The 144,179-nt window shown below is 36.1% G+C and overlaps 4 protein-coding genes across 5 annotated transcripts in view; 1 reads left to right on the top strand and 3 right to left on the bottom strand.

Annotated features, from left to right (window-relative positions):
- The first annotated feature begins 23,399 nt into the window (after positions 1-23,399).
- LOC100893577 (synaptotagmin-7) lies at positions 23,400-71,455 on the top strand. The gene is made up of 11 exons (XM_030999220.1): positions 23,400-23,427; positions 43,479-43,709; positions 48,322-48,426; positions 57,380-57,489; positions 61,438-61,564; positions 62,446-62,519; positions 64,165-64,296; positions 67,341-67,547; positions 69,220-69,334; positions 69,991-70,196; positions 70,793-71,455. The coding sequence occupies exons 1-11, from the start codon at positions 23,400-23,402 to the stop codon at positions 70,901-70,903; spliced, it is 1,446 nt and encodes a 481-aa protein (XP_030855080.1). The 3' UTR covers positions 70,904-71,455.
- A 1,194-nt stretch (positions 71,456-72,649) lies between these two features.
- On the bottom strand, positions 72,650-91,316 carry LOC581473 (glycine amidinotransferase, mitochondrial). The gene is made up of 8 exons (XM_781467.5): positions 91,187-91,316; positions 85,780-85,910; positions 84,980-85,255; positions 84,127-84,322; positions 83,390-83,580; positions 78,167-78,304; positions 77,288-77,516; positions 72,650-76,268 (listed from the first exon to the last, which is right to left on the bottom strand). The coding sequence occupies exons 2-8, from the start codon at positions 85,843-85,845 to the stop codon at positions 76,042-76,044; spliced, it is 1,323 nt and encodes a 440-aa protein (XP_786560.1). The 5' UTR covers positions 85,846-85,910; positions 91,187-91,316; the 3' UTR covers positions 72,650-76,041.
- A 10,541-nt stretch (positions 91,317-101,857) lies between these two features.
- On the bottom strand, positions 101,858-138,219 carry LOC579017 (neuroendocrine convertase 2). 2 transcript variants are annotated; one of them, XM_779152.5, is made up of 11 exons: positions 137,807-138,219; positions 128,935-129,060; positions 113,147-113,323; positions 109,448-109,556; positions 108,566-108,680; positions 107,336-107,424; positions 105,239-105,414; positions 104,739-104,957; positions 104,037-104,137; positions 103,398-103,625; positions 101,858-103,225 (listed from the first exon to the last, which is right to left on the bottom strand). In XM_779152.5, exons 1-11 carry the CDS (start codon positions 137,987-137,989, stop codon positions 102,442-102,444), a joined length of 2,307 nt encoding a protein of 768 aa, XP_784245.3. In that variant the 5' UTR covers positions 137,990-138,219; the 3' UTR covers positions 101,858-102,441. The 2 variants fall into 2 exon arrangements, with proteins under 2 accessions (XP_784245.3, XP_030855394.1); XM_030999534.1 differs by lacking the exons at positions 113,147-113,323; positions 128,935-129,060; positions 137,807-138,219 and adding an exon at positions 111,406-111,505.
- Positions 138,220-143,628: 5,409 nt separating this feature from the next.
- The window catches only part of LOC115929631 (solute carrier family 13 member 3-like), a 10,092-nt gene continuing 9,541 nt past the window's right edge, over positions 143,629-144,179 (bottom strand). The window contains exon 12 of the mRNA XM_030999219.1: positions 143,629-144,091. Within this exon, the coding sequence (XP_030855079.1) occupies positions 143,918-144,091 (174 nt within the window). The 3' untranslated portion in view covers positions 143,629-143,917. The remainder of the gene's footprint in view (positions 144,092-144,179) is intronic.

Raw genomic sequence — 144,179 nt, 5'->3', positions numbered from 1 at the left:
ATTATTGGAAAAAAGAGAGAATTCTAAATGGAGGAACAGGATTGGGAATTTCAAACACGATATATGAATACATAATGAAATTTATGATTAGTGGCCCAAACATAATCACTATGAAACAGCTCTGGGGTTGTTTGAGTTGATCATTTCATACGTGTACTTGTAAATCATCAACCAGTCCGTTTTCCCTTCTGTATTGTCAGTGACGTTTACGGTACATGCTAACGGTCTGCCACGTATGAATAAATAAAAGGTGTACCAAATTATCCCCATGAGACAGATACCCTGGTGCTGCATCTAAAAGCTTCCTGATCACCTTAGTTTGTATCTTCTATCTTTCTGTTACACCAAGTGCGTTATGCATCACGCAGCAAGCTGATGCGTGCGCACGTACAAAAGAGTTGAGTACAAAATGACACACGTATAAACTTCACTCGAAATACCGGACCCTAAAATGAAACGCGCGCCCTTTGAAAAGCCTTGCTTGCTGCCCTCATTACTGAGTCATAAGTAGATTTGGTTCTTGGAATTTATTTATTACATGGGAGGCACGTATGGCTGCTAACTTATGGATGATGAACCTATTCCCTATAGAATAATTTTTAATCCAAAAACCTTCTGTTACGAAAGCATTTATTGTGTATAGACAAACTCTAAATCTTATCAGTTTACAGATCAATGTCTATGAATCTTTAAATTGATCAATAAAGTCCTGAGAACAAAAATGATTCCAACATCATGGGAAACAGTTGACATTTGAAATATGAAATAAAACAAAATTTCCCACAGAATCGTAAAAACTGGTAATGGATATCTCGTGACACACATAAATCAATGCAGCAATATAATATTTTCCATCAACTTTACACATTGACAGCGTAATGCTGGAATGTCTAGAAAGAAAAAAAAGAAAGAGAGAGAGAGAGAGAGAGAGAGAGAGAGGTGATACAAACATATTCACAAATGTATATATTTCAAAAAGTTATTTCATGCATGCGCATTATACACGTCTAATAAAACGTTTTCTTCATAGTTTGAGAATCGCAAGTCATGAAAGGTAGGCTGAGACAGTGTATGCAGTATTCACATCTTCTAAAGATGAAATGCGAAATATTAACAATGGAAAAAGGAGAAGAAAAAAAAAACCTTCATGTTGAATGAAAACCTTAAGAGAAGGTTAAATGTGGAAAGAAATCTCCTGATTCATGCATTTTTTTTCAAACCACTTAATTTTTGTGCTGCAACATGCATTCATAACGGAAAAGATGTATAAAAATAATGTCCAACTGGCTGAATTTGAACCAGCCAGTTGTCCCCTACACAGCAACCGCGATTATTGCTACACTATGGCAGCACTAATGCCCTCCACAATGGAAACAACATTATTGCAACCAAAATAAATATGAGGTGTGGTGATGTGATTGAGTCCTACTATCTCATGCTTTAAAAACTCATAATCAGACGAAAGATATTTGTACTGGGGGGGGGGGGCAGGGGAATAAACCGATGTAGTCTCTCTCTTTCTTCTCCATACTCATTCTTGTGCAAGATATAAACTTGCTACATTTTTTAATGAAATAGATTGACCATTATTTATTTTCTGTATTCCGTATTCTTATGCTTATCTTTCAGCCCCAAGGCATTGATAATTTGGAGCCCCCAAAAATATTTCGTTTGTGAATAAAATCTCTGCCCGGCAAAACACGGCGAGAAGTGGTGGATTATTTCTAGGACTTCATTCATGCGTAACTTAATCTCAGTATCGGCCAGGTGCGGGTGGCGAGTGTTAAAAATAGCGTCCCAATCCTGTCAGAAATGCCACAACAGCGATCATCTCTGATTATCCAGGGCACTGCCTTTGAACCTAATTCGTCAGTGTCGTGATAAAAAGGATATGACAAGGACGAAGAGAAGGAATGATCTTGAAAAAGTAATATGAAAATCAGTGGAGTAATAAGTTAAAGATGAAGATAGATGACGAAAATATAAGCGGACAAAGATGAAAGATGCAAATAATTGGATCGCTTAAGGTTAGAATCGACGACAATGAATATTTTTCTTGATGCTAATGACAAGGGAGCGAGAAGGATTGGAACTTGGTGAATCCAATCATCTGAAGAAAAAGACGAGCAGTTTTTGCCAGTAAATGGTGATATTTAAAATGTGGATGATATTTTAGTACAATATCGGTTGTAATTGACCAAATGCGTTAACATCAGGTTTTTCTGATAATACTCGTGATTAGAAAAACCTCTGGATATATCAAACCTAGAGTGCGGTTTAATACCCTGTAAATAATATTAATGGTTATTTCATTTCAATTGAAAGCCACGCTGTTTTCTTTTGAAAAAGCTCAACTCGACATCAGGTTTAAGTCAGGTTTTTCCTTGTAAGATGGTACAACTCCGGGCTATATGTTTGGTCATACTATATATTTTAAAGGTTTTGGTTGCAATTGCGTGTTAGGTTCGATTTAGGGTCAGGGTTAGAATCAGCTATAATGTGTGATACAGTGTTGAAAATTAGAATTCGGTTAGTGTTCGAAATTGACCGGGGAGCAATTGTCGACAGAGCAAGTACTATCATACAAACCCACATAAAGCATGCCCACATGGCTCTTTAACAAAAGATTTGTTTGTTTATTTGTTTTATTTTATTTCTACATTTTTCAACGTGATATAACGTAAAATACATATGTATTATTAAAATAGATAATCATATCATAATACAAATCAATTTTATACACAGTTGACAAATCATTTCAAATTTGAAGAAGGCAGGAGTCCGCCATCTTAAGCTAGAGCTTGAGCGTGATGGCCGACTCAGGAAAGGAACCTATATGGGCGGCCAAACCTACATGAAGTTATTATAACTGCTAAATAATGAAGGAAATCTTTTTTTCTTCAGGCATAACATGAAATGCGTCAGGTGAAAATGTGTATATTATGTAAGTGCATGTCTTTTGCCATTTTTGTTTGGTTTAAATCATCAATTTCTTATCTTCTGGGTAATTACTTAATTCTGTAGATATGACTCTCATCAAACCACTCGAAATGTTGTAGCGTCTGATTTGATTAGGTTAAGAAAAATAAATCGACTGGTACCTCAAGGGAAATCCAGAATTTGTCCTTTAAATCAATAATGGTATCTGGAACACACTTTCTGATCGTTTTGATGTGTGCGAAACGTGGATCATGGCGAATTCCAGACTTCTTTTCACTTTATACTTAGCTCCAACCAATGTTTATTCGACGACCAATGTTTATAGTATTGTGGCTTCTGTTGATTTATCAATAGATATTATAGCTTAATATCCTTTATCTTCAGTATTTATATGAAAGTTTCTGCACAATAGTCCAAGTTTTATAATGTTTTTTGTTCACAAGCCTTCCTATCTTTTACACAGGATTTTATACAGATCGAAAACGACTGAAAAGGATCAATGAATGAAACTTAGAAGTATCGCTTTTTTGCCTATTAAAAATTACATCATCAATACTGATTTTTTTTTTGGTATAAGTTATCATTGTTGATACGTCTGTAGGAGAAAAGGACAGATATTATTGCATATTAGTTTTAAAAATATTTAATTCGGTTAGAAATCATTTAAGAGTTTGTAACCATTAACGTATGGAAATACATGACAGGTATTTATGAGTGTATTGCAACTTTGGACGACTCAACCGTTTCCAACTACGTGACTACTGGCTTAAATCATCTGGATGCGTAGGTATTAACACGTCGCATTAATATTTACCTAACGCTTTGTCAATGTTTAAAATTGGCCATAACCAATCAGTAGAAAATGTCTTCTAATAACTTCACTTTTGATCATATATGCCTTATTCGAAAGGCCGTTCGATTATGTGTTTTTTTAAAGATTGAACCAGAAAGTATCGGTATATTCATTACTAATTGCATGTGTGCGTGTGGGTTATTTGTGTTTGCGGGGTTGTGTGTAAAATGCGTAAGCCGGATGCATTTGTATGAGGATTGCAAGTGCGTGTGTCAATATCCTGTAAATGTCATGGGGGATTAGTATCAAATATGCATGTTTCCTGCGGTTCCATATCAAGATAGAAAAAACATAAATTATGAAGTAATAACTTTCGTACCAACACTTCACAATCGTAAAGAAATCTAAACCTTCATTACAGAAATTTATATCAGGCGATAAATACATAAAGTTCAAAAGTTCCTAGTCGTGTTGGCGAGACAATAACCAGAAATGCACTTAAAGTAGATAGGACGTACAATTCAAAGTGATTTAATAACCCATTTATTATCATAAACCTCGTATATCAAAAGTCTCAAGCTGATCAATTAAGCCCACTAATCGCAAAAGTAATGAAGAAGATAGGCCAATGTACTTCTCATATTCGTCTAACGCCTCCTCAGCTTAGTTGGTTGTTTGAATATGAGTGGAAGCCTAATGGTCACTGATTATATTGGTATCAACCTACTAATCTGTTTGTGCCAGTCTTGGTCAAAATGATGGTGTATGTGTTCTTTTGTGAGCATGTGCTGAGCAGGGGGAAGTTACATAACACTGTCTCTTTTTAGCTCGCTAATGCTTGACAGATAATGTCACAAGCTGAATGAGATCGGGAGCATTTTTTTTCGGTGGAGCTTAGCAAGTCTAAGAAAATTATTTTTTAAAACATTTAAAATCTACGAAATATATTTAGATGTTTTAACAACAAAATATGAGTTGTATGCAGTCCTGCACATCAGCAGGAATCAATTTATATTTGGATGTCACCCGACCTTTTAGCTTTTAAGAAATTCCATACACATTGAATTGATGTTTTATTAAATTTCCTTTCGTACGTAAACGATTTGCCCGACCCCAATAATGAAAGCAATGTCAGGGTTTCTGCTTTCACTCTTCCACATTGCAATCATCATTACTCGTATACCATATATACAGTGTAATGTGATTTGGTAAAGATCAAGTCATTTCATAACTTCGCTGAATTAAATGGATTCTGAGCACTGGGGCAGAATACAAGCATACCTCAATAAGTGGATGAAAAATAGGAATAAAGATTGCTCTCTGGTACATACATTTTTAATGCATTCTATTCTACGCCGTGCTAGTGTGCGTATACAGGTTCTATTATCGACCGATATTTTTTCATCGAAAGCACTATCAAACTATATAATTTTTATTTCTAGCTTTGTAGACACCGTGCGTTAAATAAAATAATTACAACCTTTTTAACATTACAATAATGCTGAAACCCTAAAAAAATGGAAGTTTTACCCTGAAAACACATGGCACCACAATGCCAATAAATAACGCTGGGGAGATGGTTCCTTCCAAACAAGTTTATTATTACAAGTTTCATGTTGTGTTATCTGAAAGAATACAAGAAAGAGTATCTGCAACTGGACAACAATAAGGTAAAATCGTATTGTATTACACGAAATGCATATCCTCGTTTGTATTTCTTGAAATAATTCCAGCGAAGGAGAAGATCTATGAGACGCCCCTGCGTGATCGAATGGTATTTTCATTTCATTCAGCGGAAAATTCTCCTCATCTCTTGTTTCATCGAAAGCTTCCAAGGGTTGTTTTTAATTCACAATGTGATGTCATCTATCAAGCTGAAATATTCACGCACCTGATTGTAATTATTATGCACCATCGCTAGTAAATCCATAGCAATGCTAAAGCCCTCGCTATGAGTGTTAATATATGTCATTGTTACCTCAAGACAAAAAGCAAAACAAAATAAAAATAAGAAAAAAATCATTAAAAAAGACCAAACAATCAATCAATCGACAAAAACATATGCAATAATTTACTGTCTAGAAAAATGCTCCTTTGCTCAGAAAAATCTAATTCTACTTCTTTTTGTGTAACGGCTTGTATACTATTATTATTATTATTATTAGTTCTTTAGAATTTACAATCTTTGATCAAACACTATTTTAAGCATAGACCATGGTTTAATACTCTCGGCCAGAGAACAATTAGCGTTTGATTCCATCATGAGGTAGTCATGAACCTGGGTTCTCACTAATTTTTGTTTTATATCGTAAACAACCATCACCTACCTGATTCAGAAAACTTTCATTGGTTGGGGGTAACCATAAAGCCTCGGTCACAAATACCATTACGAACTGCTACGAACGCCGTACGAACGATTTTCAGACAATGGAAATTCGGGAAGACAATGGAAAAACAGGGAGATTCGTACGAAATTATCGTTCGTACGAACCTTTGTGACCGTAGCATAACATGCAGTTTAAGCTTCTACCAACCTTCACATTTAGAAGGTTATGCTACGTTCACAAAGGTTCGTACGAACGATAATTTCGTACGAATCTTCCTGTTTTTCCATTGTCTTCCCGAATTTCCATTCTCTAAAAATCGTTCGTATAGGGTTCGTAGCGGTTCGTAATGGCATTTGTGACCGAGGCTTTATAGCTTTCGTTTAATCCGGTGGACCTTCTCAAGCCAAGTGATTACTTACCCAGTTTGTTGATGTCTGCTGCTTCTAGATCACTGGAGCGAAGAAGGTGACAATGTAGCAAGAAACTGTGAATAATTACTTGGCTTGAGAAAGTCCACATGAGTGGACCAAAGCTTGCCTAATAAATGTTAAGGTTGTTAGAGGCTTAAAATACATCACCTAACTGTATAGCAGTAGTGCACAAAACAGGTACATTATGTTCATCTTTCACATCGCCTCTTATTCTTCAGATGATCTAGTGAACTTCAAGGACCATTATATCAAACACATTCCAAGTAGGGCTCTCGGCAATCCTAAATTCATTTTAGAGTTACTCTCAAATTATGTCAACGCCTAAATATCAACGCTGCCTGAATTTGAAATGATTATCTCTGACAAGCTGTCATCCCAGTAGGTGGATCTTTTTAAAAGAAGTAGCAGAGATGTGTCAAAATAACCGCAGGCGGACCAAGCCTAATATCGGGTCAAGAAAGATGGGTGACTATCATTAGTGCCAAGCTAGATACGTTCTCATGTATTATTGTCGTTAAACTCCCACGCTGATATATATATATATATATATATATATCTGTATAAACAAACTTGTTCATTTAATAGCCCCTCCACTAAAATATCAACGACAGTATACTTTATAGTTTATATGATATATATATTTTTGTTTCTTTTAAATTTTGTTTAAATTTAATACTCAAACAGTCAGGTATAATGCTGACACATTTTGAGCCTGAGATGACAGACAAATAGAAAGTTGAGTTGTTTGACAGAAAAACTAGCTTCGTCAAACAACTGTTTAAACACATTTATTATGATAATGATAATGATAATAATAATAATACTAATAATTATAACAATAATGATAATGATAAAAAAGAAGATTTTTTTTAAAGTGCAAAATAGACAGGGAAATTTAGGATTAAGATCAGCTAACTTTATTCCGGAGGGGGGTGAGCACAAGCATTTCCTATATAATGCGTTACTCACATGACATACAGGAAAACCTGATTTACACCGCAGTGATGCAAACTAAATATATCACGTGGTAAGAGCCCTCTCTCCCTCCCCCACTCCAGATGAGATGGGAGTTACCATTTTCAAGTCCTCCAGCCTTTATGACTTACGGCTGATATCAAACCATCGTGAGGTAACGAGCTGGTTGATAATGATCAGGATAGATGAGTTAGATGCTTTGCGTGGGTAGTTGCTTTCTCCCCAACAGCTGAGGTTAAAATTTAGCTCTACTTTTTAGATGTATTTTCAACATTATTTTGGACAATGGATAAGGTGTTTTTAAACATCACTTTATTGTTCAAACTTGCACAACAAAGGAGAACAATTCCATTTTACTGGAAAATGCAGGGCATTAAAAGAACATACATGTAGATATACAGTGAATAATGTTATATAACATCAACAAAAATTAACTAATTTTACAACATAGTGAAAGCTGAGGAGTGATGGATATTCCTAGCTATAAATAAGAGGAGCTAAATATTGAGGTATTGCGATTAAATGTGATCACAAATATCGAGAGTCAATTATTTTTGTGAAACGGTGTTTCCAGCACACGGACTACATACCCCTTGGTTGTTTAAAACTCAAATAATTACAAATCCCCTGTCGCTTAATGACAGTGGCTGTTCTAAGACTATTTACCGGGACAGTACTCCATGTATTAGGTTGGGCATTCATGATAAACTGAAATAGATATACTTGAACCGATGACTAGTGATTGTTTGATAGAAAAAATGATATCAAAGCTGAAGCTCTATATCATTAGAGGAATGATTTGCCAGACACAAAAGCTGAGTAATGTTTGGAAGAAGAAAAAAACAAACATTTATTATATACACATGTAGTTAACTACGCACGTTTACTTACTAATGAATTAACGACATGCGTGAAGTAATGACTCAAAAAATATTAATTACACATAATTAAACAATTTGGCGCCTATTGGAATCGATTAACTCAGCATTTTTAAGGAAGCATTAAGACAATTACTATTTTTAAGAGGTGGTTTGATTCCCTTGATAAAATCCATAAATTTACCATCTTAGTCTCTTCAGAAGAGCTTAATGTCTAGTTCATATATTGATGTCCACCAAGTCACTTGTCTATCCTTAGCTTAATATTCTTTCCCTTCCAATTAAGGTTCTTACAATAACAAGTAATTACACTACTTTTATGAAATAACAAAATAACGTTATAGCCATGTCATTCATCATTTTAATCACACTGACAAATATTGGTGCATCAGCAGAAACGATAAGAATAAAAAATGAAAGCATTTCGCCAGCAGCAGAAAGTGAAGTTGCAAAATGTCTAGTATTTGTAACGACACACATTCGCACAGTAATATAAACGAGAGGAAGCTGCACTTGGAAGATCTAAGTTGCTTCCTAGACGTGTTAATGGATAGATGGGGGGTGTATGGCGCCTGATTCCTTTAATATCATCTAGAAGAAAAATAATGTGAAGTGCACGATTAATTGCAAGAGCGCCCCGTAGAGAACAGAAGTCTGCTAACAGGGCCGAGCAGATCTTGTCCTATTTGAAGTTTATAGGTCACTAAACTTTTATCTTTGTTTATAGAAAGAGATGTATTTTACGTCTTTAAATCTGCTAATGCATTCAGATTCTTTGAAATATGAAGGAGGTATATGAAAGATCGTAAGTGCCACTTACAGTGTAAGAGCATTTTTGTTGAGTGGAAGGGGGGGGGTGGGGTTGTTTTGTGTTCAATTAGGACCTTCACATGGCTGCCGAACAGGTGTCAAAATGAGATTGAAAATTACAAGCGTTAACAATCTGCATAAATATGTCCTTTCTGACTATGTTTTTTAAAATAACGATGCAAAAGCTGTTACATGCAGGTATTCAATGGTGACTTAGATGACATTTTTACGAATACAAGGGATGTTTTAAGAAAGGAAGAAGGGGATGGAGAGAGATTAAATGAGAGAAAAGAGATACAGGGAGAGGGGGACACGGAGATGGGAGAGAGAGAGAGAGAGAGAAAGAGAGAGAGAGTGAGAGAGAGAGAGAGAGAGAGGGGGGGGGGGGGCGTTAGATACTTTGACAGCAAACGAGTACTGTAGAACCTTTTCCACTTTGCTGGATAGCTTGATTTAATGTTTTTGGTTAACCTGCCTCTGGAAATATACATTCATTTGGTTACGGAATGGCGTTCAATAATGTTTTTCTTCCGAAATTATAAAGAACACCGAAATGAAAAATTTTTTTATATCATGGTTTATTATGATAGAGAACAAAAGCTTTCGAGGTGGCGAACACTAAAAACACATGCAAACAAAGTTCATCGTTTAATACTTATTTATTGCATTTATCTACTGTCATAGTAAGCTTTTTATACAATAATATTATACACACAATTTGGCCTAGTACATTAGAAATAAGATGAATAGATATGATTTCATAACATAATATTACCGAGTCATTCTCGAAATAAATACTTTTTGTATGCATAGATGCATAGATCAGTCATATCGAGTATTTCATACTATATTGCAAAAAGATCTCAATCTTATTTTGTAGTAACTATCTTTATAAATCCAATGCAGTATAGATTTAACATAATTCAAAGTGAAACAAAACAGTATATGTGTTCTTTGGATTCTGTTATGTAAAGCAATTGTATTTAGATGGAAATATGCTCCTCTGCCGAGCAAAACCTAATTAGTTTAACAGCGATCTCTCAATTTTGTAATACAGAGAGGCATGCAGTCTTTGGAGAAGTGGAGAGAATATGTAATGCCTACAATAAACATAATTAGATTACTCTAATGATGGAGGACTCCTGCAGCCTTCTGTATAATGTAAGATCGTTTTTGCCGCGGTCTCATAAATTAAATCAAAACAATGTGATTCCATTTCGCTCTCTCATACGTCTCAATAATCAAATGAATCGCATAGTGGGAATGAGAAAACGACTCGTAGGAACCTCCTCGGTATATTACCATCGTGATAGTGGGTAAAGGAAGTGCAGAAATGAGAGGTAAAAGTTTTGGTTATTTATTTTAAAATTGTTGGCTTGTTACTTGATATTGGCCTTGAAGGATTAATCTCCCTCGAATGCCAGTGGCCTATTACCTTTTACATTTTCATTTCATTCATCCCCCAAAAATTTCGCATTGTAAGGAAATGTTTTTTTGCAATTGTATGGCTGTTTATGTTTTACCGATGTGACCTTTTTAATGCAATGTGAAATTTAAAACTTGAACTCGAGCTTGATATTGGTTACCCTTCCTAAGGCTTACCACCACTTTTAGTTATTCTGCTTGCATGGTCTTACCAGGGAGATGTGAGTTTAAATTCACATCTCCATGGTCTTACTGTTTCCGTCAGGCTAAATGCGGGGGCTCAATTCGGCAAACAGAAGAATTGATTTACTGATTTAATTATAATAATGATAAAGGTCGAAATGTTGTTGTCTTACCCATATACGCTCTCCATTTATCTAATTTATAGCCCAGTGCAATGGCAACCAGTAATACATTTTGGTCATTAAAATGCTAATCGCATTAGTGCTGCCCATTGGATTCATTTTTAAGCACGTTGAGACAGGAAATACAAGATGTCGAAAATAATTTGACCACAAAGTGCAAATTATAAAAACGGATATTAACTTCTCTTCCATTTTAATACATCGCGGCTAAAGCCACTGAAGTTGTTGAGGTTCAACCACAAATACCACTATCTCATCAGAGAAAATGTTAAAGTGTAAGGAATTCGATGAGAGCCTCTCTCTTAAATCTAAATCGCTTCTATTTCTCGTATAGATTCAAATATTTAATAAACAAATAAGCCGACACAAAACTTGATTAGGGACCTTGGAAAAATAGATTTCCTACTCGGACTTTTTACTTAAAAGGAGAGTTTTAAGATAAAGAAAGAGAGGAGGAAAAAGATAGAAAGAAAATGGGGGGATAGAAAGAAGGGGAGGTTATGATTAAGTACTTGAGTGCTTGCATTTATAAATCACACTTTACTTCAGCAGGTTTATTGGAAAGTCCTTCTCCTCATCACTATCCTCAAGATCGTTTCGGGCCATTGCAATATATTATAATCATCTGTAAATAACAGCACAACCTTTCTCTACTTCACTTTAAAAGATCTGCTTGTGAACCGTAACGTGTTCACATTCAAACAACAACAACAACAATAACAACAACAACAACTTTGTGTTGGATTCTCTTTCCCTTACTTTTTATTATGGACTGAAGCAGTCTCAATATAAGATCTCCTCATTTTGCCCGGAAGCATGAAATAGATAGAAAGGTTATCACCTTTTAGACCCATCACACTGTGTAATGTATACTAACACTTATTGAAATCTAGAAGAAGACAAAATATTCCTCAGAATGATGATCGGTATCTATTTTGATTTATTGTCCCGGCTTGATGGATCACTGATATGCATTTTCCCTGTCACAAATATTTTGAAACACACCTGCACAACTTCCTCCCCGTTTTCGAGACAAATTAGATATAAAGACGTTGTGCAAAATTTACTAATGCACCGTCATTTAAAGTATCACTTTTACAGCCTGGGGGTGATTAATGATAGCAAATTACCTTCTCCTTCAAAGATCGATGAGGCTTTAGACTTGAGAATTTGAAGTAATAATTCATTCCACCTTTTCCTTTTCACTTTCTCCAAATCTGTTTCTATGATACGTTTGTGATGAGTGCGATTATGGTGTATTGAAAAGTTAATGTCATCAATTAAGTTTAGCACTACATTTTTTTTTACAGAACCAAGATAAATTTCTTGGAGAAATATTATATGCAGTATTTAGCTCACCTGAGCCAAAGGCTAAAGTGAGCTATTGCGATCGCTTTTTGTCCGTCGTCCTTCGTCGGCAAACTTTTAACTTTTTTTTCAAATCCTTCTCAAAAACAAATGGCAGGATTTAAGCCAAACTTGATACGAATCATCCTTAGGCAGGGGAAATTTAAAGTTGTTCAAATGTAAATTACTTTATTTTCTGTTGCTTTCAGTACAGCCAAACTTGCCCCAGAGGAACGTAGTAATCTCCCCCAATAACAAACCATATATACATACGCCCACACTTACCAATTACAATCCCATACTCACACCCTAATATAAAGGAAGAACTCACAGAGGAAAAGAAATGCAGAAAGTGATACTTGTTTCCCTGGAGATTCCATGAATGTTTTAGAGACATGAGCTCACATCTACTCTCTTTACTTTCATCCATTTGAAACTAATACAAATTGAACTGTCAGTTACTTTATACAACATGAATACTTAAAAACAAATTTCTGTAATAAGAAAACAGCGTCTTCACAAATTTGTAAAAGTTATTGTCTGTCAGGTCAGCTGTCATTTTTTAAAGTTTGCATGAAAATGTGCTTTGACGGGAGTGTGTGGAGCGAGCGCGCGTGTGTGTGTGTGTGTGTGTGCGTGGTGGCGTCAAAGGGTGAACTCCATCTCGGCTGCGGCCGTCACATGCTGACGATCATGACGTGTGGGTGTTTTGTGTGTGTTTGTATAGGTGTGTTAATATGGTCAACACCAAATCATGTGATGATGTCTAAATCTGTATTAATTTTTCAATAACACTTCAGTCGGTTAGCTGGTAACGTTTACGTCGAGATAAAACATTTTAACATCTTCTGCAGATATGGATGAAGTTTTTTACTCTCGTGAATAATAGTTGGTGGTAACCTACTTTAATTGAACACCTTTATTGGCCAATGAATATTTTTGTTTTAATTTATCCTTTTATTGCAGTGTCCGTTGGTGCAATTATCGGTATCAGCTTGGCATGCATCTTCTTCGCTGTCATGGCAACCTTCATTCTGCATCACCTGGGTGTGGTAAAGTTCAACACCTGTCTAAGGGAAGCCCGGAGCGACGAGATGCCAATTCTTGGTAGGTTTTTATTTACCTTCATAAGCAATTACTACCTTTACTTGTCATGAGTGTTTAGGTACGCTTGCCTAATGAGCGAAGGAAAGATAGGGTCAAGGGGAATGGCCAACGGGTGAATCGATTGGGGGAGGGGAGAGGAGAATATGACAAAAGAGGAAGAGAAGGAATTTGAGAGATGAAGACTTGTTAGATGAAAAAAGCATGTTCCCTCTCCTGTAACGAAACTTTAGGTATTATATCCGTTATAATCATAGAAGAGCACCAACATTTAAATTTACGATGATATATAATTGATGTTTACGAAAAGTGAGAACAAAATGATCGTCTTAAAATCATTTGTTTAAAATAATGACTCTTCAATGGGATGCAAAACTTCTGTAAGTAAAATATACGTCCAAATTCTCGTTTCGTTTTGTATTGTATTCAACAACGCAAACATTTCTGAGATAATACGATGCCCCTACGGGTCTGAGATGCTAAATGTAGCTGACTTTTGTCCACCTTATACAATACTCGGAGAGTTGAAGAAAAATAAGTCGAGTGATTTCCTCTCGTATTTTCTCCAAGCACGGCATTTCCCTTTCATTGTTCGTCACGTATTTCGGAAACAACAAGTACAGGTCATTTTTTCTTGACGTCATCATTACGACATCTTGACTGTCTAGAGAGGAGAGTCAACAACGGTTTCGATTTGACTGTTTCGTTCCATAATAATTGTCACAAAAGAAGATAAGTTTTCTTCAGTATCAAGGCCACTATTCGAGACATCAAACTGATGATGGGAAAAGCAAGTTTGAATGAATGGACCAAGGTTTTATTAATGCACAACATTTTATGGATTGATATAAATAGTGAAATAACAAGAATTTGTATAAATACTTTCTCTCATATTGTTTTCTGAAGTGATTATTTCCAAGTGAAACTTATATATGGAAATTAATCCATTCAGAAGGCTAAACGCGAACGATTGCTCACATTTTAGGTTTGATACAGATTAAAGTTATCGGATAACAACATAATGAGAAATGGAGAGAGACAGAGAGAGAGAGGGAGAGATAACGGAAGAAAGAGTGATAGAGAGGAAGCGAAGAGAAATCGAGTAAGACAGATGTAGAGTAAATAAAAGAGCTGAGGTATGAAAGGTAGAGACAGAGACAGAAACAAAGATAGGGATAAAAAGAAAAAGGAGAGGGAGAGAGAGAGAGAGACAGGCAGGCATATAGACAGAGACAGATATAGGAAGGAAAAAAGAAGGAGGGTGATAGAGAGAGAGAGAGAGAGAGAGAGAGAGAATCGTATACAGATGGAATAAGTAGAAAGCGAGAAATTGGAGGAAATTATGGGGAGAGTAAGATGGATATCATTAAGGACGATAGACGAATATAGCCAAGCAGTAATGGTCGCGTGATCTTCATGTAGTTGTACAGGATACTTTCTCTGTTATCGAAGGTAAATTATCTGTTATAACAATTGTGATTGCATACACGTGCTCTTCTACAGAGAATCTAAAGACCTAAACAAATATATTAGGTGAAATTTGTGGAGCACAAATTGCTTCTATCCTCCACAGGCAAGAGGCACTGAAGTTTACATTAGAAAAAAGGTTCAGAACCATAAGAATGGTCTGCTTTAATAAATGTGGCACTGGGAATATATATGAAAATCTTCCCTCTCATTCCCCCCCCCCCTGCTCTCAGCCTAGTTATAATTTCTTAGCAAAATTTGGTAATAAATATCATAACCCCAAACTACATAACATCAAAAACGAACATGACGCCTCTTTGTTCAATATTAAAATTCTGTTCTGTTTAATCATTGTGTTTTGAAAGCGATTGTTTGCATGATTTGCGTTTAAATTGATTTCGATGATGCAATCAAGTGCTTTCTTTATTATAGGCTGCTATTCTTGTATTCATTAAACATTATCATTAACTACTTAATTTTCACTCGGAGCATATGATGCCTCAGCACCGTGCATGAGTATGATATTGCGCTCACGTAATCAGGCCGTCTTTTGCACCTTTTGAGCTGTCGCCGGAACTATGCATCTGGGAGGGTCCTTTTAAGCTCACATCTTGAGGCGTATTTTAGAGTGATCAGGAGAATGTTCAGTCATGCCTCTTATCCTCTATATTGTTTCTTTCTGATCTAGTATTGATGAAAGATAACGAGCTCAGAAAGATCATATCTATTACTCTCCTTGGATGCACGTTTCCACTTTCACCCCGGTATCGAGAATAAAACAGCCTCTTATCTCTAGGATAAAGTTGAGTTTTGATCATGGGATTTAATTGTGAAAGAACTGTCTAGCAGTTGTTGAGGTTGATTGTATAAGCATTATAATTATATTTAATTTAATTGCATACACCATATTTTCTGACTGACTGAACATTATACAAGTAAGTGTTGTTCAATGATTTTTAAACTCATATAGAGTGAAATGCACTGCACGTATACTGATACAGGGGACTATTATATGGCATCAAAATTTGCTCCTTAGTTTCAAACCGTTTCTAGTTTTATTTGGGCACAGTGTGTGGGCATTTCGAAAGCATTCCTTTTCATATGGCATGGTTACTAAGATATTAGTCCACATGTGGATGACAAGATTAAGAAAGCTCACAGGTTATTTTTACCTTTTCCACAACTCAACTTTTCCACAACCCAACTTCCTCTTTGAAGACATAGTTTAGAAGACAGTAGCCAAACTTAGTATCGTGTGATGTTTTCCAGCTGAAAACAAACTCGGGAGGAATCCTATACGTGACGTAGTTAAATGGTTAGTTCATAGTGCCATATTGCTATAAACATTATAGAGGAGGTTCAGATCCTGTAAAGGTATCAATAATTTGTGAGCTTTCTCATTTTGTTTCCATTATACTGCTGAAGAATGTCATACAAGAAATGTCCCCTGAAAAAGATCACTCTTCGATTGCTCTCATGATAAGTCCAAATATAGCGAGAAATAGCTTACAATTTTGGACCAAAATTTCATGCCATATTTGCATGTAGGCCTATATGTTCATTTCTGTGTGCAGTGCCTATACGACTTGTTGACAAAGTCAGTCAATTACTTTATCGTTTTGATGATTCCATAAATATCAAAGCATACGCTAGTTCTTATGTACTATTATTTATAATCAATTTTTTTCAAATACTTCTAGACAGTTTCTTGCAGAATGTATAGACACATGATTATAACTCAACTTTATATTTAAATCTTGAATAAAGTTAATTTTTACCTCACATGTTGATTCCCCCTATGGTTCAGACAGCCGTTTGTCTTAACGTGGATAGTTCCCAAAACATTCATTATGGACTAATCACGATTTTAATCGAAGAGCCATCGTTGTCAGGGGATATTTCTTATTTTATATCCTTCGACAGTAGCAAAACCGTTAACCAAGTAATGTCTGGTTAATGGTCCTTTGCTCTCTCTTTTTTTATAATTTTTTATTGCCTATTTAAAGCCTATTATTACAAAGTCGTTTATTTATAATTCATCCACTGGCAACTAATGGACAAATTTCTTACTTAATTAGTTTATTAAAGGCTTCCGTCATTAATTTTTAGGAGCTTATCATTGGAAGTTGTGTTCCATGGCATTATAGCGGCATAGTACTCTCGGTTGCGGCGAGGAAGGGGTAGGGGTTCCTTTCCTTTATCATTGACGAGCGCTGAAGAAAAGTTTACATATTCTCTCAGACCCTTCCCCTCTCCATCATCGTAATACTATTTTCTTATACACAGTGCCCACAGTGACTAGAACTACGCAATATACAAGTATAAAAGACAATAGTTCTTGACATCATCCATTTATACACTATAACAATGATGCTCATCTCTTTTATCATCTCCTCTAATATAAATATATACATAAAACATAGCTCATGTCTCACAAAAGATTTCCAGAAAAACAACTCGATGCAGAAATACATGACCTTCCTATATTTTGAAAACTCCCCTGAGCTATCTCTTTCATTATAATTGCTGAGATAATAAGAAACATTATTAACATTAACAACAGGGGAATACTAGCAGTGTAGACGTTACATTCATTAAAACCGAACGTCTTGTACTTTCTTTTCAATATTATGTAATGATCATCATTAGGATCATTTCTTGTTGTGCGAAGGTACAACGAGAAAATATTGTAGCTACATCTCGTATGAAAACAATATGTGTAGTGGCGTAGCCAGAAATTGATAAACAAGGTGTGTAGGGGGGGGGGGGTGGAAGAATCCTTCCCAGAAAGGGAGTGTGTTTGAATTCATTGGCGTTTCCCGCTGCCATATAACTTGTGTTGCACGCATGGCCTGTGCCAATCATTTACACGCCGGTTTACCCCGCCATATCTGAACAAGCCTTAGTTTTATTTAGAAATTCGGTCAAAGACAATTGTTTAATAAAGGCCTGGTTACGCCGAACCCACGACGCATTTGTGCAACGACACGCCACAAAAAGGTTTCGGGCATGTTACAAGGTCTGGCCACGACAAATATTGTATGGGTCTACCACGACGAAATGACGTACGATCCGTTGTGACCGGGGCTTAACGGATGGGTAGCGAGAAATGCTATACCCATTTCACTTGTTTTCACTTTATAAAGACATCGTTTAACAATATTAAATCTGAGATGCTTGGCCCTACGTGTTATCGGTGTCTGTGATCATGGTGTAATCAGGGATATGAGAGTTAAACTCTCATCTCCCTGGTGTAATATCGAAGCCCTAAACATTGCGCTTCAAAATGATCATGAGGTGCCTCAAAAAAGTAAAAATCGTTGAGTGACTATACTCATTTTCCCCAATAGACTGTAGTGTAATAAAAACCGTTAGGAAAACGAATTTTTAAATTTCGATTTTCAATCATAAATATTTTGATAATCAGACAGGCGATCGGCTTGTAAAAGTCACGAGGTTCCTGACTGACCTAAAGGTTTATAATCATGATTGCAGCATGAGCTATCCAGGATTTTGTTTCAGAATCTGAGACAAAGTTACCCGATTCCTTTAAAATTACCCATATACTATCTGAGGAGATTGATGGCGCTGTGTATGATCCCCAATTATGTCCTTATCTGAATGTACTGCACGAAAAATTAGTGGAAGGAACGAGGACATAAAATGCCATAAATATTTGCAAATTCCACTTATGGATCATTAACTTTTACTGCTTCTAGTTAGTGTTTCACTAAACCATGCTAATTGCTTATAATGACAAACAAATAATGGCAAATGTGGGGGAAAACAGGGTGGGAGAAGAGAATAAAAAGGGTTTAATAATGCACAAAATAAGAGGAAAAGGAGAAAATTCAAGCCGTTTAATTGGAGAAGCTTAATATAATATTAATAATCACTGTTATTTCTATTAGGAAGAAAGGATTATGCAAATAAGCTCACACAATAATGACTTGATTTTCATTAATAACACTAAGCTTTTTATATCTTCCTAGATCTCCCTTTTTCATGTATCTTCATCTCTCACTTTTTGTCTCTCTTTCGCTCTTTGAAAAATTTCTTGTTATCTTTTTTTTTTCATTCTCTCTTTTTCACTCTCTCTCTCTCTTCCCCCTCCTCGTACCCTTCTGTGTCTCTCCATCCTTCTCCTCCCCTCCCTCATCTAACCATCTGTCACCCTCTTTCTCCTTACACCCTCTTTGCCACCTTCTCTTCCAATTTCTTCGACTCTCTGCCTCTCTCTCACCCTCTCTCACTTACGCCCCTCTCGCTTCCTTTTCCACTCTCACCCTCTCCCTTGGCCTCCTCTACTTCTTTTCCCCATCGTTCCCCTCTCTCCCCTTCTACCACTCTCACTCAGTACCTCCATTACAATCTAAATCTATATCACACAGTCTCTCCACATGCCTTGCTTTTTTTTCTTCCCGAATTTTGTTTTACGGTTTCTCTAATTATTTTGATATCTTTCCCTATTCCCACTGTAACCTTCAATAGTTATCTGTGTAAAGTGAAGAAGAAAAGAAAAGAAAAATCCGTATCTTAAGTAATGATCACCAAAAGTATTCAAGAATTTTACTAAAACTATCACCGTAACGAAAATACCCTGTACGTGAATGACATGCTGCCCAAATACAGACATCCCCTAAACAAACTACCATAGACGACTGAAGACTAAACGTGTATGACTGCAGTGTATGGCTGCAGCGGTTTCATTACCTATTATTCTATTATTTATATTGTTCATGTTGTTGTTAAAATAGCCATAAAGAAAAACCAAATAACCCAAACAACTATCACCTCCAAAAGGGTTTGTCAACGTATACAGCTATTTGATACTTTGTGGCATTATTAGTATATAAAATCCAACATCAATATTGTTTGTTTATAGATGTAAACGACCAAAGGTGATTTGTGAGAGACTAAAGATAATTGGTATAATTAAAAAAAATCTTGTTAATTTCGTCGGAATATGCATTCGTATTACACTATACCATATCCTTGGATGGGACACGCGGTTATGTGGACGCACTTTCTCTCTTTCCAATAACCATGCTCCTCTCACAATCCAACCTTCAATACCCCCTGCTCTTTATCAATAATTTGATTTCAATTGTAAACGCCCCATTAAACAGAATATCATATTCCCTCGTGAATGCATTAGTAATTCTCATTTAAGCAAACCTTTTTCTTTGCATGATGATGTAGGTTGGGATAGGTATAAGCGTAATTGAGACTGCATATATCAACTTGAAGAATGCTAATTATGATAATGATGATGATGATGATGATGATGATGATGATGATGGTGATGATGATTATGGTGATAATTGTGACGGTGGTGATGATGATGGTGATAATGATGGCAGGTGATGATGGTGATGATTATGATGAAATGGTAAAGATTTAGATGATGATGGTGATGAAGATGGTGATACGGTCAATTCTTGTCCTTGTAAAACAATGTTGATATAATCAATGTAAACCACTAATACAATAATGTGCGTTTCACCTTAAAATGAGAAAGATATACAATTTACAGTGAGTCGGTTGTATTAAATTAAAACTATTTAAAAAGATATCTTTTAATCCATTTCAGCTTCTTGCACATTCACATTTTGTAGATTTCTTGCAATTCAATTGAAATGTTGGTTGCGTCAGTGTAATTTTTAAATCATTTGTCAATAACGTGTAGGTATTTCCCGGCATTTAACATAGAGGTTCTTGCTTTACATGGTTAATGCTTCTGTGTTTAGTATTGATCTGTGATATGGGAAATCTCAGATAAACTTCTGAACAAACACCAAGATGTGTATAGGCCCTTGCCTGTTTCAACAAAATTTTAGAGCGGTTGATCTATATCATAATAGTTGTTCTGTGTAAAACCGATGAAGTGTGATTTCATCTCTGATGTCAGTAAATATAACTCTTGACTATAGACACTGAGTGTTAAGAGTATTGTCAGAGGGTAAACGTGCCGCTGCTTGGTTTTTGTTAGGAAGCTATGTAGGGTTTTATCATTCCCTAGACATTGCGATTTACGTACATGATTGTATGCACTTTTCGTTTTACTCTTCACAGTGCTCGGTTAGCAAGTAAATATCCCATGATGACGACAAATTTTTAAAGAGCTCGCCTTTTATTTTGACACAAGTTTTCATAATTAACTCTACATACTCGTATTGATTGTTCTTTTCAGGCTAAACATTCGTTAACAAGTTTTACTTTACATTTCATTTCATTTTTTTGTTACTTAATCATACCACCCATAATGTTGTATGTCCGAGTAATGTCCTCTTATGTTGATGCGTAACCGACGACGTATTAGGAAATTTCGAGATGATACCTAAACCAAAATAATCTTTAAGCCCTTCAACGCTTTGTGCTCCGGAGACGCGAATTACAATTGCCCTTCAATTCCTCTGTATAATAAATACAACATTCATTAAGTGAATAAACATCAGAAGTACATGAGTACATCGTAATTGATTGGGAATAGGACGGTGTCCCGTTCGATTGCTTCTCTATTGACATGATCTAAGGAGAAAATTGGAGAGCGTAATCTTTAAATTAACCTTGGGATTCACATGCAGGGGAGGGGAATAAAATAGTAGTCCGGCGACAAGTGATAGATTAGTATTCAGCTGATTCAACTGAGAGAAGACTTAGCCTCGTACTCCAAGCCTCTGTTATGTACTTAAAGAACCCTGGCTGGCCACCGTGATCAAATCCTAAAATAACCTCACAATTAGATTTTCTACGTCCACCCAATTGACGAGGGCTTTTTCGGAGGGGTTTGTAATCACCATATGCTCCCCCGTGAAACATCAACGTTTTTAAGTGCGTTTCTCGAGAACTGGAATAGCATTAAAGTAAAAGCTGCACATACATGTACATTCACCCGTGTCCAAAAGCCCCAAATTCAAGATTGTAGGAAGCATCGTGAATGAGATTCTAACAACATAATTGTGTTGTAATTGTCAGTTTCATGTGAATGTTGATATCGTAAAATTATAAAGAATTAACTTGTATCTCTCTTTAAAAAGAGAGAGAGAAAAAAAAAGAGATCAACAACTAAGTATATTCTCATAATCGTCACCAACATGATCAATGTGACTATAGATTGCAGTAGAGATATCAATTCTGCTTTTCTATCTAAAAAGGCATCATTTAAAATGACGTGAATTGAAAATAGTGACTTTTACTTTATTTGGTAATAGTTTGATTCTTCGATAATGTATAGGCCTATACTGCTTAATCAGATTTCAACACAGTCTTGTTCATTTGAAAGTACCTCTTTATGTTACTGTTGTTTTGTTAGACTTGAATGATGTTTCATGCATTCAACTGCTTTTTCCCTTATGCGAGTATATTATATTACTTATCCCTAAACGGACTTGCCCAACATTTTAAAACCGGCGTACCATCACTTTGTATCGGTATAACAAAACAAAACAAAACACAACAACATGCGAATAAACTTAACATTATGGACAGAATGTCATCGATTCGGACATTTGACATTCTGTCTCCTATTCTTTCGTCACCCCGCGGCTGAAATATCAGAAAAACAGCCCGGCCATTTTTAGGTTAAAAAACAAGAACTTAAAGCAACAAAAATAGTAACAGTGGGCGCCAAACATTGTTAGAAATCGAGTTTTAAAGTTTTGTTTGTTCGATAGAAGTATGCCCACACAAACCTCATATCACTGGCACTATGAACATGACTGACAAAGAAAGAGGACAAAATATACAGTTCCTCAGGTAGACAAAGGAACATCCTTTCACTGCTATTTTGTAAATATGTGTAGAACAGGTGTCACATGCATATTCACCTTTTTACATAATAGCAGTGAAGGGATGTTCCTTTGTCTACCTGAGGAACTGTATATTTTGTCCGCTTTCTTTGTGCGTCATGTTCTAGTGTGGCATGCCATCGCCAGCAAAGGGGCACTATTTGCATCCTGTCTTTTTCAATCTATTGGTATACCAGTGTTGTATAAAATCTTGTCCCTACGTAATAAGAAGTGTCATTTAATTATTGACATCAGAATGTCTTGGGAATCGCTGAAGAGGTTCCATCTGATTGGTGATGTAACTTAAAAATTAGTTCTTTCTTTACAATCAGTGGAAAATCACCTGTTTTCCTGAGCTTGTCATGCTGCAAGCTTCTTCAGACCTTTCAAAGCTTGTATCACGACAAGTGAAAAGTTACCCAAAACAATTAATTTGTCCACTGATTGTAAAGAAAGAACTAATTTCCATAATAATAACAATAATACTAATATAATCTATAGCGCACATAATATACCACTCAAAGTGCTCAAGACGCTCCAATATCTCCCGGCTCTGCTAGTATTCGGTGCTCACGGCATTCAAGGTATTCCTTTCTACAGGTTCCCATTTAACACGTGGGTGGATAATTGCTAATGACGACTAATGTCATGTCTTGGGAATGTTTAATCTCTTTGAAGAACATGGATCATGATGCACGTTCTGTTGTTTTAAACTCCTTAATCGAACACTCCTCTTACAAACTCCTAATGGAGGATAGGAACTTGGGTCTTACAGGTATGTTGTCGCTCTCGATGATTGTATGTATTCACTTGGATAGCATTTGACATGGAGGTACCTTTACCGCTCGTTGAATACTACATAAAGCTTGAGTGCTTGTGCATTTAATAATATCCCAGCAGTGATTCCTATCGTTTTAGTGCAATGAGAACATTTTATTGGATTCTGGCTCTGTCAATTGATTTCCGATTCTACCTGACCGTTTGGTGAACTTTTACCTCCTTAAAGGTACTATGGCCCTTTTTTGCAGGCCACCAAAATGAAATGGTTAAATTCCAACGGCGTTTGGAAGATATTACTTATTTAGAACTTCCCTCAAAAAGAAAGGGCTTGAAAATGTCTTTAAGTGGAAAAATAATGACCGTTAGTTATCGAATCGACTTTAGTGATTGCAATCCATTTAGTAATAGTCTGATTTTCAGACCCTTGTATCGAATGGTCGTACATTTTGTGCTGTGCAAAGATTGAATCAGTTTAATTTGGGCTATTACAAGAAGTGGGTTATTGATGTAGCAAATGCTCATGTACCCTTTACAGCTCATTTTATGTATGTTATACCAAAGAGAAAAAAAGAAGTCAGTCGGTCACTCAATAGTGTCTGACAGTGAAGTCTAGAAAATAAACGGGTTTCCTTGCATAATTTGAATACTAGGACACTGCTAACGTTTAAATTTCACAGATAGGGCATCCTGCAAAGTTCTACAGAATTTGATGTTGGCTGCAAATAATATCTTTAACTTGATCTGTTCTGCTTGTTTTAGTTTAGAACTGTCCCAGTTGATAGAGTTAAAGATGTGCTCAGTGTGGTAAATCTTAAAAATTGCACAGGGTTGTTTAATTTCGGTACCCGAGGTTGCTTCCTAGTAACTTAGAAACAGAAAAGGAATGACGTAAAAATACAAGCATTGGAATTCATCAGTGAGAACTACGGTAGCATTCTATGTAGTTGAAAGAATACTCTTTATCGATTACAGTTTTTAGAGATGAATGCTATGATAGCTTTGTTACCTTCATTGGCCTCCATTCTTGATTTTGGTTGTGCAAACCGTTGTATATAAATGCTAGAGACTTCATTTATTACGTGTTTTCACTTGGGTGGTTATGTTTGTGATTCTGGTGACGTGAAATTCGATTTTATTAGATGCCCTCTGCTCACTATGCACAGATATGTGGTTCGTTGTCCTCACATGGTCAGCTGTCATAACACATTAATTTTAACAGCACGTCAAGATATCTCGCACAATATGATAAGTGGTTTTCGTGATTTTATACGACATATTTGTTACAACATATCTTTTGTTTTATCACCTCGAGATTTGGCGGTTAAATCTATACTTCAGATCACGTCTGTGCCAAACAAAAATATACGTCAGAACGCAGTCCCTTTTTCTATCTTACTCCATTCTTAGCAATTAATGAAGAGCTTCTTAATCAAAGAATAATGAGATAAAGCATTATAATTCGTCAACTTCTTCGGAAGAAGTTGAATTCGTCTTTTTAGTGAAAATTATTGATGTAATTTTCATGATTGAATGACACGTTTTTATGCGGTTTGCAGTTAGGGAAGAGGATAGGATGAGGTAAAATAAAACTGACTCATTCAGTGGCACATGCTTTTTAATTAAAACCAGTGACTACGTGCTATCATCAGTATGTAGCCGGTTTGATGATGGATTGGACGGCATTAATAATTCACTTTTTTTTAAATTGTTTCCTTGAATCAAATACTCGCCATTAGTCAGTTTAACTTTTTTTTTTTTTTTACTAAAATGATAAATTCTGTACACGTATTATCCAATGAATTATAAGTAAAAAATGTCATTAACCTGTTTGTAATCTATATCATAGAATTCAATTTTCTTGATCCTGTTCACGTAATTCTGTAACATTTAATTCTGTACACGCCTTTTGTGCTGAATAGTTATGTATACTTATGAATTGAATATTCATGCAGTCTTAAAGGGTAAGAAAATTTTCTTAAGGGAAAATATACATTTTAAAAGGTTTTTTTTTAAGTTCAATGAAAATTGGAGGGGACCTCGCAAGATACGTCACAGAGTTGCCAATTTGTGTTTAATTGAACGCACCTTCAAAAAATTATAACTTTATTGGCCCGAATTCACAAAGCAGGTTTGAGCTCAGACCAAGGTTTGACCTCAAACCTCCTTTTGTTTCGCCAAACCTCCTTTTGTTATTTACAAACCAGGTTTGTAAATAACAAAAGGAGGTTTGGCCTGAGTTTGGTCTGAGCTCAAACCTTGCTTTGTGAATTCGGGCCTTCATGTTTAATCTGTTTTTGATCATCAAACTTTCAGTGACCTGATCCTCTCATTATTCCGCTTCTATCAAAAAAATTCAATATTAGGGTTGACTTCCCCTTTAAAATGCAAGGGTTAAAAGAGGAATAAACTAAGAAGAATGAAATAAGAAGTAAATAGCAATAAATATCCACTAAGACTTAAGAGGGGAAGAAAGGACGAACTATAAGAAGAAAAAAGCATTTCAAAAACAATAACAAGGATTTTCGGAAAAAGAAAAATACTAAAAGGTAATATAGAATTTTCGGATTAAACGAACAAAAATAAATTCGATGAAAATACATAACGAGTGATAAGTACAAAACAGGTATGGATCTTTTGGGGGATTGTCCCATTAATTTTGTGCGTATTTGTGCATGTATATTATTTCTACGTTTACCACTTTGAAAATTCAAACCGTTATGATATTTATGTTATTGACCGCTCGAAAGGGCTTTTAAATAGTTTCTTCTCACCACACCGATTCACAACCATAATTCGATTCAATATCGCATATTTCAATTACTCCTCATGGAGCACAAAGAGGACTTTTAACCCCAATAATGAACGTCTAGCTCTCCCTCTCTCTCTGTCTGATTTCATATCTCATATAAAGACCCATGTACTCGAGTCTCATCTTAAAGTAGCTTTCACTGCTTCTAGGAGTTTTGTTCTCCCTAAACAGCAGAGATTATAATACTAAAATGAAGTGAGGGAAAAACTGGTTATTTAGTCCGAAAATTATCGCATAGTGTATTTCCTAATAAGGAAAACATGACTTCGAATCGAACTGCGGGTAGCTTTTATTGCCCCAGAGAAAAGAAAAATACAGCGCTATTTCTTCAGTTACTGGAATTATTGAATAAAGAAAGGTCACGGAATGTAGTTTTCTTTCTCTATTTTGTAGATGTTTCTTAAACCAACCAATGCCAGGTTGCTTGCGGGCTATAGTCAGAGCGGAAACATCCCAGGGTCTGTTGGGAAATTATAGTGATACACAATGTCTTTACTAACAACAATCCCAGCGGTCTGATGTGAATGAAAGACACGGACATCTGTAGAATAAGAAGAAAAAGTAAAGCGTGAAATTCCAGGTATATCAAAACACATATAAGAGAAAAAGAAAATAATGCTAGGTGCTTGGAAAGTGCTACGTGTAATTTGAAAGAAAATTTAATTCTATTTTGGATGATACAGCACCCATCAAAAGAATGAGAATCAAGAATAAAACATCAAAATTAATTAATCAAAACATCCTAAATTTGATAGAAAAGGAAAATGCTGCTATTAAACAGATTGCCAAAAAGTTTTAAAAATGACGCTAACTGGCGCATTTACAAATCCTTAAGAAATAGAGTCACCGCTGTTATCAGGAAAGCAAAACGTGAGCATATTGGACAATGTATTGAAAACAGCTCTGATAGCATACTCTTCTTTCATCTCATCTATATGCAGCAATTCTTACCTAAGAAGAAAGTCTGGAATAATATTCCATAGTTACTTATCAATGAAGTAATTATCTATGACCATAAACAAATTTTGAATGAAAAAAAATTGAGATCACATTTTATAAAGATTTTAAAAAGGACATTGATAATGATGCATGAAATATTTTATAATAACGCACCAAAATGTATTCTACGTTTCTTTGAAAAGCGCAGCCCCGTTTATAATACCCGACACTCTTTTCATAATTTCTAAGTACCTAAGGGCCAAACGAATTATAAGATGAGGAGTTCCAGTTATAGGGGGGGGGGGCGAAATGCCGGAATACAATTATACAGGAGCTGAAAACCATAGAGAATAGAAATGTTTAAAAAAAAACATCATGTCACCAACTAGGTAATACACGATTTGGGTGGGGGCGCTGACCCATTGGAGGAGATTCAATCAGACTCTCGGTTTACAATAAACCTCTCTGTTAATATTATTATCTACTTTCTATTAATTCTTGTTAATTCATATTTTGTACATTATATTAATTCATTTTTAAAATAAAAGTTCTTATTCTTCATAGTTACCCATGCCAATTATGTTTTCCTTTGTTTTGATTTGAATCGTTTATGTTTTGTTATCTTTTGTTACTGGCTTTTGTTTGTATCACAATTTGTATATTTGTATTCAGTTCACATGGATTTTTTGAAAAACAGCCGTTGAGGTTGAGACAGTTACCGCGTTTAAATAAAATTAATAAAGGAAATGAAATATTCTTTACATAGGGTTTATCTTCCAGTGTCCTTGATAGATGCAAAATGTAATAAAAAAACTATTGGAGCCTTTCATATTTCCTCTGACATAGCTCATGACATAATTGGGACTTTTATCAAAAAAGTTCTGGAAGTATGTAAGAAATGAAGAAGCCCGAATTTTCGAATAGATAAATAATTCACGATAGAAACCATAAAAAGGAAACTTGGAAATGATATTGAAAAGATAAACGTTAAGACACCTTGTATTTCACAAGTATTAGTATTGATGAAGAAAAGCAGGTTCATAGAAACAGAAACAACCCCTACAAAAAAGAGAAAGACACTATAATATGATTTTTTTTTCTTCTCTTTGCCTCATTCAGAGGTTTTTATTCAATATTCAAACAATAACATAATTTGACTTACAATTTAGCAAAACAATGGAACGTCAATAATACACAAATTATTTGTTGAAATATAACTAAGCAAATTCGCAGGAAATTTTATATTTTGTACTTTCAAATGTTCATTTATTTTTATTCTGTTAGTAATTTCTATCTTTAAAAATAATCAAATTCTAATCTTTATTATCATACCCATACTTATTAAGAAAAATAATCATTTTATGAATAGACCAAAAAGCAATCGTCATTATCAAATCGATTCCGGTTTGCGATTTCATTTTATGTTCACTAGTATGAATTATGTTTAACGAGTCTTGATGAAGAACAATGAGTTTGAAGAAAAAGAAATAGAGAATGAAACTGAAGGAAAATTATTAAAAACGACAAGTGAAGTATCGGAAGTCAAGGATCTTATCACAATACACATCATTATGGGGCCATAGGAGGCTGGGTCAGTATTCAGGAGAGGGTTGGCGACAGGGGACGAAATAAAGAAAGCTCGATTCTCTTGGATCTGGCGGGGCATGGAATCATTCTGAAGGGCGTCGGTCACCAGGAATAAATCGCCATCAGTGCTCAAGGAGAGAGAGAGAGAGAGAGAGAGAGAGAGAGAAAGAGAGAGAGAGAGATTATAAATTATGCAGTCTGACGATACATGGTCGTCCCCATGCGGAAACAATGTGGCATGGGTAATCGTAGACATGATCTCAGGTGCTGAATACCAATCAAACATATGATTTAATCGACCCAATTTTAGTGTCGTTCTTGTCCTTGTCTTTAAGTTTCATCGCCCGTCATCCCATGTCCTACGTATTACTTTGTCTGAGACATGAAGAGGAAAAAAGGTGCGTTTAATTACCACAGTTTAATTACGAACTGTTCAGATATGTTTGTTCATTCAGTCTTGTTCACGTCAATTCCTCATCTGATTACTATTTCGAAAATTTATTTCGTAAATTATTGTTACCCTCTCGTTGTTTTATCTTTATCCTCAAATGTAGGCGATTCCCTTTTCTAGCGACCGTTTTTATAACAGTATCCATAACATGTAGAGCAATTATCATTTGCGATGTCCCAGGTGCCACGTGGGTTGATGTGTACGTCATCAGATTGCATGATGGGAATGACAGATCAATGTCAACTACTGAAATTTTACACCTGAAAAAAGCACCGAAAAAATATTAGAGAATATATTTGAAACAAATTAGAAAATGCTGATTTGTACAAGGTATATTAGTAGAATTAGTAAAGTTGTTGAAAGGAGAATCTAATACCAAACGTATTTGTATGTGTTACGCCTAATCTGTGGACGTCATTGCTTGTCCAAAATAGGCCTTTTAAGCACTCAGAGAAAACACAGGACAGCTAGACATCCCCAAAATGGAGGAGTTTAATTAAAATTCATAAATTTATTAACTTAATGCTTTGGTTTTTCCTATACAGCCCTCCCACAAACAAACAAATAATCATAATGTTATTGCAGTATCTTCTTGAGGAATGCAATTTTTTTAACCAATCTTCTAGCCAACTTACAGTGTGTCATTCATTACCAGTAGTCATATTTATTTAGAATATCGAATATATATTTAAACCTATTCCTTAGGAAGCTAAATATTTGAAAAAGTCATGATTTCTTAAAACTTCAGGTTTTCTGGAGAGAAAAACAAAGATGTAGCGACCCTTTGGTTGTCTTTGCCTTTTTCTCAAAACCCAATATAGTATCGTTGCCCTGTGAGATGTCGTTATCTGATGATATACATCGTAGCGTCTAAAACATGTAAACATATGAATGAATATGAAAATAATTCACAATTCTTTTCTTTACGAGTTTAAAATACTTTTTACGCCTCCGTGAACAGAACTTCTCGTTTGGAGCTTAATTCAAATAAGATAAGAGTTATAAGGCCTATACGAAGATGAATGTTGTGTATAAATTGACCTTAGTATTCATAGGGCTTGTTCGCAGATATTCCCTAGGTTTCCTATTTCGTCACTTGAGATGGTTTTCCATTAAATTTGCCAATCCTTCGGCTTTCATTCCCTATAATCAGAAAGCTTATACCATATTCATACTTTTAACACGTATCCTTATCCATAATTGTATATAGGATTACTTCTGGGAAATGGTTGTAACTAGTCGTTGCCGTAGAGTTTCAGAACTAATCAAACCAGTCTGAATGTCATCAGAAACCATTCCTATACCCTTGAGCAAAGGATGATGATGATAATATTAATATATGAGATTTGTAGCGGCGCCCAATCCACTTAAATCACATACTCAAGGCGCACTTGTGAAACAACAAAAAAAGAGATTGCATAAAAGCATCTGCACTATTCACAAAGGAACAGAGGTCAGATAGAATATACAAAACTGATGGAGCAATTAGTTTTATGCCGAATTAAACAGATAGATGGATATATCGAATTATGGTTTAAAATCACGTTTCTGAACGGGGTGTGATGGCTTTTATCATCGACAAGGATCAAGGTGCGAATCCAGGATTTCGCCCAAAAAGGGGGGCAAATTATTCTGACATTTCCAGAACTTGGTACTAATATTGTCGGTCTCATGAACCGTCAACAAATTGCCAGAAATCCATACGAGACGGCTGATGTCAGTCTCGCGGGCTGTACCAATTTGTGCAATACCTTTGCATGGGATCCCTCCATCTAAGCAGTAAACAAATTCTCCAGAGCAAATTACTATTACCTTACTATTTTATCAACAGTGTACAGTAAGAAATCGGAAGAAAATGGGGACATGTTTAAACACCTAAATAATAGTGTATTATAATATCATGGATGTTAATGTACATAATGATTTGAATACTTGGTGCAATATTCGAAATATAAGCAGATATACGTCATGTTACATCAAAACAAAAACATAGGTTCTTAAAACACGGGTCAACAGACAAAATCGAAACCACACTGAACCAATTTTCACATCAGAGAAATAAAGCGTGAAAATGTTCAAGGTGATGTGGTTTAGGGAATGGCTGAGTTGTGCTTACCAGGGAATTATGTGGTGAGGTTTTCGAATTAATTCCAGAATAATCACGACAATAAATCTATAAGAAACCACAAAAAGACCTTCCAAGCGTTTACCTGAATACAGATGCCAAGAGAATCGTAGATATGATTTAAACAAAAAAAGACAATCAGGAGGGAAAACAATATTCATCATTCTTATTTTGTAGATATCTCTCAATTAATATTAGATATCAAATTAATCTTCGATACCTCCGTTTTCCTTGGTTCTTCATATTATATTTTATATTGCACATTTTGTTACGCCAAACAACTTTTGGTAAATAATGATACTGATTACTCAATAAGATATTTTTCCTAGAGTTCGTGTAAAAAAGAATTCAGAATAAGAGACATGGCATTTATATATAACTTAGTGTTAAATAATATATCCACCATAAGTAAAATTCATTGGGACTAGCAATATTTCAGTTTAACTATATCACTGCTAGAATACATACACGGAACAAAACAAAACAAATCTATTATTTAATTAAAATATTTATTTCGATTAAAAAAAAAAATTGTCGTTCACAGACCATTTTAATTTCGATTATTCGATTTTTTTGAAATGTTAAATTCTGCGGTTATGTTATTGTAAAAGAACAAGTTCCGAGAGAATCAGTAAAAAGGTAAATTGATCAATGATATTAATCCATTTGTCGTATTGAAAAAAGTCTTAAAATATAACTTGGTTGTTTAATTATCTACATTACGGTTATTTTTAAATGGCTTTGGAAGCAGACACTTCGAGCTGTTATTGTAGAAGCGATTCAGAGCAAGCTCATAATGGCTCATCATCATGCACCTGCGAGAGCGTGCCCTTTCAGTCATAAACACTATAGTAGCAGAACTGTTGCCTGCCCATCTCTGGTGTCAATACGCATTTGTAATGGCGCTTATCGACTCGTACGTCTTGCCACAATATGTGCATTTCCATTAGCCTGAAGAGACTCAAGCTTGCGATATTAGACCGATCAGCGCTTCTCGAGAAAATAAGTCAGAACTTTAAGGATCCGTTCACATTAGTCCGAGTCCGTCGAGCAATGCCCATTTGCACGAGGAATCAGTTCGAACTACAGGATGAACTGAGTCCGAGTGCGTCTCCACGTAATTATTAGCCCGGTAGTAAGCCAAATAGCTGGCTATTTTCCGAAGAAGTATTTGGAATAATGACTCGGACTGATACCGAAGAATGGCGGTTAGATAGCCCTATGTTATCGACATTACTGTAAACCAATTCGAGGCGATTGTGATCTGTAAAATCCCCCTGATCATAAATAACAGGCTATTTTGAAAAATCCGGGCTATAGTGATGACGGGCCTAATGCAAAATAATGGTTCATTGTGCTGTGTGTTTTTCTCTAAAGCTTTGTTTACATATTGAAAAATTTGTATGTACATATCGAAGAGGGACCTTCCCCTTCAGGCTACGGCAAATACATATGTGTATGGTATAGGACAGATATTATATAAGTGTCACTTCTTGCATGTCTACCACTCTGACAATAAAATTCAAAACATTCGTGCTGAATAAGTCTTTACAAGGCCAGAAGCACGCGTGAAAGGGAATCTGCTCTATTTTAAGCGGCTTGCACGTGCAGTTTCGGAAGTCCTGTGTCATGGGCTCATATCCATGCCACCCTCTAGGGGGAAAGGGGAATGCTCAATCGAAAGTGCACAAACACATCAAAGTCATGACAAGATATCCTCCATTAAACGAATGGTACGAGTCGTAAGTTATGCACTTTTAGGCAAGAACCCTCAGTGATAACTTGATAAATACATATGATTAAAACAAGCGAATTGATGATATCAACCAAACTGCTGTGTAATGATCTGACATCAACTAGCAAACCAAGTGATTAAATAAAGATTAGATAGTTTCTAGATGAGATTAGTATTTCTCATAACAGTGTCAGACAGATCTGTGAGCAATTTGATATCAAACATTAATCTAAGAAGTTTCTCAAACGATCCATTTGACAAAAGTCAGAAAATGTTGTCATTTATACCGATTCGTTTTATATGTGTGCAGTTTTTTAATAATCTATTTAAATATTACATTATGAAGATGAAGCTAACATGAACTCGAGGTACATGATGTTGATGAGGATGATGGTATTTTCGCCGGAAACTAATTTTTCCTTTGAGCTCATACATGTGATTTTCCTCCAGTAAATGTCACAAGACACGTCAAATGAAATTATATTGTGTGCAGCAGGAACGCCATCCTCGTTTTTAATCATAGCATTGTCCAAAATATGTCGCGTGCGAATGATCAAAAGAGTGACATACATTTCTTTTTAGGGGGAACTGAATATAGTGTTATGCTCTCAAGGCGCAATCATTATCAGTTATGATTGACGCTGGTGAAAAATTTATATTAAATGGGATATGAAGATTACATAGTATGAGTAATGTGTGAAAAACAGATCTCAAATAATACCCTGTAGAAGCCATTGTTCGCAAAGTCAGCTATAATTATAGTTCTATTAGATGTTTGCAATTCTGTAATTTACCTCTGTCTCTACGGAATGTCTCAGAAATTATGATTTTTAAAGCGCTCTCTTTGTAACATTAATTTTGTTGAGAAAAATGGTGCATTAAAAAATAAATAAGATCTTTAGTTTGTAGATTTAATTTATATCCTTGTAAAAATTCACATGGAATTTAGAACATGGTACTAACAAATTTCCTACGACATTTCGTTGAGGACGGTTAAATGCTTTTTAAGATATTGCCCAGTCAAAATCTCGTTGCATTTTTTGAGACACCTTAATAATAATTTGTAAGAAGAAATACTGCTACCCATCGATGCTAATCTTGAGTCGAAGTCAACATGTTACTAATTTCATTAAATCATAATGAAACCTTGTAATATCTTCATGCGACCGATTGGTTTGATTGTGAATCACTATGTTGAGACCTCGGTCCGCCTGTCATCTTCAGCCTTATATTCTTGTATCAATTTTCAACAAAATAATGTTTCGAATGTATTATCTCTTTCTCTATTTTACTTCTTCCCGTCTCTTTGTTCTACCTGTTTATGTGTCTATGTCCTTTTTCTTTTCTCCTCTCTCATTATCCTTGTCTCCCATCATCTTTGTAATGCAGTTCTTACTTTCTTACTAAGACCTCGAAGTGACTCTTATCTTTCCACCTGAACGGATAAAAGAAAAGCGTGCATTTGGATCTCTGCGCATATTGGTCATTCTTTATCACTCGTAATGATCATCACTTGACCAGTACGTTAGGGAACAGTAATGGGACCTGCATTTGCAATCTATTTTGTCTTCTGCCCTAGAAAATCGTTATCGGGAAGCGCATCTTGAAATAAAGATAGTACAAATACTCCCGATGATTTGTCGATTTATGTGTTTTGTTTCGTAAAGTAGAATTACTCGTGGAAACAATGAAATATAGGAAGGTCTTTCATGATTTACTAGGTTTTATTTAATGTTAAGGGCAATTCCACGGTAACGGAAGGACACTCAGACAAGATTTTTGAACTTCAGGTTCATACTAAAAGAATTGTTTTATTAGTATAAGATGTGAAACAGTACAGATATAATACCTATATAAGTGCCTTTAATTCTCCCCCAAAAAATTGTCATTATAGTTAAGTAGTTTAAGAATGTGCATATTAATTATCTCGGTAACGGAAGGACATAAAAATGGACATGGTTTTTCCAGTTAATTAGTGTTTATCCAAACTTTGTGAAGTTGATGAAGCTTTCCACTTGACTGAAACACATTTTGTTCCCCATAGTTTAATACATACTAATAAAACATTTCTTTTAGTATGAACCTGAAGTTCAAAAATCTTGTCTGAGTGTCCTTCCGTTACCGCGGAATTGCCCTTAATTCAATATTTGTCCTCGGGGTGAAAGATGTCTGCCCTTTACTATCTGATAGAGGATTTATCTATACACAGTTTTTACTTGTCATTTCATCAATTGTTACATAACATTTCATAAATATCCTTGCTTGATTTAAAAATCTGTTCGTTTAAATATCCGATAAGCAAGGCAGTTATAATGGGATGTATATTGTTTGTCACAATATTTTGATACCAGTAAATAATGTATCCACATAGAGAACACAGCACACAAGTCTGCCTTTACACAGGGATCTCCGTTTTAATACTTGATGACTTCATTTAATTACTTAGTGCACATCCTATACCCGCGTGTGTACTATATCCACATCTAATAAAGATAGCACTCTAACATGTATCTTAATGAGAGTTTTAAAACATCACAGCTAATTTTATTGTATAACTATTTACTTTCTTAAATTCGATACCTCCTACTGAAAAACATTCACAGAAGATGTTCACCTGTCTCATAATTCATCAACATCTTCAGAAGGCAGTAGATTAATCATAAAGCTCTTTGTTTCATTTCACTTTTCAATAAGTTTTTTTTTTAAACTTCTTTTTTCATTCTATACTATTATATTGAATAAGGGCTTATTCATATATCTAAGAAAGAGACCATCTGTTTTGAAGGTTCATGCCTGGCCCTTGACATAGTATTCACAATCCGCAATTGAAATGTTTCAATGTTTGATACTCACTTGTTTGGTACATCTTCAGAAGGCAGCATATAGTTGAATATAGCTCCCCGCTGTTTGTTATCTGCTCGTTTTGATAGTGCTGTTATTGATTATAATTTGATACTCCAAATAACGAAATATATTTTAGTTTGTACTTGACTGCTTGGTGTATTCACATCTCCAGAAGACAGCATGTACATAGGTAGTTGAATAAAGCGCTTCGCTCTTTTAATATTCGACAAACGAGTTCGCTTGCTCAAACCTAATGTAAATAATCGTATTTGAAGTTGCATTTACATCAGATACTAAACAGCATAATACATCAAAATATTCAGAAGATAGTATATAATAACAATATTAATAATGGTGGCTTCTTATATAGCGCAAATGTCCGTCACGTTGTGACGCTCCTGGCGCTGCCCCGATTATTACCCTGGCTTTAGCAAGGCAGCCACTACAGCGCTCTAGCATTTCAAGAAATTATTTTCTGCCAGGTACCCATTTACAACACCATGGGACGAGTGTGGCAAATGCAGATCAATGTCTTGCCAAAGGACATTATAAGAAGGTGCTTGAATAAAGCTCTCTGTGTTTTGTATTACATAGTTCATTCTTACAGCAAAATGTCTTGTTCACGTTTGATATGGATAATTGAAAAATATATATTTGTTTTAAATACTACCCTGTTTATCTCTATTCTCATGGGGGGAGGGGGGCGTCAATTTGCCCTCCCGCACTGTCCAATTACCACAATTATACTGCCACGCGACCGCTGCAGATCCACCTTTTCAAGTGTCTTGCAACTTCTCAGACGAAATTTTCGAAATAGGACAATATGTGGCTAGGTCACATCATAGTTGAATATCACGCCAAAACTACCCCTCCCCCCCCCCCCAACAAAAAAGTACTGCATACGTTTGTGTGATAGATACTGCTTTTCCTTAATTGCTTTGGAATGACTATTTCAATAAGACCTTTCCTTGATATTGCAAGTCTCGAAATTTAACGAGACTTACAGCCCCTCATAAATCGTTCATAATTGTTATTTGTCTACCTGGTACGTAAATCCATTTTCCAAACGGAGGTAGGGGAAACAAAGGTAATGGTCGCATTAGATTGGGATGACCCCAATACACCCCGGATCGGATTGCCCTTGTTGTATTCTTATACATTATTCACGCCAGGGAATAGCTCAAAAGCTCAAGATGTAAAGAAGTAGGTCTGATCAAACTTGTTTACAAGATACATTGATCTCCCCTGATATAATGTGAATCTTGATGCTCTTAAAATAATCGCAACCTGAGGTTTACTTCCCCGGACAATAATTCTGTGGAAGATTGTTGAGTTCACAACACCTTAAATCGGTTAAAGATGTCGTAATAAACTTAAATTCCATCGTTATTATTTATCTAATAATCTATTTTCCACACCACGGGGCTGCGATTGTCAAAATAACTGACATATATGATATAGATACAAAAATATATGTCCTCCAGCATTAACTTAAGGCCTAAAAGTAAAACTCACCTGGTAATGCGATAAATATTTTGCTCGTCACTAAATTTTCGGACTCGCTTATAATTATCCGTCATTGACATTTCGTCACATTTCCGACGTTTAGTTGACAAGTTTGATAAATTAATCAATTTACTAATTAATGTATGCATAATGGAGTGAGGAAAGCGTGTAAAAGTGTAGATATTTCTTGTTAGTAGGGCAATTTCATCCGACTGAACATGCATTTTTACTCAACCCTTGTTCAATCAGTCTTGTATTTTGTTTTCCTGCTCAGAGCCAGAAGGGCGTTAGCCCATCATTTAACAAAGAGTTAACTCCCTTCTGGCTTTCAACAGATGCTTTAATGGTCACCTGTTCCATATACGCCCACGTCCACTTACGGATACCATTTCCAATCTCCCAGCAGGTTACCGTACATATACAGTAATCATGGTTTAACAAGTATACCTCCTGCATTACACCTTGTACATGCATGGACCATCGTCATAATATTCTCCCATTGGATTTCGAGTTCATGTGTGTGTGTAGGCAACCAGATGATAGGAAGTAAATGAAATGGAAGAAAATAGATCTAGAACATGAGGATAGGAGAAAAAAAGGCAAGGGAATTCAGAGAGATAAGGCAGACAAAGAGAAAGAGAGCACAAAGGGTGACAGAATGAAAGACTGAGACGGAAACATAGAGATAGGGGGTAGAGTGAGATAGACGAAAGAGAGAGAGAGAGAGAGAGAGAGAGAGAGAGAGAAAGAAAAAGAAAGAAATAGAGAGAGAGAGAGAGGGGGTGGGACGATAGATATTTAAAAAAAAACTCGATGTACTTGAAGTACAATTACTACCATAATAACTCAAGGTTTGTGTCAATAATAAATAGCTTTCTATTTATAACACAATTCAAATAGCTGGAAAATAACAAAATGTGAGTAATATTGGTCGGCAATAAAGCCTGGATCTGCATTACCTTCCCCATTATTGTTCCTTGAGTTTCCAGGTCTCGTAGTTCTCACACCAATGCTACATATATATTTTGTAATCCTTATATATTGGTAATGTTACCATGAGAATTATAAAATAAGATGAGAACCACTCAAAAAAATACAGAGCGGGCAAATCATCATTCTATTTTAGTTTCCATTCAGATAATTGTGTAATAGTACAACAATAACTCTATATACTGATTGCATCTTATCAAGCAGTCTTTCTATTCAATCCCATCAATATCATTTTTGTCCTGATTTCTGAGAATTTGTTTAGTTTTGTTTCCCTTTAAAACGCAGCAGTCTGCAGTGATGACATGTATACACTTAAATGTTTTGATCATGACAGCAGTTCTTCACTTTACCCCCACAAACATATTACATGAATATACAAATTGCAATGTTGTAAATACTTTAAAGACGACTCGAGTGTGTTTACCTAATGTCTGGGGATTTTGTTTGTGTAATGTACAACGATTTAAAGATGGACAAAGTGGGGAAAAAGCTGGGAATCTTTCCATTTCTGAAGATAACAAGAAAGTAGAACACTCTTCCTATCACGAGATCTCAATATTGCCTCCCTCTAGATCATTCTTACCTACTACATCTTTTCAGCTCAGTTCCACATTCAATGCAGCTTGTCAGAAACTACCCATTAACTAATTTGCCTTTCTCCGTCCGAAAGTACTTTAAAACCCCGAAAAATATCGTGTATCAACAGTAGTCTTGTCACACGATATGCTAAACTTTTAAGAACACTTTCTTTCTGAATAAAGATCATTGACATGTTCTTAAACAGTTACGGACGTGTGTAAGTGCATTGGAAGGGGCTGACGAGCTACTTAGCAGCTAAGAACGAGGACTCCTGAATAATCTTTAACGTAACATCCTCTTAAGTTGTTGACCTTCATTAAATTGGAGGTGTTACAAGGAGAGAGAGATAGATAGAGAGAGAGAGAGGGATAGAGAGAGAGAGAGGGAGAGAGAGAGAGAAAGAGAAAGAAGAGAGAGAGAGAAAAGGGAAGAGAAGAGAGAGAGAAGAAAAAAGAGAGAAGATAGAGATAGTGAGAGAGGGAGAGAGAGAGAGAGAGAGAGAGAGGGAGAGAAAGAGAAGCAGAATGCAACACATTACCAGGCACACATGAATAGTGGTCATTTTCGTACCTCAATCGAACACCGCTCCGTAAAAGCAATTTACCCCCTTTTTTCAATCCTATAAATTGAAGTAGGGGTTTATCAACACCAATAAAATTCGCGTAATTTTGACTGACACATCAAGTCAAGTATGTCAATAGGAATTTATTAATAAAGTGTGATCCTCACATATCCTGAATGGTAGACATCTTCTTAGTCTAAAAAATATCTATAGGACTTGCTTGACGTCCAGTGTTTGAAGGTTTGATAATAGCTATAGAAATGAAAGAAAAGAAAATCATTTAGTAAAGCACGGCATTCAGGGGATTTTCACCTGTCGCTTGCTTTTTTTGTATTACCTTACGATAGGAGAAAGAAACCTTGCACCTGTTTTGAATCTGGGAAAATCTGCTATTCATCAACAGAAATTAATGAAACGTGACGAGTTGATTTTTCAGCTTGATTAACAAAAATACGTAGGCTGTAGTTTGCGGGTAAATACCTGCAATATGAAAAGAGCCTGTGCCTCTTTCCGGTGGAATTATTATTGAGTTGGTACCACTAATCGGTTGTTAGCCCCTAAGAAATCAATGCAAGTAAATCACTCAATATATGACAATATAAGAAAGCGAAGCTTACTGCATGATAATACCTACTTTATCGAACTGGTCTGATAACATTAGGGACTTTTAGATTCGCACGAAGACAATAGGTCTATGCTACGATCGACGTCCTGTTAATGCACTTCCGTGAATGGACGTCACACGTAACAGTCCACGCAAATCTAAAAGTCCCTATTATAATTCAGCGCAGAGCACGCTAAAGCATCGGTAGGTTATGCCTAATGCCTAGGTCACATTTGCTCTACGGATAGGATACGGCGGCCGTAGGCCCCCGAAATCGAGAGATACGTACCTGCGGCGGCCGCAGAGGATTATAGCGCGGCGTTATAACTTTTTTCATTTCTAGTTTAGCCGTAGCAATTAGACACACCGTAGCCATGCCGTAGAGCGGTTTCACGGCAACCAAATTATGTGTCTGCCTTGCGTCTGCCTTGTTATTTGTCAAAAACCTTCGGCCGCCGCAGGGATGCCCTAAGGCGACCGTGCGCCATCACTTCAAAGGCCGTACGGCAGCCCGGGTACGGCAGCCGCAAGTTTTCTTTCTCTACAAATTCAAAATTACGCCGTGCGGCTACCCTAACACAGTGACTGCTACCGTATGTGGCCGTGGGAATGCTGCGGCGGCCCTATAATTGCTATTTGCTGTAGATATTTTAGACTCCACGGACGCGGCGGCAAATGTGACTTCGCATTATTGACGCTATTCTTTAATTGAATTGCTTTTTATCGTAGTGTGTAGGAACAAGTCGATTGATATATAACTGTTTTGAAACTGTTATATACATACACTTAGAAATATTTCCTTGATGACTGTGACTTACTTTCTTCATATCAGGGCACGATATATCTTTCCCAGTAAGAAGGACTCATGAAAAGGCGAATGACATAATAATTGTTTTCACTATCTATCTCAATGGTTAAATTCAGTTAGCTAGCATGGCTATCCAATAATTGCAGATTATATGATGTTGATATTGATGAAAAAGAATGCTATTAGGATTTGATGTTCATTATGGATAACTTAAGAATATCCACAGGGGCATCCTTGATCCTTCTACTTTCAGATTCGTTTTGGTCTCGATTGATTCCCCTAGTACAGAGAATGAGCGCATCCATGGATGAGTAGAAGGGGGACTCTCAGCCCCCCCCCCCCCATCCATAGAAGATGTGTGAGGACTGGCGAGACATTTCGTAAACATATTTCGGGAGGGATGAAAATCATGACCTAGAAATTAAATGGCAGTTTTCGAATTTCTACCTTAGGAATCCTTCCCCTTTCTGACAATCCTGGATCCGCCCCTGCAGAGGAATGGCGAAATAATTTTTAAATCGCTCTTCGCAAGCTAATTGAGTGTAAATACACTCTGCTACCCCTCACTGCCCCTAGTAACTGTACGTCAAACAACACACCACACTGTTTACGTCAAGATGAGGAAAGCCTCGAGATATCTTCACCAGCTTTCAACATGGATCACTTATGTTGCTGATGGACCAAACCAGTGGTTTGACATTTACTGAAGCAGAAACAGATCAATTTACCTTTCAAACACAAGTATGCATTCTAGCGGCGTATAGCGTGGGCTCAGTCACGGGGGGGGGGGGGGGGGGGAGTTTAAAAGTTACGCGTCACCCCAATCCAAAATTTATCAAAGAGGATTTGTTTTCCATCGTTCGTTTACATAGACGTATGGGCATATTTTCGCGTGTGGGCCTCTTGCCCGAAAATATGCTACACGGACCTCAAATATTATGCGAAAACATTTGCACTTTTATCATGGCAAAACAAATATTAAATCTTTAATAAATACAAAATTATGTTATTCGGCCATCACGTTGCCTGGAATCATCCTAATTTATCAATTTTCGGAGGAGTGAAGCGAACGAGGGCGAAAAATACTCTTCATTGTGGTATTAATTTCATTTCGATATAAAAAATACAATAAATAAGGTTATATTCGGGCGCCATGCTGCCTGAATCATGACGACATTCAGACAGCTGCCTGAATCATGACGTTATTTGGACAGCTGCCTGAAACTATTCAGTTTCTAAAATTTGCAAGCGAGCGAAGCGAGCAAGGAAAAATACAATTTACTATCTCTAGACGGATATCAAAATACCCTAATGTGATATATAATTGTGTATCTTACGGTTTCTGATACTTTTCGTCCATGAAGTAGACGTTATTAAAAAATAGGGTTTGATATAACTAAATTACTCTCGCGGCACCCCGGTTTAAAAAAGCTTTGCTAGATGGTCAAAGTTGACTGGGCCGGGAGACTAGACCTCTTGACCCTTTAGAGTGGGAACATTTTGCATTTTAAAGTGAAATGGATACAAATAGATACTCTCTCTCTCTCTCTCTTTCTTTTCCCGTATGTCTTCTTACTTTTACTCCTTTTTTTCATTTCTTTTTCTTCTCTGATGTACGGTACATCAAGGACGCAGATCGGATCATCCCAAATAATATTATTGTTGGATAAATTTGTGATGCACCTCTCACAACGTATCATATTGTCCCACGTTACTGATTCACATAATATTATAATCTTTGTAGAGCGTTTTCGAGCAATTCATCTCCTTATATTAAGTCACGTTCTTTTTCTTTTTTCTTTATCTCTCCCCTCGCTCTCACTTTTTGTTAATGCCATTTGATCGTCCCTCGTGCCCCTGTAAATATACGCCACTGCGGCATTCAACTGTTGATGTCAAATAACATACTGTGCCCTATTTTGTCCTGACCTTTCATGTTATCTTTATTATGTTTTTACGGCGGAGTAGGATTGGAGAAGCATTATGGACAACGCCATGGAAACAGTTGTCCAAAAAGCAAAGTTAAAGTCATAACAATCTGAGAGAAAGCTAGATTATTCAACAACTAAATTATTTACACCCTTACCAAGTTTTTTTCATAATTTTGTAAGTACGTGAAAGAGAAAGATTCAACAAAAGCCCTAATTCAAGCAGTCCATCTTTCATTCTCGAGTTACGAAAACACAAAAAAGACCATCGCATTTCCAAGGTTTTGAATAATTTAGTTGTTAACTATATGTCTTGAATTGATGATGGTGTGAAATGCCATTTATACGCTAGTACAAAGTTTTTTTTTTTAAATGAATATTTGAATGACTATCAATAATTCATACAACTCTTGATGCATTGCATTATTTATGGTATTTACGTGAATATTTGCCGGTTTTAAGTAATATAACTACTTCTCATGATATATATCGCATTATGTCGCACTTGCACGATTCATCAACCCTTATACAAGCTTTTACCGACTCACAAATAAACTCATTTTGTTTCCATTTCTACAGAATCGTGTCACCCTGTAACAATCAACGTCCCTTCCAAAATCCCGAAGAAGTCTTACATCTCGGCAAGGAACGACGCGGCCGCCATCTTGCAGACTATCCGAGTACAACAAGAACTTAGCAACGGTCACATGCCAGCTCAGTTCAATGGCGTCGCTGGTAGTCGTACACCCGATGATGATTCCCTGGTCGACACTCAAAGCACAAGAGACTTTTATGATACGCCGAGTTCAAGTAAATATGGACATTTTATGGACTTGAGTAGATAGATTAATTAAATAAAACCTTTTCTACCACATTTGTACACCAGTTTGCCGAGTAAATAAATGTTATACATAAATTGTTGTGATATATTTACGACATGTGAAGCAGAGATTCTATTTTACATCGTGTATAGGGAATCACAGTCAAACACATATTCATACTCGGTATGTATCTAGAATGCAAGGCCAATCCTGGATACGGAACTAACCATTTAATCACTACATGAGGTTTTGTAAATCCAATATTTACTCAGGAGCGATATGGAGATTCTTCTAATAACAATATACCACTACTCCCAAGAAACAGTCGGTTTGGAGGCGTGGTTGGGGTAAACAACTCAACATAAATGGAGCAAAAAGATTAATCTGTGTTCTAGTCGTGTCATTATATCGTGAAAGAAACCGTCTAGAAGCAAATTTGGAAAGGCTAATTTATATACATAACATTTTTGTTGCATCATGTGATGTTTAAAATCATCAAAAATCTACTCAATCTTGTTTAAAACCATATACACTGCACATAGAAATTGGTATATGGGACTACAGACACATAAGGTACGAATATTGGGTCCAAACCTTTCAGCTACTATTTTCGGGGTGCGGATATATAATAATAATAATAATAGCCTAATAGTCCACTCCAAATTTTATTAAACCGAAACGGAAATTCTTTTTGCCCAATTGATCGTGAGCCCGGCAGCCACTGAGCAGCGCCAGATCGACGTTGCTCTATCCCTTATTGTTGAACGCCAAACAAGGTAGCAACAACTCCCATCTTTTAACGTCTTTTGGTATGACGCGGCCGGGGTTCGAACCCACGACCTCCCGGTTGTGAGGCGGACGCTCTACTGACTGAGCCAACACTCCGGTACGAAGTACATCTGAAAGCGCAATCCGTTTCGAAGACATTTTTCCTTTGATATTCCTCCATGCACACGGACACAAATATAACGAGAATGCTCACAAATAATGTTGTACGTGTACCAGAAGGTTCGGAACCCATCGTACTCTTGAACCCAGTGTTGAGATTTGTCTTGCTAAGCAGCATACAGATCACGGGGTAAACAAATATGAATAAAAATAGATGTTATTGGTCAAATTGGCGAAGATAGATCAATGTACGACATGCTTTTAGGGCTGATTAGTGCAAGTAGGTTAACAAATCACTTCAGTCGGCATGGCGTGTGATCATTTACCATCCATTTCTCATATATCTTCGTCACATTAATCTTCCCGTTGCCATGGCATCCGGCATTAGTTACAGACATTGTTTGTCACACATGAAATCGAATAAGTATTTTAATGCAAACACTCTAAAAGTAAGCAAATTTAGGCCCTATTTATTTGTTATATAGATAAGATAAGATAAATAATTTGAAATATGAGGCAAACAATATTTCTTTTCATTGTTGAGGAAATGTGCATTAGTGCTCCAGTTGCTATGAGGTATGATGTTTTGATCTTTTATTCTTTTTAGATTAATATTTCTCCATTCCGAGCAGCTTTAATAAGGTATATTCAATTATTTTGATTCAATGTATACCATAACATAAAAGGGGGTAAAAAGGTATAAGGTGTAATTTATACATAAGAAGGAGATCGAGGGATGCACCTATTCAGGAACTACAAGGGGCATTCAATAAGTTAAAACAAGAAGCGCTGTCTTTACGTATTTACTAATGTTTGCCCAAATTGCGACTCTGACCAGCTCCTCTCTCTTGCGATCAAACAGGCTATCAATCACTTACCGAATAATGTTTTCTTATTTGTCATTGTTGTTGCTTTTAGAGGGACCCCTGACCGTGTAATCACACACGTCAATGCATTATTTATGTATACATCGGTTATGGATAAGGTTTCGGATATAACGTCATAGGGGGGAACAAAGGTTCGGGAATTTTTTAATTTTAAATAACGCGTTATTTTCTGAGAAGGTCTCCATAACCTCTTTCCAGACCTTGCTGCATTGTCTGTTTCCACGTCGCTCAAGTACTCTGCAAATTTGTGTGTTATGCTCGTTACAAACAGGGTGTCATTTTGATGACGTTCGAGTGCGTTAACGACCGACGCGGTCTTTGACGCGTATTTTTAAGGTGATAGCGTACAAAAAATGAATGAGAAATGAACAGTTTTAAATTGTTTTTTTTTTACATTTTGTATGGGCTAATTGCCATCACAGTCTCGATTAGTGCATTTAACAACGCAATGAAAACTACGCCTCGTTTGCTAAGGGCATTATGTACCTTGAAAGTGTTATTGTTCTAGGGTTCGACTCTTCTGATTTTCTGCACAAAGTCCATAATATTAGAAAAGGGGCTCCCGAATACTATTAATAAAAACAGTCATACTGCCTTATTTATGCGACCTTTCCCGAGAAAAACAACTATCTATATCGTACTCAGAGGCCAAGATGCATTTGACTTTCTTGGAAACTCGAGAATTTTTTTTGGTGAAGCTAAACCACTGCGAGATGTGCGAATAAAAGGTTTCTTTTTAAAGCTGCGTTCGAGAATAATAGCGAGCGAATCAGCTGAGACGAGGCGACAAACAGCCTCATTACCTTCTAGGCACAAACCGTCAGTATGTAAATCAAACACATCTCATCAAACCTCTTCCATCAATCCGTAAACAAAAAGAAGGAGATTAAAACGGGTGTTCAAAATAAAGAAATTAAGCAAATATATTATACATTCTGGGTATATTATTAGTTAATTATGATAAAAGTAACTTATGATGATGACGAAAACAATTATTTAAAGATCGTGAGAAAAAAACTGAGTTTAACCAAATGCATGCCGACAAATTGTGGAAGAAGAAGAAGTAATCAATTTTCATTTCACCAAGAGTAACACGAATGCTTAAACATTTAAGATTCAATTAACGTCATGTCTTAGTGATATACCTATACAATTTCAAATCGCCGAGTACTCCTTCCTGCTTACAATACCATGATTAATGTTCTTGATTGTAATGCAAAGCAACCAGACGATCCATATATTAAACAACATAATTATGATAGGGAATGATATTCGATCAATAAACAGAAGGGTTAGCATGTCACCCTCTGCCCCTCAACGTTGGTTATCTCGTCGAGGGAAGGAAATGATTCTGGAGGATCGTGAATGAATTGGAATGGGATGGTCGGAGGTGCATGGGTAGAGGAGAAAAGGGCTGGGTGGATTTACTCGTCTAATACCCCATTCACAGTGGTTTTGAAAATTTGTAGCGGCGTTGTAGCGGAGCGGCGACACCGCCATAACACCGCTACAAATGCATTCACAGTAGAAAAGTTATCCCGCTGCAGCAGCGGGATAAATATCATGTACCCATTCACGCTGCAGCGGGTGATTTTTATTACCTCCGTAACAAACACGTGTATGCATGGCTCATGACCCGCGAGTGACCCCGATATGACCGGAAATACTTCAGCGCGTAAACATGTCAAGTTGCTTTTTGTATCCTCGATCATATTACTTTTTAAAAAACTAGCATTTTTATTGCTTCCAGTCAGAATATTTTAATTTTTTGAAGTGTGAAATATTTTTATTTGGATAATTATAATATCTACATAATAATAAAATCAATTTGAATCCACTGGTTACTTTATTTCTATTTCACTTTATGTTCCCCATTGCTGGAGAAAAGAGGTCAGTGATAGGTAAGTAAACAAATCACACGTGTTTGTCGCGGTGTTATAGCGGAGAGCCTACACAACACCGCGACAGCAGCGGGACTGTCCCGCTGCTGTAGCTAGGCGAACCTAGCGATAGTTTGTCGCGGCGTTATCGCGAGGCGGTGTTATCCCGCGATAGTTTATAACGGGTCCGAGCCTTCACACTGAAGACAACACCGCGACAGCAGCGGGACAGTCCCGCTGCTGTCGCGGTGTTTGAGGCCACTGTGAATGGGGTATTAGTTATTTTCATACTTTTGTCAAATTCGGCTAGATTCGCCATCTAAAGCTAAAGGATCGCTTGCTAATTATGATTTCAGAATTAGAATTTAATCATGAAAACAATAATTATAAGTGTCGGCAGTTAATGTAATGATTTAATTGTATGAAATAATTTATGATGACAGCATTTTATGGTGTCCTAAATCTCCTCCCTTTGTCTTCCCTCAAGAATAAACAACGCGATGTGAAGTGCATGCAGCCTGATGCAGTGTATGTACATGAAGCCCTTTTCAAATGGCACTCTCATATTAAGGGACTGTTATTTCGACAGAAATTGTCTAACTTCTGTGAATTGAAACTATATAACTTAATATTCACCATTTTAAAAAGTTTGTAATTTATTGATATCAGTGGGTGTTCCAAGATTTTGAAGGGGATGCCGCACCAAATTCACCAAAAGTTTAACCGAAAATGTTCCACCCAGCAAATAAAAGGGTCATAAATTTGTGTAATTTGTAATGATGCACATTTTATGCGATTTGCTGACAAGTGACAGTCCATTTTAAAGAAGGTATGTGAGGTATATTCATTCAATTCTTTAGTACGTGTTATTTCATCGATGCTTAGCTTATAAGGACTATTTTTGTTTCATTTTCCTTCTTTTCTTGACTTTGTATGCCCTTACCAGCATCAGGGTCCCGTGAGGATATCACAAGGAAGAATTCAACCAGTCGAGTATTTGACCGCATTATTCAAGAGGCATCGCGTCTACCAAGTCACATCAGCCATAAAGGTAAGATTGATTCGTGTCTGTCCGGTACGGGAGGCAACCAGGATATGACAGCGACTCTCATCGCAATGTTTCATGGTGGATCCAGGTTGTTGTAATGAGGGGGAGGGGGAGGTTGCGCCAGACAGCTAAAACAAAAAAGGGCGATCGGAAGCTTGTCATTGCGAATAACCCCCTTTATCGACCTGGACGACTGCCCACTAACACACTACTCTATGGACCCCGGGACAGTTACCCTCGGAAAAGTTTCCCTGTCAACTGCCCCTTAGAACAAGCCCGCCCTTGACAATTACCCCGACTACCAACCCAGAAACAACTACCATTTTCTTATTATGTTTTTACCCCACTAATCTTAGACAATCAGCAAAAGATTTTAAATTAGGGGGAAGTCATTCTGGTGATAAATATCATAAGCGTTGTTTAGTGTTATTAGTCGAGGTGGTAGCTGTGAATGGGGTAGCTGTCCGGAATAGTTATGTTATGATAAACGATGTTTGCGATTTTCCGGGGGTAGTTGTTCTAGAGTCCAATGGGAGTATAGGCCGTGAAATAGACTAATATAAAGGGCGTGCAAAAAGAAGAGATTTGGGATAATTTGGGAGAATATAGGAGTGATGCGTAACCCCTCCTTCTTAATTCGTAACTGTTTTCAAATTATTTGAAATGGACTCTTCATTTTTTCCAACATCCTCAGCAATATCATATAAAAAATTCCGGCTCTAATTAAATCATACCCGGATTAAGCTATTAATGATCACATTGAGTGTCAACATTAAGCCATGGGGCTTTTCATCACCAAACAGGGGCCGATGCCCTGCATCTACATAATTGCACGTAACCCAAACATTTTGATGAAAGACATCCCTCGTGTCATAGGGGAGATGGGTGAGTGGTGTTGCAGACTGAACTCAATCCTAGCCGTCACATGAGAATACATAATGATGATACAATCATACCCCATTCACAGTGGTTTTGAAATTTGTAGCGGCGTTGTAGCGGAGCGGCGACACCGCCATAACACCGCTACAAATGCATTCACAGTAGAAAAGTTATCCCGCTGCAGCAGCGGGATAAATATCATGTACCCATTCACGCTGCAGCGGGTGATTTTTATTACCTCCGTAACAAACACGTGTATGCATGGCTCATGACCCGCGAGTGACCCCGATATGACCGGAAATACTTCAGCGCGGGGTTTTCGATTGCTTGAAATTGCGCGCGCTAGCTGTACTTTACACACTCTTCCTCATGTACCATGTTTATTGCTTCCAGTCAGAAAATTTTAATTTTTTGAAGTGTGAAATATTTTTATTTGGATAATTATAATATCTACATAATAATAAAATCAATTTGAATCCACTGGTTACTTTATTTCTATTTCACTTTATGTTCCCCATTGCTGGAGAAAAGAGGTCAGTGATAGGTAAGTAAACAAATCACACGTGTTTGTCGCGGTGTTATAGCGGAGAGCCTTCACACTGAGTCAACACCGCGACAGCAGCGGGACTGTCCCGCTGCTGTAGCTAGGCGAACCTAGCGATAGTTTGTCGCGGCGTTATCGCGAGGCGGTGTTATCCCGCGATAGTTTATAACGGGTCCGAGCCTTCACACTGAAGACAACACCGCGACAGCAGCGGGACAGTCCCGCTGCTGTCGCGGTGTTTGAGGCCACTGTGAATGGGGTATCATATCCTTAACATCACTCACTGCATGCTTCCCTGTGATATCCCTCTCACTCTTCATGCATGCAGATATATTTCTGATATCAATTTTCTTAGACTATACTCATTACAAGGATAACTTGGTATACTGTTTATTATGCTTATCGATATTACTCATTCCATGTTAGTAGACCTTTATACCAACAAATTTTGTCTGGATTATGCTGCTCAATCAAAATGTTAACAAAAATACCTTTTTACAGCATTATGAATAATGTCGTTGAGCGTGAACCTGAAATACTCTCCCTCGCTCGCTCCCCCCCCCCCCCCCTCTCTCTCTCTCTCTCTCTCTCTTTCTCTCCCTCTCTCTCTTTTTCTGCCCTATTTTCTTTCTCTATCTCTCAATTTCCCATATTCTCTTTCCCTCTCTATCCACCTCTCTCTCCACCTCTCTCTTTACCTCTCTCTTTCTCTTTCTTTTTCTTTCTCCCTCTCATTTATTCGTTTCTCTTTCTCCCTCTCATTTATTCTTTTCTCTCTGTACCTTTCTGTCGGTATTAATCTTTTCCTACGTTCTATATTTCCTATATCTCCTACATTCGTAGTTTGCATTCGCTTGTGTTTATCATTAATACACACATTTATAAATTGTGCTAAACACCATTTCAAACAAATGTATTATTATTACAAATAGCAAGGGTTAAAGTAATAAACCATCATTGGCGTCTCGTTGGTTATCATATATATTTAAGAAAATACTTTATCCATGTATGTAAAATCAAATAAATTCCTATTGCTTCAAGAAGAGTATACATACACTGCTATTAAGCATACGCGTCACGTTGTTATTCAACAACTGCCACAATGTTGTTGTCCTTGTTCCTGACAATCTTCTTGGAAAATCCTGACAAAACTATGTCAACGTCTGAAATAAACTATCGCTATCAGGGCCGTATATACTTAGAAACAGAGTTAACGGTCGTCTGGCCCTCAACTTACGTAAAGGCATAGAAATTACGCTGTACACATCCCCATACTGTGGAGAATAAAATAATCTTGACACCATTTCTTTCTAGCATAATCATGCTTGAGAAGGTTTGCTTGGAGAAACAAAATCATTGACGTTTCTGAAAATGCGGGAATTAAGCATGGAAATGAAACATTAGTTTATACTCATTTTCATATTTAAAGAAAATATATTTAAGAATTTGATTGGAAAAATTATGTTTTCTTTCGTTTCGAATAAGTTTACATCTTTAATGTGCATCCTTCCAAATATAGCTTTTAAAAATTACGTTAGTAAAGGAATAAGAGTGAATTAGACTTTGGGATGATGTTTCATTATAAATGCTTTATTATAAGCGTTAGTTATCAATCATCGCATCTATTGCTTTTGTGTCAATTTCATACATTTCCATAAGATCTTATTCATGAACATTAAAAACAACAGCGGGTTATTTTGCAACTTCCGTTTTTTTAGACTCGGGATATTTTCCGGAAGTTTGTAATTGCGTTTTCACCAGACCGATACGCTCATCACAAACTAGTGCAAATTAGCCCAATATTTGGGAAAAGGCGGGCTATTTTGGAAACAAGACCAAGACTTCTCGGGATATTTTCTCGACCAAATAGCCCGCTAATTGCAACTGCGGGCTGATGAAGACGCAAATTAGCTGGTTAATTTGAGATCGGGCCAGTTAAAATAGCGGGTTATTTTGCAACTTCGGTCTGATGAAAACAAGCCTAATAAAATAATGGTTGAATACTTTGATTGTTAATGGTATGATTTTTTTTTAAGGGATCTGTCTCAAACTACGAATAGAATTATTCACTTTCAGGTTTAGGTTTCTAGATCTTAGGAAGGACATGGAGGAGAAAGAACAAATCGCAAGCAAAATGTAAATAAATCTCTCGTTCAAGGTTGTCAGACGTCAGAGATTCTTTCTTGCTTTGCACCTGCGATTCGGAGGTTAACACAATTGCCCCTTTCAAACTACATGTGTTAATATACAGTCGAAGTTGTCACGCGAAAAAAATATACCGACGGCTGAGAGGGAAAGAATCGATCGATGGAGATTGTGAGCTGTTAGCAGAATTTAAAGTTCACTCATGAGCATCAACTCAGTAATTCCTTAATGGCAACGTCAAACGATGGATATAGGTAGTATATCCATGGCTAACCGAACTGAACGATTCTTAGCACAAACGTCATTTACAACAGTCGATCCAGGTAAGGTTAATGGGTTACTGGCAGGACTAATGCTAGAGCGTCATAATAATGGCAGACATGCTAAAGCCGGGGTAATGATAATGATTTCGGAGCACCAGGGCCCCGTCTCACAAAGAGTTACGATTGATCCAAATCAATCGCAAGTCCTACGATCAATCGCAAGTTTGCAGTCTCCTATCTCTTATGTACATAATATATAGTTGCGATTAATATCAACTCTTTGTAAGACAGGGCCCAGGAGTGTAAAGTCTGACATACATGGGCGCTTACAAGAACATATTATTATTGCTGTTATTATTATCATTATTATTTTATTATTAGTATTATTATTATTATCATTATTATTATTATTATCATTATTTTGATTATTACAGTTATCATCATTAGTATCATTCATTATTATTGTTATTATTGTTATCGGGTATAATTTTCTTCCGTATATGATCTGAGCTGGTATCCGTCTAGTCGGTGTGACTGGACCGCGGAAGTATAAGCTCATATAAGGATAAATTATTCATTATTGTAAGAGAAAGAATCCATAGTCGAACTGTAGAATTGCCGCCTTCATAAACAGTTTACAATGTAATTCAGCCCTCTACTTCACGCATGATAACCAATTGTATTCTTGAACTTAAATCTTACTGCGATTCCTTTCAGGAATAGGCCTACGTCAATAACACGTCGTATATCTTCAATATTTTATGTCTTTTTAACAGCATCATGATTTGTATGTGAACATGCATGCTGTAGACGAAAGTAACATCTAGATTTCTCTCATCACTTACACCAAAATACTTTTATCATGATTTATTCAGACCCTTAGAGTGGAAAGTGATTGCTATTAAATCAAACAATCATGCTCATGGCGCCGGTTTCGGTAGTCAAACGTAAATTATCGTAAACGCTGTTTACAGAATAACTGTATCATTACTATGCTTTGAACATAAACATTTCCGAAAAAGAAAATTTCTTAAAATTCACAGTGTATGAGATTTGATTTGTGAAATCAAACGATGATTTGGTAAATAAAAGCTGTCAACAACTCTAAGACTGTCTACTGTAGATATGCAGTAAAACAACAGAAAGACATATGCAAATTTGGTTTCTTTGGTAGTTCCAAACACGAGGAAAGGAGTACAACTTTATTCATGTGATGGGATGTTATGTTTGTTATAGAGAGAGAGATATCTAACAACAGAGTCTGATTATTAACGTCCGGGAACAGCCTTTCACGGAGGCCTCTGATGACTCGAATCCAGATCGGTTTACACGAGACTAGAGAGAAAAACACCAAATTTCAAACAAGATCATCTACGTTTTTGTATTTATTAAATCTCATACATGTGTGTATATATATTATATTCATATCTAATGATTTCATATCAACTTGGAATCATTGATTTTATCTTAATCACGTCTTATTGAAGAATAAGGAAGAGCAGAGATATTATATTAATGGCTCTATAAAGTTTAGCCATTCATCCGTTTTAAGCATAGTTGGGTATATTTGAATGGAAATATTTTCATCAACGTTTCCTGCGAAATTAAAGAGATAGAGTCAAACAAAATGTCACAGCTTATAATCCCTTGTTGCTCATGATTTGGACCGAGATTATTGATTGATTCCACATCTATGTTAAGTTGAATAGCGCCATAAAGGATTTCATATTATAGAGAAAGGGTCACTACATCACAGTACAACCAAGTTTAGCTCTCATACACAAATGTTCCTTATGAAGCATGCTGTATGTAGACCAATTTGGACGTGATCATCTCCGACTAACGCTCAACTTGTTTTCCAGCTCTCCTCGTTGTTAAATATTGCACTTTAATGATGAATTGTGATTGGATTAACGGTATGGATTTTGATGGATTTGGTGTCATTGCAGCCCTTAAGCCTCCTGACTGTAAGATCATCTCTCTGATTAATTTGATCAAGTTGGAAGGGGAGGAGATATTACCGACTGAAAAATTGATCCATCTTTCACGGAAGGAGCGACACAGATTCCCTCTCCTTTGACGCATTTCCAGACGGATCCACGGTATTTAGATTGGTAGGATGAAGTGCTGGATGCGGAAGGGTGGGGTTACCATGGCGACAGGTTATTGATCTCCAATTGATGATGAGAGAGCTGTAGTCACTCATTATTGCGAGATGGCATTGCTTCACCTATTATATAGATATAAATAGAATGATTATATCCATAAATATATGCATATATAAAATTAACTGAGGAGAGACACAAAACCATCAATATTTCTTTTGATCTGTATTAGTCGTGAGAAACACCAAATTTGTAACTGTCTACCAGTTTTACTCATATCATATTTCGTGCATTTTTTTAAAAAGGTTTTTGTCCCATTTTAAATCTTTATTCTTATTTGATCGGATTAAATTGATATTTGGAAACTCCTTGGAGTAAAGGAATCAAATAAGGATATTCATCATCTTTTAAACGTACTCATCCTAGATGAGTACTTTTAGGATGAAAATGGCACATAATCCCCTACTATTCAGTCGTCATGATTGTGATGGGGAAAGATGGTGAAGTAAAGAGAGAGAGAGAGGGAAGGAGGGAGGGAGGTTATGTGCGTGTGTGAGAGAGAGTTAGATAGAGAAAAGGGAGAGAGAGAGAGAAAGAGAGGGAGTCATCACTCTTTAATAATGGATAATGAGGAAAACGAGTAGGTCTACAGGTAAAGCTAGGTTCACTCAAGGGAATTCTTAGGGTCGGTTGCATGTGAGTTGAGATTTTTCTCTCTACTTCATCTTAATGATGTCATATGTGCCTCTGGCATACCCTAATCCAATCTAGTCTACGAAGCACAGCAAGATCAGATTTCAGTGAAGAACCTGTTACTTTCCACTGCTTTCTTGTCGCTATATAATAGTCTGAATGCCCTTTTAAGGAGTACGCGTGACCGCACTTTCATTTCAGTTGTTAGATTTTAATAACTCAACCCAAGAAAGAGAGAGCGTGGTTCTCCCTTGAAGTGTACAACATTGCTTTTCATCACTACTGTATACTAATGCAAGTTAAAGGTAGTCAGCAACTCATGCACACTTGTAGAAGTTAATGTGAACTTTGCCATACTGATACACATGTAGGGTAACGTGAGCCACCCATGCGACTATACAAGAGAACAGAAAGAATATGTTTATTTTCAACTAAAATCTACTGTTGGTCACACCACCAGAATATCGTAGGATTTCGTAGGACATCGTAGAGTAAAGTATTGCCAGTTTGTGGAACTTTTTGTTACCAAGTGTATCCCTTGTTCGTGATGGTATTATGAAGGTCCAAAATTTTGGAATTCATTAAGTAGTGAAATAAAAAATGCTCCATCGATTAATACTTTTAAGAAGAAAAAAAATTGAAATTGTTTTTATTACAATCATATACACCTCATTGAATTATATGTCGTTATTGCTTTTGTTTAATACAAGATCATTCTCCACTCGCTGACTCAAAATGTAATTTGATATATAATATTGTGCCTTCTCATGCTTATTTCCTTTCTAACGCGCATTTCTCTATCCTTATCTTCTTCTCTACCCCACATGCAGCTCATCATTTTGTATTATTTTCTATACCCCCGATCTCTCACTTCTTTTTGTCGTTGTCTACTCTCTATATTATGACCGTGTTCTTCTATCTTTGTCGTGTAAGCATTGTCTTGTCCCTTTCCCGTCTCTGTTGGCATCCCCCTTTTTCTTTCCCCTATTTTGTAGTTCCTTTTGTAGTGACAGATTAGTTAATTTAATTTCTCATTATTCTTAAGTATCGTTTGAGGTGTTCACACTTGTACAAGCATTGCTTTTTAGTGGACCCCTCTGTTTCAAACGTGTATTTCCTTCATTTGTTTTAAATGCTTATAATTGATTTGTAATGTTTAGTTGGAAACATGAATAAATTTGAAATTTGAAATTTGATGTGCCAAAAAACACAAGACCTATTTAGGAAATGTTGCGATATAATACACTGCATGCATGTCACAGCTTCAGAGCTTCAGCGCACGTTATCGTGTTTGTGATTGTGGAAAGGGTTTGTGGCCAGATTTTCAGCAGTATGCCGACTCGAGATTTTTGGTAAAACATTTTGTTGACCATGCGTAGTTGGTGACGAAGAGATAACGCATGCTCACCATTTATTCACGAAACAAATATTTTCAAAAGACGCTGTTACGGATTGTGTCTATCATTTCTCAAATGTCATCAACAAAATAATCAAGCTGCCGCTAAAAATTACGACCTATTCGAAGAGCTAGACTGTCTTCAAATTACAGGAAAGGTTCATGATCAATTTCATTTCTTTTTATAGGATCGTGGGCGAGCTTTCTTCACGATCCGAAACAATCATTGCTTTTACCAAGCAGTCTCACCGCAAAATGGCGAGACCGCTTACCTGTTGTACTTCAGAAGTCTTAGGTAGTCTCTAGCTACGGGTTTTTATGGTTTCATCGATATTTCATCATGACTGTCTAGAAGGAATCAGATTGGAGAAAGCACAATGTATAGTCTTCTATTCTATACTCATAATTCATATTATTATTAGTGGAATGGCAATGAATTAAGAGCAATTCGAATTTCTTCATAGAAGGCATGAGATGAATAAGATGAATATCTTCATGTTTCTATACATTACTAAAATAAGATTATTTGTAAACGAATTTCTTGTACAATAATGAATATAGAGATCTCAGGAGAATAATTGAACATTAACATTAGAGAATCCTTGATCCTGTATTCATGTACTACATTTTAATAAGCATCATAAAACATCATACAATCATCATTTAGCCTTATTATTCATCATCGAAGCGGAATACATATCAGTGTTATTGACGAATTTTGCGTATAATGTAGTAGATGTTGAAAAATGGGTAAATCCAAGACGATTCTCTTATCCCATCTCTATGCATAGTTTTCATCTTACATCCATGTAGCTTCAATGACATTATCTTATGGAAATCTCAGAGATGAAAAGTGCCTAAAGTGGGAGCAGTAAGTGTCACAATCGATACGATTTAAACAAGTTTTGTTGTTGTTGTATTTTCCTTACAGTATCTAAGAAGATATCCGCTCCGGAAATGCAAGATATCCCAGAAGGCCTTGCTCCTCCTGCTTCAAATGGACATGGGCACGTTAAGAGGACGTTCCGATGGAAAACAAAGGTAAGTTGATACCTCAGCCACATCGCCAAACCATCTACAAACCCCCAACCTACAGATTCTTGGCCAATTTTAAGAGTTTTTTTTTTTTTTTTTTTTTGGGGGGGGGGGGGGGGTCTATCGTTGGTCTGATATCAGTATTTTTGGTGTGACCTGGTTTTAAATTAATCATGCAGATTTAGGGATGTTGCTGGAGACTTGTCACACCCTCTCAGACAGAACTGATGTAGTTAAATCTGTAGGGGATGTTTTTATGCTAGGCCCCATTTTTTTATTTTTGGTAGACAAATTTTTACTTGATGTCAAAAACTTTTTTTCGATGCCACTCATAAAACAGTAACGCCACTATAAAATATTTGCATGAAAAACTACTTTTCAAGTTAATTTGTCGTTCATAAGTACTTGCTGTTGCCTGTAAGTAGAATGTTAAAATTATCAAATGATGTCATGAACAACGGAAGAATTTGATCGGTATTCGGTTAATAAAATTTGGAGTGGACTTTAAAAAGATTATTATTATTATTATTATGTTGAAAATAAAGTTGATAAAGATATTAAGCCTAAGTGAGCTTTTTCACCTTAAAAGAAGAAGATGCAGTACACAATTTTTCATAGAAACTTTCGTTCCTGCTGCCCCTTCATGTCTTGAGTATAATTTTGTTGATTTTAGATAAATTGGAAGTCTCTTCTGTAAAATAGTTTTAAAAAACTAGTACTTCAGAGGTCACCAAAATTAGGAAGGGAAAAAGAAGAAGACGAAGAAGGAGGAGAAGAAGAAGAATAAAAAGAAGGAGGGAGAGGAGAGGGAGCAAAAGAAAAAGAAGGAGGAGACAAACAAAAATAGACAAAGGAGACGGAATGGAAGAGAAACAGGAAGAAAAAAAGATTTGCACATCAAAATCTGCATGACACAAGAAGCATACAATGAATTATTCTCTACACTGCATTCGTGGAGGAGAATCCTTGCCTTTAATCGAAAACAAATACCCCTGGTGCAAAGAAAATGTAGATTTCTAGTGCGTAGGAAGCAAATATTCATTCTTAAATTTTGAAAAAAGAAAAGTACGATTATCAAAATGAAGCAATCAAAGTGGAAAGCGCAACGGCAAAGTGATATTTTTTGGCAAATGTCACACGTTTGCCCATGGGGATCGTATGTCTTTTCGCCATACTTAATTTCACATGGAAGACCTGTTTCCTCTTTCCCCTTCAATGTTATTTGATTTCTATCAAACGTTCATTATGTCCTACTAACAAAACACATGTCTGCACGATCTTGCTTTGGGCAGATATTTTTTCAATTAGATGAACCGATATCATTTTCTTACGTCAAGGAGGAGTATCATTGTGATTATGTGAAAAATACGTCTGCTTTTTGTCCAAGTTTAAGAGAGAAAGAGACAAAGAAAGAGTGAAAGATATATATATATATATAGAGAGAGAGAGAGAGAGAGAGAGAGAGAGAGAACGAGAGAGAGAGAGTGAGAGAGAGAGAGGGAGAAAGAGAGAGAGAGAGAGAGTGAGAGAGAGAGAGGGAGAGAGAGATAAGGTGTGGTATAGAAAAACATGAATAAAATATTATTTGGGAAAGACAATGTCAAACATAAAGAAATATGGCAGGAATTGTAGACGGGGTCTAAAAATACGATCAGTTTATTTGTGATGCATCTCGGCAGTTGTAGAAATAAGGAATCAGAAATCAACTAAAACAGATAACCCTCCTTTGCTGTGACACAATACACACAGCTGTTTGATACTCTCTCCCATCATACTGGACCGTATTCCCGACTGCATTGCAATCTTGAGTAAGTCCATACTTAACCGAGAAGAGAAGGGTGAAAATGAAAGATCAAAAAGCCCCCTCCAAAACCGTCACTTTTAAAAGCTTTTCACTGTAAATCCCGTGGCATTAGCCACGCAATTAAGCAGAGTAGGGATCGGAGGCAATGTAATGTGATTGAGATTTAAGGTGGAGAACGGGAGATCCCGCGTGGGTACATCTTTCAGCGAATCCCACTTCGACAGGCGTCTTAAATCACAATTTCACCCAACAAATACAATGTGAAAAACTGCAGCGTGGACGACTAAATATTGACTATTCTTTACAAACCTCAAGCCGGATGAGTCTATGGATTCAAATAGAGAATTTTCCTCGTATATATATATTTTTTTTAACCCACTGAAATTGATATCAGTCAGTGCTTGCAGCATCAATTTTGCTACATCTTTGGATCTTTATCGTCAGTTTTAACGTGTGATTCTCAAATTTGTTTTGAAGGGTTTATGTCTGGTAAAACAAAAGTATATAGAGAGAAGAAAGTATTATCAGTATAAGATCGATTGCCTTGGGTATTTGTGTGTGTGGGTGGGTGTGTGTGTGTGTTTGTGTATGTAGGTTCGGTCGGGAGAAAGGTGATTGAATTCTTTTGGGATTGTTCCTTGGGTATAAATTACATGATGAAGACTCCTATTTTGATATCTTTCGTCTTTTATTTTTCATCTACTTGAAGCAACTTTAATTTGGAAAATTCTTTGAACGCTCGACGATGAACAGAAAACAGCATGATTGTCACATCCTAAGGGGCACACCAAGACATATAAAGAAAGAAAATATATAATAAAAGAAAAAAAAATTAATAAAGAAAGGGGGAAACAGAAAGAGAGAAAATCAGAAGATTAGAACATCAGACAGTCATCCTCCCTTTATTCATGTTTCCGGGAGGAGTGCTATATATGGAAATAGTCATGAAAAGACCGTCTCGAGAGAGGCGTGAAAGTACCCAAATAAGACTTCGAATCCCTTTCGCGACCATGTTTACTGCTGATGCTCACATTGGAACATTGCTTGCGGTATGGTTCGATGAAAAAAGGGGGGAATAAATTATTTGTTTTGTACGAGGAGAAGAAGGATGGAGTAAAATAGACTGGGGAAAATATATTCTATGAATGATAACAAAGATTGGTATAACCAGAATAGGCTGTCGTCTGAAGAAAATTCCTACAAAATCAGACGAGACGGGTTTCGAACAGGAGACCTTACTCGAAATATACGGCGAAAGAAGCGGAGTTTCTGTGTGTTTTAGGGTATATGGATTGTTGGCATCCCTGGTTATGACTAAAATGTCGATATTATATTATATTTTGAAATACAACTTCATCTCCTCGGACAAGAATCTAGGTCGCACTATTTTGTATATGAATGGGAGGGGGCGGGGCTAATGGCGTTCTGTGTATATGCGTAGCTGTATTTAAAATAAAATCAGCAGATCTCTATTTTAAAATGTTTAACATCGATACTTTTCACGCTCATTTTCATGTGCGCTGGGCATGGCTTGGGGTGAAGCTAGGAAGGATATGGTGATCATATGAGTAGGGTACTGATCGATAATGAAATGACCAAGTCAATGACGTAGATAGTGCAGATCACTTGAGTTATTTGGTGTCAGGCAGGTGTCGTTTGTTTCATTCGATTCAACATGAGGGAATTGTGCTCGTAGGCATATCCTTATTACAAAGTGACATGTTGTCTCTCTGTAAAATAAATTTAAGCCAAATAGTTTTTAATAATACATTTCTTAAAACAAATTGAATTTTTCTAGTGTGCCGAAACGTTGGGGCATAGGCTTGATGGGCAATCATGAGATTGGATTTTTTTTTAGCGCTCATATCCTCCACGCAAATATAATTTATTAATGTATCAAAATAGCACAAGACAGATGTGACAAAAATATGATGACGTTCAAAGTCATCCAAACAGAGTATAAGTCACTTAATTGTACTTTTTCGAGTTCGTTTTGATAGAGGTCAGTGGATATTTTGATGACTTGATGTAATACCTGTCATCACCTGAACAAGATGACTCCTTCTCACGACTGCGAACTGGCATGTGAACCATCAAATATAATCAATCACAAAGCATGTTGTTTGTTTGTTTGTTTATTTATGATGAAGAGAGCTGTCAGTGTACCCACTCGACCCAAGCTGGTAGCTTCACCAGGAGGCCAGCAGTCTCCCATTTCCCTGTCGTCAGAGAGTGCAAGAAATCGTTCGGCTTCCGCAGATAATCTATTAAAACCAGGTAATCTTTGGATTCTCTCGGATCGGTCTCAGTCTCATTGTAAACAAGATCAAGTAATAACAGAATGACAAAATGCACTTAAAAATGAAATGAGATATCGTTAACTTCATATCAGCTTCCTTGTTAAAAAAATGCCGAGAGAGAGATAGATAGACAAAGAAGTGGGATTTATTGAATTTTTCAGTAATACGTATAGCCATTATTATTGTTATAATTATTGTTGTTATTATTATTATCGTTTTTATTACTATCATAATGAATACTATCATTGTTATTCTTGATTATTATCATTAAGTATATGGCATCACATGTCATGCTACTTAGCAAAATGTAACTATATACATGTAAATTATGTACAAGATATATGATATTTTCTTACCTTTATCAAAGTTTGTCAGAAAGGCTAGCGGCTAAATCGTATTTTACCATGAAACTCGAATCCTTTTGACGTATTTCTTCCGCTGATGATGTGAGTACTCCTTCATCTGATCTTTTCAAGATCTGAATAACAAGATCATATTTCAAATAGCCAACGCAATATATCAGAAAAAGGTGGGGAAATAGGAAAATTAGCCCAGAAATCCAATACTATTTTTATGATGATTGTGAGTTATCATGTAGTCAGACTTTTGTGGTATTCAAGAAACAAATATTATCAGTGACAGGTCATTCAAAACAAAAAACAAAAAAAGAGCCAACATTTTGAAACTTTTGAACAGACCCCACAGCGTGTAGTAACATAATGATCTGATGTATCTTGAAAATATTTATGTTTTTAAAAAACCGTTTCGGTGTAAAACAGCCTTTTGATTGATATAAAAAAAATTGATGAAATCTTCACTTCAATCTCATCAAATAATGTTTATAACATATATTTACAGAACCTATTGGAACGCTTCATATACAACTATGTCATAGAACTCAAGATGAGCAACTCATAGTTACTATTTGCAGGGTAAGTATTCATAAAAATTCATCACCGTTAACTCGTCTAATAATCATGTTAAAATCATGCTATCGTAACAATATTGAAACGATGTTTTGTATGATAATTGATTGCTGCAGTAGAAGTGGAGTTCGTGATACTAAATTTATTCATGAATACAAAAATAAGAAGAATAGGATGTAAAAACCTAAATAAAACCTTAAGGCCGATTTATATGCAAAGATCATGCTCGTTTTTCCTTCATATCTACACCAATGAGAGTTAATGAACCTTAAAATAGTCAATATCAAGACTAAATGGAATTTTGAATACTCGATTGGGGCGGCGGGGGTAGGTTGTTTGTCCCCGACGGGATTATTTTCATATTTTTCATGTCAAGGGAGAGGGGGGGGGGGGGGGCGGCTATATACAAGAATCAAGTTGAGATGCCATTTTATTATATGTTCCCGATCCTTATTTCCCCACGATCCAATTTCGTATACTCTGTCATTTAAGCGAGTTAAAGCTGCACAATCTAACTCGCAGATAAAATACCCTACATTGATTGTAGAAGTGTTTTCTATTTTGTTCCAATACGGGTTACCGCTTTATTGCAATGCCATTGCACTATTGCATTAAATGTCTCAAAACTGCTGTGTAAATGAAAGTGGGTTCAACAAGAATTGGGCTTTGAGATCTGTATCCGTTCGGTTTCCATGGTATTTCGTGATTGATGAATTCGAATAGGAAGTACAAAGATATCTGATCTGTTTCCCGTTTCCTTCCTCCATATTCATAACAATATACCCTGTGAGCTCTCTGAAACTCAAACCGAAGTGGTCCATCTCTTTTTGGCTCAGTTGCAAAAAAAAATAGAATAAAAACTTGTCCTATGTGGCTCTAATGGGAGCATTATGCATGCACCAGATGGTGGTTTAAATGATAAAAATAGCAATTATTAATCTTCTTGTTGTTGTGGGTTTAAAAGAAGAAGGTTATGCCGTTCTACTCTTTGTGAATGTTTTTTTAATTTTAATAAACGGTGCTTATTTCAACATTTCAATTTGTCTTTAAATATCATTCAGCAACAAAGAAATTTCCAATCATGTTTTTACCAATATTCGAAAAGAGAAGACAAAACCCATAAACAAACTATCTAACAAACCAACAAACCAGATGAGATTCGTGTACAAATTAATATATAACTTCTGTGATATGAGCTCGTATTTTAAAATCCACCCATGCTCCTCCACAGACACACCGAGTCGTGTGTAGTACTGACTTACAAGGTGACCTTGACATTATCAATTAGAGAATAAATGATCATGAAATGTAATTGAGTTTGAGGTGGGCGTTTTTAGAGGCTAGAGCAAAGAACGTCCCAAGAATGTTATTTAAAAGGGGACCGAAGGACATTCATAGAGAGGAAGAAATAAACCAATTCATAAAAGGATAGTATATATACGACGGATTATCGGATAATGCGTATAACATCAGTAAATTTATGATATCATGAAAATAGTATAAAATGAAGAAAATTAAATATATTGAGAAGTTAAGGATAATGGGCATTGAATCATAGAGATCAATAAAAAATAAAGTAAGCGTTCTTTAAGTTGAAGACGAAGGTGAGATTGCTTAAACCTTTTTTATTCCTTTAAAATTGACGTTGCAGGCAGAGGAACTAGAAATCACCGATAAGCCTTATGCATCAGAGCCTTGTGTTAATCCATACGTCTATATTCGAGGTTGCATTTTACCAGGACAGAGGAAAAGATTCAAATCGAAGAATGCGCAACAATTACGGGTAAGTTTGACCTTATTCAAACAGTCATAACCAAGTTTGTCGTTCTTCTGTCTGTACATGACATACCCTTAGTTTATTGTTATGATCTCAAATAATGCGTACACTGTTTTAACTGCGCTCTCTTGTAGGCGGCAAAACATGTACTTAGATTACTGACACAATCTCGTATGAATGCATGTATATGTTGTTACACATTTCTGTATAGCAAAGTGATTAGCTCTTACCTAATAAAAACATGTTGTTGGGTTTATTATAACAAAAACAAATGTATTTCCTATGTTAATTACTAATGCAACAAAAAACCCAATCTATTATCTGAAATATGTACGCCATGGGAATGATGTATCATAACAAAATCGTGAAACTTTATATTTCAATTTGGGGGCTACCTTGACATTCTCGTGTTTCATATACTTAGTCAATCTATGCCATACTCACAATCACATTATGAACACACAAACACCCTCCACACACGCGCGCCCTTCCACCCGACCACCCACACCCACCCACATACGCTTTCTATAGCATAACTTTACGAGATCCATTTGCGCTTTTACGTAGCTTCTGGGTGGCGCCCCGTTCCTTTGAAGTTATGTAACCAGAGAAGCATCAATGGCGCTTTTAAAAGGAGGCGCCAAAGTGCCCCGAGTACGACAAAGACGTTTGGAGAGAAAGTTCTTCGCCTTGTGGGTCTTTAATCAATTTACTTCCAGAAGATTCATCTCGTTTACTTTGCTTTTCTTTTTGTAATAATAATAATAAAAAGATATTCCGCTTTATAGCGCTTAAAATATTAATGTCTCTAAGCGCTTTACAGATATACTATTTTGTAGTTATTAATTAAGATGGTCCTTTTATAGACATTAATAATAATACTACTAATTGTCTCGTTGGTTAATGCACATTTTGTAGTTATTAATTTAGATGGTCCTTTTATAGACATTCATAATAATACTACTAATTGTCTCGTTGGTTAATGCACATACAAATTATTGAGCCTGTTAGAGCGTGTTATTATTTTACAATCATTAGAAGAAATATTGCCCCATCCGCACCGTCAAAGATAAAAATAAGAAAGAGGAGGCAATGAAAGGAGGAAAGAACAAACCTCACCATCTTCTTCGGAAACAAAATAGTTTCATAACTTTCCCTCATATTACTTTGTGTATAATAACGATCAAATTGGCGATGAAAATGATCTAAATTCGCAACAAAATACTGTGGTCTTTTTCTCGTAACGCGCATTTACATTGTGCCAGAAGAACTAATTTGAGCTTTTTTAAAATAGGGAATCTAGTCTGCTATTAGACCGAAATCATCACCTTTAATAGCCATTATAAATATAAAAGAAGAAGAAGAAGAAGAAGAAGAAGAAGAAGAAGAAGAAGAAGAAGACGACGAAACAACTTAATGGCGAAAATCAGTAGCATAATATCTGTCGGCTAAAGAGGGCCGGGAGAATATAATTAAGACATTGTGACGCGAGATTTTTCTTTATTAATGGGAGAGACTTGATAATCCTTTTTAAATTTAAGGGAAAACTAAATTATCCCTTCCGTCGTATTTCCAGGGGTACGTTTGTCCCCTTCTCAAGAGAGTGTTATCATTTCTCGAACAGGGTGTTGTGGCTTCTCTGGGTAAATATTTAGATGACATTTTGGTTGTGGACTGTTGGCCGAATGCAATCTTAATTTTAAACCGTCATGGCAAGCAAACTCACTGCCTTCCTCTCTGTTCTCGCCCGAAGTCATTTTCTTTGCTATTGTACGATTGTACAGTAACATGGTGAATCACTGAGAGGTTCTCTACAACATTTATACAACAGAAACAAAAAATAACCCAGAGTTTTTAAGACAGCCGGACCAAAAGGATTAAAGGGTAAATGAACCTTTATTTTTCAATTGAAGCAATGATTATAACTTGTTTCACTGTACGAATACCTGCAACCTGAGAAACAGAGGAGGGGTGCATAATCCCTTCTAAACCCTTCTAAAAAGTCCTTCGGGGAGCTTGTTACCGTAAAGCATTTAATAATGAAGAACGTGATCGTAATGAATTGAACATATTGAAACATCATTTTCATGGGAGGATGGCGTATAATAGATAATGTTAAAGATATGATGACAGATTGCGACAACGATAGAATTAAATGAGTTATACGTGACAATATCACTCTCTCGATAAATTTTTTCCTGCCAGTAGTTATACAGGGAAAACCAAATATATATCACAATCTGCAATTATTCTGGTCACGTTTGATATTTCAGACTCTCAAAAATTACTGTAATGATGGCGGCTTTTGAAATCTCAGAAGATGACACCAGGGCGCATTTAATCTTGTTTTTCGGTGGCCATAATGGGATATGCCGCTCATGAAGGTTTGTGACGCTTGAGACGGGTTGTAATCATCGCTAAAAAGAGACTCTGATCACGGTGTCTGGTGGGTAATAGCTTTCAAATCGTAAACACATAGCAAGGGTGGAAACATGTGGGTGGCGTATATGTATACGAGTACACAGAGAGAGAGAGAGAGAGAGAGAGAGAGAGAGAGAGAGAGAGAGAGCGAGAGAGAGAGAGAGAGAGAGAGAGAGAGAGAGAGAGAGAATTAACAGAGAAATATCGACAATTACGGAGGGAGTCGGATAGAGCAAGGAGCTTATTCATGAATCCGAAATCCTAACTCCTTGGAAAGAGAGAGAGAGAGAGAGAGAGAGAGAGAGAGAGAGATGAATGCGACATCCAAGATGCAACTTTATTACTTTAATTTTGTGAGTATTATTATAACAAAAGACTGTCTCGTATGGCCAAATGGTGACCAGCGGAAAGGTAAACAGTTTTTTTTTTAGACAGTGGGTAGATAAGAGTCCCCTTACAATATGAGCCTATGCTGGTCTCATTTTGGCATAACACTGGAAGACGAACAGCCAGATTATCGTCTTTAGATGGATAAATAAACTAGTGGAAATGTGATATGCGGCAATCAAAAACCAAGCCATAACATAATATATTTGAATGAATATTACTTTTGTTCCCTTCTGTTTTAGAATCCCGTCTGGAATGAAGAATTCATACTTCAAGACATCTCATTTTCCGCTGTATGGCAGATGACGTTGCGCTTCTCCGTGGTCTACCGTGCTGGTCCTGGTAGCCGTCCAGTCATGACCGGCTTCTGTAGTCTACCGCTCCGGGACCTGGAACTCCATCAGCCTGTAGATCGAACGCTCTACGTAATACAGTCCAGTAGTCAAGCGGTAGGTCGAAGAAAATAAAATAATCATGGGAATGATCTTGTTTTTAGGATATCGTCGTAATTCATAGAGGATTCGATTACATTAAGAAGGGAGTTTTTCAACTGCAGAAATATAATTGAAATTTTGTATTAAAAAAGGGGGAAACCTGAAAAACATAGACAACAATGAAGCATGTAGCAAAAGAATGAAAATTAAATGGATAAAATTATATAGATGACAATTTGTCAGTTTTTCAACTGGGAGTGATAAACATAGGTGAAATAGTTGATAATAAGTTTATTTAGGCATCATACTTACGAAATTAGTTCTTGCTATTCAGAACGAGTTGTCACTATTGAGGAGCAGGGGAAGATAGCGCATCAAGAACATGGATAAGTTTATTGGGCGGACTGGTAAACAGAAGTAGCGTCACATTATACAAAAAAAAAAAGAGAAAGATGAAAAGCCTAGATCGCCAATGTCTGGAACAGACAAGGCATCCAGGAAATAATCAAGCGAGTAAAATCAATGTTGTATTGTTGGAAATGACGATTAGATATTTATCTGCTGTTATCTAAAGAAGATGTGAACTATTATTTAATCAAACTCTATACTTCGGAGTTTCGTGGCTGAATGGTTTAAGGCGCTTGATTGGAGATGCGAATGTCGAGGGTTCGAATCCCGACACGGCACTAATATTCTTTGGCAATAATTATTAACCTGCTCTTGCTACTCTCCACCCAGGTGTTAAATGGGTACCCGGTACGATGCGACCGTCATTGTTGGTCAAACAGTTTTTGAGCGTCAAGTAACGCCTGGCCGGAATTCTCTCCAGGGTGTGCAAAAAATAATAACCAACAATAATATTATTATTACATGTACAGTGATATTAAGCTGGATTTTTCAACGTCATGGTACCCCCCCCCGGGGGGGGGGGGGGTAGGCCTACTCAGATTAGGTTTGGACGGTGGTGTGCGGCTGAAGCTTCTAGACCCATACCCATTTTGTAAGGGTCATTTTGGCAGAAAATGGTATCTATTAATAGGGACTTCCATTCAAAACGCAACCCATTTTTTAGGTGTTGCCGTTTTCTATTTGCATGAATTATGTTTTGCGTACCCTTTTATGAATTAGTCAGAAGCAGAGCTCAAATGAATGATATTGATAAATCTGTGTGACCATCAGCGAACACTTTGGATGAAAAAGCGAAATTATTTTTGGAATTTCACTTTAGCGAGATTATTGGTGAAATATTATCCTGAAGAATATAGTAACCCATGTTTAAGGCCAAGATTTGAAAAGTGGGGGCACCTCTAGGGATATTGCAGCACAAAATCATACTTCATGTTTAGGGATTTTTGCAAAAAAGTAAGAGCGGCACATCTCCGTATACCGAATTAGGCGAGTATCCCCCCCCCCCCCGGGCATGGTACTTAATAATGCTCTATTCTAGTAATTTTGTAACTTTTATATTCTTGATTTTGATATTCATGATTACAAAACATAGGACATGCCCAACGATATTTTATTAAAAATAGCAGTTTTATCTCAAATATAGTGAGATATGACGATTTTCAATCCCTTTATTGGCTCCTTTCAGTGATTTCTGTGATTCAATATTACCCTTTATTTTCCCCTCACTTAAATCGGGGTTGTTAAATCTGTGTTTCTCTGATTATTCCCACATGACCAGTCTCCAATGGGCGACATCCACCTGTCCGTGTGCTACCAGCCCGACTCTTACCGCATCGTGTTCCTTGTTTATGGGGCTCGAGATCTACCACGGAGCACCATCATCGGAACATTACGTGAGTGCGTTGCCTAGCAACTGTGTCATTTATGGTGAACATCTATCAGAATGCAATTCGTCTGAACCAACATGTTTTTTGTCTTTTTCAACGCAGGGTTCGATAGATTTAGGTTACAATCCTCCATTAATGGATCACTTTGCCACCAGCCTCACCTAGATGCCATTGATTTGAAAGCAGTAAACACGTGTACCATTCTCGATGTACAAAATTGAGATTGCTCTTGTAGAATCGACATGCAATAACCCTCCTTTTGCAAAAAATAAATAGATAGCCCTAACCAAAAATAAGTTACGTAAATCCGTGGTATATTAATCCATATTTTTATTTAAACGCTTAAAACGTCATTTATTTTGAAGTAGCAAAAAGAGACAAAATATCTTCCAAATGAATGGTACAAATAAGAATTAAACCAAATACGTTTTAATCAGACAGTTGCGATAAATACTTGTTATAATGGAAAGAGCAAGATAATAATGGTATAGTAATAATAAGAACAGTACACCTTTACCAGATGACAATGAATCTCTACAGCAGACTCTATGATTCTCCTTTAAAAGTGCACAATACATCTGTTGTAAATATTTTTCTTCTTTCGCCCCCCCCCCCCCGATAATTCAAATTATTATTTTCATTCTGTACCTCCATCACCGCAGATTCCTGTACGCGCATTGAGATGCTGTATAACGACTGGCGAGTCTCGAAGCAGAAGACTCATCTGGTTCGAGAGACGCACGATCCTTCGTGGAACGACCAGCTTGTCTTTACTCTCCCCGAGGGTAATAGTCGACTCCAGGGGGTCACGTTTGTTGTCTCACTCGTCCATAGAGATGTCGTCAAGGGGGGTCACGTCGTAGGCAGGGTAAGCAGACTCGTTATCCATATATGGTCTTGATTCGTGGAGCAAGAAGAAAGAGTAGGAAGGAACTCAACTATATTATTACAAACAGATTGCATTTACAGTTCTTTTGTGAAAGTGAGAGCGGTGCATGGTTGATTATTTCATCAATTTCTCCTTTATTTAATTCAAAGAGAGTATTCATCAGTATGGGGATATCGCAAATTACCGAATGAATATTTCTTTCAAACGGTGGAAAAGTTAAATGTAAAGAGGAGATTTCTTAAATGATACAATTTAACATATTTTGTGCCTTCCAATGCTTTATCGCATGAACAGTTCTATCACTTTCATTTTACCCCAACAAGTCACATTAACAATGTGTGACATGGTTTCAACATCTCTCTCTCTCTCTCTCTCTCTCAACCTGTCTCTCGTTCTCTCTGCTTCTTTCCATCTCTTCCGTCCTTCATCACTCCCCCTCTCTCTCTTTTCGTCCGTCCCCTCTCCCCCCCACCCCCCATCTGTCTCACTATTTCTCTCTCCTCTTACCCTCTCTCTATATCCCTCTTTCTTTATCATTTATTTATCTCTCCATTTTCACTTTCTTCGTTGTGCAGGTTGAACTTGGCTGGTCATCTACATGTGAAGAGCTCGAGCACTGGGTAGACATCATGAACAACCCTAACCGACCAATAGCTTCATGGTTAGCATTACAGAGTCCTGACTGAACAACTTGCCTAAAGACCGGGCTTAAAGACATCACATGTATGTTGAAGCACTTCCGAAACACAAAGCGTTGCTTTTTTATAACCGCTCTCCAGATTGAAGGCTAACTCTGTTGTGGACATTTTTTATTTCCGGTGAGGGGGATGCTAGACATTCTGGAGATTCATAATTCTGAGCACTCATATTTACTATACAAGAGGGTTATTACTCCTCAAATGAAACAAGAATCTTTTTCATTTGATGCCTAATTCCAAAGGGTCGTTTATTCATATGTTCATGTAAGGAATATGTAGCAGGGTTTAATGATCCGAAGATGAAATAGGATTGTGGTTCCGGAAAAAAGGGGTTTATTATTCCGAGAATAAAAAAGAAAAATGGAAATAAAGAAATAACAGACCCAATTTTGCCTTGAATTGAATATACATATATATATATATAGGTTAATTACATGGTAATTATAAATATCCTTCATATTTCCAAAAATAGTTCATCATTCCATATCATTTCAATGTTTTATGATTTCATGATTACGAGAAAAGAAAAGAAATCACTTTAGGAATTAAGAACCTTACTAAAGTAATGGAAAGCCGTTAGCATCTATGACAATGTTTTATAAAAGTTATTTTAAAAGGCATAAAATGTTGTTTTAAATAATTCGTATTTTCTATTATCAAGGAGATTTTATGTTCTTGATGTGGAATTTATAAAAAGTCTAAAACACTTGAATTTTCACTTTTTAATTTATTTTATTTCAAGGCTACAAATGGCTCTCCATAATTTTTAAGTCCAACTTAGAATCTTTGAGGAACACCCCCCTGGTCTGATTTCAGAATCAATTGTTTGAAGAAAAAAAAATCGCTATATAGGACATTTTTTATGTTTGAAACATATAAATGGCGCCATACAAGTGCTGTGGATCATCATCATCATCTTTATGAGTTTACGACTGTCATTACAAAATTGTCCATATTTGATAAGGTCAAATGCTGGACTCGAAAATAATTTACTAAAATTCCTCTTCCCCCCCCCCAAGTACAATTTTTACTTGACTTGTATTTCCCCCATTATTTCTCGTTTTGATTTAAATTGTTGCCTTATGGAACACACAGTAGCATGTTTTGAAATATTCAAGCAATTATTGAACCACAATGCTACTTTCCTTGGAGACGTTTAGTCTCAACTAAAAAGAAAACTGGAAATAAAGAGATGCCAGACAAAGTATGCTAATCGATCGAAAGGGACCACAAATCATTGAAAATCAATTTCAACTTAATGTGTACGTAATGAGAATATGAGATGTATATATGAAAATAAAAGTATATGTGTGTATTACCAACTCGGTGTCCATATTCTTCAATATTGTTACTTGAGACTTGGGAAGGCAGGGGGGGGGGGGGTTAACGACAGGATCAAGTGGACTCTTTGACAATAACATTGCCTAAAAAAACAGGGATTACATTTTTACGTACTGTCAAACGAGGTGGAAATGACCGATTAGTGTATCAAAAATAAGCGGGGGGGGGGGGTGGAAAATGTTTTAGACACAAATTATTTCCTATGAATGCCAAAAAAATTAAATTATTATGACTGAAATGAGTCGGGTCCGTCGGCATCATTCTTTCCTGGGGGTAAAATAGAACTAAGTTCAAAAACACTTTTCCAATATTTGTCCTTATTTACCCCGAATCTGCAATCATTCTGTTTTACGGTATTTCATTATTTACAAAACTCATGAGACAAGAAACATGTTCGATAATTCATCTGCATCCTTTTTTATTTCAAAGTACATAAGTAAATTCGAACAAATACATCAAGTTTCTAATAAAAAATATTCCCACGGACTTGTTCATTGAATATATATAACCCTCACTTAGGGAAAAAAAACACCCCATTTCAGTTGAATAAAGGCACACATTGGCCTACAAATTGAATATGATGGAACCTTCGCCTAAACGAAAATCTCTTCTCGAGTGGGGTCATTTAGGGTACTGTATTATACTTACAATCCTTCCTTCATATCATGGTAAACCATTTTCTATATCTGTGCAATGATTTGAACATCTTTTCAAAATTCTTAATCTAAATTCAAGAGTTATAATACATTAAAATCCCTCGAAATATCATTTTCTCCAATACTCATGAAGGAACAGATATATTTTTTTCATGCAGCAACGATTTACCAGGTCTATAGGAATCTCAAGTGAACGCATGAAATAACTTTGCAACATCTTGAGTACAAAGCATAATATATACAGAACATATGTATACAAGATATATGACCGATTTGGTTTTACAAAGTTTAAATCAGCAAGTCTTCAACTTCCAAGTATTCAAATGTTTCTGATTGATTCCACAATGTCTTAGATTTAAAGAAATAGGTCGAATTAGACGGTATTTGATGATACACAACGAGACGTGACATGAAGTGGCTGATCTTATACATTCAAGTATGATGGACCATTCAAACAATAGAATTAAAGTATTTGATTTCCGTGTTTGAGAGGCTTTAACAAATGGACAATACGAGGGGTCAGTGACACAAAGACGTTGTCACTGAGCACTTAAGGATTGAAGTCTATGTTTCACTAGCCATTGAGTTTTTGTGTTTCCTGGAAAGCCCACATTTTTCTGAACATTTTGATATCAAATACTCATTTTGGCAAAATATGGAGTTACGTCTTTGTTTCACTGAACCCTGAAGTTAATCAAGCGTTTTTTTTCACAGAATAACCTGAGGGGAAAAAAAGTAATCATTCATTATCGATTCATTTATATCGTTAATGGTAATGGTAAGCTTATTCATTAATTTAAATAGGAGCAAAATGCTGTATGAGCATTAAAGAAACAAAAAACAGAATTGTTGATTCCGCATGATGCACCCATTACTCCTTTGTCACTATGGAGTCATTTATCTGTAATTAAAACATGTTGCATCCCTTATTGTTTTTAAAATGCTAAATACATGTATCTGTGCTTCAAATATACTTAGTTGATATTATTTTACACGTATTAAATGGTTTTAATTTACCCTTTCAGCTGAGGGGTCAATTTTGCCCTAGTAAAAAAGTATTAATAATTTTCAAGGATCAACGTTGGTCTGGCAACCTAACCACAACCCAATTTTGAAAAGATTGCATTTTAGTATTCGCTACCACAGTAAAGAAATGTTTAGTCATCCCTGAAGGAGGTTTCGGACATTCAAGGCAAAGTCCTTTTTGTGGGTATTGGATTCTTAGCCTTCCACTAGGCTCCGAATCAGGGCGATGTGTCAGACATGTCGCACGAATGTCGCAAGACTACCCCTATTCGTCATCGAGTGGACCCGGTTTCCAACTGGTTATGTTAGTGTACTCTGAAGCTATCAGACCATAGTTCTTCCGAAGTCCAGTGGGGGTGTTTCACAAAGATCCTAAGTTGAAATTATCTGTAAGTTTGACTTAAGAATTATGGAGAGCCGTTAGCATCTTTGAAACAAATTTGTAAAAGTTATTTTAAAGGGTACTACAAAAAGTTGATTCAAATAAGTGAGATTTCATGTTCTTGATGTTGCATTTATGAAAAGTCTAAAATACTCACATTTTTGCTTTTGAATATATTTTATTTTAAGACTATAAATAGCTCTCCATAATGTTTAAGTCCAAGAGTTAAGTTAGACTTAGGATCTTTGTGAACCCCCCCCCCCCTTCCCTGAGTTATGGTCGGGCTGTAAGATATGCTGTGACTTTTAGATGTTCTTAACCGGAAACATTAGTGTCGTTGTCCAAGGGATATTCAGAGGGTCTTTGTTCTAAGCGATATATAACCAATACTTTTATTTGGACTTATAAATTACAATCCCATTTCAAGTTTCACAGCCTATCTGAATATTTTGTTGGGAAAAAATATTCGATATTGTCGATCTTGCTTATGTCAAGAAACCCCTTTTTTTCTTTCGATGAAATTAACAAGAATACTTGCGTTATTTACGTTTTTCGTGGACTAAAATTCGAGTTTGCAATTAACATTAGCATGGTGATACAGACTTTGTGAACGTCAAAATAACATGGACAAGTATTTGAATAAAGAACGTTATATAAGAGAAATCCAACCCAAATTGACAATTACTCTAAAAGAAAGCACATAAGTCAGAGAAGCAAAGGTGAAAGTTTCAATTAAATCTGATTGAATATAAGAGAGTTATGATTTTTGGAAAGTTGTAATCATTATACGTATGGGCACTTGGCTAAAGCGGTTGCGTCAATGTGATGTAGTGCGGACTACTTTTCCATCTGTTCCAACATATGAAATGACTAAACAAATTCTAAAATTTATTGCTCAGGAGGGTCTTTTCATTTTAGAGGACCCATAATAATATGATACATGTATCTATCACATATTTTGAGGAGTGTCCCAAGGGAGAAGGAACCTACGAGAAAAACAGAAATTAATGACATCTTTATACAAGGCAAATGGGTGAATTATGCACGTCCTACGTCACAACCCACTGACCAAAATACTAATTTGAAATTCGCATAGACGTAGGGATGTCATATTTCAAACATTCATAACTTCCTTTCTATTGGTCCGATTCATTTCAAACTTTCGCCCTTCTGTTTCTGTTATTTTTCTGCTTTCATACATTATTACAAGGGTTGGATTGCCCTTCAAGAAAAATTAAAATTCATCTACCCCTGAATGATACATCTGGAAGACGGTTGATTACTGTCGACCATTACAAACTCCGAAACGATATCTCATTTTATTATCTCAGATCACTGACCTTTTCCATCATTCTTGGAATCCTGTAACCCTGGACATATAAGTGTTCATCAATTTTGATTGATGTATTTCGTGAAAACTACATTGATAAGGCATGATAAACAAATGAAAAACAACTTTTTAAAGGTCGATAACCAGTCACTTGGCATATTCAATATGAAACAAAATATACATTGTGTTGTGTAAAATAGGTAAAAAACGGAATGTCACACACACAAACCTCCTTTACACAAAATTGCAGCTGTGGTGGTTACAAACCCAAACCGAGAGTGAACATAACCGATGCAATGAAGTGACAGACTTCTGAAACCCAGATAGACCTGTACATAGCTGTATCAAACACGTAACAAGTAATCGTGTCTGATACCGATTAGTAATACTGTTAGAAGTAGGTTTCAAGTATGCCTCTGCGTCGAATATCACTGGTCCAGCAGTGGAAGCCCCCACCCAGTGAGTTGGCGAAGCGAAGGGATACCTTGACGCATTCGATGCCGAGCTTCTCGAACATCTTGATGGTGGGAACTTCGTTGCTGTCAACGACCACGCGCTTGGGATCCAACATGAGGACGTTCATGGACAACCACTTGGATGACATCCACAATGGATGGCCTTCATGAAGGAACAACATGGTAGAGAGTGAGAGAGAGAGAGAGAGAGAGAGAGAGAGAGAGAGAAGAATACGGTATTAGGATTAAGGTTAAAAAAACGGGGGAGGGGTGGTGGAGACACACAGAGATAGATATCGACTTGCAAAAATGACGCAATATATTTATGACTTAATAGATTCACTGGCGAGGTACTGACAGCAAGAAAAAATCAACCTGAATCTCAAGAAGAGACTTGTCAAATGTCTGGGCTGGAGTGAAACGTTGTATGGCTCTGAATCTTGAACAATCATGAGAGCAGGATGATTGGCAGTTTGGAAATGTGGCTGGGGAGAAGAATGGAAGGGAACAGGTTGGTGAGGAAGTTTCACAAATTAAGAAATAATGGATAAAGGGAATGAACAAAGAATCTTGAGAAGAAACAACCTGGAGACAGAAGAAAAATTGGATGTGAAATGTCTTAAGAGGGGTAAATATCTTTAAAGAAATGTACAAGAGAAGGTAGATGGTAAATGTGGAAGAGGTGGAGAGCAGGAATTTGGATGGTATTAGGCTTGATAAGTTACAAATCATGTTGACACAATGAAGAAGAAGGTTAAAGAGAGAGTGGTGGAGAAGCACTGATATTGGTTCCGGTGTGCGGACATGCCCTTGCCCTTGGCAGAACACCTGAAAGAGGGCCTTTAAAATAAAACTTTTAGGTATAAGATATGATATTCTGGAACTACGATTGACATGATTTTATAAGTGATAGTAACAAAACTTTATATAACTTTCTCCTAAAAGGAGTACTTTATCTCACGTTAAAGAATAGTGACGAAAGACTTGGGAGGAAACCGAATTGTGATGGGAGGCGACAAACTCCAGCTGGGGACCGAATAAGGTAACAGAAACATGTTGCCGAGTAATGTTCTACAAGGAACGTGAACTAACAAGTCAGTATCGATATTATAAGGAAGTAACATCGATTAATGAACCAATCTAATCGAACAAAAATGAATGTGAAGCTACGAAAGCACTTACTGTCCGGCATGGCTGGAGCTGGTGGTTTGATGATAGTCCAACCAGCTTTCTTAAAGTGTTCTATCTGATGACACGGTCTATCTGGGTTAGATAGAACTAGACCAGGCCCTATGATGTTGAAGGTAGCATCAATATGCATTGGATTCGGATCATCGAAAGACAGAACATGAAGGCGATAACGATCTCCTAGATGACGTCGCATCCACTCGATGCCAAATTTGTTGGTTACCTGATCAATGACAGCATTAAAAAGTATATGAAAAACAATTATCAACTTCTTTACATGCTTGCCGCAAATCTTACCTATAACAAAAAGAAGAAGAACAACAAAAATCTTTACATGCTGTTACATATTCTGGTAAATTACTGTCGGAAAAAACAAAAGAAATCATAAGATATCATATATTTTGAATATGAACTAATAACTTCATATATTCATCAAATTCTTTATTAGATTTTTCCTTCGTCGCTCTAAAATCCTTTCTTTCATAATTCAGTCAATTTAATCAAATACACATTTTGACGAATAATGATTTTGTTAAAGTCCTACACATGAAACATTCTTTTAAAAACCTGCTTATCATCATCATATTCTGTCACTGATAACATAGCAAGCACAACCCAATCGTGTATATTTGTATATGCAAACCAAAAACTCATACCTTTAAAAAAATGTATTTACCCGTAGATTGCCCAACTGTGTATTCTTGAATATAAGGCATTTAAAAATAAAGCAAAACAATTAAAACATAAAAGAAAAATCCCTCAAAAACGCAAAAAAACAAATAACCAAATCAATAAACTAAAAGACAAACAAACAAAATCAAAACAAAGCATCTCCACCTCACAAAACAAATAAACAATCAATCAATCATTCACCTGGCTTCTCTGGACGAATATATCTTTTCCCGCCCTAATGAAATCAGCTGCATCAAAACAAGGCTCATACTCTGTGGTGATGAATTTGCCTTCTGCTGCCAAATGATGGCGGTCTTCCACAGTATCCATGGGATAATTCTACAAGAAGAAGAAAACACATACATAAGCATGTACCAAACCATTACAAAGAGCATATTTGCCGAGTGAGTTATCAAAAATCATATTTTTGGGGTCTAATACGAGAATGATTATCAGTATATACAAGCTATCTAATTATTGGAAAATGCAAGATTTTGCAAGCTTAGCCGCTTAAAACAGGCTATATCAAGAACTAATTTGTTTCTTCTTTTCAATTGTAACATATTGCAATTACGAAATTGAAAGCTGGACGATGATTTTTTTTCTTCATAGCAAACAGTGCTACTATAATTTTTTTTACAGTATTCATTCTGCCTGTAAAAATTGCTATCCTTCAAACTATTCTAGGTATATGCAAAGATGCTAACTGTCTTTCCGGAAAATGCGAGACCTATTATGTTCAACATGGAAAGGCAATGAACGTGTATATTCTGTAGATCATATAACATATTTCAAAGATAATCACTCTTTTATTAATCATGGACTTTAAAAATGATCTCATGGGTAAAATCTATATCATCAGCCCAGCTTTACAGCTATTTTTTTTTTATATATAGCAATACGGTATTACATTAATACTAGACCGTAGACAAGTAAAGCATTTTCTTAAACATTTGATTTTGCAACAGCGTATACAATCACACAATTTAATACTTTCACTTTAGTATACAAAACTATAAAACATTACATAGTTGTTCACAAATATAATTGTACTGTCGCTCGGCGGAGCTAGGGGCATCCCAAGATCCTCCCTTGGAATTTCGCATTTGACAACGACGTGGAGTACTTGGAGCAGTTCATCACGGATGTCAACCACGTCTTCGTGGTTTCAGCCGGGTTGTCATCCAGGCCATCGACGGACCTCGCGCGGGGCCACCAATCCACGACTACGCTGGGCGTAGCCATCTATACACACAAGGAAGCGATAAGTCTCGCGAAAATTAAATGGTTATACTGCTAAGGTACTATTCAACATTTTTGAGCTACGATGAACTGTCCATTCATATTGATCGGGACATCAAAATACCGAATTAAATTGGGGAAAATTTCACTATTTCTATATAGGTAATCTTTTCTTTTAACACAATTGACAGAAAATGACGGAATAAATGCGTTTAGGAGTAATTAAGATAGCGTTGGCCGCAATTCAATCATTTTCATTTTCACTCGAAAAAGTTAGATAGTACCTTTGTAGGGACGAAAGACAAATATAATCGTTAACTTCAGGAGAATAATCATTCAATCACCTGATATATCACAGTCTGTTTCCTTATGTAGAGATCCATGCTCTACGTAATATTTTGAACACTTATTCCCGAGACAGTGACATTAGAATATATGAAATGTGTATCATTTACATCTGCTGTGTGGGGTCATTTAAGCAGCATACTTTATCTCTACGACTACAGGAAATAATCGGTTTTTGATTATACATGCAAGCCTGTGAGATGCATCTATTTCGATGAACGTGCTCCAAAAGAATCCAGGCCATGTAAAAGTAGATCAGATTAGCATGCCAATCCGAGTGTCTGCTTTGACCTGATATATCACAGTCTGTCTCCTTATGAAGTGATTCATGCGCTACGTAATATTTTGAACACTTATTCCCCGAGACAGTGACATTAGAATATATGAAATGAAATGTGTATCATTTACATCTGTTGTGTGGGGTCATTTAAGCAGCATACTTTATCTCTACGACTACTGGAAATAATCGGTTTTTGATTGTACGTGCAAGCCTGTGAGATGCATCTATTTCAATGAACGTGCTGCAGAAGAATCTAGGCCATGAAAAAGTAGATCAGGTTAGCATGCAGATCTAAGTGTCTGCTTTGACCGCGGAAGTGAATCAACCTATTTAGTTATGTCATTTCATTCGAAAATACTTTCTTCCCGTTTCTCCTTTGTATTCTTCATAATTTTTAGCTTGATTTTTTCTTTCAGGGTTCCAGATGAATTTTGTTACAAATCTATTACCGTGACATGAAACTCTAAAAACAACTTTTTTTTGGGGGGGGGGGGGTCGGGTGTCAGGGCTACACTTTGCGCCAAGGAATTTCCATCAATGCAGTTTCTTTTATTCCCTTTGAAGAAAATAAAAATGAAAAAAAAAAACGCTTTGCCAAGATATGTGTGCTTTTGTCTGATACATATTTTTGTATCTTTAGGCCTATTTGAACTTGCTCTCCCTCTTACAATCTCTCTCATTCTTGATCTCCCCCTCACTCCTCTCTCTCTCTCTCTTTCTCTCTCTAATTGATCCGCCGTTCTTTCAAAAAGAGGCAGGTGGGCTACATTCTTCTTTTAGTTCAACCTCATCTATCTTTGAAATAATGTCTGTTCTTTAGTATAAACTGATACCAAGACTAACAGACTGCAAAAATACAATTTATGAGAGTGAAACCTACATGCTAAAACTCATTGCAAACTATAGAGAAGAAGAAGAAGAAGGAGGAGGAGAAGGAGGAGGAGGAGGAGGAGGAGGAGGAGGAGAAGGAGAAGGAGAAGGAGAAGGAGAAGGAGAAGGAGAAGAAGAAGAAGAAGAAGAAGAAGAAGAAGAAGAAGAAGAAGAAAAAGAAAAAAAAAAGAAGAAAAAAAAAAAGAAAAAAAAAAGAAGAAGAAAAAAAAAAGAAGAAGAAAAAAAAAGGAGAAGAAAAGAAAAGAAAAGAAAAGAAGAAAAGAAGAAAAGAAGAAGAAACAACTTTTCAGGAAAGGAGGAAGCAAGCAACGATGACAATGAAGGCACAAATCAGATTATTTTGAAATGACCTAATTTAGAAAAGAGAAATCATGCTGACAGCTGCTCGGGCCATGCTGTGTACCGTGAGTCAAGATCATAAATCAAAGGAATGCAAGCGCTATGATTGGCATAACACAGTCCATAACGTGATGTCAGTGAAGCAAGGTGCAGAGAAACTCTACACGAGCGAGCGTGTTCCAATTTGTAATACTAGAAGTGAATGATCTATATATAACATCGTATGTTGGGTCAGTGAATGTTACTCGTGTGTATAGGCTACCTTCCATAATGGTAACGACTTTATTTATATCATCAGTAGCTTTGGTAGTGATGTTGCTGTATAATTTTGACCCCCCCCCCCCTGTTTAAATCACCGAAATAATTTGCAATAGGAAATTTAGATTTATTAATCATAAGTCTATGATAATTACAGTTCTGACAAATTACCATAAAGAGGCTCAAAATCAAAATTGGTCTGTACACTACAAGTTTTAAGTCATATATATTATGAAGTCCACCCTTTTTGTGGATGGGAAAGAGGCTGCTCAAGCAATTTTAATTTCGTTGAAAAAGGTTTAATTTGACCCCCCAAAATCACTAATAAAATTAAAATTATTCACTCATGACATAAATATTATATCACTACCATTAAAATAAAAAAAAACTGCATTATCTTTACTTGAACTGTTTCATGAATGTTCGTTTTTGTTATATGAGAAAAACAATTCCCCATGTTTGAATGTCCACTATACTAACAAAGAAATAAAAAGGAAATGACTTACCAATTTTGTTATTATTTCATATATTTGTTACTGCATAAAAGGTACAAGTATACGGTGCTTGTGATCAACAGAATAATCTGAAGGAACATTATTAAAATCTTGTGAAATCATCAGCATGTCATCCAAATATCACCAAGAAATTGAGATTGATTACTATTATGTTTTTGTCAAAGGTATTTGGTGATCTTTTCTCAATATCAACACTCACGTAATTGCCCCCTCCCCCTCCCCACCCTGATGACCTTCATAAAGATATCATTTTTATCATATGTTTCATCATGCAGGCATTAGAGACCCTATCCAAATCACTGAATTAAAGTCAAACAACATTCGTAACATGTTGTAGCCAAAGCGGTATCTGAATTATATGAAATAGCCTTTCTCCTCTCAACGCTTTTCATCACATTTATTAACAATAATTTGTTGTCACATTTTCCATAATTATTATATTTTCTTGTCAAAAACACCTTTCACATGACCATAGTTAAGAGCAAATTGTATAAAAACAGAGACTTCGGTAACTCCAAATCCATGTTTTTAACAATAATAATGAGTACCGATTTCATTCGGCAAAAATAAGGCCAAATTGCATCTTATGCACTTATAGACAATGACCCCGACTGACCGCACAATTACCATTACCCTCAGATTATTTAAGTGGTGCCATGATCCAACATACTCTACACTCTTTACCCATTTAGACAACTTAATTCTTTATCATATTTGTAAAACAAAATAATGTTGTCTAAAGCTTGTTTGATTGTTATACAAGTTGGAAAATCAATAATTACTTCTAAAAAAAAAGGATTAAAAATCGAAAAATAAAATATCTAAATTACATGCAAAATTGAGTCATTACAAAAATCTACACTGGTTCTTGTTAAACCTGAAAACTGTTTTACCATTTTCAAACTATTACACACATGTATATTGAGACACTGTCTGTCGAATGACTCTGAGAAAATACGTATGAGAGTGATTCTGGTATAATTTGTAAATCCACCACGGCCGCCTTTAAAAAAGAAAGAATAATAAAATAACCATCCTAAATAGAAAGCTCCTAGTATTACTCATGTTACGTCATTAAAATGAAATCCTTATCACGTGTAAAGTGTGATGTTAGTCTTTGAGAAATTATTTTCTTTTAATAACTGGATTTTATAAAAGGTGCAAACAAAATCTATTAACTACTTATTTTCTCTCGAAATGAACCTTCCCTATACATGTATCAGGTCGTATTTTGAATGCCTCTGAAGGACATTAGTTTTTACCTTGTATACTCAAAGATTAGTTTTTCTTTCACAACCCATAATCAACAAATTTTAAATGCAGACACAATGTACGGACATTTTGGTATATCGTAAAATAAATTACTGACCTTAATCAGAAAACTTTACATTTTGATTCCTATCAAAGGATTTAAAGTGTCGGATTGCAGCAGTTATAATGCCATAATCAGACAAGTTAACTCTTTGATCTCTATCAAAGGGTTCAAAATCCTTGATAGGATCAGTTGGTGTAAAAATGCAACTCAATAAGAATGTATGAAAGTTGAATGTTTACCTGTTCGTAGAGCTCATCATTCATGAGTGGCTTAGGCGGGGTTGTCCATCGGGCACCTTGTTTAAAATACTCTCTGACCAGGGGTCTGAAAGCACGAAACTCAAAGAAGCGAGATCGCCAGGCCATCGGACATTCAATGATCTCGTCTCCCAGGACGAGGAGGACATCGCGTGGCATCGCTGAGTAAAGACCTAGAGCGACGATGAGAAACGAATACCAAAGTTTCTTTGGTGTCATTTCTTTAACAAATACACACGTACAACTGTGGCGTATCAGACATAGGGTAAAGCTGGAATTTACGCCCTCTTCCCCCGGTTTGAAGGCCCGGAACAACAAACAGACAGACAATCATGTACACACATACATACAAACTTGCAGTAAATGTATACGGCACCATATCAAAACCTGGTTACACTACTGATAACATCAAATCTGGTCTGACTCTGGGCTGGACTCTGGGATCAAAATACAATTTATACGTTTTGAAACACAGCGTTTTAAATGTATTATTGTTATTCCAACTTCAATACATTTCCTTCAATTTTCTTTTCTTTAAGAAAGTTGTTGCAGCATGCACATATCTTTTAAATTCTCAATATTTTATCTAACATATGTATTTGAAGAGTAAAACAGCATGTCTCTGGTAAAAAAAATAAAGCGAAGGAAAAGTGCGAGCGAACGAGATGACAGAGGACAGAAAAAAAACGGAAAAAAAACAACATGGACTTAAACTTTACCACTAGAACGGAAATCGGGGGTGACATATTCTTTCGAAAAATCACAGATTTCGGGACGGCGAACTGTGATGCCCTCGGCCTCTAAAATCCGGACGAATTCTTCAACTTCTTCATGGGCCAACTCGAGATGTTTAGCAGGGAAGGCTTTCCCTCCATTTTTCTCGAAGAAGTCCCAATGATACTGGTACGTATTGGCCTATTGGAATAGTGAAGAAAAAACAACAACAACAAATTAATTCATTTCTTGTCGCGATTATGTATATACATTTACACCCTTTTTCAGCAAATATACCATTTGACAGTACAATACTTTCCGCTCGTATAATAGAATGAAAATGAAATTATACCATTTACGGTCAATACAGGATGACCATGATCACCATTTGAAACAACCCCTTTTTCTAATTAGTAACGATTATCAATAACATTGAAAATAACATGTCTATTTGGGGGATATATGTTGCTGCTTTGATACATTACATTCTAAAAGTGTGCAGTTTCTTTTAACTCTTTAATTGTTATGTAGTTTTGGTAATATTATGTTATTTCATACAGCACGTATTACAAATGAAAGAATGTGTCTATACGCTTCCAAGAGGCTCGTAAAATTATTACTCTGTCTGGAGAGCCAGTCGAGCTGCCATGATAAGTCGCTTAAACACTGAAGAAACTTCTTCGCACAGGTACTCAGTTCCTACATTACACCTGGGTTGAGAGAGGCAAAAATTTGTTGATGTTTTGCCACGCAGGATACTGTTGTTGATGGAATCAAAATTACAAACTATTGGTTCTCTAGTCTAGTATGATTAGTGGCAAATCCAAACAAAAATTGTACTCAATTTTCTGATTTTACCTTGACCTCGGTTGAGAAAGGAGGTACCATAGCGCCTTCGACACGGCCGACGATCACCTCTTCCAAAGGGTCCCATTCGTTATGCGACCATACGGGGCATTGCCGTCTCGCCATGGAATTAACGGCTCTTGTCTCGTGGGCGTAGTTGGAAGACGATTCGATCGACTGTTCCGCTACATCTGCTTCAGCTACACCTGGAGCAGGATGAGCAGAGGATGACATGTGCGAGGACACAGTCAGCTGACGGCCACCACTTGGTGCGAGCCGTTGAAACATCTGTGGATTTTTAAGAAAATATAGCTTTTAGTAGTACATGCACTGTGACTACGGACTTGGTCGGCCATGTCGAAATTCACACTTAACCACTGACTACTTTCGTTATATACTACGTAATTAACTTTTTTTCATTTTATCTTTCAAATAAAATGCATTAAAGACATTGTGTTACAAAAGTTGCGAACTGGTGGCATTAACTTCACATGGCATAGCCTCTATAAACAAGCAAATAAGCAAAAAAGAAAGACTTTATGAAATGAATAGTTTGTTTCCAATATCAGACGAAACGAAAAGTGATTATCTACATAATATTATTATACCTCGATATGGGTATCGAAGGCACGACGTAAGACTTATCTTCTTATGATTACGCAAGGAAACCCAAACTGAAATCAAATTGAGCAGATTATTAATCAAAAAATGTTTAAATAGAATAAAATATCACATGACATAATCAAAGGTGTACCATGATCTTCCCTGGGTAAGCAAACAAATGATTGTGTGGTATTAAAGATGATACTTACCCGCGAAAAGATGCGAACCGCCTCACGTCCTCGGCAGCCGCCACGGAGAGATCTGACACCAAGCATGATCAAGTAGTACTGGTATGAAGGTTACTCTGCCAAACCCTACGTCAAACCTATTTTCCAAGATGCTAGAGACAAGTAAGATAAACGATTATGAGCATATTTTGCTAGTTTTGTAGCAGTAATGGTAGAAAGCAGGAGGGGGTGGGGTGGGGTCCAATGTAAATGCTCTTGTGCGACATTCTCGTATCCTCTTCTGCGTCGCTCCAACGCCAAAGTCGGTAGAGGCATGTTGGGGATTCATACTCCCTCATAATAACTAAAAAATAGAAATACATCGGTGGCAAACGTGTGAAAATCTCTGTTAAAGATAAACTTGAGTTCTGGTCATACGATTGAATTGTGAAAGAAACAGTGTGGAATCGAGAAAAGGTTGATGATCTATAGCATATAAGTACTGGTGTGTACTGCAAGGTTCTGGAATCATCAAAATGATAAGAAATTTGGCCCAGTCTTGTTAAAGTTACAAGCACTGTGCACAGAAATATGTATATGGGACTACACGAACATGTGGCATAAAAATCTGTCCCGATTTTTTATGCTGTTACATGCAATATTTAGAATATTAAGGCATTTGAAGAGCCATGCTTTTCAGGGAACATTTTTAATCTGATGTTTTTCCACACTTGCATAATAATAAGGATAATGCTCACAAATTATTTTTCACCTCTTCCCCAGAACTCAACCTTCTCTTTAAATACACACATAGAGAGAGAGAGAAAGAGAGAGAGAGAGAAAGGCAAACAAGTATCGCATTTGCGCTCGTTGGAGGGGAAGGGGGGGGGGGCTATTATGCTAGCTTGAATTTTGCCTCCGCATATGCCTTCTCATCCCGCGCGCGTTATTTTTTTATGCGGCACAGATTGGGGCTTTTTTTAAAAAGGGGTCTTGATTTACAGACTAATACTGGTCGTGTGCGTACTAGACAGTATAAGTAGTAGAGGTCTGTTTTTAATAGTGTTACATGTAATCCACTACCGCATGGAAAATCATTACATCAACAATTAAAATCAAATTGGAAATCTGAAGAGGAGGCAGCACGTCAATAAGGAGAACATCACAATAATTAGTCAATAAAACTTAACTAACTTAAACGAAGAGGAATGTTATCTAAACACATAGTTCGCGATGGATATACAAACTTCTTCGCAGCGCTAATGCGCTAGCGATTATGACTAGTCTCACGTACGTGCAGACACTATTCAGAAGGGAAAGAACGTACTTCCCATAGGTTTAACACGCGCCATGCCCCAATCTGTGCCGCATAAAAAAATAACGCATCCCGCGCCTGCCACCCCGATCCACCATTCAATATTAAAATCAGGTTTACTGAATGCTATGCAGTTGAGTAGGTTTTTCAACAATGATCTCTTTTAAAATAAAAGGTGTTCCAGGGTCTAGTCAACATATGTACACATTAATCACAACAAAAAGATTTAAGATATAAACAAGATCAAGAAGAGAGAGAGATAGAAAGGGAGAAAGAGAAGGGGAGAGAGAAGGAGAGCAATATTAAAAAACAATGCACTAAATACAAAAAATTATCTTTACGTAATATGATAGCTCGGATGTATCTCCGTTTAATGAATTTGTATGATAAAAAAGAAGACGAAAGACTTGATGCATGGCTGATCGTCAACGAAACGGAGTTAAATCTTTTGTCGACTCTGTTTGTTGCTACGGCAAGCAGCCAGTGAAAATGAATTAGTTTAATCAAATTATGGAAATGCAAGCATTACTTTAAACAAACAGAACTTTTTTTATTTTTTATTCCTGACTCATTTCTCCCGACTAAGGTGTCATATGAAAGGGCAAGAAATGAACTTTCTAGAAATGTGATTTTCCTTTTGAAATTCAGATACCGCCCACCAAATAACTTTTTGGTACCCTCTCTTCAAATTGTTTTTAATAACTCATGCATAAAATATGCATCATATGAGTTGCATCAAAATAAAGAGGAGAATCTCAGCTTTACAAATATCTGTCATTTATTAATTATAATTGTGAATAAGTTATGATAAGACATCGATAATTCTCGGTTTCTTTTTTTTCTGGGACGCACTGTATATGCAACGAAATCCAAGGTTTAATTTACAAAAGTGTTTGACAAAGAAATCTGGCATATCCTGTATTCCTTTCATCATATTATCACCTTGAGTCCTGTACGACACGTCTTTTATTAATTTATTTCATCCAGTGATATTTCTCGATATGACCACTGACTAATCGTTCTTATGGGTGGTTGCATCACGAATATATATATAACCTGTTTCTTGCTATCTGCCACCTTGAGATCACTAAAGCAAAGATATACAATGTAGATTATAACAGGATTAAACCTTCACTACACATGGACTCTGGCTATTCATTGTCACCTATCTTCGCTGCAGTGATGTCAAGGCGGCAGAAACCTAAAAATTGTGTAAATAATCACTTGGCTTGAAAAAGTCATTATTATAACGGCTAATTTAAAGAGTGGCATGTATAAAAGAAAAGAAAGCCGTACCAAATCTTCTTATTGAGATACACGTCAATCCTTTTAAAAAAACCTAAATACTTGAAAAACTTGATGATATCAAGATTCTACAAATGGCACTTCTCATGTTCCCCTTACCTCCATACTTTCCCCACTTTAACTACATAAAAGCGCAATTCAGAGAACCTAACTCATCAAAAATAGCAAATGCGAGAAGTAAAACACGGAGGCATCGTCAGGCCTGTCGGCAGGATTCATAAAATCAGTTCCGAAAAAGCGATCGTAAAAGCCAAATTTGTTCAGAATCTGTGTAAAACACTTCATGCAGTTTAGCGGAGGGCCAACATAAAACAAGAGGGGTTTGCCTGCCAGCGTGACTACTACACAAACTAAGCACAACTTGTATATTCGGAAGATTTTATCATAATACACAATATTTCAAAGGTCTTTTTTAATAATTTGTAGTGAACACCCCTTAATTGGAGGGGGTGTCCAAAAAAAGAGGCTCTTTTGACGAAAAATAGTATTTTGTGAATAATATTTAAGGAAAACCCACCATGAGTTTAGTGTCATATGAAAGATAATTAAATTATCTACATGTTGATACCAATTTAAACGGAATTACGATTAATTAAAATCAAAAATTTAAGTTAAAAAACATGATTTTTGTGATTTTTTTCGAAATATTGAATTTCATCAATTTTTTTCCATGAATCAAAATTCGGCGAGGTGCCTTGTTTGTAACTTTCCAGGAATTTGCCCATGTACAAGGAACATACATGTATCCTGTGCGCCTTTATTTAGTTAAATGTGGTCTTGCATAGATATTACAAGGGGCCTTGTCCTTGGTTGGTTTCTTTCTATTTCTCTTTAACACACCTTTTCAAAAAGAGGGGGGGGGGTTGCGCCTAGACAAGTGAATGCCCTGGGTCCATTTCTAACTCGTGTTTTTAGCCCTTCTTTCTCTAGATAGTCTAAATGTGAATGATTACGTTAAAATTTAAAAGCCTTTAAAAATGGATCTAGACTGTAGACTCTAGATCTACTTCTAGATCTATGTCCCTTTTTCAGCCAACATCATATTCTGTAGAACTTTGCAGGAATTATGAGTAGACCCTAGGTCTAGGCCTAGATCTAGATAGATCTAGACTAGATCTAGGTCTATGTAGATCTATATCTAGACCCCACGGCCCTAGACTGTCCTATCTGTGAAATTTAAACGTTAGCAGCGTCCTAATATTCAAATTTTGAAAGGAAACCCGTTTACTTCACGACTTGCTACAGTGCTAGTCTAGACTCTAGATCTAGACCTCACTGTCAGAGTCTACTCTAGACTAGGCTAGTCTAGTATTCTTTATGTAGCCTAGGCTATGTATTGAGTGACTGACTTGTTTTTTTCTTCTTCCTTGGTAGCCTAGATATCTAGATCTAGGCCTAAAAGTAATAGATCTAGGCCTAGAATCTAGATCTAGAGTCTATCTCTATCTCTATCTCTAGACTCTAGGTCTAGATCTGTTTAACTGGAAAACTGCAAAGTTTAGCTCGATGCTGATGCTAAGTAGATGTCTAACAAAAGTTAGACCTAGATTCTAGGCTAAATTATTAGTCTTTACAATGTTTACACAATTCAGATAATATTTTTAAATATGTTCCGGTCTCTCTCTCTCTCTCTCTCTCTAACAAGTTAGGCCTAGAGTCTAGACCTAGATCTAGAGAAGTCTACTCTTGTATCCTTCCTCCGCTCAGTCGGAGATCGTCGGCACTGGAGTGGGAGTCTGCCGAAGTTACATCCTGACATAGTCTGGATCTAGACCTAAATAGCTTTCTATAATATAGGTTTTGACAGGTCGTGTGAAGGTTGCGTATAAAATAAGGAGTCTAACTTGTTAGATCTAGGCCTAGATCTAGGGCCTAAGTCATGAAGTCGCTGTGATTTGGCACTAGACCTCTAGCCTAGATCTACTGCTGATGTCATGATGTGTCCAGCACGGAGAAAGAGCACCGACTTCAAGAACGTATTGAGCAAACTGCTTTGTGTTGAGGTTATCCTTAATACGATAGGTCTTGACGCACAGATGATAGGGCTGGGCAAGTTGCAACAAGGTGCTCAACATCCTCTCGTTCTGCCCGACACAGACAGCAGCAGTCATCAGTTGCCTTCCCGATCCTGACAAGCCCGACTTGGGTCAGTTCAGTGAGGTAGACTTTCCAGGAGATCTGGGCTTGAATGGTGATAGCTGACCTCAAGCTTGGGTTGGCGATATGCCCAGAATACAGATCCTTGGCCTTAGCTTTAGGTCTTCTGGTCCACAGGGATAAAGAAATCTTTTCAGTGAGGGCAACACATTGTCTGGTCTCAGAAGCTTGCATCACTGCTAACTTTATTAATTATGCGCTTCCATAGGTGGCAGTCGCAGTCTGCTAGAACTAAGCAGTACAGTAGCACTAGCTAGCAGATTACCGATTAACCCTTCCCCCAAACACCGCCAAATTTTTCTTCAGAATTGGGTGTGAAATTATGCAAATGTTAACAAAAGATCGGAAAATGTTGCTGTCTTTTGCGTCCGCTCCTAAATTTGTTCGAAATTACCGACAATGAACTAGGAAACTTCATATTGAGAGAAGATGCCATTTATGATTTAAACTGTAAAAAGAGACACCACAAAAATGACTCTTTCGTCAGTTGCGGCGCCTTTCGAATTTTGAGGTCGCGATATCTCCTAATTTGTTAAAGATAATTTGGCTAGATCTAGTCTACTATTCTCTATTCTAGTTGCACGTATTTCTAAAACTTGCTATAAAATTTGCCTGTCCTCCTGCCACTAGTACTAGTGTCCATTCGGTATTTATTGAACTAGAACTACTTACCGATTTGATGGCTTACCGGTTGGCAAGTAAGATATAAATTTACAGCCAGCTAGAGCAATGTGCAGTAGGTCTATGTACAATGTGAATAGAATACAGCAGCAGTGCAGTCTTGAGCAGTACAGTGCGCGTGCTCTACGTACGTAGCATGACGCGATCATTAGAGACTTTTAGATTGAGTGGACGAGAACACGACGAACGCCGACTGATCATGCGTGTCCACGTACTTAACTGCCCATGTTGACTACAATTAGAAATCTTTTAGATTGCACTCGACGATGCATGCAGGAAGTAACACTATGAAAATCACGGACAAAGAAAGAGGACAAAATATACAGTTCCTCATTCTACCCTCAACAAAAGAACATCCCTTCACTGCTATTAATATGTAAAAATGTGTAGAACAGGTGAATATGCATGTGACACCTGTTCTACACATTTTTACATAGCAGGGAAGGGATGCTCCTTTGTCTACCTGAGGAACTGTATATTTTATGCGCACGCGGCATACTAGTCCCTTGAGCATGTAAAGGCGCTATATGAATATCAATATGTATGTATGTGTATGTACTAGATTTAGGAAAATCAAGGTTGACGCATTCTCGATCGCCGACTGAGACGTCGTAACGCATGCGCTGTGCCTTAAAATGACGTCACACGTTGCAGTCAAAGCTGTTGACGTGCAAATCTAAAAGTCCCTATTGGCGCGACGCCCATAGAAAGTGGAATTGTACCATCTGAATGGACAACATAGGTTAATTCACCCTCTTTATAAGAAGACAGGAAATCCCAATGATCCGAACAACTATAGAGGAATAACATTGCTTAGTTGTCTTGGCAAGCTTCCAAACAGCAGTCTTGAATGAGCAACTTACATCTTATCTCGAAGATAATGAATTGCTAGGTGATGAACAGGCTGGTTTTCGAAACATTTGGTCATTCAACGCTTGATCACATTTTTGTTCTCCATTCAGTGATCGATTTATATCTCTCTTCAAAAGAGAGGGTTTATGGTGCATTTATTGACTACAAGAAGGCATTTGATTTGGTTGACAGGGGGCCGTTTCTCGAAACCAACTCCATGACAGTCATATCTTTGTCGGCGACCTACGGAGATGTCATGAAGCGGATAAACCGTTTCACAAAGCCATGACAGACATGATATCGATATATCGCGATACTAGCAGCTCAAGAACATAGTCTTTGTCACGATCCATTTGATTTATCAAGAATAACCCAAAACAAGTTTTGTGGCTAAAATTGTTCAAAAAGAAATATATTCATATAAATTCTCCTAAAATAAATAATAAATAGTGTCATTATCATATTTACATCATCAAACGATTTGCATATTTCTGTAAAGATTCTTAAATTGAAGAAAAACCGGTGAGTGTTTTTTTTTCGACAGTCGAATCAAAAATTAGTTGAAGGATACCGTAATGTGATAGTTTATCAATACGTACTTTTTTGTTTATTGTGACGAGAAATTTTAGGCAAAATGTCTTTTCTCAGCCAGTTTTTATTCTAGAGTCTCATAAATACTCGTTATATAATTGATTTGATGTTGAAAATATAATTTGGATGAAGTAAATAGAGAGGGGAAAATAATGCACATAGGCCCCAAAGGTATGACGGTATCCTAAGAAAAGACTATGGATCGACTATGGAAAACGGTGTGTAACATTCTTACCTCTCTTATTTATATGTTATAGTTTAATGATTTGGGATTTAATGTTTATATTAAGCTTTTTAAAGTTTCTGTATAATTTGTATTCTCACTTTTGTACATTTGCATTTCGCATCCCAGAGAATTACGTACCGAACTCGTCTATATTTTTCTCAAAATGATAGTGAAACTAATCGTCCATTTCGCGGCCCATGGAATGGCAACAAACTGACTTGTGATGGCGCTTTACAGCAATTAAAAAGATATGACAGGTTCGGAGCAGTGACAACTCGCTTGTCGCGGAAGTTGTCGCTCATCTTGGCAAAGACGGCTTCGTGAAACACTTAGCTGACAAGTTGCATGACAGTGGCGAGATGTCGTTGATCTTGTAGTTATGACGGTTTCGAGAAACGGCCCCCAGGAGTTGACAGAATTACTTAAGAATAATGCTGAGGAAAGTTTTTCAATGTAATTAAGCATATGTATGCTCAGGCTAAGTCATGTGTAATTTCTGGTACAGAAAAGTCTTCTTTATTCATTGTAACATTGGTGTGCGACAAGGAGAAAAATTATCTCCGATGATTTTTGCCCTTTTTTTTAAATGACTTCAAACAATTCATTTGCGAAAAGTTTGGAGGCATAAATATTCTTCCTGACAAGATTGATGCAGCTGCGTATCAAAATGGTATTATAGTATTAATGACTGCTTTGAGAGAAATAGTTGTTTTTATACGCTCAAGAATTGTGCTATTGCCCGAGGCGTGCCGAGGGCAATAGCCCAATTGTAACCTTCCCGAGAGCGTATAAAAACAATTATATACCTCACTTAAGAAATCTAGCCATCTGATTGGTCGAAATTGCATTTATAAACTTTAACTCTTCCCGTAAAATTCCCGGTAAAAATTCCAAACCCATGTAATAGTTCAAAAATCCCAGTAACCATGGTTACTGGGAAAATAGTTCAGTCTTGGTAAAATACCCATAGATTTACATGTTAAAAAATGGTTTGAGCGATTGCGGATACCGTATGTGTGAAGAATTGGTCGCTATATTTTACCAATTTTGTAATACAACTAGCAGCGAATCCGGGCTAACTCGCCCCACGGGACATCTCGCCTCAGCATCATAGACTGGGGCGAGATGTCCCGACACGATTCATCGATCGAGAGATACCAATGTGTATATGTTTGTGCTCATTATACATTTTAGACGAGATGCCTGATGTTTGTTCACATTCTTTCGTCCAGGGGCCGTTTCTCGAAACCAACTCCATGACAGTCATATCTTTGTCGGCGACCTACGGAGATGTCATGAAGTGGATAAACCGTTTCACAAAGCCATGACAGACATGATATCGATATATCGCGATACTAGCAGCTCAAGAACATAGTCTTTGTCACAATTCATTTGATTTATCACGAATAACCCAAAACAAGTTTTGGGGCTAAAATTGTTAAAAAAACATATACATATAAACTCTCCTAAAATAAATAACAAATAGTGTCATTATCAAATGTACATCATCAAACGATTTGCATATTTCTGTAAAGATTCTTAAATTGAAGAAAAACCGGTGAGTGTTTTTTTCTCGGAAATCGAATCAAAAGGTAGTTGAAGGATACCGTAATGTGATAGTTTATCATTACGTACCTTTTTGTTTATTGTGACGAGAAATTTTAGGCAAAATACCTTTTCTCAGCCAGTTTTTATTCTAGAGTCTCATAAATACTCGTTATATAACTGATTTGATATTGAAAATATAATTTGGAAGAAGTAATTAGAGAGGGAATAATAATGCACATAGGCCCCAAAGGTATGACGGTATCCTAAGAAAAGACTATGGATCGACTATGGAAAATGGTCCAAGAACTCATGTTGGCTATATACAACCAACTTTCTAAAGCTGGTTTTCTTGAAGTCAACCAAAAGATCAAAACAACTCGTCTTGCATCACGTGCATAAAATATATAATACTTGGTCTTAGACAATTTTGGTAATGTTTCAAAGTTAATGATCGGATAATCTCCCCTATCTTATTGAAACAAGAGATTCGGTTCAGCTGTTTAAGATTTGATTTGATTTGATTTGATTTATTGGTTTCTGCTTTTTTTTTTTCATACATTTTCATGGACATAATATGGTTTGATACAATATTTTAAAGTGTATATAATTTTATACAGATCATAAACGAAATTAAACATATATATTCAATGCATACAGTGTAAAGGCTACATAAAGTAGGCAAAGTAGCTTGACGTGCCCGCCGCAGCCCTCAACTTAGGTTCAACAATAAAAAAAATAAAATTAAAAAGAGTGACTTGCAGAGAAGAAAGGGAAAGGGGAGAGAAGGAGCGTTGGTTTTCTGTTAATACAATAAATCTAAATCTAATACATCTGCTGATTGAATGCAGGTTCATTCATGGATGGATAAACGATGCTAGGTCATGGACGATTATACATCATTGTTGAATATGCAGGCACTGTACACACGAACATGAATACCGTAGAATTACGCACGACAGGATCAATACTTGGACAATAACATAGTTTTAACCGTGTGAGTCAAAAAGAAGTTTACACCTATAGAAAAATGCTAATTATTTTAAAAATCATCTATGAACAGTAATTCATTATGAAAGAGTGTTTTATCCCAAAAGATTTGGTAACATTTTTGTGTGGTATGTGTTCATGCTTGGATGAACAGGAGGCAATGTTTGCGAGAGTGCAAAAATCGACTTGCGCCAAAGTGATGCCGTATTATGTTGGGATTAGCGGAGTGAGAGAATGAATTGAATGTATCAAATGAAATGCATTGCATATGGTTTTTGCAGGAGCAAAGTCGCACAAAATGTTTGTTAATATTTGATATGTGTGGCATGATTAATTTTGTATGTTATCTGGATCTGAAAAAAACGATTTAGTACCCAAATCCCAATTGTTTTATTTAAACATCACATAAGAAACTTTGGCGCAAGTCGATTTTTGCACTCTCGCAAACAATGCCTCCTGTTCATCCAAGCATGAACCCATACTGCACAAAAATGATACCAAATGATTTGGGATAAAACACTCTTTAATAATAATTTACTGTTCATATATAACCCTATAACCCCCCCCCCCTTTGGTATTTTTATGCGTGTAAACCCCCTCCCCCCCCCCCCCCCCCCCCCCATCACCCCCCTAAACCCCCCTTTGTTTTGTTTTGTTTTGTTTTTTGTTTTTAATTATTATTAAAAAAAAAAAAAAAAATTCCCATGGCTGACCTAAAAAGGTGACCTTACCCCCCCCCCCCCCCCCCGCTTATTCAGCGGCTAGCTGAGTCGTTGCGAAATTTTCGGCCCGATTTAAAAATGTTAAACCCCCCCACCCCCTCCCCCTTGAAAAAATCCTGCGTACGCGCCTGGTCACGTATGTCCTATCTGTGACATTTAAACGTTAGCAGTGTCTTGCAAGGAAACCTGTTTACCTTCTAGACTTTACTGTCAGACACTATTAAGTGACTGACTGACATTTTTTTTCCTTTGGTAATAAAATACATAAAATGAGCTGTAAAGGTACATGATAATTTGTCTACATCAATAACCCACTCTTTGTAATTGACAAAATTAAACTTATTGAATCTTTGCGCAGCACAAAACGTACGACCATTAATTACAAGGGTCTGAAAATCAGGTTATTACTAAAGACATTTTTAAGCCCTTTCGTTTTAAGGGGAGGTATCATTATCTTTCAAATGCTGTTGGAATGTACACTTTTCATTTGCTTGGCCTGCCTTGCATTATAAAATTTATTCACAAAAGAAATGACAAATTTTGTGACTGTTCTTCAGTCGTTTAAAGACAAAAACAAACCCCAAAACATTATCCTTTTTAATCTCCAATTTACTTGATGTGACGAAAAAAAATTGTCTCATTTTCTTAGAGAGAGTACGCAAAACATGCGGCATTTGAATTTTGTTCAAATTTTATATTATTCATAATTGTTGTTTAGGATATCAAATTAATGGTGTTCATGGGACATTGCTGTTACGGTATTTTACCAGAAGGGAGTAAACAGAATGAGGAAGCAAACATTATAATTCAACTTTCCTAGAAAATTCAACTTTTTCTTGAACGGTTGGCGGATCCAAGGTTATTCATTTAATGCTGCAGGGGGAGAAGAGCGGAGAAACCCATCGCAATGTCTGAAAAAAAAAAGAAGATATTTTTCACCGGGGACACGCGGCTCGAGCTCATCTTCCTAAGACCGACATTGAACTATATTCATCCACGCCCCACCCCTTGTGCCCTTATATTCGTCACGTCGTCATTTAAAGGAATGTGCATGGGCGAACATGGTAACTGCTAGATCATTCTTCAATACGTTACGGTATGGCAGTCCATTCAGGATATATCATAATTGATCAAAGTTAGATTAAAACACACAGTTTTGGAAGAATAATAGTGCTGTAAAGACATCCATGCGAATTTTTTGTTTTTGTTTTATTGTTACTCCCATAAGTTTGTTTATTCATGCGATTTAGTTTGGGTGACAAGGTTATTCAATGATTGTTCACAATTAACATTATTCCTGTAAATTAGTTACTAACCAATACATGTAGATTAGTAAGTTTCCTGTAAATTAGTAAGTATTCCTGTGTAATTTAAGTAAGTATTCCTGTAATTTGTACTAGAATACTTTCCAACCCACCCAGTATTTCTTACGATAATACGAATAGCTGTCACTTTATTCAACACCTTGTAAATTGGATTTATTGAAGAAATATGATAAAATCATATACTACATGTACATACGGGAATTATTGTTCAATAATCAAATTTAGAAAATGGTGAAACTTACCGATTCTGTCGAATGATGAATACACCTCGCACATGCGAAAAGATCAACACATCCCAAATACGAGTGAAAAACTATTATGGCGTGCTGCAAGTTCTAGTGTGGAAGATAAACATATATTTCGCTCGAGTGCAGTCTGATCTTTAGTTTTTGTTAACGGATCAATGATTTCCCTTGTTATTATAGCCCTACTGTATTTACTAGTATAAATAAAATGATATTAGTTTCCTCATGCACAATTCATAGTAGGCCTATACAGGAGGCGCTGGTGCTCAGTCGCTCCACCATCAGCCCTGACTCTGACAATGACTAGAATATTGCGGCGCTCACGGTATTCAAAGAATTCTTTCCTACCAGGCACCCATATATTCAGGCCCCTAACTGCACGCCACTGTGTGTTTGACATTTGGTTTGAACTATAGACTTGAACGTGCCAGAAGCATTCATGAATAATTCATTTTGTTAGATGCTTCCTTCAGCCTACATGCTTTACACGAAAAGTTAAACTAATAAAGCGAATCAGCATTCAGCACGTAGACACGAAAAGTCAAATCTATTATATCTTATTTAAACATCTTGAACAAAAGGTTCTCTTAGGCAACTTGATAAGTTGCACCAACTAATGTATACGAATTAATTTGCATTATACATAGCTGGTAAATTAATAAAATTAGTAGAATAACTAATTGGTGAATTCATTGTAATTATATGTCAGAGCAATCGTGGGTCACGATTTGGCAAAACAATGATGTGAACTACAATTAAAATAAATCTTCGATATCATTAAAACTCTGTGCTTCTGTCCACATCTTTGGCTAGCAGCTTTCACCAAGTTTACCAGAAAAGAAAGACATGATATACCCTGCCAGGGAGAACGTGAACGACTTTGACGAATGATGCAAAGTTACTCTATACTTAGGACCAACATTTGCCATTTGTATTATGATTTATGATAAACAGAGGACTGGTATTGTAGCCGCATTTACACAGGCACTTTGGCAGATTCTGAATTCATACGAAAAACACACGCATTCGTTCACACTATGTACTTTTATATGTTTTTGTTTCACTAAACATTTATTTCATCTTTTCTATAAAAATTCGTCATCATCATCATCATCATTATCATTATTGTTGTTATTATGATTATTATGATTACATTTATTTAATTATTACGTTGTTATGTTTGTGCTTTTTTGTTTGATCTTGTTCCATTGTCTAGTAGTGTTCTTGTATAGAGATTGTATTTGATGCACTGCCTCGTTGGAATATTCCTCCTCTACAGGCAGAGGACATGCGTATTTTCAATGTTACACATGATCTTTGATTTTCTTTTACTCAAAATATATATGATTTATATTTTTAAAGTGAACTAAGCTGTAATGGATGTAATCAATACCTACAGTGTATAGTTACTGCAGGTAGATGTAGACATGTCAGAACCAATAATTAGTAATTCTCGACTTGGTCTAAAGTTCATACCCTCTCTCTCTCTCTCTCTCTTATTCTGTCTCTCTTTCTTTCTCTTTATAAAGTTTGACGTGGTAAATAAATCTATGACAGTACAAATATTTTGGGGACGTGTACATTTAATTGCACTTTAATTAACTACTACACAAAAAGGGAAACACAATGATATAAATGGTCTGACTTTCACGTTTTAACCGCTGATTCCAAAATTGAGTAAACATTTAAATAATTTCAATTGCTCTTATCCTATAAATTGATAAAGATAATCTTGGTTTACATTAAAATTCAAATCATAAATCGCATCAGGCCAATTGTGATCGCATTTTTTAGTGTTTAAATTGCGAACAAGTTTATAGGCTAATAAAGAAATATCTTCACAGAGGAATATGTTTTGTCCGTTTTCTTCCAATAATGGACGGACGAAAGGAAAAAGCTACACCATATAGCAATAACATTTTCAGGCTAAAAAACGGATGGAAATGTGATAGAATGATTCAAACTTTAACCTTTTTTTAAGGGGAATATCATCATCGTTTTATACGAAGGGAAAGGGTGGGGGGGGGGGTAAATATAAACTGCTCTATGCAAGCAAATTTACAAGCTTTGTTCGCACACAAAACTACATAACAGGGCCAAGGTTCTATTTTTATGCTATTCATATATCGAGTAGTTGAGTTCATGTAGGCTTGTGTGTGACATCACATGACTACATTTAATAATATATCATTCAGATAATTACAATATATTTCTATAATATATATTATGTACATACCGTATTCTTCTGTTTTCTTTTCTACATCACACATTTTATTAAGTACATGAAATTAAAGTGTCAAGCTGGTTCTCTGTTTAGAAACACGTTTGAATGCGGGTCCGTTCTTCTTACGCTAGAAATTCATAGAAGTACACAGTAATAATACTAACCAATAATCAATTAATCAAAGCAAAACAATTACTTATTGTAGCTTTAGAGTAAATATATCTATGAACAAAATAATGGTTGCTTTTTAAGATGATGAAGAGCTAGAGAGGGCGATGTGTAAGCAAGTGAGCAATCAACTCGGGGAAAAAAACGAACCCGCATTCAAATGTGTATTGAAATACTTACAGAATTATAAGACTACGTCACTCACTCAACATATATTTTCTTTTGCACATACATATTAACACACATGCAATGAGTCCTAAAATAGAGATTCAGATTAAATCTTTGATGTGTTTACACTATGAATTTGTATATATGTTTTTGTGTAGAACTCATCTGAAAGAAATTAAATAAAACGCGTTATCATATTAAAAGAATAATATCCTGACTTTTGTACTTTTGTAGATTTCTTTTTAATTGTGTATGCATGCTTTGTACCTCAAGTCTACTTTAAATTGAATATATTGGTTAACTTAAACGCCTGGCTGAATAGTTTAAATATAAGCCTTGATCAGTCATTAATAATTAAAGCGCGTTTACTTAATCATAATTAATGAATTGTGAATAGCAGGATAAAATTTGTTTAATAAAACAATAATAACAAAACAAAACATCATCCCATCTATTCCCACTTTCCCTTACCCTCCCCCCTCCAAAATAAAATCAAACCCCCTACCCCTCCAGAAAAAAATATATATACACGTATGTTGGTATATATATATATATATATATATATAGTCCATTGACTGAACGGTGACGATTGCAGTCCACAAAGAAATATTTACGAGAACGTTAAAGACTATGTTCTCATATTCAATTTAGGAGTTTTGAAAAAATATTATTACCAAAACACGAGTGCATCGAAGGTAAAAAACGGCAATAACAAGTTGATTTGACAATGTGTGTCCACTGAAAGATACACGTCAAAGTTAATAACCGAAATCCACTTTTCTGTGATACAGTCAGTGAACAAAAATTCATGATTTGGGTGAAAAGTATCATACAGAATCACCCAATCTACAAAGATGACCGAAACGTAAATAAGTGAGCATTCTGCCATTATTTTGTCATCAAACATGCTATATACCTTCGTTGTTATTGAAAGTAGTATTGGTAATAGTAATAAAAAATAAAGATAATAATGATACCAATAGTAATACAACAATAATAATGTTATTATGTTGATAATAATAATAATAATAATATTCATGATAATAACAACAATAAAGAAAATAATGATAACGATAAACGACAATAACAAACGATAATTATAATAATAATAATAATAATTATGCTTAAAATAATAATAAAGATAATAATGACAATGATAATGATAAACGATAATAAGAACGCTAATAACAATAATAATAATAATAATAATAATAATAATAATAATAATAATAATAATAATAATAATAATAATACTAATGATAATAATAATAACAATAATAACAATAATAATAATAATATCAATAATATTAGTAATAATGTTTAAAAATGATAAAATGACAATAATATAATGATCGTAACAATAATTACGATAATGGTGATAAATAAAATGATGATAATAAAATTAGCACTGTTGAACATAGCTCAGAGTATTCAACTGTATAATAAAAGTGCTGAAGGTGTGCCGTATTTTGATATACGAAAACACCACCATTTATAAATAGAAAGGAAAAAAAAAGAAGATGACATACATTTTGAATATAAACAAGACTCAATTTGAATAGTTCATAAATCATCTTTGGTCCTTATGTTCAACATTAAGTTTTTATTAACCCGATTTCCAGTTTATTCCAGTCTAATCCACAAAAATTAAAGAAGCTCGTGCCTCTTTTTTATTTACAAAAAATACGGCTTATCGAATGGATGAGAAATTGTTAAAAACTGCAAAAAATAACCTTGCGTAGGTTTACATTAGAAAAATAAATTACAATAAAAGAAAATAGTTGTTAACAAGTTTGTTTTACAAGTTTGCTCCAACACCAAATTGGACTGGATATTAAAAGCCGTGGGAATAGTCCTTAAAGATTTTGTCATTTCGTGGCCCCAAACCCTGCTCTTATTAAGAACATAATATACATGAAGCATTTTGAAAAGCCCTATTTTCAAGGTAAGTGTATTAGGGTCTCATGATTAAAATAATATAAGAGATTATATTTGTATTTTTTTGCTGTTCTTACATAAAGCACAAAATTTCCTCTTCTTTCCTCGAGAAAATTGGCGATTTCTATTAATGTTAATTATTCTTCGCATATTTGTTTTTTTCCGTTTTCGTTTCATGTTCCAAAACTTAAATTAGCTGTGCTTATTTTAATTATTGTACCCTGGATTATGACTTTGGTGTCTGTAATACATTTAGTCTTCTGCTTCTTTCGTGAGTAAATCCTTCAGCAAGGTCAAAAACTTTTCGTCTGAGCCGAACCTTTTCCAGGATTGGATGTATGATGGTGCGGATGAGCTGTAGTCGTCGAACATGGAAGACACCTCTGAGTCATATATACCATTTCCCTGGCCGTTATACGGATATTGATCACTGGACGGTTCAGCTTCGTCGGGGTAGTCTTCCTGCATCTCTACGGCTGGTTGTTGTTGTTCCTCCTCCTGTTGCTCCTGCTTTAGTTGTGCCTTCATCATGGCTTCTTTCATTGCCTGGTCGACTTCCTCTTCTTCCCGTTGATCTATGATGGTCTGGTTGTGGGCTGCTTCTTCGGCTTCTTTAGCAAGCTGCTCGACCTTGACCTTGCATTTCGACCTGGCGTTGGCTTCTTCAATGTAAGATGCTGACTGGGTACCATGAAGCACTAGAGACCACTCAGTCAGAGTGGCGGCGTGTTCGGAGCCATCTACCATAGCAACCTCTAGGGTCCATTCTCCACGTGGGTCCTCGCCCCAAGTGTGGGTGGTCATGAAAGGCCAGTGCTGAAAGCCATCCTTGTTGTCGTCATCCTGAGGTCGTGTGCTGAGCAGAATGCTTCGGGTACCCATTGGGGAGGTCAGGTTGAGCGTAACATCTCCACGGCGACTGCTGTTGATCGTGATGATGGCTTGAGTGTGCTCCAGGTAGCGGACATGGCCCTTCTGCCCAGTGCAAGCATCGGTGTTAAGCTTCAGAACCAACTTATCTCCAGCTCTCACAGTGCTGTGTGGAAATATACACAAAAAGGGAATATTAATTAATTACCCCATTTACCATGTACGATCTACCCATTATTGAAAGAGTCAAACTGAAATACGGAAACCTAAAACAAAAACAAACACATTAATTATGAATAGATGTTGAACATTAATTTTTCCTTGTACTGTATGCTCACCTTGATCCGTTCCACTTAGCTCCGGTGCAATGGAATCTCTCCGGGGCAATGTCCCATTTCTCGGCCAGCTTGACCATGGCACCAGCATCAAGCACACCAAACCCAAAGAGATGGTTGAACTCCAGACCAACACCATTGCACTGCCAATCGTAGTTCTCGTCATAGAGCTGGTTCTTGTGGGAGGTCAGGACTGTTAGATGTTGGATATCACGCCAGGTCAGATCAGGGCTGCAGATGGTACAAGGAGTTTATTGGTTTAGGCTGTATCTCCATAACAGTGCAATCAAGTCGACTGCAACATGTTCTAAAACAATCACAAACCGGCCGAAGGATACAACGTATCGCTCATTAAAATATTCTGCAGTCTGAAGATTTTGCAATGATCTCAACCGTAATAATCTTTACATGATTACTAGAGGCAAATGTTTCAGACTTTAAAACTACTTTTAAAACATGGAAACATTTTCTGATTACACTCATTTTTTATAATGGCTTTGCTTCTCTCAGTTCATCCAAATCAATTTTCATCGATCATCGAAAACGTTTTTTATCGATTAAGTTATGGCTTATGCAGTATTTGATGGTTTGATGGTTTGTTTTAGCTCGTGTATTAAGACAGTATAGAAAATGAAATCATACTTTGCCTCAAGAGCAAGGGCGAAGACTCCTGCAGCCTCGGGTGCAGCAGCAGACGTTCCAGAATGGGACAACGTGCAGTTTCCGTACAGATCAGTAGTGGCCTATGACAATGAAATTAATATAATGATTAAATGTTGAACAAATCATGAAGCGTTATTCAAGTATCCCCATGGGCAGCAGTATAGCATCATTTCAAATTTCAAAAGGGTTTGATTAATTTCTTACCGTAAATCTAAAATGAATTAATCGAAATACAAGTCAAACATTGAAATTAGATATATAGGCCTATATAATACACAAAAAAGGTTTCGATTGCATTTGCATAATAAAAAATTAACCAAATAAAATCTTAAAATTTGTATTTTATTTCATTTAATTCCTAAAGTTTAAAGCAATACTTGTGGTGAATTCGCTCCAAAGGACTTTTTTGTCACAATCTTTTTATCAATTGCTCGTGGATTTTATGTGAGGACTGAAAGCACCGAAGCACACTTTATCTATCATTTATGCGCCATGTCAATGTACTTGGTCTTCCCCTCCTTCGACTTTGATAACAGTTCTGCCAACAGGACTCTCCTGATTCTCAACATCTTTCATCACGTACAATTGCGAGAACATAACAGGACCAATCAATAGCCAATGTATTATTGCAGGACGTGAAAGGTTAGGGGAAACGAAACCCAATAAAACAAGGTTACTTACCACACCGGCCTCAGGGTGTCGGTTCTTCCTTCCATTGCTGAAGGTTGAAGCCAGTGTTGATGAGCAAGACTCGTCGTAGAGGGCTGTCCTACCGTCATTGATGGCACTGTTGATAGACACTGTCCACATGCTAGATGCATATCCGTCGCAGTTACAGTCATCCATTGGACCACCGTCTCCAGAAGCCCACACATAGATGCTACCCTTTCCGTTTCGGCCCTGAACAGAAAAAGTCAGGAAATTGTGAGGAACTTTGATGATTTAATGCAACAAAGATCTTGTTTGATTGGAAAATCTTATTAGCGGTTCACTGGGCAACTTTATATTAGATGCAGTAATAATTCATTGAATAATTATTTGTGAATAAATCCTACGTCTTGCGATAAAGATATTTGTTTGTAGTTAATTGAACAAAAGAAGATTGATATCTTAAATCAACGAATAAATAACATGATCATGATCATGATGATAATAATCATTATTATCACAATGACACTTACGTTGTTGACGCCATTGGCAATTGCATCCAGAGTGAAATCCCTAGGACCGTCCACTGTTTTACCGTTGTCCTGTGGTCCCCAACTGGCACTGTAGATATCTACCTCTTGAGGGAGATGACTCATGGACGAAGCTTCAATGATATCTGTCATGTACGGCTGGTCTAACATACGAATACCTATATCGAGGATTTAAAGTGAAAATCAATCAAAACTATTTGTGAATAAATGTGGGTTAAAAATATTTGGTATATAACAATACTCTCGAGGTCTTTAATATTGCCGCGAAAGTGTCTTTGAAAAGCACGTATTTGTCAGAAATGTCATGTTTAATTTTTGTTTTTAGTTGTTAGATTTTTGGTTTATTGGCCCCTTCCCCTCCCCCATGGGATAATCAGGTTGTGTATTTTAAGCTTAAATGAGAGTGTAAAGCATTAATTGTATCATGCTTCTTCAATATGTGTTTTTGACAGGACGAAATGACTTTAAAAGAGTTAAAGGATATCAAAATGTATTATGTTATGTTCGAACTGGCAAACGGCATTCAAATTTATGTATACGCTTTGATAATGTTATTGACGAGTACGACTAACATAATACATGTACTTCAGTAGTCCCTTTGAATATAGGTAGTGTTGTAAGTTGTTGTGGACCCTCTCGTGTGTAACCATTTAAAGGGATTGGGTATCTTTGCCTCAGATTCTAAACAAAATCCTTGATTTTGCTCATGCTGCAATCATGATTATACACATTTAGGTCTGTCAGGAATCCAATGTTGATCGATCCGATCGCCTGTTTGATTATCAAGATATTTATGATTGGAATTTGAAATTTCAAAAACTGTTTTCCCAACGGTTTTTATAAGACTAAAGTCTATTGGGAAAATGAGTATGGAAAAAGTGGTCACTCAAAGATTTTTTCTTTTTTGAAGCATTTTCTTTGAGGGCTTCAATGTTACACTATATCAATAAAACCACGCAGGGGCATGCATCTCAGATTTGTAAAACTGCCAACATTGTTAAACAATGCCTTTAATATAGGATTATCACTACAATATATCTTTAAGGTCGATGGGCTTAACTCATGTATATCAGTGATCGTCCTTTGTAACCTGCCCCCCCCCCCTCCTCTACCCCTGCCCATCTCCCTTAGGTCCATACATACAATTTGAATACCTTTGTGAACTGGCGTATTTTGCAATATGTATCTAGGGATATCATTGTACTGTCGGTTAGGCAAACTACATGTATAATGAATGACCCTATTTAGGCATATTCCCCTATTCATTCCAGAAGTAAGTATCGCACCACTCCCTATTTTAAAATGCCAGATAAAGCGATGGAAAACACTAATATTATTTTGCGACTGATTGCTGGAAAAATGCACACACGACAAAAAGACTAAGCAAATTAGGCATATAATTATGGCAGCTGATAAAGCGACGTGCAGTCACTGAAAGAGCTCATTCGAGAACAAAGACTCGTGGGAGAGGGAGGGGTGGGGAAGGGGGTCGTACGGCCAAAATGTGTGTATTGTGAATGCATGAAGTATTTATACTTCCCTTCTGTTTTTTTTTGTGTGCATAGACCATCTATACAACAAGGAAGTATATTCCATTAACCATGTGGCTTAATAAAGCTGTAATATGGATTAAAGACTTACATTGTCATACGAATATTTTACAAGCTATAGCTGATAATGGGGCTTACATTTAAAAGTACAATACGTGATAGATAACTGATATTGTCATTTACATGACACACGATTTAATACCACAATACTGATAAAAATGACATTTTAAGCGTAAATTGAATAACTATAAATTTCCATTCAGAAAAGAAGCTATGTCTCTCAAGTGAAATGACGTAGGAGACGATTAATCAAGATTAAAAAACAACATTATTTTGATATTATGATGCAAAACAAGGACATTTTGAAAATCAAAAGGCATTGGAAATATAAACATCCAATGTCGTTATTCGTTTGACAATTCAATATTTCTAACAATGCAGAAGTCCCAAGAGCATGTTTGTTTAATAATAATCGGTTTAGCAGATGAGAGCAATTACCGTTGGAATTCTACGCCTATAAATACTATACCTGCAATCTTGGAGTTGTATGCGATGCCCACGCCGCAAACTCCGTTGTTGGCAACGGCAGAAACCTCTCCAGCACATCGCGTGCCATGGCTGTGTTCAAAACAGGAGAAAGAGATGATTTGATTTGAGTTGAGATACGTTGTTTTTATTGATTTGACATGATTTGATTCGATTCGATTCGATTCGATCTGATTTAGTCAGATCTGATTTCTTTGTGTTTTCAAGCACACACATTTTGAATCATAACACCGGTAGCAGGGACAAAGAGTGTCACTCTATAATGAAATAACAAAATGGATTTCTACATTTATCGTTATTTTTTATAATTGAATTTGAATTGTGATAGTAAACTTCATTTATATACATATACGTGAACAGATCATTTCAGCTAGTGCTGCTGGACATAACCGGACATTTTTTCATACAAAATAATGGCACTATAAAGGAATTAAATGGCAATTGAATGAGGGCGCTATTTGAGTTGCTGCCGAACTTGATTTTTTAGCTCTTGTACAATTTGTGATTTTAAGTTTGGGATGGTCAGCGTCCAGTATATGTACGAGCACTGACATGGTACCGAACTCAATATTATTATTGTTTTCATTATTTATGATCCATGTACTATGTATTGTTTATATCTGGATTCATTTAAAAGTGTTAAAGCATATAATTATATTTATATGTCTATGGAATTATTTTTACCTTGTAAACTCACTTGCATCAGCCTCCAGCTGTATTGTTGAATATTCGAATAAAACCTTATCAACTCAAATCAAATCAAATTCTTCCTCGGGGAATAGCGATACATGTAAGCTGTTTATTACACCTCATGGTATGTTTATTGCCATTTGGTCTGCAACCAGTTCGTCTACCACCCGACTGGTCTACTATAGCATACTCAGTGAGGAAGGGGTGTTATTGTTTCTCCTACGAGGAGCTTCAGCAAATTAAATCATAAGAATAACAACAGTCGGGATGTAAGAGAATGGCGTCAATACATACCGGAGACATGGGAGAAGAAGGAAAGTAATCTACATCACATATTCAAACTTGTTTATGTATTTCACAATATTTGAACCATTGTATTATGTTCATAGTTATCCTAGAGTCTTTTACCGTTTCTACTCTAATAGAGGTATTGTATCAACAATTTCTCAAAATCTCTGAATTTGCCATTTGTTTCCTTTTCTTGTGGGTAGGAAGGGGTAATGTCCTCGTGTTAAAGCCTTACCTGTTGAACCAGTCATCCGTGTATCGTGGATAGGGCAGTGGGTCGTTACTACTAAAGTCGTAACTAGCATTGGCGTTGAAGTTAGGAGCGATATCAGGGTGAAGATAATCAATACCTAATGGGGGAAATGAGATGTACACATCATTAATTATTCATGTATGTCCTACACAGTCATTCGTGATTTAATAAACGCAATACTCTCTTCCAATGAAATTACGTTTAACATGTTATTTCAAACTTTAATTCTGATCTTTGAAAATATTAAGAATTGTCCGTTTAATGACAATCAGTCTTTACGAAATTGATACAAGTCATTTGAAAAAAATATCATGAATAGAGAAACTCATGAAAGAAGAGAATAAGTAGTAACGATACTTGTATTTTATATTGTGTTCAGTGCAATTTGCAATATTGTTATCATTACCCCTGGCCACTGGAGTTTAAGTATGCATACAGAATAATGTGGATCAGAGATAAACATTTATTCGAATTTTACGCTTGTGCCCACAATTTTTATATAATTATTTTCTTAAGCATTCAGCCTATGCTTGATACTACAATTGAGTGTGGACTTATTTCTTTAACTAGTTGAATCATTGATCTACAAAACAATTCAATATTATATGAAGTAATGTATAAATGCATACTTGTACCAATATATATTTTGTTTCCATGTATCTTTCAAATTATTTTTTCCATATTTGTAATAATTATTATGCTTATGTATTGTAAATCAACTTTTCCTGAATCAATTGAATGAAGTTTTCTTATTAATACAAATACAATCTCAAAACATACGACTGTTAGGTTACAGAACATATTCACATAAAAATCATCTAAATCATTGTAACAAAAATTCCGTACATCCGGTGAAGTTCTTACCATCATCCATAATAGCGATAGTGACACCCTTTCCTGTGTATCCGGCCTTCCATGCTTCTTCTATATTGAGATCTAATCCTGGCCGCCCGTCTGCTTGTCCAATATTTTTCTGTAAGATACAAAATAAAACGAATATTTTAATGAGCCTTTTTTGTGTACTTTGGCACATTCATTCGTGAAATTTTGTGATAAAATATAGCTGATTGGAATTCAATTTTGATTGAATAAAAATTTATTCAGATTCATCTTCCTTAATGACGCATTTGCTGACCACCTGAGCACAAGTCACGTGATCAGATTGCGTGCGGTGTCGTGTAGCTTCCGCGAAAAAGCCAGTCGCATGTATACCCGTCATAATTGATTATAATTGATAAGAAAGGGCACTCTCCTGAAAGGTATTCAATAAGCAAAGCACAAAAAGGTATCGAAATTCAGCGACTCGTCTAGGTTTACAAATTCTATTCCAGAGCTATTCCATCGGGAAAACCATGAATTTCAATCAGAAAGAAACTGGAAAAAGAGACAGCGAGAGAGGGGGAGGTGGGAGAGAGAGAGAGAGAGAGAGAGAGTAAAGAGTCTTTGGACAGCAGATGGAGGGATTTAAATCATCCTTCATCCATAATGCAGCGATGAAACACGGCGTACATCGCCTACATCACTACCGATCAAGGTGTGAATATCTGTGACACCATACAGGCATGTTCCTACTGTCAGGATAATGACAAAAAAAACGTGCTACAATAGTGCACTTTCCAAGCGCTCTCAATAACTATTGCAAACTTAAAATAATCATTACTCAAAATGCATCATACAAAACAGTGCGGTCTGAACTAGCAGGTGTTGGATCTACAAACATTGTTAGCTCAACAGCACAACGTGGCAGTGGAAATCAACCCTCATGTATTCCAATTCTATTCCAGTTCCGATGTACTTTATTCCCATTATGTGCAAGCCTTATGTTTGCCTGGTCTTGCACTCGTGATCATCTTATGAAGTATGCATTGCAACCAGAAATATCATATCACTAACATTTCCTAGTTTAAGCTCTCTTTAAACTCACTTGAGTTGGAAGGCTCGATTTATCTGCAAGCCCCTGTCAGTGAGAGACGGATGGGTAATCGGTATTAATGTAACCGTCGCCTCTCGCGATGGCGTTTCGAATTAAAACGAGACCCAGATTTTAATGAAACAAAAGTGATCAATCTGAATGAGATGACCTTTAAACGTTGAAATCCCACGCAACCATTACCATGACAAGTGCATTTAGGAATCCTTTCCATTGAGTGAAACTGAAATGAGTTCCTTTGCCAAGAATATGATGTTAATGTATTTTAAAATCACCAGAGTAAATCTGATTAAAGAATGAGAATTTTAGGAAAGTCAGGATGTATATACAATACGTAGATTGGTTATTTTTTTGCTCATAGCAAACTCTTTTAGTGTACTTTTTAATCATTAATAATATTTTCACTTAAAGAAACAATTTACTGTGTATCTGTACTTTGAATGATTGTTGTTGCTATTGTATACAAAAAAAAACAAAAAAAAACATAATAGAATGAATATCATCCAAATGATAAACTCATAGAATGAATATTGTTTTTATCTTGGTGAAAATAATTTATATAAATTAATAGAAAACAAATTATATCAAAATTTGAAACTGATAGGATTAAGATGCCTTTTCTGTTGTTAATATATTTTTTACAAAAATAGAGGCTATACAAATTCAGCGGATGGGAAAATCATGACATTTATTTTTGTATTTAATAATATTCGTGTTGTTCATTTAAGAGTCAAGGTTGAGATCCATTCTTATAACAATTCTATCACTAAGCCCTGATTATTATCGCATCTATAATAATTGCAGTCATGATTACTTTCCTTTGCTGGTGTGAAATGATATACCCAGTTGATTATCATACCTAACCCTGGAGACTGAGCCCTGTCTGACTGACCTTCTGAAGTTCACCCTCTAGCATGACTATGTAAGTGCTTCGTGGGTTCTCAAGAGTTTGGCGTGTTGTTTTGCTCGTGACTGCGGTGCTCTACTTGATGAAGTACCCCTTTGAACCCCTTCATACCAGCCTATGGGACTGACTGAATCACTCTCTCCATGTGACATGCTAACTAACTCTGCTACCACATGCATGGACGGGTAGATTAACATAATCTGGTAAGATTGGATACCGTGATTTGGTGATTAAGCTCTTGATAATATTCATTCTTCAAGCTCATAATGTATGATAGGGACATCGCTTCAATATGAGCGAACACAAATCTACAAAGCACACGCCCACGTAATCCCCCTCCATCCCTACCCACACACACATTAATTAACTAATTATTTCCTGTTATTGCCAATCATACGATTTGACGATAAACTGCGTATTAAACTTAAGAGAAAAATTATCAAAATAAAATATATTTGGATTATGTAGTCGCATCCCATAGCATAACATGTCCTCAGTTTTTACATGAAGGACTATCATTTCTGATGTTTCATTTATAATATTAAAAAAACACGAAATAAGGGCAGCCACCACGGAATATTCAGATGAAAAATTAAAACAAAAATTTCACACCACCTGTGGGCAAAAGTGTTGAGGCAAATATTAAACAGGGAGGGTATATGGAAATTGTGAGGATGAGCACTGTAGTTCAAATATTTCTTGAAAATGACTTATCAAATTTAGAATTCATGACCCATTCTGTCAATCCAGTTGAAATCAATTTGAATGAAAATGTTTTCTTTTTTTTGACAGTTGATTAGGGACACAAGAATACATCTTCGACAAAAGGCTTCCGCCTGTGCCCTTTGCATGACGCTAGTTCTGTCGGACGTTACCGGGGGAATATCTCTCGACATCAAAAGTTAGTCTTCCTCTTCTCTCTATGTCAGCCAAGCCCTTGGCCCTTTGTTTGTTCAGGTTGCTGTAATGCATGGTGTCAATACATAATTATACCGCATCGTCGCTAGCATCACAGTACGACGACGAAACTATGAGCCCGACTGGCTTTACCACAATGAAGCGGCAAGTTCATGATATTAAAGTCATGAGCACACTTTCTTGAAACCATCAATTTTATAATAATTTCCCATTAAACAGCATTGCTAACAATATAACCACACTTTTTTTTTACTTGATGAATTTCATGGAAACCATTCCGTTTTTAGTTTCATATTAAATCTATAGAGTTCCATATATCTTGTGAAATACACGTCTTTTGGGGTTGTAATAAGACCTCGTAACAACACAACACAGCCTCCGGGTGATCTTGATATTTACACCAAACACAAACATCTATTATCATAGATCCTTTCTTGTCTCTTGAATAGAGTGCATCATCTAGATTACAGTTCTTGTTGATTAGAAATCAAACCGCATCATCTAGGTCTACCTCAGTCGTACATCTCCAACTTTCTACGCACATAATAATCCCTCTGAAATACTGACATTTCTATAGTTAGTCCAGTACATACTCACTTGCATATCAGAGAGATGATAAGCATTATTCAATAGTTATACTACATTAAATAAAGTCGGTTTCACAAAGCTTCACCTGAAAATATTTGAAAGGTCTAGAAGGATAACTATAGCGTAATATTTGTTTTCGATATGAGCCCATTATCATTTATCATTATAATTAGTAACATCAATTACATTTCAGGTAACAAGAATGACAATAGATACTTACAATAAACCATTGTTTTGAGAGAAGTGGGTCGTTAAAGGGGGCATCTTTCCAAACTTTGACTGGTTCCTCCGCGTGCGGTTTTACTTCGGGAAGATCAAAATTCTCGTATAATTGTTTCAGGTCTTTGAATCCACGCTTGACTCGAACGTATCCTTCTTGTTGGACGACACGTTTTACCTACATAAAGCAGAAAAAACAAAGGATCTGTAAATAATATACATGTAAAATAAGGTTAAAAATGATATTACAGAAGTTAATAATAATTCTTAACGGCGCTTTTCAGGACACTATAGTTTACCAATATATTTTGGAGGAAAAGATATGCACATCTTCCATAACGAGAGAAAATACTAATAATTAGTAACAAAATGATGGGGCAATGTTCTGAACTATGGCCCTAAGGGAAAAACATGAACCAAATCACGAATTTTGCATAAATCATATAATCATAATTATCATGAGCTGAAACTGAAAATCAGGAAATATTAGCTGAAACTCTCAAGAATATGCTAAAGAATATTTGGGTATTGTGTATCTGTAAAGCGCTTAGAGACATTTGTATTAAGTGCTATATAAAAGCGGAATATTGTTATTATTATTATTATTGACAATTTCTTTCCGTTTCGAAACTTAGAATCCATTACTATGAGGTCTTGTTTTCTTTCTATTTTTTTCTTTTTTCGCCCTCGGAAAGAGCTTTCTGAATCAGGTCAATACCAGGCGATAGAGGGTTAAGTCCATATTTGGCATTGACCAGGATGATTTCAAAATGAAAGTTTTGAACCTCCAAACAGCCATGTTTAATAGACCCATTAATTTGTTATTCCGAGATTCATTTTCAATCAAAATCATGAAATTAAGACCGCTTCAAAGAATGCCGTCTCTTGTACAATTGAAGACTGATGATGATATTCTCAAATTTATGAAGATGATCATTTTGAGTTAATGAGAATTGCCGCTTCAGTCTCTACATTTACTCCACTACTTCTGCATCCGGATTGAATGTTTCTAGTAACAATACAATCTAGCAAACCACAAACTCCAAGCGTCCAAACGTCATCCGAGGTCATTATCCAGTTTGTGAAGTCAATCAAAAATCTATTATTTTGAGCTCAAGATATTTCCTTGGCCCCCGCAGAAAGCTTTCTGAATTTTCCAGTCAAATCAATAACAAGCGATAAAGCGTGAACTCCATATTGGTTTTGACGGTGACACCTTCAAATATTGCTTTTTCATGATGCGCTCACTTTATTTGAGCCGCTGAAACTAGCTAATGCAGGCCTGCGAATCATCCTGGAATACTGTGATAGATGAATGTTCTTCAGTTGAGAAAGATCGTGAGGAGAAAGAGACGGCATTGCGAATATGTTATGACCCCCCCCCCCCCCTTTTCTCTCTCTCTCTCTCTCTCTCTCTCTCTTTCTTTGTCTCTCTGTCTCCCCTTTTCTCTCTGTCTCTATCTAGTTGTTTTTCACCTCTCTCTCCCTATTCCTAACTCTCTCTTTAGGTACAAGGTACAGTAAAGGTCTTATAGGTCGTAGAAAAGTTGATAGATAATTGAGGTCATTTTGCTGTGGAGAAGTTGTAGTCCGTTGTCAACTGGTCAAAAAATGGGGCTGTCAGAACAAATTTGCATATTAAGCAAAACATTTTAACTAGCACAGATGGTTTGGGGCGTTTAAATTTGCTGTTAAGGGTTTCAAAAGATGTACATTATCAGGAACGGTTAAAGGTTGATCATGTTTCTATTGTAGACTACGTGTTGAGTAGCCAGACGTAGCGCAAAATGACATTAAGTTTACAATAAGTGTAAAATAAAATTTGTTTATTGGGCCTACAATATCTATTAATCATCTCTAATAGCATGTGTTTACAAAGACAAGGAACGCATATCCCCAATGCAGTTTAATATTTCTTAAGCTATTACTTAAAGATCATAAATATGACCAAAATCATCATTACTAAATGGCCTGAAAGACCCATTTTAAAAAATGAAACAACGTTCATAGTCTTAGTCATCAGATTCTCTTTCCAAAAATCTTCACAAAATTTTCAAAAATAGAATTTTTTTCCAATATTGACAACGTCCTTGATTGAGTGTAAAGCACTCAAATTTGATCTCATGCACATCGTGCGAATTGTAGACGACTGAGACAACCAGGGAGAGATCACCAAGCAGCTAGCTGGAACAAATCGATCTTTACTCTTGGGACGGTATCGTATTCTATGTGATTTAACACTGGTCATCAATCTGGGCTTATTTGCTTGCTCCAACAGGCGAATCTTGACGTAGCGGTTAGGAATTAGCATAATCATCTCGTATTTCAGTGCAAAACGAGATAATGTAGGGCAGATGGAGTTTTCAGGACAGGGAAGAGCACACACCTCATAATCCACATTTGATTAACCAAATATAAAAGCACGATGGACATAAGGAAATCATATGAAACGCCAATTTTTAACTGCAGGAATTTCGTTCTTGCATTAAGACGTTACTACAAACATGAATAAAGAATAGGCCTTTTCCGAACATACATGTATTGTACCACGAGCTACACTATAATTCCTTCCCGTTTCATAAGACCATGAGGGTCTGAAAACATGCCACTGTTATATTTTGTATGTATAATAGCGGAGACGGTAAATATTGAATATGGAAATTATTATGCTTCATAGAATGTCAAAAGGCGTGTTTATGGATCTGGATTCTAGGGATTAGTTTTGAATTCGCAATCGCATAATTTGCATTTTATTCAACTTTTAATTTTAAATGCATATTAGAGCAGACAGACTTCATAATATAAATCCTGCAGAACTGAAATTGGAGTAATTACTGAGAAGAAATCAACATTGAACGACAAATAATGATTGCCCCCGCGTAAGCCGAATCCTATCAAACTGGCTGACGTGTTCACACACACACACCCACACCATACACTAATTTCAAGCGCACATCAATGTTGACTCATGTCAAATACAGTCCCTTACAAGCAAGGGCGTTATAAGAGACGTGACTAGAAATGAGCGATATAATGAAGATCAGAGAAAGATGCAGAATTCTGTCTGTGAGGATTTGTTAACAGACATTACCACAGTACCCAGTTTGGGAGCTGTGAAAAAGAAGAGAGCATTGAAAAGATGAGAGTCTTTTTAACGGAATATTGCATAAAATTATAATCGTATTTGTATTTCTCATGAGAGGGGCTGAAACATTTTAACACTGATTACCCTATACTAATTGCATCACTGGCCTACACTCAACCGATTTCATGCTCTCCCTATCCGGTTTATTCCATATGTTAGTAGATGTTCTCAATATTCTTTAAGACTTCCATATGGCGTCGAAATGGCGTCGAAATGGCGATGCGCACTCTTACGACAGTCCGCCGGCATTTGTCGATGGTACATAATGTATACCGCTGTGAATGTGATGGCTGCACTGCGGCGGGTATAGTGTAGAAAAGCTAGCTGTACAGTGAAAAGTAAGGCCAAGTCACACATTAATAGTACATAAAGGTCATCATATATTCGGTTATAGAGCTTGCATGTAAAGACTAGTTTGGCGCCCAATCACCATTTTGTAGCTTGCGTGCCGCGATAGAGGGTGTAATTACACCCTTTTCAAGTAAATTTGACGCCATGTAAGTTTGTTCAATATTTTGTTCTCATTCGTACCACCTGAGGGGAAAATCTGGAATTGCTTCCATTCGTAAAATGCTATGGTTTTCATCTAAACTGTTCAAAAACCTCTTAGTATTAATAGAGATAATGAACATTAAAAAAAGTACTATGAAAGTGGGTCTACGTAATAATATTCTTTGAAGAGTTTGTATTATCCACGATACTCTATGCACAGCATAATACAAGAATTCATAATCTAAGAATTAACAAAGCATCAAGACGCATTGTCAGTACAATGATCATGCAGTCCTGAAGAGAGATCTTCACAATGACCCCGTTATAGTTTAATTTCTTGATACTCTACATGTATTGGGTTTTTCTCACGTTGAACACTTTAGAAGATGGAACGTCATAAATACAAATTGTAGTACGATTCGTGAGGAATGGTGGAAAAAGCTTATTATCACCACAATTCTGACGGCTGGTTCTTATAAATAAAATGGGCTCTGGCATAATCTATGATATAGGCTGTTCTATCTATCTAAGTATCTTTTTCTGGTTCGGAGGTTGATTGCAACATCTTTCCATTTCACTCTTATGCCATTCTGGTGCACTCTGCATTTTTTAATAGGGGGATTGCGATAACGTAGGACATTGACTGCAGTGAATTATCATAACGCTTTGAGCAAGGAAGAGTCAATTGATGGATTTCAGCCATCAAATATTGTATTTGGCGACATTTTAACACCATGTTTTGATCCTGATGACAATGGGACATCGTTTCAATTCACATCCAATTTACACTTAATTAAATGCCGAGAACTATGACGACCGATAAATGGCAGTATAGTACTCATCTGTCGTGTTTGTCAAAGATGATCTATCTATACTTTGTTATATCCACCATGCTTTGCTATGAATACAAAAATCTCCATGGTGCCGACAATATGCGACTATATTCCATGGATTTATTTATATTCATTTATATTATGAATCAATAAAGGGGGAGGGGATAAGTTACTTAGCCTGCATTTATTTTTCTTTAGTTTTAAGAGGGATAAATTTCCTTGAGTTCTTAGCAAAAGATCAGATTCTGGCAATTTTTGTAATCTGTGTTTAAGCTGTTTTAAACACATTTCCCCCAAATGTGACTCTTTAGAATGTAAACCCTTCATAATTACGTTTTTCTTTTTTTATTCGATGCTACGTTTCAGTGAAAAAGAAACTATTTTCATCTTCAAGCACATCTTCTTTCTCCAGATGCTTGTTTCATTTCCTTTGCAAGAGCTCTCGGATTTTAATTTCCTGTGTTGAAGACGATCCTATTTAGTATTTCAAACTCTATAAGATGCGTGACAGCATTGTTATTGCAATCCTATGATAAAAGTAATTTATTTTCTATTAAATACCCCGGAGAATACAATTTGATTTGAATCGAATTTATGTACTTTTCAAAGATGGTGGATACAAACAAAAAATAATCGGTGAAGTGCAGATTATTAAATATAACTATTTGACTTGAATAGTAAAACACAATAAGCGTTTTAAACAGCGGTATTTTATTGAAAACTCGCCCTAATCCCCCCCCCCCCCGAAGTGAGATCTACACCGGAACATAAACATGACAAGGGTAAACTGGGATAGTACGATAAAAGTATTTGATTCTGATATTAGCATACACGATGTGCATGATAACAAGGTATGACAAAAATTATCTCGCGGCACTATTTTACGCTAGTCAAAGAATGCACTGGTAATGAATGGACATTATGGTAAGTGCAGAGCGGTGGGGGAACTGAAGAAATCTTCCGCTCCAAATGAGAAAAATATTTAATAGTGATGTGTTGGAAAAAAAATCCATTATCATTGATGACTTAGTGTGCACTATATCTTCAACATAAGTTATTTTTTATGAATCATAATCCGAATCTAAAACATTGAATTCAAGTTTAGGAGGGATTGTTGCTATATGAACAAATTATTCAAATGAGTAAAAGAGACAGAAAGATAGGAAGATAGATAGATAGAGAGAGGAAGGGAGAGAGATAGAGAGATAGCGAGAGAGAGAGAGAGAGAGAGAGAGAGAGAGAGAGAGAGAGGGGGGGAGGGAGGGGGAGGGGGTGCTCATCACTAAACATACTTACAGAGATGAAAACAATGGTTAATCTGTGTCATTATGCACACTCCAATCAGAAACATGTCATTATACTGTAACATATTAGCTAACAACAAAGTGAAGACTAGATAATTGTGTATGTTTCATTTCTTACCCCCAACCCCCCCCCCCTTGTTTAGGGAGGGGGAGGAGAGGAGGAGGTTGTAAGTTATTACACAAGTGGATTTTGTATCCATGACTGTTCCATTGAAGGTATTATTATTTGTAATGGGCTTGATATTTCAAATTTGATTTGCAATCAAACTCTAACATCCTATGTTGTTGTAAATCTTATTACACATGTACCGAGGCTTAGACATAGTTCTCATATAGAAGAGATCTTCATGGCATTTGAAAATGATTTTTTTTCTTTCTTTTCTTTTCTGTAACAAACTTAACAAAGAAATGTTTATCCTGTATATTATGTCTGATCTCTCCCTTCAAGCTTGCTTCGTGGCGTATAAATCGCACCTCATGAAATACGCCACTAGCCACAGTCCCTGAATCGCAAACATGAAACCCACATCGCATATACTTGATTCTTTTATGGCCCATTTTTTTCTCCCAACTATAAGTGTATTTTTCATACCTACAATCCCTCTTTTGACTTTGTTTTTATAGCATCAGGATCATGGTGTGTCAAATGGTTCAGCAGTGGCCACCTGGAGCTAAATATGTCATGGAATACCAAGTAAATCACTACAAAACATAGCGGGCTATCTTCCCTGATGCAGACGAGTCAACTTGCTTACAATTTCTATGACGTCACCGTTTTAATCAAGATGGCGACTGCCACGTGAGAATGGTTAGAGTAACGGGCTGAAGAAAATTGATAACATCATCAGCTAAATGTTGTTGGGTTTCATTTCAACATTGGTTCATCAAATTCATAAGGTTGTCATGTCCTTTCCTCATTCTGGCAGTGTAGCCTACTGGTGTATTGATGTCAATTTAATTTTCTCTTCTTGAAGCAGGGAAATATATATGTATAATCATGCCTCAAGAAATTGCTAACGCTATTCCAACCGCCTCTTATTGCCACCAAAGAGAATTCGTGCTCTATTTACAGAGTGTGCCGTACTTTTTAACGACGATCGACAAATAAGATAAAATGATTCGATCTCTCAAAGATCTCCCCTTTGAGAACCATTGTACCTTTGAAAGCTGTAAATTATGGACGTAAACAGATGTATTTTTTCGTGATAAAATAGAAATGATACAAGACAGAGAAACATTGGAGAGAGATGAGTATATAAAAGAGATTGATAACAAAAAAAAGACGTTGGAAGCAAACAGTGCAAGCAAGGAGGGGGTGTAGTATAGAGAAAATATGAATAAAAGTCATTCTAAGACAGGAATGATACAGAGCTGTGAAAAAAGTACAAGAAAGAACAACAGGGACTAAGAATTCTGAGGGGAGAACACGATCAGCTATGAAACAAGTTATCCTTGCATGTTGTTAAAAACAGACGGAGGGAGGGAGGGAGGGAGGGAGGGAGGGAGGGAGGGAGGGAGGGAGAGAGAGAGAGAGAGAGAGAGAGAGAGAGAGAGAGAGAGAAAGAGAGAGAATGGGAGAGAGAAAATGGAAGAGAAAGAGAGGGAGAGAGGAAAACAGTGAGAGTGATCGACTTTAATTGTCGTGTCAATCTCTCTCAATCTTACTCCCCCTCTAACTCATCTATCTGTCTGACTGTCCAATGTGTATTTTTTAAAGATCGATCTCTCTATATAAATTGAAGTTTTGGTTTAATATACAAAAATATATTGCATAATGTATACCATGAACTGCAAGATTCTGCAGCCATATGGTGAGCAAGAATGACCTTTATGTTATTATCAGACTTAATCGCATTTTCGCCCCGAGTGCTCTTACCTGTTTCTGCGCATTCAAATCGTCCATATGCTATGAAAACGTAGATTGTATGACGCATTCAAGTTCCCTTCACAACATGGCAAGAAGAGAAAGCAGCATATCCATCATCAAATATCAACTAAGGTTCTTTTCTTAAAACAAGAAATAATTACGGTGTCATGACTACACCATGAACAATCAGGTATACATTACGTTCCTTTCTTCGTAACAATGTTGTCAAGCATAAGCTTGTTAGAATCATTAATTTATCATTAAAGGGAAATCATACAACAATATGGAATATTCGCGTTCACTTTTTGTTAATTTGTATGATTCGGTGAAAGATATTTTACAAATCATCATAACCACGTCGACTACTGAGTAAATCAATAAGAGTTGATACCTTCAAGCTCTCAGCAGACGATAATTATGCAAACATTATCAAAATTGGATAAAGCATGAGTGTTTTGTCACTAATGTGTTCATACTGCATGACAAAAAGGAAAATGATTATTATATGGACAAAGACTAACAAAATTTGGATGATATTTATAATAAAAGCCGAGTGCTACGACATTGGCGAAAAGTAGGTAAACAAAATAATTTTAAGCTTTTTTAACTACATTATAGTCATTAAAACATGTTGGCAGCAATTAACAGAAAATGTGGGCTTCATAATATTTTCTCGGGCTAGGGTATGTTGGTGGGTGTGGGGAGGGGTGGGGCTTATTTAAAGATTGTTATGCTATGGTGGTCTATCTTTTGTTTACATATTTAAACTGCAAGAAATCTGCATATTTAATACATCGATTGGCAATAAAGTTTACTACACCATATTAGGTATTATATCGATTGAAACTGCAGTAAAAAAAATACCAAATGACGCAATTCAAAGAGCAACGCACTAAAAGAAATATTTTCACACCCCTTTATACACACCCTTTCCAGGGCAACCCCTAGGAGGGAATACTATTGGGATACAGAGGACACTCGGATGCTAATGCAATGACGTCAACGTTACCATGGCAACGTACATTCTTTTTTTTCTGTTCGGATAATTGGTTTAAGGAGAAAGAGTTTTCTCATTGTATTATACTTCCTTGTATCACCTTCATAAAAGAATGCGCTCTTTTGTTTTACTGTCGCATGTCAACCTCAATATCAGCGTATACATCATATAAAATAAAATAATTTTTCCATAAAATTCAATGTAGAAAGGTAAATAGATCCATTATAGCAGTACAATATAGTCCTAGCCGGCGATGATAAGCATTAATAAATGTCACATAATAGAATAATAATGATAAATCAACCCACTTAAGACTGGCATTATCAAAGCATTGCAATAATCGCCGTAGATTAAAGAGATAAACTTAGTGTGATCTCTTTTATGGTTGTGTCGAAGAATCGTCCGGTGTGGAAAAGGTTAAAACACTTCAGAAAGACATTACGCACAGAAAACTCGAAAAGGAAGAAATTGGTTATTACTCGAAATGAGACAAGCGTGGCTTTAGGATCTTACCTTCGAAATTTTAGATTCAATCATAAATTTAAGTGGGAAAATTATCCTCTTCGTTCGTTTGTGTGTTTCTTTGTCTTTCGTTTGTTTCTTCTTTACTGCGTTCTGCATGCCTGGAACGGCTTCAAATGAATACTAAAATGTCTAGTCAGTTATTTTCTATGGTTCATGCGTATTTGAGTCTGGGTGTATTAAACTATGCGCCGATCACATACGTGCAATGCATACTCAAAGGGACAATTATTTTAATTCTGTAAAAAATACAATTATATTTAGAGGATGAGAGGTGAGACAAAGTGTATATCATACGTCAATCGACATGCACGTACGTGCATGGTGTAGACAGAGGATGGGCCTAATTAGAAACAAATATTTGTATTACCGACAGTGCGCGATTTATACACGCCATTAGTACAACAGATAATAGGTGTAGTCATCTTTAATGCTTATATAGTAGTCGTCAAAAATGATATTGATATGGTGATCTGTCTTAGTTTTCAATAAAGTTTGTTTTATTTTAGGTCAGTGACAATTATTCACTTCCTTCATTTAAACACGTAGATACGTAATTACGATGTCTTTAAAAAAAGCTCTCAATTTCTAGTGATCGGATGTTAGTGTATCAATATTCATATGATTTAATGGTATTATTTGTACATAGCTAAATCTTATGATTATGTAGATGACTTCAACCAATTCAACTCATGTCAAATCTCCCCTTTATGAGCAAGAAGATAAGAATGGCGAGAAGAAAACAAAAGTGATGTGTTAATATCTACTGACGATAGCAAATATTAGAGCTAATGTGATTCTGATATTTTCACTTTCATTATTTTATTATTTTTGTTATTGTTAACATCATCATCTGTCTCTGATACTGGCATACTACATCATAATCTTCAGGATCAATCTCATGAACTGAATAAGAGTAACATTAAACAGTTGGAAGGTGGTTCAGTTCCTCCGTTTAGAAACAGGGGCTTAAAATTTGCCCATTTGAATATTCATAGCTTAGTTGCTAAGATTGACGAACTTAGATTACTTCTGAGAAATGCATCATTTGATGTTATTGGTTTAAATGAAACATTTTGCGACTCCATGATTGATGATTCTGAATTGTATATAGATGATTATATTTTATTACGTAGAGACCGTACGAGACATGGTGGTGGTGTGGCTGTATATATATCCAAGAGGTTCAATTATAAAAGAAGGGATGATTTGATTTCATCTACTTTAGAATGCCTTTGGTTTGAATTGCATTATCCAAATAAGTCTCCCATCCTGGTTGGAGAGTTTTACAGACCTCCAAATTCTCACGTTGATTTCTTTGAAGAATTAGACGAAAATTTGGACTCTGCTCTCTCGGAAGATATGAGCTGTATTATTTTAGGTGATTTCAATTGTGATTGTATGCCACACCAACTTGATCTGAATGCTGAAAAGTTAATGTTTTATACAAATATGTACGGGCTAAGTCAGCTAATTGATACTGCCACGAGAGTTACAAATACCTCTTCTACTTTAATTGATTTGATATTTGTATCAGACAAGGAACTTTACAATGAATGGGGAATATTTGAAACTAGCATAAGTGATCATTATTTGGTGTATACGGTTCGCGATTTTAGTGCAAAAATCCATAACAAATCTGAATACGCAGAATTTCGCTCGTTTAAAAATCTTGACGAGGAGAAATTTTACAATGAATTGAGAAGTACTCCTTGGCAGGTCATAAAAGATATAGATAATGTTGATGTTGCGTGGGATATGTGGTTGACTCTATTCAATAATATAATCAAAAAGCACATACCAGTATGTAAAAAGCGGATAAGAAAAAAGGCATGTCCATGGATATCTGACGAGATTGTTAAGCTTATGACGGAACGTGATAAAGTTCTCAAAGCTGCTAAAGCTAACAAAAGTGATGATCTTTGGGACACCTACAAATATCTAAAGAATACAGTTATTCATCTCATGAGGAAAAGAAAAAGAGAATATAATGCAGACCAGATCTCGCAAAATCATAACAATAGTAAGCAAATGTGGAGATGTTTGAGAAACCTGGTGCCTAAATCATTACCTATATCTCCCAATAGCATAAATGTTGATGGTGCTAATGTGTCAGACAATGCAAATATTGCTGAAGCTTTTAATGACTTTTTCATTACTAATGCTACTAAGATTACAAAGGACCTGCGAAGGAATAAGTCTCAACTGAGAGTAGACGAGGACAATAATATTGGTCCAACTCATTCGCAATTTAATTTGAATTTGATTACTGAGGATTTTGTATTGAAACAGATTGATAATCTGAGTATAGATAAAGCAACTGGTGAAGATCACATCAGCTGTAAACTTTTAAAGATGACGAAGAATGTTATCGCAGAGTCTCTTTGTGATATCATTAACAAATCCCTGTCTACAGGAGTTGTTCCACGTGAATGGAAAAAGGCTCGGGTAGTACCAATATTCAAATCTGGAGATATTTCTTCTTTGAATAATTACCGCCCCATTTCAATATTACCTATCGTGAGTAAAATTATAGAAAGGGCCGTCCACCAACAACTCAGTGAATTCTTGGACGTGAATCAATTATTACACCCTAATCAGTCTGGATTTAGACCTAAACATTCAACAGCTATACTGCCCTTGCAAAACTTGTAAATCAATGGTCGTTGAATATTGATAACAAAAATTTTTCTGGAGTTGCCTTCATAGATCTTCGTAAGGCTTTTGATACTGTTGACCATGAGCTACTTCTACATAAACTAGCTTGTATAGGTTGTAGTAATAGGACTATTTATTGGTTCAAATCATATTTAGGGGATCGACAACAAGTGACCCAATTCAAAGGAGCCAAGTCGCATCCATCAACCATCAAATTAGGTGTGCCACAAGGTTCAATTCTTGGTCCCCTTTTATTTTCAATATATGTTAATAGTCTACCTGAATGTACTCCTGAAGGTATCATAGATATGTATGCTGACGATACGACACTTACCGTCAGTGCAAGTGATGCAACTGTTGTGGAAGAAAAATTAACTGTTGCGTTAAACAGAGTCATGGCATGGATTAAGGAAAATCGTCTTGTTCTTAACACTGAAAAAACTTGTGTCATGTTAATAGGCTCTCCTGCTAATCTCAAGAAAATTGAATCTTTTACCATTTCATTAAACGGCAATTTGATCAAAAGAGTTCAATTCACCAAATGCTTAGGACTTTTGATAGATGAAGAATTGAAATGGTCTAAACAAATCGAAAACGTAAGTAAACTTACCCAGAAAAACATTAGCATGATAAAGAGAGCAAAAAGTTTTTTGCCTCAAAAATCCTTAAAGTTACTTTATAACAGTCTAGTGTTGCCACGATTAGATTACTGCTCTGTTGTATGGTCGAACCGATTTCATTCTCATACAACTAAGCTGCAAAAAATTCAAAAGAGGGCCGCAAGAATAATATTGAACAAGACATATGACACACCGTCGGCTGATTTGTTCACAAGTCTTAAATGGATGACACTAGACAAGCGGTTTGAGTTAAGTCGCGTTATGATGATATATAAATGCGTTCATAACTTAGCACCTTCTTACCTTCAGGTAGGCTTAATCAATCCTAATGATGTACATGAGCATCATACAAGGCAAATAGACAGTGGATGTTTACGTGTGCCTAGATTTCACACTGATTGTTATAAGTGTAGCCCAATTGTTTCTTCCATATTTGAATGGAATAAGCTAGATAATGCATTGAGAACGGCTTCCTCTGTCAATTCATTTAAGAGATTGTTTAAACAAAGTTGTAATTTGTGAATGGCTCAGCCGTATACGTGCATTTTCTGTAATATTTACATGACTTATTCACATAATTGCGACTTAATTAATATTTTCCTATTGACATTACTGTTTACTAGGTTAATGATTATATTTATTTTGCAAACGAGTATTATTTTTGTAACTGTTCTGTATAAATGTTATAAACGATGTAAATATGTTCATTCAGGGCCCCATGGAAGACCACTACTTGTTGGTGAATGGGCTACCCTGTCAAAATATTAGAAATAAATAAATAAATAAATAAAATCATAATCACCACCATACCGTTTATTATTGCTATTGTATACTTATTATTATTATAACTCATTATTATCATCGTTATTATTGTTTTTGTTAATTATTATCATCATTATTATTATTATCATAATTATCATTATTATTATTGCTATTGTATTATTATTATTATTATTATTATTATTATTATTATTAACTTTATTATGATCGTTATTATTATTATTATAATTATAATTATCATTATTATTATTACTACTATTTTGTTGTTGTTGTTGTTGTTGTATTAATTTGTTGATGTAATTAAAATCTGTTATTTATCATCATCAACATCATTATTATCTCAAATGTAATACTGTAAGTATGTTTGAAGGTTCTAACAGAAGACAAATTGAAAATCCTATGCTTTGACTGACTAAGCTTGATATCCGCTGTATTCTGGCTTAGAGCTATTACTGCGACAATGATGTCATCCCCTGATCATATTATGTTTTCTCACGAGTTTAGTTTGTTATCATTGCAAGAGAAGACAATAATCCATTCGAAATATGATCTTCAAATCCTCAGGGAACTGTGCAAATCTTTATCACTAAGAAGAAGGACAATAATTAAGCTATTTGTTTATCTAATAAATGACTTTTTAGTTTGACAAAATATTGTTATCAAATCAATAAGACTCTGCTTTCGAAAAATCAACAGACAGAAATCTCACATCATACCTCCATTACAACCACATTAAACACGGTCCTGCACAAGCATTGACGTCAAACCCTCAAACGGACATTCTGTTAAGTTCAAATCCAAGGCAAGAAATAACATTGTCTTTCCTCCCATAGTCCAGAGAACAGTTTTGATAAGGTAACATAAATATGCTGACCACTGAAGCATTGTAATCAGCTGGAGGGAGATAGATAACCGGCCATATGATAATTATGCATGCACATGGCCGAAGTGCCGCGTGTGGCTAGAAGATCGAACGAACTCGGTTAATATTTTCTCCTTCTCTCTTTTTTCTTTTTATATAGCCTTTAGGGACATGACATGAAAATGTAAGAGTTCAGGTGAAATATGATGAGCAAGGCTATGATAAGTTTTAGCTCTTATCCCAGAAACAGCCATGCATGTTTGGAATTATTTGATTAACGTCTCTGAACATGATTGTTTGAAGGAGAACATTTTTGGCGGGCATTTTTGAAGGTTTTGATTTTAATTTTAATATAGGGTAATTGGGATCCGCATGCAATTTAGCTTTGAGCATCATCATCAACACAAGTTTTAATTCTAACTCTGTGATATAATTCACATGATCATCGCAATAGTATAACCAATTTACGTTGAACTATATTGCCGTGGCTAAATACTAGGCGCTTTCGAATTTTCATTCACTCATACCTCAAATAAATATCTATTTTGAATCAACAAAATATCACTCGTGATCTAGTGAAATTGTGTCAGAGGGATAGTGACTAATGTTCGTAAATTTAAATTGAGAGAAACTGTAACTAAAAGAAATTGCCAAAAATCTATTGATGTGAGCTGTCTTCACAATATCGGCACTGTACACTTGTAATTTCTACAATAAACCAGCTGCATTCACGTATATCCAAGTAATTCATCACAATATTGGTCAGTTTTTGTCATTATCGAGATGTCATTTCCGGTGTCTAGACTCAGCATGCTTGAGTTGAAGCTAAATCCAGGATAAACAATTATATATAAACAATTATATAACTGTCGAAAAACAACTCTATGTTTCCGAGCTATCAGACCTGTTAATATTATATAACTTTCCTCAGTACTCAGGATACTTTGCCAAGCCTTGCACAGTGTGACCCAGACTCTGAACCATACACCTGACGTACTTATCTATGCCTAGAGTGGTTTATTACTGTACGTCCCTCTTGAAGCTCTCCATTATTAACAACCCTTTTTCTCAAGAGCTACAATTATGGTGTTTTGGAGGAGTATTAGTCGAGTGGTTTAAACATCGTTGGATATGCAGATTTTGTGTGCTCGAGCAATACATTATTATCATACGTAAACCATTAACCGCTCCAAATCAAAGGATTAAAGATGGGGACTGACTGTGTAGGATGACAAAACCATTGTGATCTTAATTGTGATATGCCCTTATCTTGACCATATGGTAGCAATACTCCCACAGGGAGAGGGATGGTGCACGCGGTGTGCATGAGGGGATCCGGTGTCGGGACAAGTTTGTAAAGCATGTTATAGGGAAGTTATTTCGGATAATGCGCTTTTTCAGCCCATACCTATATGTTATGATATACTATTGAAAGCTTTTAACTGGAATTTATCTTGTAAATGTATTCATTATAATCTTTTTCTCTTAAAAGTATTGAACACGAGGAGTCATTTCTCTGACGCAGGACTGTTGTCAGCTACTATGACGGTCATTGGCGCGCCATGTGATAGTTACAATGCTATAACAGTGAATTCAAAATTGACAGAGCAAACTGGCGCATGCCTTCATGACTATTGTGATTGATTGGCGTAACTAATGACGCAATCAAAGTGACGCCTTGTGTTTAATGGGCATAAGCTGATTCTTACCATAGGGTCCTGTTCTAGTTGAGTTGTGGCATCGTCAAGGCTCCTTCTCCGTCGGTGGCTGTGTGGTTCCTCCTCATCCACAGATCTTTTCTGGAAGTAGTGAAGGTTTTTCTGATGTTTCAAGACCTACAAGTGAAGAAGAGAAGATCATATCATGAAATACCCGTGGATAACAGTTACTGATTTGAGATTCAGCTCTTATGTTTACGAGCGAGATCTTTCGGGATCAATCCAAACAAATGTATGCCTTTTACAAGGAAATCCCCGTACTAAACCTCTCCAACACAAGCGCTTTCGTAAAATTAAATTAAATTATTCTCTTCAATAAATTCCCCAAATCTGTAATGACTATATGTCTTTATTCAAATTCTATTGACCTCTCATTCAGTTGCTGATATTTTACTTTTTCCACTTGCTATACAAAATCATTATCGTATACGTGCAGAAAACAAAGCAAATAAACTGATCATTATAGATATGATTAAATTAAAAAATTAATATCACTAGGTCTACAGAAAAAAACACGACCCCCCCCCCCCTCTCTCTCTCTCTCTCTCTGTAATCACTGTCCTGAATTTCTGTCTTTCATCTATCATGATAGTCGGCATTAATAGTTTTAAAAAAATCGAGTACATTATGCATACTAACCACGCTAACCAAACATTTGTGTTCATGACAATTTAGATTTATTTTATTACTGACTACTCCCCTGAGGTATCAACAATAAATTTCCATCATCGATGTTATTCGTCATTGCCTCAAGTCGCTAAGAATAGTTAAACGATAATGCGAACATCTTCTTTTCGTGTTTTGCGGGGTAAATAACGTTAATGACAAGATGAAATACAGCTTGAAGATACAAAAAGGAATAGAAATGGTGATAATTGACGACGCAATCATAATGCACACCACGTATCCAGCAAAATTTATTTTCTTGTAGATGATAAATGGTGAGAGTTTTATATGTCATGGACTTGTTTTTCCTTCCCAAAGCCACGGCACCCTTGTAATTGAAAACGTGCAACAGTGTATGTGGGCTAGCCGCCATGAAAAGAAGATGGAATAATCGATAAGATATGTATACATGCATATACATATTTGTTTACTTGAAATCAAACGACTAAATGACGTTTACCTAAAGAGCTATAACATTTATCGTGCCTTAATCAAGATATTAACAAAATTGTATTTTATATTGAGAGGATAATCTTTTAGTCCCTTGCCTTTCTTTCTTTCTCCCTCTGACGTGACTTTAAAGCCACGTCATCATCCCTCTTAAAGGTTATCAAAGATTAAACACCCGGTCTCTCAATTCCACTTCCAACGTCAAATCAGATACGCCTTTACTTTTGTCATGATATTCCATCAGATCGGACAGAATCGACGTCTTCATCACTAACTCCTGGGATGTTTTTATCTCGACCATGGGGCAGAATTCTTTCCAAAAGGCCCTGTAACTAAAAGTATCTCAAGTGAAATCCCAGCTTGAGCAATCAACTCGACAACCTGGAAAATGATATTTTAGTCTTTCTAATCCTACTTGACATCTAAAGTGCATAGGGTAAATGCTTAAAAACCACTTGGATCATTCACCCGATTCTTCGCGAAAAATGAGTGGAATGGATCATTTTCATGAATATTCAAGTCGAGTTCTAAATTCTTGACCCGTTTAGGTTTTGAAGGGGCTGGGGAGGGGGTATGATTCAGTTTTAACTTTCCGATACATCAATACACTGGCTCTGGATTGGAATTTGGAGGAAAGGGCAGCTCCGAACTCATTTTTTTTTGGGGGGGGGGGGAGGAGCATCGCCCAAGAGACACATGTGGAGAAAAGAACAAGACACCTTGAATGGATGCCCTAAGATATTAATTGAATTATGATTCAACTTTTAAGATTAATGCTCAAATCGTATGCATTAAATCTACATGTGAGGAAAAAAAGGAATTAAAATGAAATACAAGTACCTTCATGAATCATCTGGAAAGGATTGTATAATTAAGAATATTTCAGATTTCGACCATTTTTTTATAAGAGTGGTATCAAAATTTTGTTTTATAATGACTTTCATTATTTGGAGGCCTTCGTAATATGTTTGTGGAGTGTCGTTTTTGTAAACTGCGTGCCAACATTGTGTGTCTTATGAAATTATACCATTCCAATAGATTAAGTTTTTACAAATTTTCAACATCTTCCTTCGTTGTTTTAAAATCTTTCTCTTCTTTTTTTATTGAAAGAGAAAACAAAGGGTGCGTTTTCGTTAAAAATTCCTTACCGCCAGCCGCCAGTGTCAGCTTATTTTTTAAACGTTTGCGAAAATCGCCCCGTAATTCTCGCTTGTACTCTATAAACAGGTTCATAGCACAAATAAATAGTATTGTTTGAATGGCCCTCCGACCCATAGTAATTGTAATGCCCATATCGCCTGTCCAATATGGGATGGGGACGGGTAGTTTTCTCCATTTTCTGGATTTTCTCCCTTATTTCGAGCTTTAATCTCAAATTTGACAAATATTTTCATAACTCTTACTTGAATATACATTCATTATATTCGAGAATGACAAATCGACGGTATTGTTATCAAGCTATTTAGTTTGCAAACATGGACTGAATAAATTTGCATTGACACTTAGACTAGACACGATAAGAATAATAAAACGGGATCAGCGTTCAGCAATGGCTTTGCTTCTGTTCCTATTCTCAATCTAATAAATGTTTTTACTTCCATCCGTAGAAAATAAAGCGTGTTCCTCTGCCTTGCCTTCGGCTGTATCTGACGCCTCTCTCTGTCTCTCTAACGGATTGGCATTCTGAAGATGTCGTCCTAGTAGGGACGACGGGGAAGTTAAGGCAAGCAATAACAAGACTCACAAAGAAATGGTTAGGTGGACTACGAGACAGAGTAATCTCTTCAAGAGAAAGCACGTAGACAAATACTCGACATATGGATAAAGAGACTGTGGATTGGGGATAATCAGAGTCTGATATTTGAGAAAAACAAAGAGCCATTTAGAAAACACTGTGAAAGGTTGGTTCAATAAATATCTGGCAAAGAAGAAGTAAACGCATTAAAACACATACATTAACTGATGTGAGTACCCCTGGTTAGATGATGAAAGAGATACAACAATTTTCTAGAGCCTATATACTACTTCCGATTAACAATTATGCATTCAGTGCAGATAGTAATCTCTATATTGTAAACTTAGTTTATTTTGTACCAAATTTAGGTTATGTGATTCAAAGCTGAATTGCTTTAATACAAACTCTAGAAATTTTCAGTAGATTGAGTCATTTATTCTTCTTCACACTTGACCTTTAAGTTATTGAGAGCGAAAGGGAGGGAACGCCAATGGAATGGAAATGTGATGCCACCTAGCTTCTTCATCCTTTGTAAGCTTTGACAGATATCCCAATCAAAGGAGTGGGCAAGTGGGTATTAAAGGGAATCACAGAGGCTAATAAAGGATAAAAATGTGAAAATGGTTTGAAAGAAAGGTTACTGATTGAGAAGAATAATTTAAAAGTTAAACTTTACACCACCAATCTACAAACTACTGAGTTCCAAATATACTTTGGTTGATTAGATTAGTTATTTAAATTGATACCTAAGGGCTGTATTACTCATGAAATAATTTATTAATGGTAATGGAACGTACCACAGTCCCGAAGTATAAAATTTTACTAATCAAATTCTATATGAGACTGTTTTGCTAGAAGCATAAAACTCATGCGTTGAAAAACTCTTCACAGCACATCTTACCAGCCATTTTAAAATCAAATATATTGGTCCGTATTCAGTTATTTCATTAACCTGACATGTGTCTAAGATCAAGTTAACAAGATCCCATACTAATTTTTTTTTTTTGTTATACCTGATTTTAAGATTCAGTAGAACATGAGCCATACAGTATGTAAGAATTGTTGGAAATTATGTTACCAAGAAATTGACATTGCGAAGTATATAATTAAGCAAATTATTTCGATATGGCAGTGCTTGAGTAAAACAAAAAGAGATGGATTCACTCATATAATATACAATATCGTGTGCATAAAACATAAATACAATCATTACATGTTGTAAAGAATAAGGTATCCTAAAAAGCAAACATATCGCGATACTGTCCGTACACACTCAGCTCTATTTGTTTTCCAAAGGTAGCTCACCAGCTAAACCCTGATCCATAGAAATCAATATATTTGCTTGGTAATGGAGAGTAGAGCTCATACGTATGCTTCCATCAATGATTATCATTAATTCCACGAAGCAGCTGTATTAAACAACCACAATACCCGTTGGTCTAGTTGGCAAGATCACAATGTTCCCTATTTACACATTTTCTCAAATTTTCTGCCGTTTTTTAGTATTCATAAGTTGCATTTCTCTCTATATATTCTGTCTTTTTCTATTTTTCGCCGATCACATTCCTCTCAACAATCCTATTGGATTTTAAGAAAAACCGTCGATGTGTTGTGAGAGAAGAACAAAGGTATGTTGGTTTCTGGGAATTGTGAAGCAAATTAACCTACTGATATAGAATATTGGGGAGGGACTGCATGATTTGGAGGTTTCCAAAATAGCAAATAAAGGTATTTTGGTGTAAGGGCCGGTGAATCAAAATCAATAAGGGGAGAGAGTGAGAGAGAGAGAGGGGGGGGGGGGGGGGAGGGAGAGAGAGAGTGAGAGAAGAGAAAGATAAGATAATTTTTTTTTTTTTAAATGGCTGCTTGCACAGAAATTTTTCAGTCCGCCCATAGGGTCATTGATTTGTGCGAAAATAATAAGATGTAGTAGAATTATTCAAAGTGTCTCAAAATGCACATCACAGTGCCATGCTGATTTCGTTAAAAATAGTTCTTCTTATAATATCGCGTAATCATCTTGATCCGGACCGTCAACCTGAAATAAATTGGTAACGGTCATTTCGTTTGTCTGACGTCACAATCCGTCACCAGATGGCTGAAGTAAAGCACTCTCAATGGTTGCGTACTTATGTCCGTAGGTTAAGTTTGAAAAGACGAAAATGAACATCCGAACATGATCTACTTTCCCCCTCGCTCTACATTTTGATCAATCCACTTACAATTCATAACGAAAATTGTATAATATTGAGTTGAGTTACATGTATGTACTAGAAAAGAGGTCATAAGTTAATAGAAACGGCTTTGTATGAGAGAGCCTATATTCAGGGTCGAAAATCTAATTAGAAGGGATTAAGGGGAAGGATTGTAAGACAAATATGTAAACAGTGTGTGCTAGAAGACAATTTATTAAAAGGCAGTAGCTTTACTAGGTCGCGAACACAAGTAGATGTACATGGCCACCATTTTCAATATTAATTGATAAAAATCGTCCAATAATTTTCTTATTAATATCTGTCCTATCTAAGAACCTATTCAATTTGCTTTTTATTATTCCGGTTTTTGAAAAGAATAATTGGAATTATTATATTGACCATTTCCTTTCTGGATCTTGTCAATCAATATTGTTGAAGGCTTTGTAATGGGCTCTGTATAAAATAATCCCTGCAAATATGATGATAGGGTTTTGCTCGAGACCAAATCAGATGTTCAATATCACTTCTAGTCCTTTTCACTGCCATATAGGCGGTCGGATATACACTAAAACTCGGGTATCTATTCATTTGTAAAACAACAACAATTAAACAAAATAAAAGAAAGTAAATACAACACAGGCTTTCTTGAAAGTCAAAACATGTTAATGATTTGTGAAGTTGTTGCGTAAAACATTTCAATCATTACAAAATGAACGATGATAAACAAAAAAAAACTCTCTCTATTGTATAAGAAATATACTTAATAACTATGAAATTCATTTAATTGAATACTGCTTTTACCTACGACACTATTAAATTTATAGCGAAAATATTGTGTAATACATTTTCTAAGCAGAGTTGGGAAAGGAAAAGTACGTCGTCCTATCCACCACTGCTCCCCGTCTATGCAAATTAGTGCCATAAATGGATATTCTTTCTGAAATACATGATTGACTACTAAACGCTCGAATGCTCCCCCCCCCCCCTCCCCCAGACGTCAAGGTTCAGATACGAGTTGCTTGGTAATCTATTCTAACATGTATGCCAATAGTCTGCTTTCTAAGATTTTGAAAACTATTTTGAGACAAACGTATTTTTGTATCTTAATTTATTAGAATTAATTGTTGTTGATTATTTTTTTTGAAAATGTATAATTCTTTAAAAATATGAAGCCTGATTGTAATAATTCCTGATGAAACTGATAATGATAAATATAAATACAACCAATAAGTTTTATTTCAGCACGAAAAACAAAGATACATGAACATGAATAGTTTTCTTGATAAGGCTTATCGATTTTTATTCATATCAATAAAAATGCCCAAACGAATAGTTTGAAAATGTCCCCAAGGATGATGATATTCTTGTCAAAAGGACATTAATGTCCATAATGAATTGATAGGAGCAGAACATTTCTAGAACTTGTATGGTTTCCTCTATATACGATCCACTAAGGTCACGTTGTAGATGATTGCGAGTGGAGAGAGAAGAAAAACAGCTTCGTCCGGTAATTGGCAGCAATATTTTTCTGATTACGAAACGAAGTGACCGCCGAGACCGGCAATCCCTCCTCAAATTTATTTGTAGAATGTGCAGCACACTTTAATCTTATAGTTTTCAGTGACCACAATCTGCTCCCAATTAATCATCTTCGAAATCTGCAATAAATCAGTGTTATGTGAAAATAACTTCAATGTGAGATATAAGTAAATATATCAAGAAGCCCTTCTTGTATAGTAGAGTTTCTCATATATTGTACATGTTATCAAGATATAGTCAGGATATTTAATTCATATAAAATATTAAAAAGATACTCTGTTTTCCGAACTAGAGCGGGTAGATATCGAACACCCTTTCGTCTTTTGTCAGTACTTCCACTTCTAAAGTATCTAAACTATCATTAAACAAGTTCTCAAGCAAACAAATATCCTAAGAAGTATAACCATGATAACCATTTTTGGTAATTCATTATCTATTTATTTATCGTTTGAGTTTCACATTTCAAAATTCCTCTCTGCGAAAAATACAACGAATAAGTGAAAAAAATAAAAAGATTTAGACATACATTTTTGTTCAGAATACGCCAGCCCAAATTTTGTTTGTTGCTCAGCATGAATTGATAGCCGAATTAGAAGGATGAAATAATGTATAAATAAATCGTTTTTATTATTTCAAATGAGCTTTCGTTATGTTTAGAAGAAAAGAACTTTAGAAATGATTAATATCATAAATCAATTCATTTCATTTCGTTTCGTTTCATTTCATTTCATTTTCATTTAAGTAAAGATACCACATTTCCGTAAGCCCTGGATTAGGCCATAACTGGTACGTTACATTAGAAACAAAAATAAGGAGGGAGATTTGCAGAAAGGAGCATGAAATGAAAAGAAAAAAGAGTTTCATTTAACATATTACGTTTCAATAAATTTACACGGGATGAAAAAGTTTCTTTCATCAATTCATTCATATAATTTGGTCAAACCGTGGTTGCTTTAAAATCAACATTTTCAAAAGAAAGATGATATGAGGCCGATCACAAAAAGAACACAGCAGCCCCCCCCCCCCCCCCCAACCCCACAGCGGCATAGCTAATTGAGGCACGTGCTCACTTCCAGTGGACGGTGAAAAGAGGAAACGTGCGAAAAACAGAATGAGATAGAGATAAGAAGGGGGTGAAAGGAACGTGAAAAAAGGGAGAGCCTACTATTCCTTTTCCTTGACATCCGGGCCCCACTCGGCGATCTTTTTCTTTCCGATTTCACTTTCCTACATTTGTAGTAGAGTCGATGCTCACTGTGCTCCCATGACATAATCGCTGTACCCTCACAAACTTACCTACGCCATGTATCCCGATTATAACGTGAAAATAGAATAAGTGACAATACACTGTGCTAGCAATAACCTTAAATAACTTTAGTATGACATTAATACATGCTAAATATATTTGAAGAAGTGTTGTAGTATTCTACTTGTACCCCGTACATTCTGTAGATTAAATAGAAAGAACAATTCAGCTCTTGTTCTATGGTGCATGTATTTAGATATAGGCCTATATATATATATATATATATATATCATTATAATGAATTATAGTATACGGGTTATTCCTATCATTATGATTATGATTACGATTATTATTATTATGAGACATGTTTGTTCGAAATTGCTTTTGATGATGTATATTTCACAGTATTGTAATTTGTAGGTTTATTTTTAATGTTTTGCTTTATTTAATAGCTAATTGCTTATCATTGTAGTATTTTTTTTATAACGCTAAGAGACCTCGGCGGTTAGCGCTTTATAAGCACCATTTTTATTATGATTATTTATTATAATGAACATAATACCGACTAATAATATTTAATATGAAAGCATGCTTAATTTATTTCGAATAAATCTTGTAGCATTGTATTTGCATTCCGGTATAAACATGGCTGATTATAAAACATTGTGATAATAACATAAAGTGTAGACTAGTAAAATGGTTAATGCAATTTTTAATCACTTATTTTACAGATGATTTCTTTAACGTCTTCCTACTATGGCAGTTGCACGTTTTGTGCCTCACAAACGAATAAATAACGAACATGAAATGATGATTTCAGTTCCAAGTCAATACCACAACATAAATTTCGCCCATCATGAGGCAGTGGGAATCGTAGGTTGGGGTTGGCTCTATATTTACAGTTAATAGATGGCTAGCTAGCATACGGTCCATCAATCCGTACGTGTATACAAGGGTGTGTACAAGTTGGGAATATTAAAAGAAATCACAAATAAAGTAGAATTGTTACCATCTCTTGGTCAATAATCTTACCTGTCCCAGATAATCTAGTTTATGTCTCTTGGCAAGAGAATGGGGACTGTCGCCATCTTGAACCTCTACTACGAAGCTATTGGTGTAATGCTTATCACTGGCCTCCACGCACACCACCACTGCTACCATTAAAAAGGCGCCAAAGCATAGCCCTTGTCTCCATGTCATATCTCCAAACATCATCCGTCCACCGTCCGAAAAGAAACACCCGAATATCGTCGAAACCCTTACAATGTGTCTTCTTTATCACTTGTTCTTATTTCTCTTCTCAAATGTAAAATTAAATGTTATTTACTTTCTTCTTAAGATGTACAGTAATTTTCACCTCGCACGGTATGCGGGTCTAGCTTCTTTCTTCTTACTGATGCCTTTTACTCAATTTCATTTGCCTGCGTAGAGAAAAGGGGAGACATACACACTCCGCCTTCGCACAGGTTGTTGGTGATGCATTACTCAGTCATTCCACCCGTTATCCACACACAAAATACACACACTCATGCACTTGCAGCGATCAATACAATGGGATCATCTATGCACTTAATGAGATGCTATCTTCTAGTGCGTGCTGATTGGTTGGAATGCACAGTGACGTCAAGAGCACGCCATTTTGCTCGCTCTCCCTCACTGCAATACAGACTGGTGTATATTACGTGCGTTCTCTGGACCGTGCTACCAGGCCATGTGAAACGTATGCTTTAAGACTTGCCCTGTTTTGAGATGTGCCAATAACCAACCTTACTAACTCACCGGAAGCAAAGAAAACGTTATTTAAACCAAAATTACATCTTACAGTCATGTTGACATGAAGAGAACACTTTGTCAATGTTACTTTTATAACATTATCATTTTCAGTGTTGATTTCGTCTGAATGTCCCCCAAACCATGCACCATATGGTACGATTTTTGGTACGACTGTTGACTTTTCTGATCGATGGAGATTGCCAATAAAAATGCATTTTGTATATGTAACGGACTCCTTTTAGCCCATCGTCGGTTTATCAGTGATGGAGAGCTATTATGAATCGTACTGATCAGATGTATTTTACTGGAAATGTTTTTATTGATGTTAAACCTTTTAAAAACTATAATGTGATGTATTCCCCTCATACACACGCATACACACACACACGGTTCAATTTGAATTAAGCAGAGAGAGAGAGAGAGAACGACGAAATGTTGAGAGAAACCATATAAAATGCTTTCAAGTACATAGTTTTAATCAAAAATATAAAATATATAAAATACAAAACATTGTAGAACCTCTTGACTTCTCTGAAGGCCTTGTTCTGAAAAAACTTGTTTTTTTAGCCCCATCATAATAACAATCCATGCATATTATGCTTGGCATGACTTATAAAATTATAAAATGAAATGACATGTGTCAAGATAAAGAAAGATTCCCATTTTATATTTCGTAACTTCTTACAATGTTGTTTGTGTCAAGTAATAACACGAGAAGTCATTCTTCTTCAATTTTTTTCTCCCATAAACTGTCATACTTTTTATAATAGAAGTTGATTACATCAGCATGACAATGACGACATTTTTCATACATTAAAGCTACGCAAAAATCAATTATTTATCGACATAAACTATTAGTCGGCCGCCATCCTAAACTCAATCAATTTTTCTTTATTTATTTCAATATTTGTATAATTTAATTCAGTCTTATCAAAATCTTAGTATAAATTCAATAGGAGATAGGATTTAAAAGAGTTATGTGACTTATAATTTTTTGATTTAGCCTTCATTGTTTTCGTTAAAAAAGCAAGATCGCAAGTTTTTTTCTCGAAAAATCAACTTTAATCATCCATTGAATGTGCGAAATTGACAATGATGTATGATGTAATCCGAACATAAATTCTATGGGATATACAATAGGAATTGAAATTGCAGTAGATTATATTCATACAGCAGCTGCGCTATAAGGTGTACCTATTATTTGTGCAGTTATTAATGTTATCACTTTTGTTATTAACAAGATTATAATCATCAATATTTTCATCATCATAATTATTATTATTAACATTTATATCATCATCATTTTAATCATAGAAAGAAATGTATAAGCATGTATACATCATGTCGGTGAATGAATGTATTGATAAACTTTCTTCATTCGTGAAAAAACATAATCACAAAAATATTCATGTTAACTTTATTGAATGTAATATTCTCTTCGTGTCCTATATCCTACAAAATATTGTTAGTAGAGTTCAATGAATAAAATAAAATTATATTGAAATCAACTCTCCGAGTCATTTTTGGATGAAAAGAGTTTAAGCAAGACTTTATTTTGATGATTGACGCGTAAACTGTATGGTTGAAACATATTTATTATTTTGTGTCAGAAAGAATGATATCAATTTTCTTTGTATGATATAGAAACTGAATTTACTAGGTAATACACACCAACTGCTATCAATAAAAGCGTCCAGGTATTACCCTATCTCTCATTAATCAAGAAGAAATGAACAAAATTCAGATTTATCGCAAAGGTAGCCAACGTTATGTCTGAAATTTGGTGCAATTTCCATTGATTATGTTTGTGTGTTTTACATAAAGTAAATTGTACAAATTACAAGCTTTTATTTTGTGTTCGATATATAACATTCTGAATTAATTCATGTAGACATGAATGCAAACACAATCCACAAAAATATTTATCTCACTCGATTGCTTTGGGCCAGCTATTCTCAGACTTACATTAGGTACCCCCCCCCCCCCCCTTTGACCCGATTCTATTAGAATATCGCATATGACAAAAATACTTTGCTAAAGACCTCTTAAATCATGTGCATCAAACAGTTTCCAATCTTCGAAATCCTTTTCCACCTGAGATTTTGGTTTACCAAGGGCATTGCTGTTCAATAACCAACTAAGCAGAACCGGTCTGCCAAGAGCACCCTTGTGTGATGCATACATCATTATCATCACTGCCAATATCTCATTGCCATGACAACAGTGCGTCATTTCATGCTCGATGCGGATGAGAGAAATAGTCTCATCTGCATACACGGTTTGTAAACTTCATTGACACACGCCTATTAAAGAGAGACTAGCGGTGACATATACAAAATGCCCTTTGTGAATTATGCGAGATTAGGTATATTTGGTAATTATTATAGTGTAATGTCACCCATTTTTAGATAAATGGGTGAACAGATATCTGAACAGATTAATTAACAGTCAGAGGGCAATAGCCAACGACGGAGGAAGGGCTTCTCTCAAATTGATTCGGTTAGCTGGCGAATCCATATAAATCTTTTAAATTCTATTGTTGTCTTACAGTTCTTACATGAGTTTAAAAAAGTGTTTTGCCTGTCTATTATTAAACAAATTGTAACAGTTCGTCTTTTCCCTTCCTATTTTCTTCTCATCCGCCCCCCCCCTGAACAAAAGAAGAAGTAGTAGTGGGAGTTGTAGTAGTAGTTGTTTTAGTAGTTCATTTTCGCATAAAACATTGAATACCGTGAACATCAGAAAATTATCAGATAAAGGAAACTGCACCATTTATAATAATGGTTTATAATCAAATCTGGCACACTCTTAGACGAACGGGAAATCCCTTGCGGAGGCTAATTTCCTTACTATGTTGTACGAATATAAAATATGGCCCCGGTACAATGAATTTCATTAGGCTGTCAGATTGCTGTCCCCAATTCTCCCCAAAAGACGAATTTTACATCCATAATGCTTATAGAGCTGCGTACAAAATATTCAAACATCATTCTTAATTTATGACAATGACTAGGCGATTTTTTTTTGTACCAGCCAACGACGGAGGAAGGGCTTCTCTCGAATTGATTCGGTTAGCTGGCGAATTCATATAAATCTTATAAATTCTATTGTTGACTTACAGTTCTTACATGAGTTTAAACAAGTGTTTTGCCTGTCTATTATTAAACATATTGTAACAGTTTATAGCTTATAGAGCTGCGTACAAAATATTCAAACATCATTCTTAATTTATGACAATGACTAGGCGATATATATTTTTTTGTACCATGTAGTGTTTGTACTACAGCTGTGTATCACGGATCCTATGCGACTGTCGTTACCATGGTGATGGATTAGATGTTGATCCGCGAGGGAAATCATTTTTGTTGATAATTAGTGTGTATTTGTTCATCCGTGATTGGATTGCAATGGTAGGGGCCGAGGGATGACCAGAGTTGATGGTTTAGCCTCCGAGCGTGCATTTTTATCAAACTTTATGATGTAAGACGGAAATTTTAGTCTCATAAGGGATGACTCTAAGTAGCAAAAATCAGGCCATGCAATAAATTATTAATATCCCACAAAATGAGCGATTAATATTAGGGAGATCCGTTTTTGCTGCCTGATCTATCATTCAGTTTCAGTCTAAAATAATATATGCTCATTTCAAGTGTACACATTATAAATGAGAGAGTGAGAGAAATAGAATGGGGGGGGGGGGGGAAGTAGATAGACAAGGAAAGATAGTGACAGAAAGAGAAGGAGATAGAAAGAGAGAGGGAGAAGGGAAAGGGGGTAGTGTGTTTAATGTGTAAAAGCAACCCCGAATTACCACTTACTTTGCTTTCTATGTGCATTTTTTTAAAGAGTATTGTTCTCTGATATTGGTCATAAAATATCAATAACGAGAAGTATGCGACATACAGACGACTATTACGCAGAGAGGAATATTAAGATAACATAGATATTAAAGACGGAGAGAGAGAGAGAGAGAGAGAGAGAGAGGGAGAAAGAGAGAGAGAGAGAGAGAGAGAGAGAGAGAGAGAAAGAGAGAGAGAGAGAGAGAGATACTATCGTCTGCAATTACACACACTCACACTCTGCAACACAGGTCTTCTGGAATCGGGTGGGTTCACAAAAACATGAACAGATTTTTTTTCCCTGTGACGTCATGACCCAAGAACACAGATGATCATCAAGCTTGGTGAAAATTGAGTCTGATGATAATTAATCCTACATCTGCTTCTCGCTTTCTGTGGTCGCGAAGGTGGGCGACTTGATAATAAATGGTGTAATCACTGCTAACGTATTAACCAATGGCAGGAAGGAAGCTGTCTTCGGTGGGGCTATTGCTATGGAAATTGTCCTTTTTTTAGATCCTGATGGGGAGAACGGGGGATAATTACCACCATTTGGAAAATTAGCATGGGTTTCCGGTGGCATAAGAGGGGGCAGTGGGCCGACGTCAGCAGGGTATCTGGGGTTTGCCCCGCCCCCTCCCCAAAAAACAAGGAAAAAGTAGAAGATAATTTCTGTTTTAAGAGGAATTTTAAACTTTAAAAATCCCTTAATCCCCCAATATACAGCATTTTGCATTTCATTAAGAATTATATTTATCAATTGTTATTTTAAATTCAACTCATAGTGTAAGAATCAATAAGAGAACTAAACAACTTCAAGTAAGGCCCGTTTACACTCCGATCCAAACATCACGATGTTATTATGGAAGTTGCTATGTACAGTGCGTCCAAGAAAAAACGGAACCGAGAATTATCGATGTTTTATCATAACTTAGTCACATATATAATCAATAAATGACACATATTCGGAAAGCTTAGATCCTCTTCTTTTATTTGATGCAACTCATATGATGCATATTTCATGCATGAGTGATTAAGATCAATTTAAAGAGAGGAAACCAAAAAGTCGTTTGGCGAATTTCAAAGAGAAAATCACATTTCTAGAAAGTTGAGTTTCTGCCCTTTTATATGACACCTCAATAAGGAAAAATGAGCAAGGAATGACAAGGTTCTGTTTGTTTAAAGTAGTGCTTGCATTTCCATAGTTTTATCAAACGAATTCGTTTTCACTGGCTGCCCGCCGTAGCAACAAGCAGAATTGACAAAAGACTAAACTCCGTTTCGTTGACAATCAGCCATGCATGAAGTCTGTCGTCTACTCATTTAATTCTAATGTCTGTTAAAATTGATTGAATGTGTACGTGCCAAAATCACTTGAACAATGTCATCTTATAAACAGCTGCAAAGAAGAGGAAAGCTTGAAACATATTTGCAAAGGGGAACTATAGTAAAATTGGGAAAAGATTTCATTTGACGTTTGGACATTTGGACATTTTGGCTTTTCCCGTTTTGGGGTTAAAAACCTGTCTGATCAAAATGGTACGGATGTGGAGTTATACACGTTGTAAATGTCGGTGGTATTGGCATCAAGACTGTTAGCCCAGTCGGGAAAGACTGCAATGTTGAAGATCAGTCGGCCGAGGGTGTTCATACAGAAGAGTAATACACAGATGCACAAGAAGTTGAGAAGACAACCTGTTTTCACCTGTTAAAATAAAGATGAAATAATATAAATACTGTAAAATACTGTTACTGTAGTAATAAAAGGCAATCATATTCCATTCTTGCATTTC

The sequence above is a fragment of the Strongylocentrotus purpuratus genome, unplaced genomic scaffold (genome assembly GCF_000002235.5).
Source record: "Strongylocentrotus purpuratus isolate Spur 01 unplaced genomic scaffold, Spur_5.0 spur5_scaffold_5, whole genome shotgun sequence".
In the NCBI taxonomy this organism is placed as follows: Eukaryota; Metazoa; Echinodermata; class Echinoidea; order Camarodonta; family Strongylocentrotidae; genus Strongylocentrotus; species Strongylocentrotus purpuratus.
This window is presented reverse-complemented; position numbering and strand designations above follow the sequence as displayed.

What these genes read in the sequence shown, in the direction of transcription:
- LOC100893577 (XM_030999220.1), top strand. Translation starts at nt 23,400, where the DNA reads ATGGAGGATAGGAACTTGGGTCTTACAG. An exon ending in CGTTCCGATGGAAAACAAAG is followed by an intron (nt 57,490 to 61,437) that starts GTAAGTTGATAC and finishes TTTATGATGAAG; the next exon opens with AGAGCTGTCAGTGTACCCAC. An exon ending in TCATAGTTACTATTTGCAGG is followed by an intron (nt 62,520 to 64,164) that starts GTAAGTATTCAT and finishes TTGACGTTGCAG; the next exon opens with GCAGAGGAACTAGAAATCAC.
- LOC581473 (XM_781467.5), bottom strand. Translation starts at nt 85,845, where the DNA reads ATGCTTGGTGTCAGATCTCTCCGTGGCGGCTGCCGAGGACGTGAGGCG. An exon ending in CTTTCTCAACCGAGGTCAAG is followed by an intron (nt 84,323 to 84,979) that starts GTAAAATCAGAA and finishes CTATTCCAATAG; the next exon opens with GCCAATACGTACCAGTATCA. An exon ending in CCCCGATTTCCGTTCTAGTG is followed by an intron (nt 83,581 to 84,126) that starts GTAAAGTTTAAG and finishes TCGTCGCTCTAG; the next exon opens with GTCTTTACTCAGCGATGCCA.
- LOC579017 (XM_779152.5), bottom strand. Translation starts at nt 137,989, where the DNA reads ATGATGTTTGGAGATATGACATGGAGACAAGGGCTATGCTTTGGCGCC. An exon ending in TTGCCAATGGCGTCAACAAC is followed by an intron (nt 104,958 to 105,238) that starts GTAAGTGTCATT and finishes TTTTCTGTTCAG; the next exon opens with GGCCGAAACGGAAAGGGTAG. An exon ending in GCCCTTGCTCTTGAGGCAAA is followed by an intron (nt 103,626 to 104,036) that starts GTATGATTTCAT and finishes TACCATCTGCAG; the next exon opens with CCCTGATCTGACCTGGCGTG.